General features: G+C 37.2%; 1 protein-coding gene across 2 annotated transcripts; it reads left to right on the forward strand.

The window, feature by feature from the left end:
* Nucleotides 1-39,949: 39,949 nt before the first annotated feature.
* Nucleotides 39,950-96,800, forward strand: pcdh17 (protocadherin 17). 2 transcript variants are annotated; one of them, XM_055044848.1, is made up of 5 exons: nucleotides 39,950-40,595; nucleotides 41,387-44,179; nucleotides 64,176-64,234; nucleotides 64,377-64,549; nucleotides 94,043-96,800. In XM_055044848.1, the coding sequence occupies exons 2-5, from the start codon at nucleotides 41,684-41,686 to the stop codon at nucleotides 94,738-94,740; spliced, it is 3,426 nt and encodes a 1,141-aa protein (XP_054900823.1). In that variant the 5' UTR covers nucleotides 39,950-40,595; nucleotides 41,387-41,683; the 3' UTR covers nucleotides 94,741-96,800. The 2 variants fall into 2 exon arrangements, with proteins under 2 accessions (XP_054900823.1, XP_054900824.1); XM_055044849.1 differs by having other exon boundaries at nucleotides 64,380-64,549.
* Nucleotides 96,801-144,179: the final 47,379 nt, after the last annotated feature.

The raw sequence follows: 144,179 nt of genomic DNA on the forward strand, positions 1-144,179 counted from the left end.
AAATATTAAGAAATGAACTGTTGACGAAAAATTCCAAATTGTTGACTTTTTGTTCCCTTTCAGTATAATTAATTCATAAGTAATAACTTCACACTTATATAATTACAATAATAAAACCTTTTTGTGTAAAAGAAAACTGTTACAACACTTAGTTTATGGTATTGGAAACAAAAGTACATGATGAATAATTAAGTCAAATTGATAAATAGCAGATTGTTTAATCCTCCAAAATAGATTTTGGATTTAAAATTCAATTAAATTGCTTTATTTTGGGGTTTTTGTTAGGGTAGGTCATTTTTGACCCACAAGAAAAGGGGAGTGAACAGAATGTTAGGATCACAGAAGGGTTAAACTGTATGCGTATTACACATCTGTGTTGGTATGCCAAGTAGAATCACAATAAATTCTGCTCAAAATTTTGGTTTTAACTTCATATTATGAAAAACGACAAAGCATAGTCATATTTTCATAAGTCACTTAAAACATAATGTGGGAATTTTGGAACACAGCTATTATTGGAACTGCTACGGTTTACTTTCTGTTAAAAAAAATGCTCAGACAAGCAAATAAGACACAAAATTGAGCTAAAAAAAACTGAAAAACTAGATACTGACACTATCACAAGCCTGCCTATTTTTTCTACGAAAGTGACTCAACACATTGATTTCATCAAAACAAGATGGCAAGCAAGTACATCCTGAGCCTGAATTGGTTCACAGAGCGTCGCCAGACAAATTTGTCAGTGTGCAGGAATCTGTACATGCTCATGCAACCAAATCCAGCGGAAAGAGAAAGAGTAATGCGTGGCCTCGCTCAGTCTCTATTGATCTTCTCCCTAGATGAGGGCAAGGTGAAGGACACAGTCATCAAATGAATATGAGGAAGACGCCTGAAAGTGGTGGAGGATGATGACAGATAGGGGTAAAGTGTTGCAGGAGGTGAAGCAAGTGGTGATTGTGCAAAATAACAGAGAGAGATGTGAAACCGCATATCCAGAGGGAAAATAGTCATCTTAAAATAAACCATCACAATCCTAGATGAAATGTGACAGGGAAGTGTTTTGGTTAAATCCCCGTGTTCACCACTGATTTAAGTTATAAAGTTACCGAACTTCAAGTCCAAACAGGTATTATTAAATCCACTGCTCCAGCTGAACATCTGCACCAACAAAAGTGGACTTTATTGATGGTAAAGGCTCATCTCTATGCTCCAGAGTGTCGGGGCATCAATGAAAATACATCACGGAAAGGAAGCAGTCAACTTCAGCCTCCACATTGACAATAAATCTAAGGGCGAGGGGGCCTTGTAGGAAATGTGAAAAAACCTTGTTCTCGCTGATGAGAAAGGTATGTGACGCAAAAGGACACTCCATCTAAAATAGGCTTCTGTCAATACAGAATTGGAAGAGATGGAGCAGCAGGAGAAGGGAGAGAAGGAGAGGAGGAGTGGATATGAGAAGAACAGATGAGCTGTTGTCTTGACAGCAGAATTATTTTCTGTAAGCTGTCGACAAGACTTGGAGAACACAGTTGGGCTAAAGAAAGGATTTAAAAAGGTATGGGGAGCTGTACAATTGAGAAAGAGGCCGAGGTGTAGAAAAATAAAATTTTAAGAATTGAGTAACTGCAGGAGAAATCACTCCTTCTATTCCTGATATAAAAAGGTACAAAGGATGCTGGGAATAACCTTCGCGATGAATTTCTTTTGGTTTGAGCTCTGCAGGCAATCTAAGACTTTCCTGACTCCCTCATGTCTTACCTGACTATTGTATTTGTTATAGTCTTTAAAGTCATTTCTACTAGCTGTTTCTCTTTGCCAAAGCCTATCAAACATATCTTAAAAGTAAATTGATAATAAATTCTGTAATATTTACACTTTGCTCAGTAATTTGATAATTAAACAGCCACAGATGAAGTTACAGAAAGATAAATCTAGAAGCAAAGTAAATGTTACAATAAACATTCAGCAAGGCAACATTGTCAGGTGTTCTATTTTGAGAAAAAATTAAAATTTTATGTTTTACATGCAGTCAAGCAATAGAAATTTGGCACAGATGAACAGGTTGATGGAAATAAATCTTCTGCACAGTACATTGCAGACAATCAGAATATCCAATTAAACATTTGATTTTCAGCTTATGTCAGAATTCAATTTCTGATTGATCAAAGACTAGTTACACACAGTTTTTACCTTTTTTGGCTCCATATAATGGTGGATTTTATCTAAATAATTTCATAACCTCATAAAAACCTCATTATGTGCTAAAATCCTTGAACTAACACATGGTGTACCTCTTTTTAGAGTTTTTTTATATATAATGTCTGATGACTTTTCTTAATGCTGTTTCTGGCAACAGAAATAAAGGAACTACAACATATAGTACACTAAACATCAGGATTCTTATCTAAATTAAATAGTTAAAATAAATACCTCAAAGGACATGGGAAGTTGTTTATAAATTAAACTTCATTCAAAAACTCTCCAAAGTGCTCCTGTTTGTGAACCTTTCCAGGAGAAAGATGGTGAGAAGCAGATTCTCCACCTGCGAGCCATTTTCCTGCAGTCATGTCACAAAGCTCCCTGGGCATCCAGTGATTTGTAATTTGTAATTACAAGGATTGATTAAAATGACCCTAGTGGGTAACCATTTATAGAAAAAACCTGAAATCCAATTACTAAACCATTGATGCCTTTTCTGTCACTTTGAGAATCTGCAATATATATCTGGGAGAAGAACATTTTATTCCAGAGGTGAGAGGTGAACAAAACATGGTTAATTTCTATGCATCTCCAAGATCATCATGTATGCAGTCAAAATACATACTAATAGTGCCTGGATCTTGGGTTGTTAGTTTGTTTTGGGTTTTGCTATTTGCGTTCCTTAGTTTCTTACATCAATTAATAAAGCCTTGCTTCTATTTTCACTTCAGCTCCTTTTTAGAAATTCTATGTATGTTTATTTCTTGTCTCTAGTCTGTTCTTTCTGTGTCTAGGTATCTTGTTAAATTTATTTTCCAGGTCCCATTGAACTCTCACATGCCCCCTGTGCCACCTTTCTCTCACTTTCTTCAGATTGCCTCCACTCTGTCCCAACTCCTGCCATCAGTTAGCCCATCAGCTCAGGCCCAGGTATGAGCATTGAGCCACGCAGTTCTTAAGCACTGCTTTCTCAATCACTCCTTGCTGGTTCCTTCCAATATGTTCCAGTTTTACCCTGTCTTCTCCTCGTGTCTCTTTTGGGGTTTTCTTTTTAGATTTATGGTTTGTGTTCTGCCCTGGCTCCCCGTGTTTTTTGTAAGTTTTGTTCTTTCTTTTTATTAAATATCTTCACCTATTCCACCCCTCTGCAATTCTGCATTTGGGTCCACCACAAGGGATGCAAATAGGGTGATAAAAGCAGGATTTTGTCATTTTTTGCCATGGTTAAACCTCTGCATTAATCTTTTTAAGCAAGAAGACACAGAATAAAGCTATTTTCTTCACAAAACAATAGGAAATGGCACTCAACACATCAGCTTCTCAATAAATTTCAAAATGTTGATCCTTTAGCTTTTTATCACATCCTGCCCTACATGCAGTTCTAACAGTCTCTCATTTTGGTGTCAGGCTGACTTGCCCCTAATTTATATAATGAACGCTTTTCCTCTGTTAGTATACCTAATACATCCACATTAAAATTTACATATCACCATTAAGGACAAGATTAATTGTGGAGCTTTTACACCGCAGAGTTAATTTTGAAAAAATGTGTGTTTTGTCAGTTGATGCTATCTTTCTTAGTCTTAAGGAGTAATTAGATTATCACTTAACTGATGGGGTTCCATCACATTACTTCACATTTACTGAACCACAGCAAACACACAACCACACACGCATAGGGTATGTTTTTCTATACTTACTGGGACTTTGCACTGACTTCAATTCATGTTTTTATTCATTTCTGTAGCCTAACCCGGAATCTTTACTCTGAGACTTGGGCTGAATAAGGAGCAGTCAGTCCCCAAAATGTAATATGTAATAGGAAAATGGACTTCACAAAGTAATAAATGCAATCCACCCCATATCCCAACCTATGTCACCATGTACACACACGCACACACACACACCCCTACACACACACACACCCTCTACATTTTTCTTAAGCAGAAGTTGCATTCAGAAGCAGCAGGACAGAATGTCCAACACCCAAAACAAGTCACATAAATCTTAGTTATTTATCTGTAAAAAAAACAAACAAACAAATCTTCACATGAAGACATGTTTCAAACGTTGTTCAATTTATTTGATAATTATTTAAAAACTTTCAAAGAAGCCCTTAGTTGTGCTCAGTTTGATGCTTTGAGCAAGCAGGAACAGAAGGAGGCCAGAAACAGAAAAAGAACATTCAAAACAGAGCAACATATTCTGTTTCTTTAAGACGCTAAGACCATATGTTGATGAGTCACTCTAACCTTCAGGTTTATATGATGTAAACTTTAGCAACCAGGTGAAACCATTAAATAAGGAATAATTGTAACTTTTGTTTATTTATATTTTAATCAGAATCAGAGAGATAAAGATTCCTTTTGTTTCCACGAATGCAACAAAGATCTTGAACGCACTGAATGTACAGTTCTGTGCAAAGATATTTCTAACCTTTGCATTTTTCATGTTACAATCTAGAGATCAGTGCTTTTCATCAGGTCTTCATGTGAGATCCTTCAGTTAGTTTAGGTTATATTGGCAAAGTTTGCACTACTTTGTGCTGGTCTGTGAAAAAATCCTGTTAAAATATCATCATCAACATCATCATTGTCGTTATCATTATCATAATCCCTTTATTCCAGACACATAAGAAAGTTCATGTGCTTTATGGAAAATATATTTCAGTTTGTCTAATAATTTGATAAGATGTGAAAAAGGATTGAGGGAGCTGAGAACTTTTGCATGGCACTTACTAAATCTTTCTGTATTCAAAATTCTGCTTAAGAGAGAAACCATGTTGAAAATGTCAATCTCCCTTTTACATGATTGTATCAAAAGATTATCTAAAGCTCTCTACGGAATATTCAGTAAAGATTTTACATTTACGCCAGGAAATGGGGGCTAGCTCACTAGCCCCATTTCTAGGGGCCATAATGCAAGAAGAAAAATCTTTGACTAAAAGGTCGTTGCTTGGAGATAAAACTTGAAAGCAAGATTGTATTTGAAGCAAAGAAAAGAAAGAACACTCGTGATCAAGAAACTATAATCTGATCTCTTTAGAAGCAGAGAAGAATCAGGGATTGAACTGCATTTTTCTTTGCCAAGCTTTAAGGTCTGATCCGAGTATGTAACTTATTCAGGACATCATCCCCGCTTCACAGCTGGCTTCCAAAACAATCTATCTTCAAACATCCGTCATTCTCTCACGCCTTTTCATGCTATTCTGCACAAACAAGTGAAAGGAAAAGCTGGGCAGAGGGGAGTAACACATTAGAAAGAGAGATTAGGAAGATGTTATCTACATCTGTGCATACCCCTATCCAAACTATTAATCAAAGTTTCATTTTCTCCTTCATCATGAGGACTGCTAAGTCCTTTAGGAGATGAGAGAATTACTACGTCCTTACCTCTGTAAGCTCTTCATTTCTGCAGATTTAAAACGGCATTGTGTCAAAGCTCACAACGGGCCGGCAGCCTCACTTTGTTCTAAAAGCATTAGTCTCCTAATCTCTTCGTTTTTGTGTGTGGTAGAAGGAACGTTGAAACGAAGCCACAGCTGCTCAAAGTTGAAATGGTGAATAAATCAAATCTGCTCAAGCAGATTATATGTGTGGCAAGATTAGGGCAAAGGACATATCAGTAAGGGTTCACTTTTGCTTGTTTCTCAAAGCGTGAGAGAGTTGTTTTATTGTAATTTTGTTTGAACTTCCCAAACAACTCTCAGTATTTAATGATTCCTGGGCAGTGGGTGCTGTTGGTGCAATGATAAACAGGTGCTCTTCCCACTTTTTAAACAGAACAAATCCAGAGCGGCTGTTTTCAGTTTAATTATTAAACCCATCTTTGCTGGAGTAAATCTATAAACCTGCTGTGTTATTTCTACAATGCAGCGCATTTGTTAACAACGTTTGAATCATTCTGTGTGCTGAGCTAATAATTGCCAATAGCAATAGTGCTGGTTGGGAGCACCTTGAAAGTGATTGTTTTAGTTACAAAGTGTGATATGACTCTGTTTACATGTCAGTTCCACAGACAAGGACAATTACTTGTATTGTCCGGGTCCATATGGGGCAGTTAGTCGACCAATTACAAATGAGCGCCTCTGTCCTAGATCTTGAAGGATAATAGAGACAGTAATTATGATGTGTTCATTTTAATGTGCTTTTATTGACAAGCAGAGTAGCAGTCCAGCCTTTGCCCCCCGCCCTCCCCACTCCCAATTGTAACTGCTTGTGAAAGCAGCTTTGCAACTCAATTAGCTTTGACATTGTATTTGACTCTAATAGATCCAGGTAAAAGTCAAATGATACTACGCGGTGTAGCAGTTTTAAATAGACCACACTAGATAAAAGAATAGCATTTCTATTTTTGTGTTATTGATTGATACTTCATATTTTTTTACATTTGTGTGACTTTCATCAGCATCCCTCAATGAAGAATTATAATATTAATCCAAGATATGGAGCCGAGTCTTTTCATTTACCTTTTCCCCTCCTTGCTTATGCTTCTTATTAACCTCTTTATTGAGACTATTATTGATCTGGAACTCTCTTTATCACTGCACTTCACTCTGGACAGTTAGTCTTTAACAATCCTTTTATAATGCATTTTTCTTCTCTGTCCTTTTCTTGTCCTTTAGATCTTTTTAGTTTTATTACTCAGTCTTTATTCTAGGAATGTCTTTCTCCCCTCACTTGCATCCTTTTTCTTTCCTCTCTCTTCCTCTGACACTTTAGGTCATAGTCGGCCTTTATAACCATGTGCCTTAAATGCTGTTTAACCTTATCTCTGCCCATTTTATGGGTTCCTTATGAATGATGACATAAAACCCTCAGCACTCTCCTGCAGCTCCTACAACAAAGCAGCTCAGTTTTTCTTTCTGCTTCTGCTTCTGCTTCCTCTTCTAAAAGGTGCACTAGCCACGCAGTACATCAAGTAGCAATCCCACTTCTCAACATACAGGTACATTACAGCTGAGTTGCTGACAAATAGAGACAAGGATGCCCAGTCACATGACTAAGTCAGCCCACGTCCCGTGTGCTCTGTCTCAAAGGACACTGACGTCATGTGCAGAACCAGAGCTGGTGCAATGACTGTGTCAATGTCACCTTATGTTCTGCTTAGCTGTTAGCATCGTGTGATACTGCTCTCACCATCACTAGCCCCACCGCCCAGAGTGTGGCAAGGTGGAGGCAGCAGAGTGGGTGACAACTCATCCTAAACCACCACTGCTGGAGCTAACGATGTGTATCTTAAAGTGGCATGAGTGTTAGTCTATTTGTGTGGGTCTGTTCAGATGTTGAGTGCTTGAGCGCCGTTGCCTCTGTGGGTGTCATTTTTAATGTGTTTTCATTTAGTCTGGCAGTAAAGACATTGTCCATTAACCTCTTAATATGATTCTAATCTATTTTAACCCTTTGGTAAAGGTGAGATCACAAGAATAACCTAAGCAATGAACAAACAATGTTTAGCATGCTCTTTGTACGCCGTTGTATGAATGCCATCTATTTGGTACTGTGTGTCATATTAGAGAGGCTGTTCAAAATTATTTAGCTGAAAGGAGAAGGATCTGTGTATGTTCAGGGACAGTTATGACTTCATGGATATTATCAGTGTGTCTTAAATCAGAAGATTTACATATTTCCAGTTCATTATAGGGAAAGATGCAAATAAAGACTCCTTGCTCTCTGAGCTGCATATATTTTAGTAAGCATAAAGTCTTTTGAACCTTATGTTTATAAGTCAAGAATATTATAAACATAAGTTCATTATGTATCAAAATACTATTGGGCTAAAGCATATGAAAATTCCTCTTTAATTTAGAAAAGACAGGCCAAAGATCTTCCACCAACAATTAAGTTTCTTATATTTTATTTTCATGAGTGTAAGTCTAAACTTTACATTGACAACACACATTTTTTTGTTCTATAACTGCCAGGTGTGTAGAATCAGTTTGAAAAAAAATAAAATAAAATAAAAAATGATCAGCCCGTACCTTAATGCTCACTTTGGGTTTTGTATATATTTGGACAGTTTTTTTATTATTTATTTTGTTTTTTGTTTTATTAAAAATGACCAAAGCTGTTTAATGAAAATAAGGAAATAATAATAATCATGTGTTTACATATGATTATTTAAATTTATTCAATGTAATTGTTTTCTCCTTTTTTTTACTTCTAACAGCAATAGCCAAGTGCTTTTGAAAATAAAGTGTGATATACACTTTATTGGCAAGAGCACTCATTCATCACAAATGAACCAATTTCCTTGCCAATGTCACACTGTTGCATAACAATGCTTTTAGGAATGTTTTTTAGTGATCATAGGTTTGCTCAACTCCATGAGCACAGGCGAGAGAGGAAGAAATAAGTAGTGCCTGAACTAACACTTTACCGTTGTGGAAATACCAAATAGCATCAGCGGAAAACCTTCGAGCCATTGTCAAAATTATCTTTTGCAGTGAGTCCCCATAGCCTTGTAGGGAGGTATGAACAGCCTGTGGGCTGGACTGTCAGTGGTAGCTCTGCTTGGAACTTCGACAAATCGTCTCATCACAAAGTTGCAAAACTGCTACGGTGCAGATGCTGAATAAATAAGTACATCAACAGCATCAAAGTAAAAAAAATAAATAAATACTTCTGGCACAGTGCCTAAGCTTCTTTTTCCTTGTGTCTTTTTATTTATGGATTGTCATATGCAGTTGCCAGGATACGACTCCTGTAGTACACGATCCTAATTGTTTTGACTGAGTAACAAGCTGTTTATAATAGGCACCTTGTTCAGTGTTGTTATTCGAGTCATGCAAAAGCCCGGTGGATTAATTTGTGTGTGTATGTGTGTGTTTTTGCTTGGGCTTTTTTTGTGGGTGGGGGCATAAGGGAGGCCAAAGGGGTTTGTGATGTCGAGATGAATGCCAAACTATGGTGACAGTGACAGAGCATTTATTCTAATTTATTCCAGTTTATGCCTCTTAACTTCTATCAGCTATTGTTGAATTTACAAAAGAATGTAGGATTTATGTGTCTAAGCAGAATATTTTTTGATATGACACAAGTACAGAACTTGTGTCATACCAAGTTCTGTATGATTAAATCAGATTAATCAGATTATAATTTTAACATTTAAATAATGTAGTTGAAGATACGGCAAGTATGTTATATCAGCAGCGTTAGTCCTGGTAATTTGATATACTACAATTGAAAGTGCTCGTCAATAACAAGTGAACCTTTAACCATCATTATAATTAACAGTGGAGTGTAAAGTTTAAGTACAGTATTACTGCCAGAGATGAAACATGACAACCAAGCTACTCAAAAGGTTACTGCCCAGGGGAAAGTCTTTCTTGTGAACTTTAAAGGAACCTTATAGGAGAGATACGCTTTTATATGAAGTCTAAATGCAAAAGGACTAGTGCCTTTCTCTAACATTCGTTGGAGGTGAAATGATAAGTGATCTGTACTTGTGTAATGCTTTATCAAGTGTACCCATTCACACACACGTACACACCGATGACGGTAAGCTGAGGCAATATAGTATGAGCCTGTAGCTTTGTTTTTCAGTTGCCTCAGCCTGGGGTGTCCAAAGTCAGGCCTCAAAGGTCAGTATCCTGCATGTTTTAGTTCTTCTCTCCATGGCTCAAACGATGGCACGATAGAAGTCCTCTGCAGAACATTGACATATCGAGGAGGTAGTAACTATTACTAGGAGGAGAACCGAAACCTGCAGGATATGCTAGTGTCTCAGTGTTGCATGATCTCCCAACAGATAGAAAATATTTGGCATCCTTCACTCACAGCTTTTTAAATTGTTCCCATTTTTAGATTTTACTCTTTGTGGAGTCATGGCCTTTAAACTGTACATGTTTTTAAGGTCGCCTTAGTCAAGCTTCGTGTCAACAACAGCAACTGGATGTTTCTTAGCTTTTCAGTGTAACCAATTTTTTTTATTTTTAACTAAATACAGGTGGAGGCTAAAACATCAAGCATTCCTGTAAAGTCTAATGAAAATCAAGTGTATTCATCAAGGTCTTAACTCAAGGCATGTAAAAGGATAAAGCTCAAACAGAATTTACTTATTGTCATATTGAAATTATTTCTTTGAATAATTTATTAGCAGATTCATTTGTTAAAATTATAATCTTTTGACAGCCTTTATTTATAGTCTTTTTAATTAACCTACAGGCTACCAGTAATTATAGCAATATTAACATCATTAAATTGCCATTATATTAATTTGCTTCTATTAAGCTCAGTTCAGATAATCGCTAAAGGAAAAAAAAAAGAGTGACTTTTTTATGGCTCTGCAACACTTGTAATAATGATCATGGTGTTTCTCAAACCCTGGAAATAACACAAGAGGCTTGCTTACAGAGGCAGATTGTTGTCTGGTCGCAATTCAGAATTAATGACTGTGGGAGTGTCCGGTTCTGCATCCAAGATTTCCAAACTGCACTGATATTCATCCACAGGCACAACCAGATCATTTTAATAATGACCAAATCAGTCTGCCCGGAGAAGCACAGATTAGCAAAGAGTCACAAACAAATGGACATGTTCATAATCAGGAGTCTGTAATACAAACAAGAAACAGCTGTTACTCATTGCAATAACAATAACAAGGGTCGCAAAAGTACGAACCCGATTCACCCTGCGCCATTGGGTCCATTTTGCAAAATAACTTCTGATTTCGGCAATTCTTTTTTCAAAGGTTTTAATGTTCTAAGATCTAATTTTAAATACAACTCCCTCCATACTTTTTAGTTTTTTGCAAAGAATGTATTAAAAGTCCTAACATTTCACAAATAAATTTGAAACATCAGTAAAATGCAGAATCAAAGAGTTAGATAATTCCACACAAACCAAGGGAGAAGTCTAAAAATAAAAGGGTTCATATTTTATATGATTCAAGAATTGGTAATGAGAGTTTTTTTTTTCTTTTCATAATGTTGATGTTGTTATTGCTGGCATGTGATGTGACAAGTGCAGTTGCATCAACTCATTATTGTGTTTTACCATTGTTTAATCATGACAGCAAGTGCAGTGTAAAAGGGTTGCAAAAAAAGAAGAGCAGCCTCTGTGGAAAAAATATATATTTCATCAAAACCAAAAGAATTGAAAAACACAAAGTTCAAATTGATGGTGTCATTGTAACAAATCTCCAAGCATACTGTAATACAGTTTTGACTTTGTAGAAAAAGTAAAACAGAATTAGCTTGGAAGCAACCCAGCTAAGAATGGAAAGGATTAGATAAAGAATGAGTGAAAAACTTGATTTTATGTACAACAAAGAACACAGAAGACAAAGACAAAATCTAAGTAAATTAAATCTACCATGCATCAGATTTTGTGCTAAGTAACTCAGTGCTGAAGCTTGTGAAAACATAATTAGTTATACAGGATAAAAAAACAGCCACCAACTGTTAGAGCTTACCAGAACTGAGAGAGAATTATAATGTTCTCTCTTCGACACTGAATGATGAAAAATGAACCAGAACCCATGGATAAAATGAAAGACATGAACTGACAGGAGCTACATATTTCTTAATGTTTGCCACACACAGTAAGAATTTTATTTTTTACAACTGTAATGTGCCAAATGTCTATTGTAGTTATATTTTGAATTTAGAAATCATTCTGCATCCACTTTATGATTTTTTTTTCTACATACAGCATTCAAGAACCATCTGCTTTAAATTGCTGCTGCCGTGCTAAAGCTCTGGTCAAAATATTTGGAAAAAGCTGATATGTAGTCTTCATTTCTCATTTTGTTGCTGTTTTGTCTGTACTTTGCTGTTTCCCACCAAATGCACAAATCACAGAGGTAAAAAATTTGCTTTGCAGTGATAATTTAGAATGAATTGTTTAAATTAGCCTCTAAATAAAACATCTTAACTTGAGAAATGTTGATTTTTTTCCTCTACTGAAGAAAATTATGTTTCTACCTTTAAATTTAGCCCCTAAGATTGGAAAATTAACAAAGTTGATTATTTTAATTTAATAAAAGTATTTCCAATGACTACGTAACTTATTACTTTAAACTAAAAAAAATCTAAGGGTCACCACAAATACCACAAGGTACACGGTAGATACTTGGTAGATGTATTTACATGGTTTTCAATATTTCTATAGCTGTTTCTTTTACTTTAGGTTCGCTAAAAAACTATGGAGGAACTTCACAAGTCTCCAAATTGGAGTCAACCTGTGTGAATGTTTTTTTTTTTTATTTTTATTATTTCAGAATTCATGATGTTATAATTAATTCCCCAAAACTTATTCTGAGGTAATCAAACATTAGATCATAAAATTGTTTTTACTGGCCAGTGATCCTGAATTTCTAAAGCCCTTCAGACTGGATGAAGGAGCAACAAAGACACTTCAGTCAGCATGCATGCATTTCAGGATTCCTCTCTCATCTCTCTCTCAAAATTAAAACTAAGTAATGACATTCATTGCCGTGGGCTACTTAAAGACATTGAAGTCACAGAGGAGATTGAAACAACTTTACATACACTGTTCTTTCAATAGAAAATTACTTCCTGTTTATACTTGTCAGTCAATTTGAGCATGAGGGAGGCAAGTATGAGTTTTGCATGCAAATACCTCTTCCTGGGGCCCAGGAAAGCATCCAGTTTATTTAGAATGCAACTCAGACTCAGTGGAATGTACACAAACATGAAGTTATTGTTGATGAGCTGAGCACTGTCCTTCAATTGAATCCGAGCCAGCCGGCGTGTGACAGGATTACCAACTTTGCCCTTTCCAAGTCAGACCCTTTGTTCTTTTATGTAACTTTGCGAAGCTGATCCCTTTTTATGTCTTTCTAAACTATTTTTTGTGACGGCATGAAGAGCAAATACATAAAGAAAAAACACACCTGTTAAAAAGACAGTGATGAATGATTTTAAATATTTTTTCCAGATTTAAAGAGACAAATTAAATCCATCCATCCATTTTCTATTCACTCTTATCTCTAGTTGAGTCAGGAGGTACTGGTGCCTATCTCCAGCTACGTTCCGGGCGAGAGGCGGGGTACACCTCTTTGAATTTAGAAAGAGGTGACCTGCGACAGTCTGGACAGGTCGCCAGCCTGTCGCAGAGAAATTAAATCAACTGTACAATTTAAATGAAGAAATAAACATGTCTGTTGAAAATACAGAAGTATTTAAAACTGTCTCAATGTGCACACTCCTAAACTATTCCTTTGTTGAAGAAGTAGTTCAGTATCCCACATCTTGACTTGGCAACATTTCTCCATTCTACCCTGTAAAAGTTCTCTTGTTATCAACTTTTCTCTGGTAAATTTTCCCTTTTTTCAGATAGGGAAAATTTTGTTTCCTATCAGAATCAACTTTTGAAGTTAAATATAATCTGCCATGTGAATGAATAATTTTCAGCTCATTTGGATATATAAGCTAAGGAAATGTGGAACTGGTTACTTATTTGTCATCATTTGCCTGGAATCATTTGCCGGCCACCAGCTTGGTCAAACATGTTAGTATCATGTATCTCATGTTTCGACAAGTTTTGTCTCACGTCAGCCAGTAAGGTTGTGTATATGACACTCCGTCCAACCTAATCCCACAACTATTGAGAAGTAAAGGTCCTGGAGTCAGGAATTTGTTCTGGGTTGAGTGTTGTGATCTTGATGGATAGAGATTTGCCAATAAGGGTTGAGAGATGTCATTTCAAATGGTGGCAGAATCTCCAAACCTACTACAGCTTTATTATTGTTCACATTTGTCTGTCTCACTTTCTCTTTCAGTTGACATATACAGGATGTGTTATGGTATAAAAGGTTGAGAAATTATTTTCAAATTTTTTTTATAACACACACCCCTGGGAATCTATAAAGGGCAAATAAACTTTTAATATCCACAACAGTTTTCTTTCACTGATGCTTGAAATATTAAGAATCCAGTTACACAGACATTAATCCGTTTTTAAGGAATAAGTCTGAAGTTTTTTATTAAAAAGACTAAAATTTTGATCAAATGGATCTTTGTTAAAGAGTTATATCATTTAAGTTATTATTAAAGATAAAAATGCAATTCATTTGCCAGCTGAATTGTCCATTTAGCTGGATAATTTTTAACATATCCAGCTAAATGATTTTAGTATTGTTTATGAATAGAATTTATGCTTTGCAGCAATGAGTAAAAAATATCTTTTTTTTCTTTCCAAGGTCCATAGACCTTCTGTTCATGACACACAGTTTCAGAGCCTTTGTTAAATTCAGCCTTGAGCCACAGGTAACATCATTTTCAGCAAGATAGTTTTCAATGTATGTTTTCACTGACTAGATTTCTCTTTGAACCTGTGATTCGTGATCATTTTATGATTGAAAAGAAATTACCTTGCTTTTATTTATTTTGAAATGAGTTAAATACTGTCCATTGCTGGTGTTAATTTTCCACAAGAAGACTGCAGATTTCTTGTTTATATTTTTCAAAGGCTTGCTGTAATGTTTTCCTAATGCCACTTCTGAGTTTTCGTTATGGTAAGGTTTGACCTCTCTGGTGTAAAAAATGTAAACATATTTCATAGCAAGCGATGAGCACGCTGGAAAAACTAATTTCTTCTAAAATTGCTCTGCATATTTCTCTTCTGTCTTGGCCATTATATTAGCTCCACTTCCTGCTCTGATTGCTGAAACACATGCCCAACCAATAATGCTGCCATTTTCAAATTTGACTGTAGGGAGCCTATTAATGAGCTGGTCCCCAATGTCTGGTTTCTTGCACACATTCTGTTGGGAACTTTGGCTAAGTAGCTCAGTGACTGTTTCACCAGATCAGGGGACATTACTTCTCAAACTCAATGAGTCATTAGTAATCCTGGCAAGTTGTCAGCACTTGTTACTGTGAAAACCTAATTTGATAGGATTTTGAAAAGTTCAAGCATGGTCTACATAACTATTGTTATTGGAAGAGGTAGTTGACAAGTCGTGATTTTTGGTGCTTGAGTTTGGATTGAAATCAAAAAGAGCCCAACAGATGTGTACAGATGCTTGACTAAAACTGAATTTTCACACAGTTGTTGAAATTTGGTACAAGAGCTGGAGAAAGGGAAAAGATTGATCAGTTTTTTTTAATTTTCTACATTAAAAGTGCAGTTCTAACATATAATTTGGATTTCTTTAAACTCACTCAGATTTGTAGTATTAGTGACAACTGTATTGAAAACTAGTAAAGATTTGCACTCCATATTGTGTACTGCACTTATACACAATGTTATGCATCAACATATTGATTACTGCAGGAATATCTTATTTACTTAACAAACATTGTTTACTGTATCGCTGTTGCACCAGCTCCTTGGAATCACGAACATTCTTCTGCGTTTGATCATATTTTGCTTCAAGAAAGCTTGTACCAAATAATGAATTTTAAAATTAATCACAGCCATCCAAATCCATGATAGAAATCCACCCATCAGTGGCATTGGCAATACTTTAGAACTCATTCTGAGATTCCAGGATGTTTCCAGGCCAGAAGGGTTATATAGTCCCTCCAACGTGTCTGCTATGGGGCTTCCTCCTCACAGACCTGAAAAACCTACAAAGAGAGGTGCTCATGCTGATCAGACGCCCTTTTGATGTGGATATATGGGGACTTTACTCCAAGCCTCCCCCGGATGAAGGAACCGCTTCACTATATTCCCAAGGCTAAGTTCGCAGGACATTCATTTCTCCTGCAAGTATCCAGGATCTCATATCAGTCGTAATTCATATCTCATCACAGTGGGTGAGGCTTGGAACTTAGACAGGCAGTAAATTGAGAACTTTGTCTATTTTTTCTAAGATTTTTTTTTTTATCATCACAACAGGCTGGAGAAGCACCTGCATTAAAGCTGATGAAGCCTTGTCAGTCTGTCTCCTGTTCCATCCTACCATCGCTCATAAAAGTCAGGATACTTGAAGTGCTTTATGTCACTCCAATATTTTTTAGCTGAGAACAATGGCCCTGCTACAAACCGAGCCAGGCCTGTGGAAACGCGTTCACTCCAAATTAGAGCGGAGCTGAGCTAGGCTGCTGAAGTAGAGACAGAGGAAAAGGGATAATAGTAATACCTACTTGCCACTCATTTGCTTCAGTGCCAACTGGAGGTCATGAGCAGAAGATTCAACCACATCATCTGCAAAATGGAAATATACGACCATGAGGTTCGCAAACCAGACAAATTCATCTGCATGACTTTGAATACACAGCACCTGCTGGGAATATATTGTAATATTTAAATTTTTGTTATCGCCTCTATTGATTTTATTCTGTTCTCTACACCTAAAGTATGTGAAAACATAGAACTTTACAAGGCAAAGCAATATTTATTTTAAGTTTACTATATGACAAAGAATAAAAACAACACCAAACAAAACTCTGCATAATACCAAACTTTTTCTCAGCAAAGGGTAATCCAGTGAGAGCCTAGATGAGCTAAAGAACATCCTTGCAGCAGGCCACTTCTGCCTTTGAAAGCGACATGGAGATTACAGCAATCCAAACACCTGCCTTCTCAATGTGGGGAGGGACAAATATAAATCAGCAGAGGTCTTTTTTAAAGATGCTTTTTTTCCAGTTCTACCATAAACAACCATTTTTAATGGCGTGAAACCAGAGAATGTGTATTTATGCTTTCCGGTTTCTTTTGTTGTAAACCCTCTAAACCTTCAGAAAATGTGGCGGTTGGTGAAGAGTTTTACAGTGTAAACAAAAAAGGAAGGAGCAATGAATGACAGCTGGTGGGGGTCTGTCACAACAGACTGAAGCTTGACCACTTGTGCGCTCAAGGTTTATGTGGGTTCTTCCGGGATTCAAACCCCTCACTGAGCAGCTTCAGATAATCACATCAGGATGAGAAATTTCTAAAATGGGTGATGTTGATGTGTATGCAGTATTACATCACTGGCCAAGTTTATAAATGCAACATGGCAATGGTTCAATACTTTAATTTTAAGTGGTTAGTAAATCATTTTTGAAACAAATGATAGAATTTAGTAGGCTTAAGGTTGGTTTTTGAAAGACCAATGTGTTGTACTGAATCAACTTTCTGCCAGTTTCACAAAGAGAAACCAAAGTTGATTTTTTCAAACCTAAGCATTTTCAAACCTAAGCAAATTAATACAAGTTTCATAAATAAAACCTACTTTTTTCAATGGCTTTATGACCTAATCTAACTTTTCCTAAATGTATTGTAGGCCAGCAAATCTATTTAGTCATGAATATTAAACGGTCCAGAAGCAAGCTGTGAGAAGGCTTAATGAATAAAGTGTTGGATTAAAAATGTCCTCAGCTTTAGCCAGACCCTGAGTTGCAGACTGATACTAATTGGAGCTGGCCTTTAATGAGAAGTTCTAGTGTTTGTAAGTGGCTGTGTCAAGAAAGGAAAAAGCAGATTGGAAAGTCAATGGTTATGGCTGCTCACCTCTCTGGGCTTTGTTCTTCATCACCATTGTCTTATACAGTGTTAATGGTCCAGTCCGCATTATTCTCAGACATCAAAGATGAGACTCATTTTCTGACTCTCTTGCTGAAGACCTGATGAAACAGAAGCTGAAGAGGAGCATGTGCCTTTTTTGAGTGAGAGAGGGAATGATGTGGTAGAGGGATAATGTGTTTTTTGTTGCTAAGGAACTGTCTGCAAACCAGAAGGAGAGAAAATGATCAACATTATAACACTTTATAGGATCTTGTACAATTGGAAAGGATTCTTAGAGAAATCTGCAGAACTAAGTTGTGCATGATTGAATGAAATAAAAGTGTACTCTGTTGAAGGTTGTGATCACTTTGAAACACAATAAATTGTTAAAACGGAAAGGAGATTGCTGTTGGGTTCAGCTGGAAAAGCAAAACAAAACCAAAAAAACAACACTTTTGTTATGGTTATCATTTTGTCTTATATACATAGAAAGTTATAAAAGTATTAGCATTGCCTTTAATCAATAACAACTGGAAAATCTTTAGTTTTAGTCTGGATTTCTTATTTATTATGTTTTTTTTTTTATCATCTGAAATTGTTTGAATTTCCTTGTTCCTGGATTGCTACACAAATAAACTTGACGATGACAATGATTTATGTAGATGAAGATGAAGATGTCACTGATTGACTTTTAACAACAAATGAGATCAGTCTGATTTAGTGCCATGTATATAAGGATGGCACAATCAGGTGACATCCTAGAACTGAACACAGTTCTAAACCAATATATGTCTAGAGATTCGGTGAAGACACACAAACTGTTCTGCAAGCGAGTGCGAGCAACTGAAGTTACGTTTGGGCAGCCATGTGAAGTTCAGTGAATAACGAAGTGACTTGTGCCCTTTTTGATCAATCAAACATCAAATACTCTTTCTCAGTTTTTGATCTTTTAGAGAACTCATAGCAAATAGTGACAGACCCGAGGTACTAATTGAGGATCCAAAATATCAATAAATTTGCAAAAATGAAAATATGTTACAAAATTTGTTGTAATGTATTGTGTGAAGACAGGTATAATAGTATGGTTATGACTGCAATTCATTATCATAGTAAAATTGAATACAAAGTTTAGCATAGTGTGAAGTCTGTACACTAATGCCATATTGAATGTTCATGCTACCAAATTTATGTGCTAGAAGATGTAGCAGTTAGCTGTAGTATTAGTGCACATAATTTTTTGGATTATTAATTTGAGATGAAAGTATGGTGTTACCAGATGATTCTGGAACAAAGCCCCGCCCCCAAGACATGTTTAGAAAGTAAAACATTTCAATGGATTTTGGACTGTTTTTGTGGAGAAACATTTGTATAATGTGCCACCAAAGACCTTCAGAGAGATTCGTCCAAACACTCTTTTGTGGGAGTTTTGCTTAGTTTTACTTCCACATATGTCAGCAACTTCCTAACTTAAAATAGCCCTGAGCTATTCGGGTGATAACATGACCCTTGTTACTCATGATGAACTGATGTTTAAGCTTTTGCTGTCTTGCATGTTTCCAAAGTAATCACTCCCATTATGAACAGTGCATTCATAGCCTGTTTTAAAAGTCAGTTTGTTTATTATGTTGATTATAAACTTGGAACTTCCTAAAAATCTGTTCCTTTTTAACTTGCCCGGGGCATATTCATTTTGTTCTGATGGGGGGAAACAGACTCGGACAGAATTTCAGTGGCTAATCTTGGCACAAGCTCATTACGTTATATATTATGGCAGTTCATAAAATCATTCGATTTTTGTTTTTTTTGAAACGGGAGAAAAGGGGTGTCTGTTTCAGTGACATCAAAGACAAAGCAAACAAATATTCTTTCATTCTGGTCACCAGAGGGCCATCTTCTATAATTAAGAAATTAAAATGGATGGTTAACTCTGATTATATTAATTACTGTTAACAATATCATTGTCTTTCTCTATTAATCTTTAAGGCAGTTCTATAGATAAAGTCTGCTACAATTCAGTAACTCCAAAAACATCAATAAAACATATCCGGCATATAAGGAACTGTTATGTGCAGGAACATTAATGAGGATACTTGAGAAACCAAATATTTACATACACCCTCAATCAGAAATATAAAACACACAGAACCTTTTTTTCTCATCATTTGTAATTAAATCAGACAAAATGTTTAATTTCTTAGGTCAGCCAGGCTTACCTAAATCATCTTTATTGATAGAATAATAGGGGACATATTTTCATGGGCTACTTTGTAACTATATTCCAACTCAAAAGATTAGCTTATCCATTATTCGCACACAAAACTCTCCCAAATATTTGTGGATCTTTTGACTAGTTACCTGGAAACAAATCATGCAACTGAATGAGGAGGCTTGTAACTCTTTTGCTCAAACATTTCTTTAATGTTCTGTCCACAAATTTATGTGGAGCTGAGACAATGGACCTATGATGGAAATCCCAAAATACTGATTTTGCTCACATTTTAGACTGTCTATTGCCTTCCTACACTATTCTATTCGATTCAAATCTTTAGACAGACTGTTAAAGAGAGTAAGCACTACTCTCTGGTAGTGCTTTAAGCACAGTCTGTTTGATCAACGAACAGAAGGAGAAGTTGTGAATAATATTGATTTTCTTTGCTTTTTTACAATTGTAGTTTCATCAATGGCAGCATAGGAAAAGCGCAATGCTGTTCAGTCCGTGTTGGTCACCCTTCTTGGCACTTCCCTTTTTGAATTGACAGATAGTTGTTTACAGTGCAGGCAGTTTCTGGTAAACTTCATGGCGTCAGTCTGGCACATTGGATACATCATAGGCAAACATTAGCGATTGGCTATAATTTCAACCTCAACAGAGTTCACGGTTCAAGGAAGCAATTATTTCTTGATAGCCGAGAACCCAGACTCTTTGTACTACACAAAGTGTAGAGCAAGGGGCTGGTACTGACGAGGCACCTCACTCCAATTTGTAACTAGTGACAGCATGGCTACCTTTGAAAAGTAACTTGATTACTGATTGCTGGTTATTCCTTGAAAATGTAATCTACTTATTTAACTGACTACTAGATCTAAAAAGCAATCAAGTTACATTACAAGTTTCTTCATTAGTACTTACACAGCCCATAACATAAAATTGACAATCAGGGTAAGACAACTGGATTCCAGGGCAGCACTTCTTCTATTTCTTTCTGTCTGACTAACTTCAGTTCCTACTGGTTGTGTACTGAAAATCAGGTTTTGCTGTTTGGGTGGATGAATTCCTCTTGCATTTTAGTTCCAGCTTTCTGCTTCAGTGCGACTTGCTCTGTGCCATGCTGAGACTCCAGGTGCTTCTTCAAATTTGATGAAATATTTTTGAAGCCAGATAGTTTGATAGGTTAGAAGGCTATTATTGCAGGACAAAAAGATTATGTTCAGGTTTTATAAATTGAGTTCAAACAGTAATCTCCCTCCTCCCCAAGAAAAAAAAAAAAAAAAAACAGCAAAAACATTCATTGTAAAAAAAGAAAGAATTTTTTTTTACAATAAATATCAATCATTTGCTGACAAACCATAAAATATAGCAAAATACAATTTGTTGAAAAGTTATTTTTTCATGTAATAATGTAAATTGGCATTTTATTAAATCACTCCTCTTTCTGTTTTCTGTATTGTCAAGAGTGTAACAATTGCACTTTACCAGCAAAGAGGGAACCTTAAGCAAACATTAATATTATCATTAGCTGATACAAACTAAAAAAGATGCTTGAATTTCCAGCTAAAAATGTGTATGTCTCTCGTCCCTCCATTGTTTGAATTCATGGCCAAAAAACAACAACATCAAAACAATATGATGCTGCCACTGATACTTAGAAGTTCTGATAATGTTCTCAGATTTACAAGCTTCTCCGCTCCAAATGTAATCAATCAATCAATCAATCAATCAATCAATCAATCAATCAATCAATCAATCAATCAATCAATCAATCAATCAATCAATCAATCAATCAATCAATCAATCAATCAATCAAATTTTATTTGTATAGCACATTTCAGCAAGGCATTTCAAAGTGCTTTACATCATAAACACAAGAACACAAAGTCATGCAACATATAATAGACAATACATTGTTACATATTACATTTCAAAAACAATTCTAAACAGGTGTGTTTTTAATTGCGATTTAAAAGAAGTCAGGGTTTCCGCTGTTTTACAGTTGTCTGGAAGTTTGTTCCAAAGTTTTGGTGCATAGATGCTGAAAGCTGCTTCTTCTCTCTTGGTTCTGGTTCTGGGGTTGCAGAGCAGACCAGAACCAGAAGACCTGAGAGGTCGGGAAGGTTGATACAACAACAGCAGATCTTTGATGTATTGTGGCGCTAAACCGTTCAGTGATTTGTAAACTAACAACAGTATTTTAAAATCTATTCTTTGAGCTGCAGGGAGCCAGTGGAGGGACTTTAAAACTGGTGCTATGTCTCTATCTTCCTGGTTTTAGTGAGAACGCGAGCAGCAGCGTTCTGGATCAACTGCAGCTGTTTGATTGATTTATTGGACAGACCTGTGAAGACACTGGTCGCATTGATTGACACAATAATCAATGCGACTAAAGATAAACGCAAGATAAAGATAAAGTCAAGTCTAAGTCTAAGTCTATGAAAGAGTTTCTCTAGATCTGGCTGAGACATTAGTCCTCTAATCCCGGAGATGTTCTTCAGGTGACAGAAGGCTGACTTTGTAACTGTCTTTATGTGGCTCTGAAGGTTCAAGTCTGAGTCCATCACTACTCCCAGGTTTCGGGCTGATCGCTAGTTTTTAGTTGTAATAACTGAAGCTGTGCATTGACTTTAGATCGTTCCTCTTTAGGTCCAAAAATAATGACTTCAGTTTTGTTTTTGTTCAGCTGGAGAAAGTTTTGGCACATCCACACATTTATCTGTTCTAAACATTTATTCAGTGATTGGATGGGTTCAGAGTCACCTGGTGACATTGTAATGTAGAGCTGAGTATCATCTGCATAGTTATGGTAGCTAATATTATTTCCTGTTATAACCTGAGCTAGCAGGAGAATATAAATATTAAATAAGAGGGGTCCTAATGGTGATCACTCTATCAAACACTTCAGTTTTAGATTCAGCAGCTCACAGGAGACCCCTCTAAAAATGAAGGTCTATCTCTCTGAGAGCCCTTGTAAGCTGGACATGTTTCACTGGGCATAATAACGCTCTCCTACTTATTTGAGCCAGCATCTTTTCTCAAGATTTTTTTTTTTTTTTTTTAAGGTTGACACATTTCACATCAAAACATTTCTTCTGTATCTCAGATACTGTTCATCTGGGTTAGAGAACCCATCCATTCATCCATCCATCCATCCATCCATCCATCCATCCATCCATCCATCCATCCATCCATCCATCCATCCATCCATCCATCCATCCATCCATCCATCCATCCATCCATCCATCCATCCATCCATTCATCCATCCATCCATCCATCCATCCATCCATCCATCCATCCATCCATCCATCCATCCATCCATCCATCCATCCATCCATCCATCCATCCATCTTCTGCACACCCTTGTCCTTAGTGGGGTCAGAAGGGATGCAGGTGCCAGCGAACGTTTCGGGCGAGAGCCATAGTACACCCTGGACAGGTCGCCAGTCCAACGCAAAGGTTCCAGAACCCTTTCTTCCAAAATACTGTGATGACATATTTTGTATATTCTTGCATACAATTATTTGTATGCAAATAATTCTTTCCTCTTTCCTTCAACATCATAAGCATAACATGCTTATGGTGTTACCTGAAAACACACCCGCAGTTGTGTGTCCATTTAACTCAAATGCCATGCATGAATCAACACCTTACAAACGCTATTGTTGCCAGAGCTTTCCTAAATAGGCTAAAGGCATAATAATTTTAATGTATGTAAAACTCTAACTTTGAAGAAAGTGAAACAATATTCTCTGAAAAGATATTTATATGATTATACTGGCATTTAGCAGAAACCTTATGAAAATTCTAAGCCTGAAAGTGAATCCATGGCAATAGCAGAGGTCATTGAGTCAGCTACAAAGGTCAAAGGTGGCAGAGCAGCAGGCGTGGATAAGATTCACATCAGATGCTGAAGGCTCTGGACAAGGTTGGCTCTTGGCATGGAGCACATAGGGGGTTGGTTACACCAAAGGGCAACCTTGGTTACAGCAACTCTAACACTAACACACACAAAATGCCATATTTTTAAAGGAAAAGTTGCTGATATGTGTTCCAGTTGATGTTTTCTTCTAGTTGTAATGTCAACTTTGCAGTAAATAGTTTCATAGCTGCAAATTATTTAGAAAAATATCATCCATTTCGATATGTATTTATCTATTTATCTATTATCTAAAATGATGACTGTCTCTTGATTATATGATGTAGTTTTCATGTCCCAGAATGTGGATTTCCCGCTGTGAAAAAGAGGGGGAAAAGAGCTATTAATGTTCAATTAAAGACAAATCTGTGCTGTATTATTGAAAACCGCAAAATATTCAGTGTAAAATCATTATGGGTCTTTCCAAAAACCAATTAAAAATGCAATGACTACGTAATTTCTAAGTGGTAGTTTAACTTGTGTTAAAAAAGGCTTGCATGTGGATGTTCAGTGTTTGGTGTGGCAGTCTGACTAAAAATTGCTTTTCTTAGTATTCTCAAACTAACAAATCTGAATACACACAGTTAGAACTACACCAGGACCCATAATACTTAGGTTTCCTCTCTCTTTCCTTCAACCATTTTATTAAATTTGGTTACAATGACAAGCTGGGGAAAAGAATGATTGGGGTCGGCACTGTCGCAAACAGATTTGGCAATTATAATGCTGAAATTCTGTCCGCTTGTAGCTTTAACAGACACAAATCAAATTTTAACACAGGCCTTGCAAATGGAATTACCCTCCCATTTAAGAAAACATCTATGTTGTCATGACAAACACAAATTAGATTTTTTTTTTACAAACCACAGGTAAAGAATCTCTAGCATGCATGGACGCTATTTAGAGATTGGTTCATAACTTTCATGAGCAAAACTTATTAACAGTCTTCACATGCTTGGCTAAATGTTAGATCTTTTTCATGAATATCATGAGCTGGCACTTTCACAAAGGTAAAAGGATGTTTTCTGAGAGGACACATTTGAAGATGATTTCAGGAACACTGTAGAAGTGCATATATAATTTAGTTGACATTCAGATTTTTTTTATTATTATTATACTGGCTAATTAGCTGGAGTATGAGTTTTTCCCTAATTAAGATACTTGATCTGTAGGGCATAATAACACTATGTCTGAAAAAAAAATTCCAGTTATTATCTGAAAAGTAAATGGTGATAGACAGACAGACAGACAGACAGACAGACAGACAGACAGACAGACAGACAGACAGACAGACAGATAGATAGATAGATAGATAGATAGATAGATAGATAGATAGATAGATAGATAGATAGATAGATAGATAGATAGATAGATAGATAGATAGATAGATAGATTTTACAATAAAACCTCTGAGGTGCAGAAAATCTCTTTTAAACTCGCCACTAGATGGTGCTAATGTGTTTGTCACCCCATTCGTCTTAACACACAGGTGCCTCTTGTGACACTGACACAAACTCATAAAATAGGGTTAATAGTTTTAGAAATCAAGCTTAAACAAAAGCGGATTCCAGTAAACAAATAAAATTAGGACAGTCTGGAACTGTGAATCTGTGTATGCCACCAAGATGCAGTAAGGGAGAAACAGTGCCTGTGGTTGCGATAGATAGCACACTGTTTAAATAAAGGTGCAAACGGAAAAGTCTTATTTCCTACTCTGATTTAGTTTTTTATTTGTGTGGATTTACACACTGCTAGAAATAATTAGTTGGAGAAATAGGAATGGGCAAAGCAAACAACTCAAATTGAGAACACCTTATCACAACAAACTTTTTTTAGTTTATAAATAATAAGAAAACCAAAAACGACATTTCAAAAACATTAAAAAAATAATACAATGGATGGTGCCTATGGAAAATGCATACAGAGTGTAAAATCTGCAGTTCATGTTATGTTGTGTGTGTGCAACAAGACTCAATTGTTCTCCGCAGGGTTTCTATATAGAGTCAGAACGTTGTTTCTGTGTGTTGTGTATATCTAATCATGATGAGCACAACCCTTATGCATACTTCAAGGCCCTGGGAGTGTACAGAGTCTTGCTTCAGTTCTGAGGGAATCAGGTGCTGCACTTTTGTAGTGATACACATTTGAGCATCAGCACCACACTGCTCTACAGGGATGGCTTGAAGTCTTTGTTTTGCTCTCAATTCCTTTGATATGTCTTTGTGGGAAGACAAAGGGGGGTCAGATGTTTGCAAATAGGTTAAGCCGAAAAACACAAAAATGAGGAAAAGGAAAGAAAGGCAGACAAGGCAGGAGGTTGGGTCAATCATGGTTAATGAGAACTAAAATAATAATGAAAAAATCTTCCTTGTTTTGCCCCTGCTGTCCCAGGGCCACAAAGGATTGTACAGTACATGTGTTAGCCTGCTATTATTTATACTCTGCAGGAAACAATAGAAGGTGACATCATGAATGAAAAGAAGATACAGTCTCCCTGTTACTGTAAAAATAGAACATTGAACTCCACTAGCGAGACCACATTATAAACCTCAAGAGCTTGTAATTGCATCTAGTGACATTTAATCCTAATTCCTGCGCCAGAGATGTGTTCTCTGCTACACCGTTTCAGTTTCAGTGTACAGTGGATATTTTTCAAAGCACTTAAAATCAATATATATATCTTACATTAAAAATGCTTCAAATATTTGGATAAATTGAAATTGGTTTCTTGGGTTAGTGTGGCACCAAAAATACAATTACAGCTCTGTGATCCAATCATACACTATTTCAATTTTTTTTTCAGCAACTTTTGTTTCAATACCACTGCAAATTCTATGTTTTTAATTTCACCAAAATTTGATTTTAATGACTGTACACACAAGGCTCTAAATTAATAAATAGCTTGTTAAAACAAACAAACCTAGGAGCTACTTTTTGTAAATCCTAAGGATTTACAAATCCTCAGGATTTGTCTGAGAGTCAATATATATATATTTTTTTCAAAAGTAGATTATACTTATCTTTATCATTATTAAATTTTAAATAATTTGGAAAAAAATGTGGGCTCCATATGTATTCATCCACCCCAACCTCCTCTTTAATATTTTGAAGAACTACCTTTTACAGTATTTGAAGGTGAAAGTAATTGGATTTAGATTAGAGCCATGACTGGGCCACCAACGTGTCAATATGCTTTGTTCTAAACATTCTTACTGCAGCTCTGACTGAAAGTCTAGAGTCGCTGTCCTGTTGGAAAGTGAACATTCACATTTGTCTCAAGTCAGAATCCTCTGACAGATTTTCTTCGTGGATTGGTAGGTTACAGTAGGTTTATGTTCTTTAACAAGACTGTCACAGAAGAAGTTTGCTAATAATAACTAGGGTAACATACAGACAGACTCCATTTTACAATCTGAAATATAGCTACACTGGATGTTATTTAGGGGTATCAGATTAAAGAGGGGTACAATTCTCAAATTTTCATTTATGAAAGCATTTGAAAACCATGTACATTTTTGCCTCCAGTTCACAATTATGTTCTCCTTTGCTATTTTTTGTAAAATAAAAAAATAGCTTAGTGAGGCTCAAAATTTACTAGATATATTAACGTTGTTGGGGAAATTTTTACAAAATTGATTAAACACAACAAAACCTTTATTGCTGTCCTTCCAGATAGTAGTAACAGGAAATGCATTTGCAATATTTATTCAATACAGAGAATACAAAACTTTAAAATTTAGTTCATATGTTCAGGTTCTGCTTAATCTTATATAGGGTTGTGTGTGTGCGTGGTAGGGGGAGGTCTGTATTTTTTCAACGGTCAGAAGTTAAAAGGTGGTACATGCTGAACAGGTCTTTATGTAAATGCAAGGAATAGTAGAGGACATTATTTTGATGATGTTGTGAAGTAATGTGGGATCACGATGGATGCTATCTCCCAATCACATAGTATTTACCCACAAAGAGCTGAATATTATGCTCAGTCATTTCCCATTAATCTCCACATGACTTAATTAGAAATATAAAGCCATTCTGAACTCAGTGTAACCTCCCTAACTTTTATAGAAAATAGGGAAGGTTAAACTCTATTTAGACGTTTGTCTGCAGTTTTACTCCCTGACATGCGAGAGGACCGGAGTGACCGTGGACCAGATGGACCCTGATGGGGATGGCTTGATCAAGTGGAGCGTTATCAGACCACCCACTCCAGCTGACATAAGCTGTGAGAGCTAAGCGTATTAGGAGGCAGGGGGTCCATGGGGACCATGAAGCCACTTCAGAGTAATATACTCATCAGGAGAGAGACAGATACACCTGTTCACTACAGGGTGACTGAAGCAGAGGTCACAGAGAGGGAAAAAGAGAAGGAGTGGCTGGTGGAGGGAATGAAGAAAATAGCTATTGGGGAGGTGGAGTGAAGTGGGAAGTGTAAAGAGAAAAAGACAGGCATGTTAAGCAACAGAGACCATCTCCTGAGTCAAAATTGCTATTGACAACTAAGCTGCTCCAGTTGAGGCCAAGTAAAGCAAAACAGGTGTTTACTGCTGCATTCTTCAAATCCAATGAATGCAGCAGTTTGTTTCCAAACTTTACATAGAGATGTTTTCAAGAATATCGGTTTTAAAGCATCTGCTGAGAGGTTTCTACAACTTCATCAGACCTTATAAATAACTACACTCAAAGTGTAATTCAACATTGACAGACATGTGTTGCCAGTCCAGTCTAGAGTGAACTGCTGCAGAGAACAGAGGTGATAAAGGCCAGTTAAACCGAGATTGGATTGGAAATAGTAGGAAGGACAAATCTACTCCTTCCACATACAATAAACCCAGTGCAAGACAAATATAGACACTCTGCTGGGTCAACTATATAAAATTGGTTGGTAATTTTCTACAGTCCTACAACACTCATTCTTACTGAATTGCCAGAAATAATGCAGTGACCCATGTGATTCTACCTCCTCTGTAGAAAATCACTTTGACCTACTTTGATGTAAAGTAGTCCATGTTCTTATTTTTGTCCTTTATCATACAAAAAGGAAGGAGCAGACAAGGTACTGAACTAGGTCTGGACAAAGCCTTGCATGGGATTGGATGATTTTGTCATGCAATAAAGTGGGAAATTGACCACAAATAAAAAAACAATTATGCTTAGACTGTCCTGAATTGTGTTATAGGTGAACAAAATTTTAGGGTTCTTTTGTGACTTTTAACAAAGGCTTACTTTTTGAATTTTGTGAGAAAAAAAAAACGTTTTTCAGCCTCTGTACTTGTTCATAGCTTACAAGTTAATTTATTTTTATTAATGCCAGAGTTATGATTTTTGTTTGGTTTTATTTACCCCCCAAAAATAAAGAAAAGCTGATTTGTGGTGTTTGTGGTGCAGGCGAAGAGGAACATATTGGAATGTATAAAGTTGTTGTATTATTTTAACATGTTTTCCTCCAGCAAAATCTTCTAGGTGTTAGATTTTTGAGCAATTATCAATTATTTTGAAAACATCAGATTTTGTTTTGTGTAAATTTTTTTATGAATTTTTAAAATATACATGCATTAGCCGTCCTTGGTTTATTAAACTTTTGTAAAAGTAAATTCAAATCAATCATTTTGGTTTTCCTGAATGAGACAAATCCATTACTCAAATCAATAATTGTGATAAAAAACCTGAATGAGACATTTTCTTTAGTAATTTTCTCGCACTGATTTCATGAGACTGAGAATAGTTATTTTGTTCTCCACTATTTATTCATATATAACTATATAGACATTTTCATTGGCTTCCCAATCATAATTACACCTGGGTAGATCTGAGAACTTAAAAGTTGTCAATTCAGTCTTTTTCATTCTCAGTCAATAATTATAAACACACAATTTTTCTTTTAGATTTTGTCCATCTTAGGCTCTTTTGTATTTTTTAACCATCCGCAATTATAAATAATACAGAAATAAATTAGACTGTAAAAAATGTGTTTCAATTGTGTGTATCAATATCAGGTCTATTGCTAATTGCATTGTTGTGAGATGATATCTTTCAGTGAAAACAAGCAACATAGACATAAATCTGCAGTGGGAGTAGTAAAACAAAATGTACAATCTCATTTATAGTTCTAAGAAGACAATTTTTCTGTCAAGACTACCCATCTCTAAACTCCACTTGATGGGCAAATTTTAATGGGTAACTGTTGGTGTGTCATTTGATGTTGGGCTAGCATTTAAAAGCAGGCCCATACCAAAGAACTCAGTTGGTCTCATCTCCTTGTCTCAGCATGGTTCCTGGCTCTGCAAGGAGAAGTAATTATTTGCACCTCAGGGTGAATAAAAATCATTCCATCGGGCGAGCCTCACATTGCTCCACCAATATTCTGTGTCCAGCCTCAGCTGACCGAATGTGATTAAAATCTTTGTGGGCAATACTTGATGCTTAGAAACTGTGGGGGATAACTACAATTAATGTGCCTTGCATGTTCTGTTAGAAGACAGGAAAATTATTCTTCTCAAAGCAATCCAGAGGCTTTATTATATGCATCAAATAGGGCTTTTATTTAAAAGATTTAGAGAAGCAGTTTTCTGTGTTCATGTCTACCCATGAAAAAATATGAGACCAATTAATCAAATTTTTGCTACCACAAACAACAGTCCATAAACATCTAAACATCTCTCACAGCTGATAAAAGGGCTCTTTGATGAGAGGCAGAACTTGCTAAAACACAATCACTGACTGACATCTTGGAATGTGCAAAGCATTAACATGTGGTTAAAAAAAATATTCACAGGAAAACAGGTTCAAAGAAATTCAAATGGAGCTTGACCATTAAGCTTGTCCTTTTCCTAAACTCTCTGATAGAAGCGTACATTAGCCTTTGTGAAGACAAATTAGAAATCAACATATTGACATTACACACTGTCCTGATACATACATCAGACAAAAACTGACACAGAGTGACACATTCACAATGCACAGTACATTTGGGCAAGCATCTTGTCTGTCAAGCTATTTTAAAAAATTGTTTGCCTTGAGACTTCCTTTTGGCATATGCAAACCCAGGACTGGATCAGTTTCTGTTGCAAACAGATACTGCACAGAGAGCATATACAGAAGTATACATTGACAGATTCCCATGGTGAAAACTGTTGTTAAATGGGTTAAAGCAGCACTGGGAGTATTTCTGAATCGATCAGTGCATTGACATCTGGCCTGCCATCAAAACTCTCCTTCTCACCTGACTGTGAAAGAGGATAGGGCACAACTCTTCTTTGTCGTCAGAGATGAAAAAGAAATGTAAGAAGTGTAAACTTTCACATGTAGCTTTTGTTTTTTTTCACTCTCTCAGTGGCTTTCTATGAGGACAGGCTTTCTGAATGTCCGCGCTGTTTAGCCATTTGCATATAGTATAAATATTAAATATTTGATTGTTTTCTCGGCAGTGACTTCTACCTTAAACTACAATTAAATACCAATGAAATTAGCAGGCAACACATCTCCTTTTACTGAAATCAGATCATCTGAAAGTTAGCTGCAGCAAACACCATCTCAGAGCAGGGAGACTGTTGCTACTCACATATAGTAAGAGCATCTGTTACCATCTCTGGGAACATAGAAGTTTGACATTACACAATTTTAATTCAGGAACTTCAGGAACACTGTGACATGGTTTTGTACAGGCCGAGTTCTTGTCCATTCACCAGTGGAACTAAAAACTGAACAACACTGAGTGGAAGTGCCAACGAATTGTGGAAAACATTGTGTGTGACTCATCTTAAACTAGCAATCCTTTATGTGAGAGTCTGCAGACTCCTGCTTTCCTCCTAACAAGCAATTTGCTGGAGTGAAGAGTGTCAGTCTTCACTTCATCAAGTAGCAGCACGTACCAAAAAGTTTAACTGTGCAGCATCACATAGTGAAAAGTATGCTGCGGCTCATAGGGAAAGTGAATGAAGACAACTCACACAGTGTATGCTCTAGTATTTATTTCGGGGGTACCAGCTTTAGTGGGGAGCTTGGAGTGAGACTAATATTCGAGCAGCATCAATATAAAAAAAGTTGGGTCAAATGAAAGTCAGTTTTGTATTAGGTGTCACACAAAAGAAAATAAAGTGAGTGGTTAAAAGTCAAAAGACTTTTGGTATGACCCATGCTCTAAGAAAAGGGAACAAAACTATTAGTTATACTTAAATTTCACTCAAAAAGACAAAGAAAACACAACAAGCAACTATTTAGATTTTGTGATTACCATGGAATTATTACACTTAAATTCACATCTGATTAAACATTGGTACATTATTTCAAGTTTGATATTCTTGATGAATTGTGCTGATACTTTGATGAAAAAATATCAAAAACTTATAAGAACTTCTAAACAGATTAAAACAAATGTAGTCACCAAGTTGTGGTGATATATTCTTTGATTGTTGCAATGACGTATCATGCTAATTTTACACTTTTATGTATTAAAAGTTGTATAATATGAATATTCAAATATGTAAGTTGTAGTTCCCCCTTTTTTAGTACAATAAATCACAAATAGCAACATGGGAAATAATAGTTTCAATACATGGACTTTCCTTGGAGCGATACTTTTTCATGGCAGAACAATTCAGAACAATATAGAAAACAGATTATGACAGAGTAAGAGTTAGGAACTCTGCTCTACTTTGACATTACATATTGTTGAAATTGGGATTATTGTAAGGTGCTTTTGCACCAAGACAGTTTGATCTGCTTTCACACCTACCCAAAAAGGCCAACTGGTTCACTTGAATTTCAAGTGAGTCTGTTTTCTGCACCACTTAGTTATCCTACTTGTGAGAGGCATTATAACGGTTCACTTTGTTAGAATGCAAGCAGACTACACAGTAGACCAAATATAGAAAGGAAAATAAAGATATGAGATTGATGCATGGCTTCCAGACATATCGCAACGTATACCCCCTTTATAGATTTATTAGATTCCCTAATATGTTTCTTATTTAATAAAAGTGATATTACTGTTTTACACAGAGCCAGAGTCTCAAAATGAATCTGCTAAAAAATTTGTGGAGGATGCTAAAGATTAGAGCGTTGTGATGGAGGCCTTCCAACCTCGAAGGAACTCATTGCCAAAAAATAAATCCTGAAAATAGCAGTGAAAATATGGAAAAAGCTGGATAGCAATTTTAAGAAGGGTGTGTTTGCTGTAATGCAAATAAATGCTTTTTTACTGAATATGGAGAAGATTATTCAAGTTTTTTGATTAGTTGATTTATTGTTAAGGTGTCCATGGAGTCTGATTGATTACTTTTTTCAAAACTGACGTCATGGCTTATTTACATTACTTTACATTTTTTTTCTGTACTGCTGAATCTCAGGTTCACAGTTGGGTAGCTTACTTTGCCACGAATGCTTCTGTTAGTGGGCAGTGTTGAATGAAAGTGAACTAAACTGAATGAAAATTGCACATAGTTGTGCATTCTCTGTCCATTCAATTTTTGTCCTTCTGACCTTTTTGGTGTGGAACAGCCTTAAACTTTAAAAGTGAAATGCAGCATTTTGGTAATTCACTCCAACAATATTCTATCTTAAGAAATGTTCTCAGCACAGCCTTCTAATATGCTGATTCATCTAATACCAGAAGAAGAACTGTTAGGTACACAATGTGCCAAATATTCTCTCCATAAAACAGCAAAGAATTGAACACTAAGAAGAAAACACAGAGGACAGATTCTGATGGGAACATGACAAAAAAATGAATGTGTGAAGCCAACCACTGTCAAGAAAAAAGTTACTATGAAAGAGGCAAAAGTGTGTTGCAGGAAAATTTCTCCATGTGTAAAAGTCTGCTCTCATTTCAATTTTCTTTCCTTTGGAGAAGTAGTAAAGGGGGGGGGGGGGGGGAATCACAGCTAGTCTTCATTCTGTTGGTTCAAATTTCTATCTAGTGGAAGAGTTGGATATTTTTAAGCTGTGTGAAAAAAAGAAATCTGGATGCCAGAAAATGGGGAAGAGAAATCTAGAAATAGGTTAAATAGTGCAGGCAGGAATAGGCCTCCTCTCTCTTATTACCACCTGAAGAAAGGCCATTGCCATTAGATTGAAATTTAATTTACGAAATAGGGTTTTAATGCAGCTGTTCACCAGCAGCCCATTCCAAATACACTTTCTGTCAGTGCATTTCCTGAGGGCCATTTAATTGGGCTAATGAAGAAAGCTGCTAATGGCTGGCTTTATCTCTGGAAGCACTGGTGACATTTCATCAAAGCAGGTGATTTTCCAGGCATTGTTTTGGCTCAGTGCATTTCATAGTGAAGAAGAAAAAGAAAAACAGATGCAAGTGTGTTACTTGGGCAAATTATGGAAAATCGTGCTGGTAACAATGTGGTCCAGAGGACAATGGCTAATTCAACGTTATTTAAAAGGAGATTTTTTTTTTTTTAATTATCCACACATTTTGTAATGTTTTACTTGTTCATCTCGAACTCCTTAACTTTGGAACCGAGGGCAAAGACATTATGAATAAGCAAAATGTGCAGCACGTAGACACACGCTCGTAGTACAGATAGAGACAGTGATGTGACATTTACCTTCATCAGTTATCAACATCTTGACATTAGTACATCAAACCTGCTGTTTGATAATGAGCTTTGGTCGCCATCTGACTGAACAAATCTGACACTGTTGTCATTCGCTGCTGTCAGAGGGAAAGGTCAACACGAAAGTCAAAGAGGTTGAGACCCATGTTTATAGATGATTGTACTGAGCAATGCTGACATGCCAAAACAGAAAGCCTGAATAACAGGCTTTGTTAAATCTTGCAACAAAAAAGAGCCACAGCTCGAAAAGGAAAAGCTATAAAATTTATCTGCAAATGATCAGTTTTAAATAACTACTGTGCAAGCAATGATTAGGATTATTTTTGATTAGGGATACATCCTTCTTCATACCTGACAATGTATTATAACTAAAAACATTTATATATCCTGACAGAATTAACTTTGAATGTTTCTATGTCCTTTAGAAGCTTTGTCAAACAATTTTAAAGTAATAAATTAAGCATTAAGTAGGGCTGAAACGATTTCTCAAATTATTGGAATACCTCGATTATTAAAATTCCTCCGAGAAAATGTATCTGACTCAAAGTTTCATTGAATTATGTTTAATTATATAGTGCACCCGGTTCCGCTCGGATCATTATTTGTGGTGGACAACACTCTTACTTCTGCTTCTGAGTTGTTGTGAAAAGCTAGCAGCATGGTATTGAATTGTGTGGCGATTTGTGAGAGTTTGGGGAGAAATAAGGATTGTTTAATTTTGCGGCGCGATGGTTGAAGTACGACGGCATTTCTGCTGTCGGAACCACGTCATCATGGCTTTGGAGCGAACGGTAGGAATGGCGCTGAGAGAGAGTGAGATTCTTTAATTAATCATAAAAATATTCGATACAGTATTCAATTATTAAAATATTCTTTTACAACAACCCCAGCAATAATCATCATTTGATTGATAACTGAATTAATGAATAGATATGTTGGGACTTAAGTAGTCCTAACATATCTATTGGGAATGAGAATGAAATGTAGACAGACTTTTGACTCTGCATACTGTAGTATTCAAAGAACCATCATAGCCAATGTTAGCTCTGACTTTCACACTTATATCAAAGCGGGTTGCATGTAGGTATGTACAAGTGAAATATTGCAGAGATGAAATGTCATTTACACAAAACTATGTTTTTAAGTTATTGAAAAGTACGGTCAAAATGTCCGTCACAGTTCGTCAAATTATTCCTACATTCAATGCATTAATGAAGTTCCTGACACAATTAAAAATAACACAAAGTAAAGCTTGTCTGAAAGGGTTAAAAGGAGAAAATCAAAATAATAAGGCTTCACAAACCAGGTTGGTAAGAAACACAAGTCCTTCAGCAATGTATATTGAACCGGCGGGATCAAAGAAGAGATGACCTCAATGTAAGGCATGCTTGCTGAAAACAAATCATCCAAACTCCTAATGCTGACTATCATACATGTCCTGTTACTTTTGTATGTCTCATGCAAAGGCAAGCTAACACTTTTCTCTTATTAAAACTCTGAAGACCAAAGACCGTTGTCAGCAGTTTATTAACAATCAAAAGGGTGAAAAACACAATAAACATATAAATATGTACAGAATATATTGCACTTTTATACTGAGCTTCTGCCAAACATCTATGTGTATAGATCTAGGTTACTGATGCCATATTAAGTAATTCCTCAACTTACGGTTAAATTACACAACAAAGAAAACTTATTTTGCAGTCAAATAGCACATTAGGAAGCTACATCTAGGACAGAAACAATCTCACATAATTACTTGTGCAGTACATACCAGCAATGTAACCATAAACGAAATATGTCAGCAGAATTTCACTCGAATCGGACATCACAAAGTGGATGTGAAAGTCATATCATCTACTTGACTGCAACGTTTGATGTTTCAAAACAACTTAAGATCGCTAAGTTGCAGTAGCTAAAAAGAACACATGAGGCAGGCTTTCCCCCGTTTTGACCTACACAAATGAACTTAATTACTGAAAACATATACAACTTCCTACCAGAACAAAAGGTCATTATTTGAGCTTGTATTGCAGTCAAGACCAAATCCTCAGACCTAGCAAAAACCCAGATCTCAATACATGTAAATTCTTGTAGATGAGTCTTACATTGTTGTGGGGATACATTTATGCTAACCCTAATTAGTCAGATTAGTAGTGTGGGCAGGTGGACTAAAATTTGTCAGAACAGTGTATCAACTTAGTAAACATAGAAAATGATTACTTTAAATTATTGCAGCTAAAAATTGTCCAACAAGCTATTGAACAATGATGTTTGTTGGGTTTTCTTGTGCTTTCTATTTAAATACATTATGACAGTGTCGACCGCATTGTATTTTTTTGTCACTTGAAGTATGATTTCAGTAATTTCAGAGTCTGATAGGGATAGATATTGTGTTATATGTAAAACAGTGGAAACTGGAAGGAGAATGGACTTTCTTTTTTTTTAACCATTATTACATGCTGAAAATTCATGTGGGGATGATATCAGTACTCATCACAACAGCGACATGGGGAGCTGCATCTGTCATCACCAACATGCTGCAAATATACAACTGCAAATTTTTTTTTTTCTGCTGCACAGGTTTCTCCATCATGTTGTGCTCTCTGTGTGCTACCCCACAGCACCAGCCTGCAGAGTATTCTGCTGTGAGAACGCCTCCCCAGTGGAGAATATCCCGCTGTGAAGTGAATGTGTGAACAACACCTTTGGTAAAACTCTACCTAATTCCATGCATACATTCTCCAGGCATTCTTGAGTTCACGTAGGAAAATGCCTTATATATGAGCACACTGCCAATATACCCTCCATGCAATATACCAAACACTTTTTTTTCAAACTGTTTTTTTTTTTACTTTCTTTCTCACACCCTAAACACTTCTTTTTGCAGCAGTTTCAGGAAATGTCTAAAGACTACGATGTTATCATGTGTTCTTGTGTTTTATGCAGAAAAAAAAAGTGTGTAATGCTGGTCATTAGTTTCAGTGCCTTGCAAAAGTGTTGATATCCTTTGAACCTTCCCAGATGTCATTGAAATAAACTTCTATGTATTTTTAGCATGATTTCATGAAAAGAAAGACTTATGGAAAGAAAAATACCCATGGCTTTCTGTTTTTTCTTTTTAAATGAAAATCTGAAAAGTTTGACACACATATGTATTCAGTCTCTGCCACTGGGAAACCCTTAAGTTATATCCACCACAAACAGCTGCGTTTAGAATTGAGTTGATTAGTAAATAGAGTATAAATATGAAGCAATAAAGGTGTTCTGTGAAGGACTTAGAGTTTTGGCTTCATGATGACAAAGAAGGGCACCAATAACGTCACAAATAAATGAAAAAAAAAAAAAAAAACTGCAGATAAAAAGAAAAAAAATCTTTCAACAGGGCAAATAATGCATGCATTCCATAAACCTGGAACAGTGGCAAGAAGAAAGCCATTATTTAAAAAAGTGATAAGATATTTACATTGTGCCACAAGCCATTCAGGGGGCACAACAAGCACGATCGGATGACATCATGACTTAACTTTTTGTCCTATGGCAGAAAAGTAAATTGGCACATCACCCTGAACTAGAGATGGAAAGTCTGACTCTTTTCAGAGATCCGGTTCTTGTGACTCGACTTCCAAAGTAGAGCTGGTTCTTTCAGCTCCCAAACAGCCCTGATCATTTATTATCATCTGCCCCATGTTTTAGCAAGAATTGGAATTTATGAATTTTTTACATGATAAATCATTTTGCTTTCAATGTTCCCTATAGATACTTGATTAATTTTTTAGTAGTCATTCCTACTTTTGTACAATATTTAATCTGCATTTTAATTTTTAACAAAAACAAATCTACCGAACAGACCGATAATGACAATTTATTATTATGTAGGATAATTCTAATCAAAGCAAAGTTTGGCCTTGAGCAGAGCGCTTGCAGTGAGAGTGAGAACTGAGCAGCGAAAGGGAGAAGAAAAAAAAAAAAGTTATTTTGCGCTGAAGATCCAGCCCCATTTTACTCCAGCTCTGGTCATTTTGCATTGAGCAGAGTAAGTCTTCGAAAGTGGGCGGACCGTCGTGTCAATCAAATTCCTGCTAAAGCTGCTGAGGCTGTCTCTCAAGAGACAGCTGAATAGTTATCCCGTTTAGCGCCTTCTGTATGTACTTGTCAGCAAAGAAGTTGAGGAAACTAATTATTTCAGCGTTACCTTGATCTAAAAAAAATCTCACCTATGTGTTCTCTCAGAACTGAACTCACATATGGTACTGCTGAACTACCACTAAGGCTTGTGGGATTTCCCAGCCACATGTGGAAAATCCCCTCATTCACAGTCTTGGTGACTTCTGATCAGTTCAGTTGGAGACTGAACTGATTAAAATCTAGCACAGAGCGCAGATTCATCCCTCAGTATTTTCGGCACTCAGAAAACGCAAAACAAACATAGGTGCTTCTGCATTTGTCTTTATGCTCTGTGCAGACATGCTTCTTTATTGAATAAATCCTGGTAAATATAAACACATCAAGATCAACTTAAATGAAATTGTGCTCACATAAATGATACATTTGCATTATTTAACCCAAATACATTCAATCTGATTAATGCATTTTGTGCACTAAAGTATCACTATTGTGAAATATGGTAGTGACAACATCATGGTGAAATTATGTTTTTTTCCGGACCAGAGAGAGGGAAACTGATCAGAATTGATTGGAAGATGGAGGGACCTAAACACAAGGCAATTCTGAAGGACAACCTGTTTGAGGCTGCAAAACACTCGAAGATGTTAACCATTCAGGAGAAAGTTACCTAAAATAAATAGCCAGAAAAAATGCTTAATGGCTTAGAAATCAAAGCAGACCCACATGTTGCAAAGGAAGTGAAAGTTCAAACCAAAATCAAATTGAAAATATTTCAAGATTTACAAATAAATAAATAAAAAATCTGCTGTTCACAAATGGAACCCTTTCAGCCTGTTCCACAGTTGCTTTGCTAATACCAAGGGGTAAAACATTCTGCTGTATTTTGAGAAGGGGAATCCAAATGCACACCACACTTTTCAGATTTCGTAAAAAAAGTAAGAACTTGCATTTCACTTTACAACTATGCTCTAGTCTACGTCTTTATGCTCTATTACATAAAAATCCATTCATATTAAACTTTCTGATTGTACAAAATAGGATAACGTCAAATGCAATAAATACTTTTGCAAGTCGTTGCATAAAAATAACCCAACACTATCTGTTTGTTTGTACAAAGTGTTTTTTGTTTTTCTTTTTTAACTGTGCCACTAATTTTTAAAAGGAGACGTGGATATTATTTATTCAGTTAGAGGGAAAGTGAATTAACTGGTCTGTTTCTCTTCCTCCCAGTCTAACTGAAATTTCAAACCACTTGGACTTGGTCTCAGCACATCCGTTGGTGACCGTGGTCAAAGCACCGTTTCCTTTATTGTAGCCCCGCACAACAATGAAGTGTGATATTTGAAAAAAGACAGATCCGCCACCGGTGAACTGAGATCCACCAATCATTTGTAGTCTATACCCACGGGGGCTTTTGAATCCCTCCTTCTCTTCCCACCTCTTCAAATTCATTGGCTGCCACAGGAGCAGCGACAATGTTTAATGCACCATGCGGTGTCCGGAGTCCAGTCAGTGAGAGGAAGCGCTTGCTGTGCTTAGGGCTGTGTTACGTGCTGAAAATAGTAAGTGATGACTTGGCTTGAGTAGTTTGAAATTTTTTATTTTATTTTCTCTGACAGCAGCATGGAGGCTTGTCCTAAAATGCGGCATTGTTGCTGACCACTTCCACAGCAGCTGTCCGTCTGTCTTTGCGCACTTTGACGGGGGGGACGACGCACAAGGACAAAATGCCACGGCCGGAATCAGTGACTCTGAGCTGTCTCGGACGTGGGGAGAGAACACCGATCGCCCTTTGAATGTCCACAGTGGATATCGGCTACCTTTCCACACATCTGGATTTCTTTCACAGTAATTTTGACAACAGTTTTCCATCCTGAAGAACAGTGACTCACTGCAGACAGAAGGCGAGCCGCTGCATCCTAATCAGACAGGAGAGAGGACTTCAGCTCATTGACATTACAGTCATACTTTGGAGCACTTTTTTTTTTCTACTGCGCTGTACTGTAGAGTGCGTGTGCATCGGAGGCTTGTGGCTTTCCTACTTCACGGAGGAGAAGGATACGGGTGGTACCTTTAGTGAAGTGGAAATTAAACAATCTCTTCATCGCACTGGAATTGACTGTTTTGATGTTTTTTACGTTTACCCTTTTGAACTAGCGGAACAGTTTCTCCCGTGGTAAGATTGTGTTTTTTTATTGTTTTTTTTTAATTTAATATATATTCTTTGTGTCTTATCGCCTTTTGTGATTTTCCACCTGAAGCTCTTACTGTTGCTCATTTTCAGACCGGTGTTATTCCATAACCTTTTCCCGTACATGCGGACGCAACAGCTTCTCTCAAGGACTGTTGAGCTTTAGAGAGAAGCAGAGTTGAGGAAATGGAGAGCAGCAGTGGACAGAATTAAACGGCTGTGCTGAGATGTTGGCAGCTCATTTCTGACTTTTTATAAGGCTCATTTTAAATATCCGGATTATGCGGATTTGTTAATGCGCGTAAGAAGATCATTTTATATTCACTCCTTCAAATAGCCCTTACAATAGGCCATCCTCAGTTTCACGCCTGCGGCGTTACCGCATTATTAAAGTTGCCCTGTTACACTTCAGTCAGCACCTTCAACAAATGTATGGGTCATTATCTCTCTGGGGTCAGATGATGCATGCACACCACATATAGATTTAAAACTGCCTGCAGAATCTTGGGTTTTGTTATTATAGGCTGCAGGAGAATACTTGCTGCCTGTGTATTTATGGGGCTGAGCGCCTTCCAAGGTTAACCAATTAACAATCTTCTCTCATAATTGTGTAGATGAATTACACATGAGCTGTGTCTCACTTTTGGCTTGGCAGTGAATCTGATTTCATTTGATTTCTCTCTGGCAAGGTGGCTTGCAGCTCATTTAGTTTTTTTCCCGATTTACTAATTGATTTTCACATAACGTGTTTTTTTTTTCTCCTTTTCCTTTCTTAGGTGATATGAGTGAACACTTGCAATGACTATTCAGGAGGCTGGATCTTGATTATTGTTAAGATGAGTCTGGGTGCTCAGCTGAATATAAATTAGGTGTTCGGTACCACAGATTGCTTGCTGAGGAGAGAAAGCAACAAAGCAAAGACAATCTACAGCGACAAATGTCAAGACATCGCATGATGAACTGGACTCTTTTCTTTATCCGTTGTGATAGAAGTATCAAATCTGAACAGAATATCAACAGGTCACAGATAGAATAATCACTGCACGGATTTTAGCAGCTTTTATTGAGTGGAGATGCATCTTTCTATTTTCTTTTTCCTCCTGTTGTGGGCTCAAGCCTTGACATTGAAAAACTTGAATTACTCTGTCCCAGAGGAACAGGGACCAGGAACAGTGATTGGGAACATTGCCAAAGATGCCAGGCTTGGACTCGAACAGATTGGGCAGGGAGGACAGGGTAAGAAAGCCAACTTTAGGGTGTTGGAGAACTCAGCCCCACATCTTATCGACGTGGACCCCCAAAGCGGACTGCTGTACACAAAGCAGCGCATCGACAGGGAAACATTGTGTAAGAGAAACCCCAAGTGCCAGCTCTCCATGGAGGTGTTTGCCAATGACAAGGAGATATGCATGATAAAAATAGATATTCAGGACATCAACGACAACTCACCCGCTTTTCCTTCTGATCAAATTGACATCGACATTTCTGAAAATGCAGTGCCAGGGACACGCTTTCCTCTAACCAGCGCACATGACCCTGATGCAGGGGAAAATGGCCTAAAAACGTATCAAATAACTCGCGATGACTACAATCTCTTTTCATTGGAGGTAAAATCCCGAGGGGATGGGACCAAATTCCCAGAATTAGTCATTCAGCGTCCACTGGACAGAGAAGAACGAAGCCATCACACTCTAATTTTGTCAGCCACTGATGGTGGAGAATATCCTAGATCTGGTACAATGCAGATAAATGTTAAAGTTATAGATTCCAATGATAACAGTCCAGTATTTGATCAGTCTTCATATGTTGTAGAAATTCCTGAAAATTCACCTCCTGGAAAAGTTTTAATTGATTTAAATGCTACAGACCCTGATGAGGGAAACAATGGTCAAGTCGTCTATTCATTTAGTGGCTATGCTCCTGAGAGAATCCGTGAGCTATTCTCAATAGACTCTAGAACAGGGGTCATAAAGATTCAGGGGGAAATTGACTATGAAGAGAGCTCAGTTATCGAGATTGACGTCCAGGCAAAAGATCTAGGTCCCAATCCAATCCCGGGCCACTGTAAAGTCACCGTTAAAGTGCTTGACAGGAATGATAACTGGCCATCTATAGGCTTTGTGTCTGTGAGACAGGGAGCCATCAGTGAAGCAGCACCCCCAGGCACTGTCATTGCTCTGGTCCGTGTCACAGACAAGGACTCTGGAAGAAATGGGCAGCTCCAGTGCAGGGTGTTGGGTAATGTTCCTTTTAAACTTGAGGAGAACTATGATAACTTCTACACAGTGGTTACAGACAGGCCCCTGGACAGAGAGGTCCAAGATGAATACAACGTTACTATTGTAGCCAAAGACAATGGCATTCCTCCTTTAAACTCCACAAAATCTTTTACGGTGAAGATTCTGGATGAGAACGATAATGTTCCTCGCTTCACCAAGTCAGTCTACCTACTTCAAATTCCTGAGAATAACATCCCTGGGGAGTACCTAGGTTCAGTTCTGGCACATGACCCAGATCTAGGCCAGAATGGCACTGTGTACTACAGTATTATCAACTCCAACGTGAGTGGGGGTGATGTCAACACCTATGTTAATGTAAATGCCGCTAATGGAGCCATCTATGCTGTAAGATCTTTTAACTATGAACAAATAAAGTATTTTGACTTCAAAGTTCTTGCTAAAGATGCAGGATCTCCACACTTAGAGAGCAATGCAACTGTGCGCATTAGTGTCTTGGACGTCAACGACAACATCCCTGTCATAGTTTTGCCGCTTCTCCAGAATGACACAGCTGAAATCCATGTTCCACGTAATGTTGGAGTTGGCTACATTGTTACCACAGTGAGAGCAGTAGATAACGACTATGGTGAGAGTGGAAGACTCACCTATGAAATTTCTGATGGCAACGAAGAACACCTCTTTGAGATTGATCCTATAACTGGGGAAGTGCGAACGGCTCACCCTTTCTGGGATGATGTAAATACCATTGTTGAGTTGATCATTCGTGTATCAGACCATGGCAAGCCAACTCTAACTGCTGCTGCTAGACTCATCGTCAAGGCCTCCAACGGGCGTCCTCCAGATGGACTTCCACACATGAAAGACAATCAAAACTGGGACATGTCACTGCCTCTTATTGTGACTTTGAGCATCATATCTATCATGCTTCTAGCTGCCATGGTGACCATAGCAATCAAGTGCAAGCGGGAGAACAAGGAAATTCGTACTTATAATTGTCGCATTGCAGAGTACTCGCACCCACAGCTGGGTAAAGGCAAGAAGAAGAAGATCAACAAGAACGACATCATGCTGGTGCAAAGCGAAGTGGAGGAGCGGGATGCCATGAATGTGATGAATGTGGTAAGCAGCCCTTCCCTGGCCACCTCTCCCATGTACTTTGACTATCAGACACGCCTGCCACTCAGCTCACCAAGGTCAGAGGTCATGTACCTCAAACCCACTGCCAATAACCTCAGCGTGCCCCAAAGCCACGTGGGATGCCACACCAGCTTCACAAGCCCAGTCACCAGCACTACAGACACACCTACTAACCGCATGTCCATCATACAGGTAAGAGAAATTGCATTCTTCTCCTTCACTGTGGTACCATCGTTTTTACATCACAAGCTGCACAAAGCTCCCATTTCCAACATCAGCACTTACTTTTGTTTCTTTAAATGAAAAAAAAAAGAGACAAGGACAGATAGTGGCAGAGCGACCCAGGAGCAGTGATAAAAAAAAAGATGCAAGGGAGGGGTGAGCATTAGAAGGATTAAACTGCCATTCTGGTGCTCACATAGAACAGAGCAGATGACATCAACACAAATCTGTTTTGTGTGCCGGAAATATGTGAGAACAACTTTTATTTATTTTTTTAGATCAGCCTCTGGAGTTGTTTTTATTTCACTTTAAAGTTTTCTGTTCTTGTCGGAGACAGCAATTTACCCCAGAAACTAAAATAAGTACATTGTTCTATAATTGTTATCTGGCTATTAAACAGGGATTAGCCCTATTTCTTTCTTAATGCCAATTTAGACCTAAGCGTGCCCCAAAGAATTTTCTACAAAAAAAACACAACTATGTATTTAGTATGTAATGCATTTAGTTGGTCAAAACAACAGCTTATATGAAGAGGAAACTATTTCTAACCAACAACTATTTAGTATGTCATTATATTCTAGTTTCTTTCATACTTATAGTGGTTTTAATTCCTGGTGATAAGGAGATTGTACTTATTTTCTTGACTACTTTGTACGTCTTTGTGCCAAGTAGTAGGGTACATAAGCTTCCAACGTGATAAGTTCTCAAAGTCTTTGTCCTTAAACCCATTAAAGGTCTGTCCTGGTCGACAAGGATTAAACCCAGCTTAAGCCAGTGGCGTATTCCACAACATCTAATGGGCAGTGACAGTGAAGTGAGCCAGTGTCTTGTTTTCTTGCTGTTGTTCCAGTTTTGATTGATATCTGTCCCTTCTAAATGTAGTTTCATCTGGGTTAATTATTTTGCTATTATTTTGTTAATTTATATTCCCCAAATATAGCACAAATTTATTCTCCATATTTATTATGTTTATCTACTTCTTCTTCAAAACAGATGTAATTTTAGAGAGCTGTCTATAGAAAAAAAATAGGTGCATTTTAAAACCAGTTATCTTTATTATCTCCATTTATCCTCTGGGACTTCAACTATCATAGTCTAGGTTAAGCTGTTTGCTTGTTCCCTGATGGAGTCTGGGATGATGAAGTGGCATATTTCTATCAGGAAAGAAGGCAAATGTCTGCTGTTCTGTGTCACATTCTTTTATGAACTGGCTATGAAGGCCAGAGGTCAGCACAAAGACTTAATACTTCCTATTATGAGGGACAAAATAATTGCTGGTCCATTCCACAGACAGTTTTTCTGCTAATCTACTCATGATGAATTGGACTGAATTAGGCTGTCTTACTCTTCTTTGTGAGTGTTTTTCTCCTTAACTGTTAAAGGCAGAAATTAAACAACAAAAAAAAAAACAAGAGGGATCAACACATTCTATAGTGGCTTGTTTACGGAAGGTCTCTTCAACGTATGGGTGCTTTATTGTATTATTCAATAGAAACCTGTGTTGAGGGAGATGGCCTGAGGCATTAAGTTTCCTCAGAAGCTGTTCAGAAACATATCAATTTCTTCCCTTCTTCCTCCTACCCTCACTCCATTCGCACGGACAGTAAGTAACCTGAGTCAGGAAAGTGTCTATGGTAAAAATGTCAGGAAACAAAGACAGAATTCCCCTTCTATCGATCCAAGGCCTCTCGGCCCATCTGTCACTATGGTTGCCACAGTGGTGTGGCTGAGTAGGAAAAACAAATGAATAGATGAATAAACTGGATGAACATATCACCTCTTCACAAGGGCACCTTTGTGGTGCTGGCTTCATCTGTGCATTGTGGAGCAACATTAACTGCCTGCAATGTGTGGTCTTCATCTGTAGAGCTGGTTTACACAAATAATATTTTATAGTGTTTGCACTAGGAGAGGGGCTGACATGGTGTTTAGCTTGAATACAGGAATGATATAAAGAATTCAACAAAGCTCCACTTTCCTTATTATCCTCATCACTATGCAAGGACATTACATAGTGGAGAATATTGTCATTAGTAAACAGAATTCCAGAGAAGGATGGATGATATACAGCAAAGCCTAATTCCGCTTAAGGCGTAAAAGGAAATTACTCTGTAAGGAATCAATAATAAAAGCAGTCTGTGGCAAAATTCCTCGGGGTTCAGGATGAATAGACTGTAATATTTTTGCTTAACAGAGCCTGCGCTAAAAGTGACTGGAAATGGATTCAGATTCACCAAACTGGAAGTCACTTACTGACTTGTTTAGAGGCTTTCCTCTTTAACTCTTCATTGTGATCACATTTTAAAACTCTACTTTGTCAATGTTACGACCCGTCAAACAGAAGATGCTGCACTGATGTAAGCTTGTGTATTAATTCTTGCTTAAAAAAAAAAGTAATGTTATGTCTGATATAACTCTTGTTAAGATGAGTGCCTCTGTAAAAAAGGCTGTAAAAGCTGCCTGAAGGTGGCGATATTCTGCCTTTTGTGGGGTAGCAATGACATGAGAGTGGCAAGAAAAACAGGGCTCCAGTATCTACTGACTTGTCACTCGTCAGTTTATTAAAAGAGTTCTGCTTTATCAAGAAAGGATATATGTGGAATCATCAGCTATAGGAGGTTTTTGAAAAGCAGCCCCTCTTACAGCATTCCTCTGTTGCAGGTCTGATTGACATTCACTGAACTTGTTACAGTGAATCCATGATATCGATGGTTCATTTAGGAATACATGTTGCGAAAAGAAAAAAAAATCACCATCAGCTCTCTCTTTCTCTCTCGCTCTCTCTCTCCCTGTACATATATATAACTTCAACTTTTTTTTTATTTTTAAGGCATTAAAGGAATTTACTCTGAATGGAATCAGAGTAATAAAGCCAGTATGTAGCAAAATTGCAAAATCCCTCAGGGTTCAGGAAGCATGGACTGCAATACTTTCCACACATACACAAACATTTGTATGTGTGGAAAAGGAAAAATAACTTTTCAGTGATGTGATTGTGACCATTAAAGTTGCGTATTTACTCTGCTTGGGATTTTTCACTCTTTTGATCTGTTTAGGTTGAGAATATGCATGCCAACATTTTAACTGGAGCAGATGTTGAGAATGGATGCTTCGAGGGATGGTCTTACTCTGCATAATTTAGGGAGATTGTGTGTGTTCGTGTGTGGGTGTAGTGTCATTGTGTATTCCAGGCATGTGATTTAAGCCTTTAGCTGGCAGGCTCCGTGACAGAGTCCCTCTCTTTTATGAGCGTGACAATGTTGCGTTTGTCCGAACCTTGAAACACCCTTCCTCCAAGAGACACACGCATACAGACGCACGCATACATATAGGTCTGTTTTTAAGGATTCAACCAAAAAGTCTTATCCAAGCCTCAGTGGTATATTGTATTGAAATTGCTCCCACACTTCAATAGCCACTGAGCCAATGAATAGAAAAGCACTCTTTATTTCATTTTTTTTTTCTCCTTTCATCTTTTGATAACTCCTTTGGTCTGGAGCTTCCTACAGAGTAAGTTTAGTAGACATGTATATATTGAAACCTGCTGTCATGTGTAGGCAGTTATGGCAATGAGAAGCACTTTGAGAAACCTTTTGCAATTTGTGTTTATTTGTCCCCTTGTGGGTCTACTAAGTCTCTAAGACAGATCTGTTTTATTTGAGCTCGCCTGTACATAAAGAAATATTATCTTGCCTTGGGGTTTATTTTTGTATTTCTTCAAATAAACCTGCCCCTACTGTACATAGCACACCACGATGAAATATTAAATTATTAATAAACACTTTTATGTCTCTTCACTGAGCTGATATGATAGATACAACTGGGAGGACGTGCAGTCAAACCAAAGAGTGTTGCTCTGGGGAATAACTCAAAGTTATTTTATCTCTTTTCCCAGAACACACAAGTTTGGATAATGTGTATATTTTTATTTTATTTGCAACCATCGCTAGTGTTTAATAGTCATCGTTGAAAAAGGGCTTGTTTCCATATAGATGCCTTCACAGTGGTTAGGAGCGGCAGCGGCTGTGCAAAGCAGAGCATAAAGCTATATTTGCATCCTCCTTCATTAATTAATCATGATGTTTAACAAATCAGAGCTAAAGCAGAAGATGTCATGATAAACATCAGAGGTCTCGGACTACTTGTTTATGAAGCAAATGAGGATAGCTGAACTCAGAAAAAGAGGGGAACCAGAAGATGCTCACTGGCTGATATGGGCAGAATTTGAGGGCTTATTGGAGACATTATGAGACAGTAAGAGGAGGAGAGAGACAGAGGAGGAGAGAGAGAGACAGAGGGCAGTGAAGTAGCCTCTCAAATAGCCAATCAGTTTCCACTCTGCCATGTGGGAATTGTATTTAAGTTTTATGAAAGATGGAGAGCAGAAAATTAGGTTTGATTGCAATGTGCATCACCCGTGTCTTTTATCTTCCTACATTCATTACATAAACAGATATTATAAGCACACTGAAAGTTTGTTTGAAATTTAACACAGCTTTAGAAAGGAATGTTTTATTTATTTCCCGTTTTCAAAAATCCCAGTAACCATGCTAAATAATTTATCTGTTGGGTCCATACTTCGCTTACCACTACTTACAATTTCTCGTTGTAACTAAAAACAAACTTCACATGCTGTAGATAGATACGGACTGGTTTGTTGGTGACCCACTGGATGCAGAGGAAGCGCTCTCCATATGGACTCCACACTTAGCTGTGCTGCATAATTTCATTAGTTTAACAGACCTCCCAACCTGGCAATCCAGGCCAACAAAGGAATTTTTTAATTTTTTTATTTTTTGGAAGCGTAATGAAAGACACAGGAAATGAGCACACAAGTCACCCTTCATGATAGCCAGATTGACCGGACACATTAACCAATTTTCTTTGCTCAGTAGGAAACAGCCAATTGGAGATGACATGAGCTTGATAATAAAACTGCAGCTTGTCAGTGAATGCCTACTCTCTTATTGTGTGGTGGTGTATTGCTAGCTGTGTTAGAGAGAGATGAAGATTTTTATGCCTAATTCAGCACCGCTTTGCATGACATACATTTAACTGCGAGACTGGGAAAGTTTTATGCTACTATTTACTATTCCGTGATGCCTAGCACACTTCTTTCTTTATTTCTGGATGCTGTCTTGTCCAGAACTCTCTTGTTTGCCAGACCTTGTTGATACCATATTTCTGTTATGCTGCAGGTGCACTCCTACACAGGATACATCTCAGCATTTTGTACCTGGGAATACATCTACTGTAATGTTTTTATTTATTTATTTGCATAATTTAAGATGTTTCCTGTGAGAAAAAAAATAAGATTCTGTCAAAAACTGAAAAAAAAAAATCCACATGCTACCACTCAGCTTGGTGCTGCTGGCACTGTGCTGAGATGGTGTAGAGATGAAAGAACAAAACATAACCTTCACAGCAAAGGAATCTGTGACTCAACTGCCACGCGTCTACCTGTATGTGTGTGCGGAACATATGTGTGTGCGCGCACAACCTCGCACCTGTGCTACCACCAGCAGAGCTCTGAAGCACAGGTCTTGCTGGTTTGCCCAGAACGAAATGGTCTTCTCTGTTGGGGCCACCTGTACCCCGTAGGCTCTGGATCCCTGCCGGCGTCCTTACACTTGGCTTTTTAAGTCACAGGTGGGCCTTAGATGGAACTGAAGACAGGCTTAAATAGGAGTGACCACACATTAATGTGCAACAAAATGCATGACACACAAGGGGTCGCCTAGGTGTACAGAGCATGGTGATGTATTCTTTGAACCACCAGCAACTGGGTCTCCTTGCTGTAAATCAAACGCTCTCAAAGTCAAACAAAGTAGAGCCCGCTCTGCTGTGCCTTGGCTCCGGTCCAGCCTGAGAGAGCTTTTATTTCTGCCACATCTTCTTTCACTGTGCCCCCCAGGCATGTGCTGTAGAAACAACACGTAGCTCAAAGAATGAGTTATGTGAAACTGTTCTCACCTTCTATCTCATTAGTATAAGAGAAATGATTTATCCCCCTCCGCCTGAATCTCTCACTCTCTCTCATTGTCCTTGCCTTTTACAGTTCAGCTCTTCTTCAGCTTCATCAGTTATGTGATTAATTGTTTGGAGGCATATATCATGCATACCATCTCATTTGCTATAATTTAACCTAACTGCATGTCAAAACAAGCTGTTATAAAATGACTCCCTCTCCCTCATACAATCACAGGAGTACATTACTGGCCAGTTACAAATAGGAAATTACGATTTCCCTCGCAATTCGTGTGCAATCCTATCTGAGTTTGTGTGAGAGATTGTGAAATTGAAATGAGAGAGATCCTCTCGTTCTCTTCTGTTGCTGCCTATATCTATCGCGCAGCTTGAAATCTGACCCCTGTGTCTTTAGCCCTGAGTGTGCATGAGAGAAATCGAGAAGCGGCTGTGTATTGGAGTGTTGATGGAAATAGAGGCGAATGGTCCCACACTCTTAGATGCTATTGCCTAAACAAAGAGCCACTAAGTGGTGGGAGCACAAGATTTGTTGTCAAACCTTGATGGTCTCTGTTCTTAGTGGTAGCAGTGGCGACGCTAAGTGCTGATGGCATATTGAAAATTTTTATTTTGCCAGTCTTATCTTTGTTGTACCACACAGATGGACTGAATTGGCCCCTCACTGGGTTTATGTCTTAGCTAGAAATCTTTTTGGGTCCTTTAGCATTCAGATCAATAGCCGGTTTGCTCCGTTTCTTATTGATTTTTGCTCTGTTTGGTACTGACTTACTGTTTTTCATTATCTAGCACTCTTAGCATTGTTAAGTAAAAAAAAAAAAAGACCTCGAGCTCTTGGTTTTTGCCTTCCGTTTTAGGATTTCTTTTCTTTCTCTCAGCCCTTGTCATCTCAGATAAGCATAGCGATTGCTCATGTTACAGACAACCCAAGCCAAATTTATAATGATGAGATTATGTTGTCAACAGTACAGGGTGTATATGTCTGCTGTATTGATCTGTGCAAAGTCCTAATAAATGAAGTACCACAATGGAAGCGTTGGCTCAGTAATAACTCTGAACAGATCTTGCTATTTATATACTCTCAACACTGCTTAGATGATGGATGGATCTTTTTCCGTTTTCCTCTTGTCTTTTTTTTATGCCCTGTCTCAATTAATCCCTCCTCTCCCTTTTTTCTCCTCTCCTGTTTGAGGTCATAGCAACATGCTTGACCGAAATGCTTGCAGGTGGAGAGACATGGATGCTGCCAATCAGACAGAATCCAAGGGCGGTAGAGCAGAGCAAAAACAAGTTGGCAACACTTTTGTGCGCGCGTGCGTGTGTGACTTAAAAAGGCTGAGGTTTGAAGCAGGGTCTATCTATGTATTTGAAGAGAAGGTCAGCAGGATTCAGAGGCTCTGATTATGTGTGATTGTTTCTTCAGTGGGCTAGCTGATTAACGCCAAAGCTGCTCTGCCAGATCCTTGATGCTCCATAGAGACACTTAAAAGAGACAGAGAGAAACTTGCATCCAACACTATGACAATAGAGCATTATCCTAAAGCTTGTTTTTCTGCTTTTCCCCAGGAGCAAAAACAGCTTCCACCCTGTCTTCCATTGTCTCTTATTCAGGCTCAACCTTTTGCTAAAATATTACACCCACTATTGACCCTATAAGTCACCTTGTTGTAAAAGTACCTCAGTGTATTTTGTGTCTGTTTGCGTATTCATTGAGAGGGAGTGAGGACGAGAGAGCCTTTATGTGTGTCCATGTGCATTGGTGTATGTATTAATGTGAGACCCATGCGTTCAGTCTGTGTCAATATTTGTGTGTTTCTTTGTGTCTGGCCTTGGTATTGGGCTTTTGGGAAGCCTCTAAAAAGCCCTTTCATCCACAGAATGGCACCCCCCTCCTCCTCCATTCAATTGGAATAATTGTATTCTTTATTGTTTTGCTCACAAGCTCTCAGCTTCTGTCTTGTTTATCAGCAGAGAAGCAAATAATTTTTGGATTATTTCTTTGCAGGAGAAAAACTAAATGAATCTGCAAAATAAGAGGACTTAATGAAATCAGTTTACAAGTGTAATTATTGTATGCTGAAGTTAAACACTGGGTCACAATATGTTTATTTAACAATTATTCCCAACACAGAATCACGCAGCTGTTTATTGACTTCCTCCTAAATATGCTTCTTTCTGCTCTGGTTTCTTTGTAGTGAAAATATATAATAATTTCTGATTACTGACACAAGCTGCCCCTTTTCTGAGAAGGGAAATAATTCAGATGATGCCAAAGAATTAGACACATTTAATTTTTACTTAGCTTTAAGTAATAATTGCTGCTTTTACTGGAATAAAATTACTTCAGTTCTTACTATTGTTTCGCACAAAACACGTGTTCGATCACTGAGGACAATTCTCCATCACATGAATTCTCTTCAATGAAATTATGTCTTTTTATAAGGCCTTTTGAAAAAAAAAAATCACTGCCTCTTTTCTTTAGACTGGAATTAACAACTTTTGGGAGAAATTAAGGACCATGGCATCAGTTAAATAAATATAAGGGCATCGTGGAGATATGAACCCATGCTCCTCCTTTCTGAAGCTTCATAAGGCTGTTGCAAACATTCCAGAAAAAATAAAATAAAGATTATAGTTCATGTTCAAAGGTTCAAATTTAATTCCCAGATAGATTAGTAAATCAATTTAGTAAATTTGTGTACATCTTGAAAAGAAATGAAACTTTATGCCTACGGTTGGTTGTTTGTGAGCCTAAGCCGCTTAATTTTGGACATTAACGAGCTGCCAAATTTTAGTAGAAAATATAAATTAAACTTAATTATTTCTACTACTTTCCGTGCCTCGAAGAAAAAAAATTGTTTTGGATTTTGGCCTTGTTCTTGTGGATCCTTTGTTTTGAATGGGCTATTTTTACACATGGTGTTATGTCAGCATACTATGGTGGGTTTAAGTCTTCTGTTGAGCAAGAGGAACATGCCAAGCAGTAAGGCGTGCACTCTGTCCAGATTGGCTTGCTATTTGATTGGAACTCTGATCAGTTTTGTTTTGAGAATAGCTGATTTTAGCCTGTCATTTTTTCTTACTGAGAAATGTACATATTTTCACCCAGTGGTATGAATTATATTAAAACATTTTATCAGTGAGAAGTATATTTAGTGTTTCTGTATCCCTTATTCATAACTTCATTGAAAAACAACAACAAAAACATAATCACAGTAGGTAAATAATGGGGAGAAACACTTATCTATGCCCATCAACTGTATAAAGTTAAATTCCAAGTCTGAATCTTAAAGCAGAAATTGTAAAACTTAGTGTCATGTTAGTAAGAAAAATCCAAAAGTATCATACTGCACACGAGCACATCCTAACCTGAAAATTAATGATTTTATTAATTTACATTTAAAATATAAAATGGAAACTGTAAATAGCATTTTAAAGCAAAGCAAAATATATCCTGACTGAAATAAATAAACAGATGGTGTAGCTGATTTCTTTTTTTCTACAGGTTTCATTTTCTTTATGTAGATACCAAACTGGTTTCAGCATTTTGAAAAGTTTCAGAAACAAAGTGAATACGCCCGTATTTACCTTGAAGAGAATTGTATGAAGGCGTAACTCCTTGTTTACTTATTGCAGTAAATATACATTATCCATGTCTCTCTTTATGACAAAGTACAATGCCTTTTTGTATGAGGACAATATATTACCTCAAACTGGACCTTCTCAGCTGAGTTTGCTTTGGAATGATGAGGGTTTAGCAGGATCAGTGTGGATTCTAGGCTTTAGATAACTTCAGTTCAAACAGTTGTCACTATTAATGAGCAAGTAATAGAGGATTAATAGCCCTGGCTCTAAAATTTCAAACTGTCCGCTCACATTTCTTTGTTCTCTAGATAATTTTAAATGTAACTGATGAATGTGGCATCAAGGAAAATCCTCTGTCTCTCCTTTCTGTCACGTTTTTGTCGATGTTTCATATATTTCTTCATTAATAATCAAAAGACTGGTTCTAAGCAACTCAGACAAGCTGGTGAAATCTATCTCATGTAGTTGAGGAGAACAGCAGTACTATTTTAGAGCACAATAGTCATTTCATTTCATTTACATTTCTTGTGCAGTAATGAAGAATTACCTATTTGAAAAGTCATATTTATCATTTACTCCTGGGGCCAAACAGCAAGTTATGTCTATTGTGCAGATAGAAGTGTATGTATGAATTGTGTTATTCTTTTTTCCTCTCGGCAGAATATAATTTTGTGTAAAATAGTTCAGTATATGGTTTACAGGTTCAGTCTTAACCAAAAGTTACCTCACATTTTAGGCGAGAGCTATTACCATGAAATATAATCATTTAATAATTTTTGTTTACTTGCTTTTTTTCCCCTAAGGACTGGCAGGTCCACACAATAGGATTGTGTAAACAGCTTTTTGTCCCAACATTATGACTAATAGAAGTGCACACACATAACCATGCAGTCACACAAATAGACTAATGCAGAATCATGCACAGATTCGCTCACACATGTAGACACCAACTCCCTGGTCTGGTAGAAGAGGATTATGACTTCTCACTCAGCCCCAAAAACCCTAGGGTCAGTCATATGAATTCACTCAATTTGAATTTAGTTTGCAGCTTGTTAGGCTATGAATTGTGCCAGTGCCACCCAGATGAAATTGGAATTAATTTTTCTACTTGAATATCCCACTCACATGGCATTTTGGTGATCCCACAGTCTGCTTGCCCGAAGACAAATGTACAGCAGCTTGTGAGGCAGTGGATTTTTGCAATTTTCTACAGTTATGACTTGTTTGTCATGCAAACCACAAACTAACAGAATTAAATTGATGTTGATTTTTGGTTTACTAAACAAGAATCATTTGCTTAAATTAAATCTAAAATTAGCGGAAACATTTGGGTTTCATTTGATGCACACAGAAGAAACTATTTGCTCCTGTGAGCTGTAACACACTGTTATGTTCTGATGGAGAATAAACAGCAAAATTGGATTTGGGATTTTTAAAAGCACTTATTTATACTGAAGGCAAAAATGCAAAAGGCTTAACACATGTCTATGCCTAGCAGGATGCATGGGATACATTGCACAGTAGTCTCAATAGCACTAGCTATTATGATTCTTGAATAGTAAAATAGTCTTTATTTGCTGTTTTGTTCAAATGTTAATTGAGACATATCATGTCACTGACTTAAAATGTGCCAATTACTGATAATTTACCATGCCATCTCCTCCAAAACTTGCCACCCTGGGTGCTTGCTTATATCACCCATCACAGAAACTACCACTGCTAGTGACAATAAAAATGATCCTGGACAGAGATCCAGGATCATTAGAGCATAAACAAAGCTCTGTTTCTGACAGACATAGATATCTAAACATTTCGGTAATGTGAACAAATATATTGTAATTTTTTTTTTTTATATGCCAAGTTTTCCTCTGTGGTGCATAATCCTTAAAGGAGTTTTAAGGATTATGGAAATTCTGCTAGTGCTAAATGTCCACTAGCAGCAGACATTCAGATGTTTTTCATGTACAGTTCAACATGTGTCTATGTGATTTGTGATTGGTAGAAATTATATGCAAGTCTTACGAAGTCAGGTAAGTTACTGAGGTGATAATTCAAACATAGAACTAAGAATCTAAGGTTTCTCAGCTTTGTGTGGAAAGGACTGTGTTCTTAAAAGGCCTTGAGATTTTTAATAGCGTAAGACTTTCTTCTAGTCTGAAGAAAGATTAGAAGAATTTGGTAAGCCTTGGGCAAATATTTTTTATCATTTCTTCCCCCTATTCTTGAATGTATTCATTCAATGATCATAAACAATTTAATCAGATTAGCTTCACAGTAGTGTTCGGGTAAACATCACCCCCTCAAAGCTAGAAGACCACCTGTTCAATTTCTGTTATCTGAAGTCAACCTCAGGTTTGAGTGCAGGGTTAGTTGTGTCATAATATGATGTACCGATGACCTCCATGGCATGAATCCAAGTTTGATGATTTCAAGAATAGATTAGGAGTTTTGCATAAAATAGGGACCAGACAAACAATCTTGCTTCGATTTTAGAAAAACAGCAACATTGTGTGTTTGTGATTCATGGTGTTTTTCCAATTTTGCAGCTTATTGTAATCTTTACCCAAGGGAATGCTGGTCCACATCATGATTTATGTTCTTTATAGTTATATAGGGAGAATCCTTGAAGTACCTGCTTAATAATCCTATTAAAGAATCAATTACATGCAAAGGAGTTAAACGAAAAACATTTAAATATATTTTTGTTACCCAAAGTGTATTTTTTTTATTATAAAGAGAACACAATGTCTTGAGGCTAGAAGATTCTTCATTAATTAATTCTTCATTGTAATATGAAGTGTATTGTCATGATGATGATAAGATCAAGTTAAAGTTCAACAGTTTATCCACCAGTGTCCTTTCCTTGCTCTTGAAAACTTTAGTTTTCAAGATTAAATGACAAACTTCATTACAAATGGATGAAGTGCTTTACAGAGAAAAGCTCTCAAAACTGATGAACCCTCATAAGCTGTTACTGTCAAAGGCAAATGCAGCTATTCGGATCATGCCTAAAACTACCTCAAATGAGACTAAAGCAGCTATTTGGAGACAGAAGTGAAAAGTATATGTGCATGTTTGCTCGGGCTCCACTTCAAATGGAATAACAGATTATCAGTAACTGCACTGACTGTACTGTTTGTTTTTCACTTCTCAGTTTAGATAGGCTTGAAAAGAAAAACAAAAAAACATAAGCCAACTTTCCTCCACTGCATCTTCCACTCTATACTTGTATATATTTCAAATGGAGTTCTTTCTTAATTACAGCAGCTGTGCCACTAAGCACGCACAATGAATTCTACTTGTTTGTTGTTTACCAGGATGTCAAAAGCGAGGCCTAATTATACTTTGTGGTCATTGAAAGTGGCTCCATATTAACCATGAATACTGAATCAAGGAATTAATCAGCAAGCAGGAAGTCATATCTTTTATATAGATTAATAAAAAAGTCACCTGAGTGCTTCCCAGCCCATTTTAATAAAGGAAAAGGTACCATTCCCAACACATGAAGAAAAAAAAGGGATACAAATCTCTTCAAATGATGAGACAATGATTTACAAGGTATGAGTGCCGAGTAAGATTGAATTTGCCAGCTTTATAATAAAGGAGCTTCTTACAAATAGCCTCGAGGTAGTTCTATAATAAACACAGACGATACTTTAGCACCGCAGCAGCTCTAACAGATGATTATTTGTTTGTCTTTATTTACTATGTCTTGTGTTAGATTTGTTGCGATGTCAGATTCACTGCAGCTAGTGATGAGTAGCAGATAAGAAATTGTAAGAAGGATTTGTTTTAATGACTCATTTCTTTGGGTGGAACGAATAATCAATATTTTTTGTTACGGTCTCAAGAGATGTTTTATCATTACATCGGTGATAGTTTCACATCATTTTTCTCTTGCTATACTGAGGAGTTATTTTCATAATTTGCTGGTATTGCAGAGAGAAATCTGGGAAACATGAATGTACCTGTCAAATGCCAATGGGAAAAATAAAAATTTCTATAATAGATACATACAAAGGATTCATTAATGTACATATACCAAGTCTGCTAGAATGGAGTTTACATCAAATATTGGCTCATTTGTTTTCATTAGCGTAATAGTAACTTGCCACATATCACAAACGTTGTGATAGAAAGTAAGGCTCATTAACTATTTTAAGTACTGCACTACAGCATATCATTCTGCAGCTGCACGTATCTGTACATATACTTCCCTGGTATCAATAATGCCAAATCATATTATTGTTATTTTCCAAACCTTCCAGAAACATGCTAGATTGCTTTAAAGAACACATTTTAAGATTTTCCAGGTTTTCTGAAGGCCCCATGTGATTTAGAGGACTAAACCTACAAACTAACTGTTTTATTATAGCTGTACTCAAAAGCTTGCTGAGCATGCACACTCGATTTTAGCTCTGCCTCATGTCATTTATGTAGCCGCACTTGTTCACACTTGGGAATTACCAGTTGAAGTGCTATTTTGGACCTTTGTCAACAGCACAGCTCTCCCAGGCATCTTAGAATTATGCTTGAGGTTGTGTTTGAGGTTTGCTGACATGTAATAGAATTGAAACGAGGAGAGAATATTGGAGCACATTCAGTTTTTTTCTTCATAGTAACACTTGTTACTTATTTTGCAATTGTTAAAAATAGGACTTTTAAAAATGTGGGAGAGCTAGGCCCCTCTACATTATTGCTAGAATGTCTTCAAACTTTTGGCTGTTGCTATACTTGATGTTCTATTAATACATGTTTCACTGATGTTGTGGGGTTTATTTGCTTTATTTATGTGTAACACCACATGATATGAGGCTTTTGTTGTTTTGTCATTTACAGTGGTACAAGTATGAACTACTTTCTGCTGTAGTGGAAGTTTGTTTAGCCTCCTGTAACAAAAACCCCCAAGGCAACACATTGGCAGTGGAACATCTTCATATGCAGCCCATAAAAATTCCCCCTTTCATCATCATCACACTGTTTTGCTTAGCCCAAAGACTCTCTCTCCTTAGTCAACATAGCTTTAGGTTGTAGCTACTCATCAATTTTATCTATGGTATAGGCTTGGTGAAGTTGACTAAATGTTTGCTGTTACTTTTTCTGGGTAATTTGCTTTTAAAACGCACTCTGACATCGTAGGGCTAAACAGCATGTGAAAGACTTGTAATGATCTCCTCAGAGCTGTATCAGTGTAATAAATTTAAAGCCACTTTCAGACATTCCCTGCTTTCCATCAAATGTGACAACAAGCAAATGTGTTGGTTTTATGTCTGAGTGAGCACTCAAGTGCTTTTCCACATCAGTGTACAATGGCAACTGTATCAGTTTAAATTAAATGCAATTTATTGTGTTTAATGTTTTGTAAATGTGATCTACATGCATGGACATTTACTGAGAGGCATGCATAATAGTTGATATGCTTTTTTTTTTTTACAAAAAAATATATATATATTCACTACTGTTCTTTATTTGAGAGTGGTCAGACAGGACAGTGGGAAATGAAATATTGTATAATTCAGTCTATCAGAAGTTCTCCTATATGTTCTTCTCTATCTGCTTCTTGTTTGTCCAATACTATCGACTTTTAAGGATATTTCCCATCATTGCTTTGTGGATGACATCCAGTTCCAAATTAAGTTTTGAAACTACACATTTTACAAATATGTTAGGATTCTCTTAAAAGCTGGATGAGTGAAAGATTTTATTTTTCAGTTGAATGAATTAAAAACTGTCGTATGTTTGAAACACTGTATATTTTTCACTATGGTTTCTAAAGCACTTTGTATTTTTTTATCTTGAAAGGTTCTTTATAAATAAGATTTTACTTACTGAATTAGTTACTCCTGTCCATCAGAACTACTTAGACCTCTTGTGTTTACTGGCATCATTAGGACACCTTTACTTGTCAAAAATTCAACTGGATCACTTCTGTTCTGAGTTATTTAGAAGATAAAACAAGATGTTTATCAGGCCTTAAGTTCACTTACGACCATCGATTTGATGGTCTCTTATCTCAAGGAAGATGTTTAAATGCTAATTAGATTTGATCACTTAAAGTTGCTCCTCAACCACTAGATACTCTATGTGGTCCGATGGATTGTTTCTCCACCCCTCTGTTCTGAATTATTTTAGCATCCACCTTTTACTGTTTCACCTCAATTTATTTCTTATTGTTTTATCTTAGTCTCAGTATGTTTTTCATTTTGTCCTTTATTTCTGTCTGACTGGTGATGATATACTCTACAACCTTTTTTTTGCAGAGCTGAAATATACTTTTTCCCCAATGTGCAAAAAATGATAATAATTATATATATATTAACACGATTTCTGGAGCATGTTCAACAGTTATTGATGGTTATTAAAAATGAACTAAAATTCTCAGAATTAATAGAAAAACCCTATTTTTATTTGAACACATTTATGAAAAAAAGTCCTCCTCATGGAAAAAAAATTAGAAACAGTTGTTTTTAATTATATCACTGTTGCCAAACTTTGCCTAACGATTCCTAAAATATAAATGTAACTGAACTTTCTTTGTGTTGTGTTTAAGTTCGGTCACTTTGTGGAGGAACTTTTTATCAGCATCCGTGACATCTTGTTTGTCATTATTTAAATAGGAAAGACTCAATAACATGCAATGCAGGTAAGAGACTTTGTTTTGAGTTTCAAGTCACAAAATGACTGCAAGAAAATACCAAACCATATTAATTCGAGAATGAAGTCAACAAAGAACAAGTATTGAAGGTCTCTCTCTGTGTGCTCTGACCTTGTGTATTGTTACAGGAGAAAACTATTTTTTTACCTCTGTATTTTACCCTCTGCTGGATCTATGTCTTCATACTAAACACTAGATGTTTTAATATTTTTATGCATGATTACTTTGTGCAATGAAAAATAATAATTCCTTCCTTACGGTCTTTACTTGTTTCCATAAGGAAGGAATTGGCACCCACTTGTTTTTACAAGTGAGTGTCAATACATGTAGAGGTCACTGTATGCTTTCCAGAAAGACAGCAAAGGAGAAACGCATGAATCATACCTCTCAGAATAGGTGAAGGGGTGTTCTCTTGTTCGTTTGAATAAAAGTGAGCGGTCCAATGATGTGTGAAAAAGAAGCTGCAATTTGTCCTCGCTCACCATCCCTGTGTAGGATATCAAATGCACACTGAAAAGGTAGCAATACACAAATGTAACCACACAGAAGCAAACAGTAGCCGAGAATTCACCACTATGCCCCGAGAGGAGAACAGCACTCCAATATTCTCGTCCCATTTGTCTCAATCGGCCTGCTGTCTGGGCGGTCAGTCTTAGGGGCCTCAATGGGAATACAGAATAGAGTGCAGCTTTTTACACTTACTCAGCCTGGTTGTGTTCAGTATCCCTGTGACCTTTGTGACCTTGCTCCCTGAACTAGATACAACACATCATTTACTGGACTTCAGCATCACTTTCGGAAAATTCATACACACCACAAAACGAGAACAGCCTTTGCCGTTACACGAACAATGTGAGTAGAGGTGGATTTGCTGGATTCATCTTTCATTGAACAGGTTCTTCACTTCTTTAGCTCTTTACTGTAATGACTCAGATGTTCAGTTAGTAAGCAAGGGAAATCTTAAAACGAGTTTTGGCAATTCAGGTTTAGGTACATGTAGCATTGAAAGTAATAATACCTATAATGCAAAGGGAATTTATGCAGTGTCCAGTTTATCAGGCTGCCTCAAATTATCCTGTATTTATTGTAGGCTCTGACTTTCTCAGCGGAAAGCAGTTCATGCTGCCTGTTATCGACCCATTAATTGGAAAGTGGCCCATTGTAGTGAAAGGGCTGGGTGGTATGGTCAGACAGGAAGAGATGGAGGCTTAAGATCACCCAGAACTCTTAATTGGCAGGAAAGAGGTTTCCATGAAGTGGTGTAATGTGTTTTTTATTGGCTTGTGTGCAGTGAACGGCATGGTACTTTAAGTAGAGGCATGTTTTTTTGTCTGTTAAGAGAAACTACAGGTGTGAATAGCATTCATTGAGACTACATGTTTGGATTCAAATCAACTGTAACTGTGGACTATTTTATTCAGTTCTCAAAAATGTTTATTTTTTCCTGTTGTGATGAAGAAATCACAGCATAGCAATAGCAAAAATCATTTTTGAGTAATGCTCTTTTTACGTAGCAGAATTGTTTGAAACATATGTCCAAGGTTAGTTGTACAGTCAAAATAAGTACAGATGGGACACATCAGTGGAAAAAGATTTTAATCTTCCCTTTTCTTTCTTTCCAATTTTATTTCAATTTATTTCATTAAATTTTTTTTTTAAACTCTTTTCAGCCGCTCTTATCACTTCATTGCAAAACGATTTCAAACATTCCTTCTTCTCTTGCTTTATGGTCAGATTCCAGTCTTTGATATATTCCGTGGGTGTTTTCTTTTAACATTGGCAAAGGCTGAAGTGGAATAAAATGTTGAGGAGATAAAGGTGTTTGCAAAAGCATGGAAGGTCAGAGTACTGAGGTGGCCTGTCTGACCTTCACACACCCTTTTTTCATACTGAGCCACTGCAGCGCACCGATGACATTGAAATACTCTATCGACCGTGAGTCAAGCTGTGCATGTGAAAAAGCCTGGCACAACGACGCATTACTCACCAAACATGACATTTCGCCGCTATGAATTCTAGACAGAGAGTTGTGCACAACATAGTGTAATTATTTGTGTTGCTGTGATGAATGCAGCTACAAGAGCATGAAAGCATTTTCTCTTTAAGACATTTTCTTCAATCATTCCTACCTCTACACAAGAGGAAATTGATTATTCCCTTGCAATAATCAGAGCTAAAATATGCTGGTTAAAAAAAATGTTTTCATAAAAAAAGATCCTACATCTTTTGATAATGGGCCTATATTTTTGGCAAATGCCAGTAAGCACACTGCAGTGTTTTTAACCTTTTAACTCCTTAACATGATTAAAAACTCCAATACATTGTGGCTTGGTATAATTACTAAGCCAGTGAGACACACTGGGGGTAAGATAGAGTGCTTCGTTGCCGATGTGATTGATCCACTCCGTAAGGCGGTGCTCGTACTGTTCCAAAGATTAGGCATTTGTGCCATTTATGCAGAGTGCCTTGTACCAGAATTACATTACAGTTCTGCACTTTGTCACATATCAAAATGTTTCCTAATGTGACTGTACAGAACATGTAAAGTCTTTTCCTCATTATCTGACATCAAAATCAGACTGAAGTTTTATTATTGTGTTAATCATTTCCCTTGGCTATATACTATTGATAACAATGATAATCTACTGTAATATTTAAAGCTCTTACCACATTTGTTAGTTCAAACAATTATGTCCAAATATAATCAGATATTCTGCTATCATATTGCTCAAGAAGGAGATACTTTCTTTGTGTAGTAAAATGTACATATCAACTAAAGAAATAAGCCTGGATAAAAAAATAAGCCATGACCAAGTTGGGGACAAAAACCTTAATGTTTAGAGACAATGAAATCTAGAGTAAAGTGTTTGGCCAATTTTGGAAACAATAGCTTTATATGTTAACATATCTTTTAAGACGTTAAAGCAAAAGTGGATTTTCAAAACGAAGAATTACCCTAAACATACCACCAGCTTATTTAGAAAGTGGCTTAACAGAATGACCATCACAAATTGCTGGTCTGAGTTACAGATAGTGTGTTTCCATTGAAAGAACTTTAATTCGTTTGATTTGTTTTGAACACAACTTGAATATTTCTAGGTATTCTCTGTGTTCTTATAACAGCGTAAAGCTCTATCTGACATTCCCACCCGATTCCTCATCATCCATCTTCTCGTGATCACAACTAGTCGACATGAAACGTAAGAAAGTCATTGCAGATCTAAGAATGGACTGTGTAATAGTCAAATATTTGTCCCTACTATACAAAGTCTTTTTATTTTCTAATATACTCGTGAGTGAAGAATGAGAAAGAATATGTTGCATTTAAGAGAGTTAGTTGTTCTCTAACAGAAACAAGGCTGAAATTACATTCTTATTCCTGTACAATTTGTACTGTAATTTAGCTAAAAGATGTCTAGCCAACGGCTCGACACCACAATTACAAAGATTTCTATTTTCATCAAGACAATTGTCCTTGGAGTCATTGATTATCTGATGTCTGCCAGACCTGATGTTTAACTGTGTGGTTTACTCTCGAATGGCTAATTATGCCGTTTCATACGGTTAGTGAAATGTTTAAACCTTGGCAAAGCAAAGTGCACGCTTTCATTTCCTTTCAACTAATCTGTCCTGCACCTCACAGTTCTGCATAATTAATTGTATGTCTTTGGAATTCTTGTTTTTACAACAGAAAATGTTTCTCATTCTAACACTGCATACTTTATTCTCACTTTTCCACAGACAGACAATTTCCCCACTGAACCTAATTATATGGGTAGCAGACAACAGTTTGTTCAAAGGTAAGAACTGGAATCTATAATGTAACTCTTTTCAAGTCATTACTGGTTACCAAAAAGTTTTATCTAAAAGTGGTCATACTGATGTATCCAGATCTACTGTTTTTCTTTTTTTTGTTGTTGTTGTTGTTGTTGTTTTGTTTAGTAGTTCAACATTCAAAGACCCAGAGCGAGCCAGCCTCAGAGACAGCGGCCATGGTGACAGCGACCAGGCTGACAGCGACCAGGACACCAACAAAGGCTCCTGCTGTGATATGTCTGCAAAAGAAGCTCTCAAACTGAAGGCTGCAGGTGTGAAACCACCACCTTTGGAACAAGGTGAGCCGTCCCTGGCAAATCTAAGCAGACAGGAGAAGAAACTGCCAAAATAATACAATTAAACACATATTTCTTTTGTTCTTGCCTAAACACTCCTTGTATGAAATCGCATTGGTCTCCTTTATCCACTCCCCTCTTTTTTCACTGCACTCTGCATACAGTATGGACTGGAGGGTGTGACTATGTGTGCATGCTACACACGTCCTCAGTTTATCAAAGCAGACAAGCCCATTATGTTTTTATAAGCTCAACTACTTCTGCTTCTGCATTTAGTCCTCTTTCTCTGAGCTCCCATCTCTGAAACTTTGATAATGGAACATGGAAAATGACTTAGCGAGCGGCAGGCGATGTAGCCTTGTAGTTTGGTGATTAAATATGAATAATTATTCTAAGCACTGTGGGTCGGGCAGATTACATATGACATGTGTAGAACAATAACTCCCCAGATATGAGTTGTTGCAGTCACCCCCCGCAACCTCGCATGATTAGTGCATGGTCACAGAGAGGCAAGAAATTTAAGATTATGCATAGAGTAGAAAGAGAGAGGAAATGGGAAAGGAGATACAGTGAATTTCTCTCAGCAGCTTTAACCGGAGATTTGCTTTGGTGCGCACAATTACCCGCTTAACATAATGGAAATACTCCGGGAAACACAAATTTGCTAAAACATCTACACTAAAAAAGTTTTTATCTTGCTGACAGGATCCTGAAGAATGGTCTTGTGTACTGAACATGGATTCTCTGTAATGGTGCTATTAATCCTGGGAACAGAAGGGCTGCTTTACTCCGTACGGAAGGACAATGAAAATTTGAGCAACACTCTGTGCTGCAATATGCGAGTCTGACAAGATAGCATTTTTTTCCTTTTCATTGATTTTAGAATTAAAAAAAGCCACACATGTTGGCAAGAGAAATTGGCCAATTAAAAAGCTCCATATGTTTCTCATTTTGAAAATGTTCTCATTTAATTGTCCATGAGGGACCAAAGGATCACATTCATAAACACGAAAGCACGTGACTAAAGACTAAGTATGCAATTTTAGGTATTTGGTAGCTGTTTGATCTCTGGTAGATGCAGCATGTTTATACACTTCTCTGTGTGAGGTCTTAGAGCAGTACAATTTAGTTCTTGAACAAAACAAAATGTGCTCACACGCCTACATGTGCACGCACTCACACACATGCACTCACAGACCACAAGTCCGGAGGTGACGGTAACTTATTGAGGGTGTAATCTGTGTTTACGGTTTTTTTCCCCCTCCTCCATGAGTCTCGTTCCACTTCTCCCCCTCTCCTTGTTTGGGGTAATCGACTGATGTGAGATTAGACAGTTAACCGACAGCAGCCGGCTGTGTTTTGCCAATAACATAGGGGTTTAGCTAAGCTGTGGGGGAGAGAAGAGGCTGTGGGCCAATGCTGAAGTTACTCTGGTACTACACTAGCATATCTTTATCAACTTTCAAAACCACTCGTTGAATGCTCAATGATGTTATCTTAAAGAAAAATAAATATCATCATATGTTCTGTAATCAAGCTACATCTTGTAGAGAAAGAAAATTAGACTTTTCCATGTAGTAATTTGTAGTATGATCACTTAAAAAAAGTTTAATGCACTGGGATTTGTTTAACCCACATGAGATAAACCCACACAAGTGTGGATACAGCATATTGTTCATGAAACAATGGTCCAGTTTGTTTCCTCAGATGAAAACAGGTTAAAAAAAAGCTTGACACTGGTCAGTGTCCCTGAGGTTCCTGAGGTTGTTTTCTTACAGGGTTTTTCTATACATCTAATCACTTAGTGTATAGTCCATGGGTCTTTCTTTACAGCTGCCTCCCCCCACTTTTCCCACTCCCAACTTTCATCCTTTATCCCATCTTAAGACTAGTTTCCCTCTAAGCGTAGTCCTCTCAATTACTCTGTAGCTCTCTTTGCTTTTCCGTCAGAACACTGTGGCCTCTTTCACTGGTTCAGAATAAACAGGACTCGCAGTGCACAGAGCATGTAGTTCAAGTCCCAATTAATCTCCACCTCAGTCTCAGTTTTTATCCTTAAAGAAACCAAGTTTTTCTTTATTTTCACCTTAATTTTACCATCCTGGTTAGGTTTTTCTTTTAATATCTGGATTTGTGCTGCCCTCCAGTAAAAGTAGGTTGAGTTCAACAATCTCCCTCCCTTATAGAATAGGTTTCTTCTAGACAACATAATCTAGATATCTTAGCACTGCAGCACAGTCTCAAATTGATTAATTAGTCTCGCAAAATTGGTTGCAATGTATTAATTAAGCTTAAGTATATCAAATGCATTTTTGCCAGTTTTAAACAGCGATTAATTGATGCTCCAGCGCGCCTGCAGCAGACATTAATACGGTCTTGTCTGGCTCGCCGGAGAGGTTGGCAGCACATCGCTCGCCTCTGTGGAGATGACTGCCACAGTCGCTATCATGAACAGACAGTCGGCACTGGTGTTGGGAGATGTTACCCACTGATAGGGCTGTCCGAGCAAATGGAGAGGGAGCAAGAAGAACAGCGGGCGATGAGGGCGGGGGGTTGGAGCACAGAGAGGAACGGACAGTGTTTGAGTGCACCACCTGACCTTTCCTAATTATCTGCAACTGGATTATGATAATCAAACAGCCTCCTGCTTTGTTTCAGAAAAGGGAGGGATGAGTGGGACAGGGAGGGCATGGGGGTGTGGGAGGATAATGTGATACTACAAGGACAGTGTGGATACTGTGAGGAGACAGCATGAGATGTGTTCCTATGACAGCACTGTGGAAGGTGATGAAATTGAGTTTCTCAGTTATTTGTGGCTTGGTAATAGAAATATCCACCTGCACATTTTCCACCAGCTTTTGAATTGATTAAGTAGGGGAAATGCCATGATTGGTCAGTTGTTCTCACACACACAAATGCTCCCTTACAGTGATGTCTATGAACACACACACAGACACACATGCACATATAATGTAATTCATAAAAAAGATAATGGTGATGGCATTATATTCAGCTCTTACTTGCAGAATGAACCTCTAAATTGAAGTTATATAAAAATGTACAGTTCTATTTATTTCTGTGTTAAAAGATTAAACACACATTTTTGCAATGTGTTTTTAATGTTTTATAGAATACTTCATTGCTTTATGCGCAAACTTAAAGCTATACAAAAATAAAATCAGACATTTTATCTCTGATGGATCCTATAGGCAGTGTCTTGTGCTTTCTTTTGAATCTGAGCTGTAATTGCAAAAGATGGATTTTAAGAAAACAACATAATACTGAGCTGGCAATATTTCATATCAATGTACTTCTGCGGGTGATGTGTGAATTTCCATTTATCCCTTTACACATCAGTGTTTCTAATTTTATCAGTAGCATTTTCAGCTGAATGTAGTAGCCCAAAGCAACAAGCGCAGCAGAAAAGTTAGCAGCCTATCAAAGAGGATTTCACACAGTGGATTTTCCAGACCTTATTGTGGTATTAGGATGTTTTCAAGCTAAAGAAGGGCTCAACTCTGTGTTCTTCTGAAAAACTATGAATAAAATTGAGTCCACATAATTGACTGTGCTTAATTAAACATTTTCTCTTTTAGTCATTGCAAAGACAAAGTAAAAGAAATATTCTGACTTAAATTCATCTAAAATATTAATCCCATCTTCCCTTGAGGCAACTTAATCTTAAGACATTAGCACTACAGTACCTTTCCTGAATCCTCACCATCTCAGTCTTCCTTTTTTTTTATGTTCAAAGCAATTAATTTTGAATTATAGGTGAACCTTTGATTAAAAAAAATGTGGTTGCAAGATTAATTGACTGGTCAGAAGTCAAATCTGATGCCCTTTTCAACCATGTAGCCATGACAACTCCTTTCCTACTCACCATGGCCTTTAATAAACCTTTATCTGACTGTTGGAAAAGTGGATTCCATTGAATATCATTCATATTTCATGGTCAGATAGAGCATTTGTTGTACGAATGCTTTTGGATCTGTATTAAAATTATTGCCATGTGCCATTTTGACACGTAAAGCCTTCAGGACAGTACACATTACAGTAGTGGGTGAAATCAATAATGCATACTATTTTGATGTGTTTATGTTGAGAACTGCTCTTAATGGGCTCATAGAAAATGCTTTCGTTTGGGCTCACCAGTCATACCAACTCAAAGAAAATTGAGTGCAAATTTTACACGGCTATTTTCAGCTCTTTCTTGCAGAATTAACCTCTAAATTGCAGTTATATAAAAATGTACAGTTCTGTTTATTTATGTGTTAACAGATTAAACACATTTTATGTGCAGGTGGATATTTCTATTACCACGCCTTCATTAGAGAAGTATCTGTGTTTTTGTATTTACATAAACATTGTCAGCTGCTCCATTTGAGATTTGTCAATAATGGTTTGATTTTATCAAACAAGTTCTTATCGTTCCAATTTACTTAATCTGGATTCCCTTTTAGGGAAAAAGTGTGGTTCATAGTGAATGTTTTGTCGAGAGAGTGGAAGAGAGAGGCAAGCTGAAAAGGAACAGGGGAAAAAACAGTTCAGACGCTGCACAAGTGAATTCTGAAGACAACAAATGAACAAAGCAACACGCAATCTGGCTGCTGAATGACAGGCTGCTTGAAGACGCACATCTTCTGAAACACTTCCAGTAAGCTTTGAATCCAAAGTGGCGTGATCGAACCATGGCGGCACCAGGATGTGACTCAGTCATATCATCCGGACAGGGAGGCTGACTTTTTGACATTTACTCATCTGATGAAAACTTGAAAGCAACAGTTGCCTCTCTTGTGAGGGTCCCTAAAGTGACGGCTCACTGACACATAATAATTCCTTTCTTATTGCAGTTATTACATCCATCATATATTTCATGATTTTATTCAATATATGTGACACTGTGATCCATCACATTCAAGTTTTTTTCTTTTTTTTTTTTTTGCATTTTGTTAAAGAAAACCCATTGATAGATAGAAACTTCAGGGGAAAGATTCATGATTCACTTCTGCAGCTGTCTTGCACCCAGTGTCTACTTTTATTTCCTTACTGGATTTATGAAGCAGGTTGCACTAAATACCTGAAGATGGGAGCTGGTAATGGAAGAAATCTGCAAATATCATCAGGTCACTGTAATACTTTTTCCAGGCACAAACACAGTTGAAGCTGGAGTGATCAAAGAGAATTTCAAAAGATAGTTTCTCGTTTTTGTTATTCAAATTTCAGCTAATAAGGAAATGATAATTGACCTGAGAAAGCAAGACTAAAATTTTAAAGACAAATTGTGATTGAAATATTAGGGAAGAATGGCCTACATCAACAATTGATGCTGCAGATTGTAAAAAAAAAAAAAAGTGGGATGACGCATTAATTTACCCAACTCAGTTGGAGATAGATAGAGAGGGAGAGGCTGTTTGCTCTGTTTGGTTATTTTAGATACAGATCTGCCTTTGTGTCCAAGTTTATAATCAGTCACCCAGTTTAAGGTTTGATCATGTTTAGTACTTAATTTAACCTTCTTGAATTTGCTCCTGAGTTGTTTGTCACTTAAAAATCGATAGCAGCATCAGCAATAATTTCTCAAAGAATGGAGTTAGAAAAGGCAACTGTCAACAAAATTAACCTTCATGTTCAATGAACAGTCAGCTTTTCAATGCCGAAAGCAAAAACATTGTGTTTATTTTCTCTTTTGCAATTAGAGCAGTGTTGCTGTGTGCTGGTTCCCATGCTAAAATAACTGTTCCACAGGTTAATGGACAAACAGCTGCTAAGAGATAGGCTTCATCTGAGAGCACTGTAATTAGTCAGCTTACAAATATTGCTCCAAACAGGTAGCATATGGAGGAGTCATGGTTTCATGTGATGCCATCGCATCCGTCTGTTTAAACATGATTAATTTAGGCCATCAGGGTGTGTTTACACCCGTAGTTCCAACCAGATATGAAGGTGCGTCATTCCAGTGATCCTCCTCATACCAGCACTAGCACAATTCGGAGCGCTTCTGAGCTCCCGTTTTCCTGTTTGAACTTTTCTTCAGAAATCATTAATGTAAAAATTGGAATTGTTTATAGCATCATCTAATGAAGTCTCCATTGTGATTTACCCACCAAAGCCACCAAAGAATGGTTGTAAAAGTCTGCAGCGTGGCCTTGGGGAGTAGATTAAGAAAAACAAGCATCATCCAAAAACAGCAGCCAGCAGCTTGTGCTTCTTCTGTTTGTGCGAGCCATTGGGCAAGGAGGATTTGTCTCTTAGACTTTCATCTCTTCCTGTCCCTCATCTCCTCAGCTTTCTGCGGTCTGTCCCTGGCCGGGCCGATAGCTTGATTCATTGCGCCCTCACCAACTTACTTTTCCTGGTGGGGAATATAAAAGCCATCAACAGTCTGGAGTTCTCCAGGATGCATCACTCAAAGTCAAATAAGATTTGTGAGTGTTTTTGTGCCATACACATGTGCCAGATCACCCCTATTCTTAGAGGATGCGGTGGTATCGCACAGCAGTGAGACGATTTGCGGCTAAGCTATTGGAATCCTGCGGAAAGCCTAAAATCTTATGGGGTGAAGGGAGGGGAACTATCACAGTCTGAGGATTTCTTCCCTCTCATTACGGAAGATTTAAAGGGATTAGTCTATTTTCTTTACCACACAAAGTTTTATTAAATCCTATTGTTATGATTGTGGTTTATAAAGAGTAATGTCCATTCTTGCGTCCTTCCTCTTGTGCTTTGTGGGAAGCTATTTCAGGCCAGACCGGCTGTTGGGTGTGATATCCACCTCTAAATCTCAGCCCGGCTGCATGGCGGATCACCCGCAATCCTCATTCAGCCAGTGTAGCCTATCTCAACTCTAGTGCTGGAGAGGATTGATGAATATCTCTGACTCTTACCACTTAGGCTGTAAATCTGTGACATTATCCCTTTATTCTGGTAGCAGTAGCAAATAATTACACAATGTTTATGGGAGCAATGAGCGAGAACACCTCTTATTTCTTCCTAAGTGCCCTCATAACCTCTCTACACAGCATGGTTGAACTTTTCACCTTTAAAAGTCTGCCTTATATCCCTCTGAGAAAGGTGTTCACCTGCATCTGAAGCTACAACTGCTTACCAACATCAGACCGTCTTCAAAAATGGCAAAGTATTATTCCAAGAGTCTCATATTACATGGAAAAAAGAAAGCGCAAATCCAGTTGAACGCAATGAAAATGTTATTAGAAGCTTACTGAAAAATTTATGTCTGCTAAGGATGAGGATTAGTCCAGAGTCCTAGAGATTTGAGGGTAATCACTCTTCACCCATCTTGTAAAAGCCTTTATCCAGCATCAGGACCAGTAAAGTTCCAGTGATATTGTGTAATCATTTATTTACTTGCTTTTTTTGTCAGTCATATCTCTTACAACTTGCAGGACCATAAATATGGATCCCGGAGCTTTTCTCGAGCTACAGATTCGTCATCATTGTTCTTATCTCAGGTCCTGCCCCGTGCACAAATTTGCATGTGTTTGTTTTAATGCCTTGTCTGTGCGCAGTAGAGCTCGGAAAGTGAGGCATGGTGGTTTGATTAGTTTGCATATTTTATGTTTACAGTTTATACATGCTGGCTGACTTGTTTGCTGTAAACACGCTAGTAACCCACATTATCATGCAGAGAATATGATTCAACTCCGCTGAGTTGACTGGAAAAGAAAACAACTCCACCAAACTTGTTTCTACGCAGATATAAAATCTCCCTAAAGAGTTGTAAGAGAGAAAATCCAGTGTTTATCAGCTCCATCATCATGATAGGCATGTTTCTGTTCCCAGTTGTTCCGTTTGTAATCACATGATCAACACCCCTAGATGTATAAATGAAATTAATTAATACTATGTAGCCGAGCCCCATGCCAATGCAGCCTCCTTTTCTTTCCCTCCAGGAATTAATTTCTGGATGCAAGGTTTTTTTTAATTTTGTGAATTCAACTCAGACAATTAAAGTGTTATCATAGCTTTTAAATAGAAGTGCTTAAAAGACAGCAACTATCGCAACTCAGAATGTGTTTTATAAACAGCGAAGAAGCCCATTGAACAGGCAAAAACGGTGCTTTGCAAGGTTGAACTTTCTTTTATGTGTGTAACTGAATCAAAGCAATAGCTACTGCAAGCAAGCTGGATTTGAGAAAGCCTGAGGGTTAGAGCACACATTGTTTTATATTTTAAGAAATGCTACATGATATCAGGAAAAGTGTGATTGCAATACTTTTATTGAATATTGTAATGGCTTGTTTTTAGATACACTTTACACTGGGCTGCGGTTGCCACTAAATACATCTTATATTGCCTCGATCTGTGTACTTGTCATTAATGCCTCCAGTATTCCTCTAACCTTCTTTCCCACCTTTCTGCCTTTCTTTGCTCCTTTTTTCTTTCTGCATCCATTAAATTTCAAGTAAACCCAAAGCAAGTTTTATATAGATTGACAGACGGATATAATTAAGTGAATCAATCTACATTGGAGCATCACAGCAAAAGTTGTAATGCTGCACTTGTGAAAAGTAAGTCTGTTTTGCCTCACTTTGGTACTCAGACAAACCTCTGAGAGCCACACTGGAAACAAAAAAAAAAAAGAAAAGGAAGAATCTTGTTATAGCTACATTGACTATACCTATATTTAACTCTATTTTTTCTTTTTCTTCGTTGTAATGTCTCCACTACTATTTGTGAGCTAACATCTAGCACACCACCCTTCATTGGTACAAATAGTACGGGGGGACAAATACATGTAAAAATTATGTAAGGCAATATTTTGAGACAAAATGTTGCCTTGCATATATTTAATTTATTTTTTATATGTATGTAGATTTAAGCATTTTTCGGCAAGTATTTAACTCTATAATTGATCAAAAATACAACTAACAAGATAAATGAAATTATATGCAATTCTTTTAAGTTCATGGGTATTAATTGGAAGTAGTAAACGAGCGATGGATAGGTATAGAATGTTGGAAATGCCAAATGTAAGTTTGTTTTTCCAAGCGTCTGAGTGTACGTGTTGGAGAACAGCAGTAGAATTGTTCCAGTGTCTGCTCTCAGTGGGTGAAACATGTTGCCCTGCACAGCAGTAGGGAGGATACTACGGAGCAGATTATAATGATACAGAACATCGTCACTCCCTGGATCAGAGCCACTCCGTAGCCATCTGTCCTCTGTCCACGGACAGCCGGGCATTTCTGTATTTGTATTTGTGTGTATGGCTGTGTGTGCATATGTGCATGTGTGCGAGAAGTAATTCTAGACATTACACGTGCTGTTTTACATATGCTTTGAAAGCCTCTTTTACTTGCTCCCTATCGTTGTCCAGCCATGTGCATGATCATTACCATTTCTTCTAGTACCCAGTTTTTCAGCCAAGTTAAAATTATATAGTTTTTTTAATTATTTTTTTTAAACTGACTCTCTCTTATGACCAGAGAAACTCTTCTTTTCATTTTCTCCACATTGCCTTACATTATACAAAAATCCTAGACATTAATTAGGGAATTAGGACATGACAACTCTCTAGCACTTCATTAAAGAGCTCTAACTATATTTAGAGTACAACCTTGCACTGGTGCTACAGCTGCTCGGTGACCTGTTAGATTCTTTGACCTATAGCAGTGCCTTCAGGTAATGTTAAGTGCTTTAAGCATATATTGAATATTAAAGTGGAATTATTATGTTTTTCTGCTGTTTTACACAACCTATGAAATATTAGAGGCTAAAGTCAAACTAAAAGCTCTGCCCCACAGAGAGGAACAAGCTATTGTCCTATGCAAAAAAAAAGCAAATGCATAATAAGGACCGAGTCAAAGATACAGTCATAGAACAGTGATAAATTAGGTAATGAAGCCAAACTCACAATGGAGTCTTTAAAACAGATAATAAAATATGAGAGAAAAGAGTTATGTTTATACTTTAATCTCAGAGTCATAAAACTACATGAGGGATTTAGATTTCACAGTATCTCTCTCGGTCCAAATTATTTTAATTAAATTTTTTTATGTTATGGGATTGAAATGAACATTTTGCCATTTCTACAATCTCTAGGTACTGTGTTATAACATTTTCTTGTACGCAGTAAAATTGAGAGAACTTGGACTCATACTTTGGGTTTAGAGTTTCAGAGAGGTTTAGAGAACCAGACTAATTATAGCAGTATCACAGTAGTGTGTGCTATCTTACTCCGAGTAGAACAACTTCAGAGTCTGGTTGCTAATAATAAGGTTATGGGCAGGTTGAAGAACTTTCTGTGTTCTCTAGATTCACGTTTGAAGCAGAACTCAGCCGCCAAGATCTGAAAGCTTGTTAGTAGGGAAAGAAATAAGTGACAAAAATTCGGGTTAGTCAGATATTCTGATGATTGCAATGCTAGGAAGGAAAAAATATATTGGACTCTCAAGAACAAAACACGAAATTTAATAACACATGGAGACATCTTGAAAAGAGGGGATTTTCATTAATTGTGTAATTATGTAAAATCAACTTCTTTCCAGCTTTATATCATTTTATAATGTCATTCTCTCATCAAAGACATGCTCAGAGTGTTCCTTTGATTCTTTCATGCGTGTTTGAGAAATCCTTGAGTCTCTCCTGGCAACCATTCATGGTGCCTAAGCTTTGCTCAGACAAAGTGGCATCTATTCACCAAAAGCTCCGCCTTGGATCATCTGAACGTGACAAAGGCCAATTTCAAAAAGTGAGATATGGTAAAATTTCTTTGAAGTCAATTTTGGTATTTTGATATAATTTTCACAACTGTAAGTTCCATATTTTATTGTGGTATAAAATGGAAATTAAAATACATAACAACCCCTTTTAAATACTCAGTTTTAAAGACTTTTCAAATAGTGCAAAATATATGAGCTAATCCACCAATGACTAGTTCATATATTGTTCCCTAATGATGGTTGAAATCTCATCCTTGCTTTAACACAGATATCTTTTTGGTACTCTGCACCAACAAAGATAATTTTCAAAGACTAAACCCACAAAGTACATGGCAATAACACTCCTCTCTGTAATGACACCATTATGTTAAAAATTAAACAATTTTGAAATGATGAAAAATATAGTCAGGCCTTTCAGGTTGTAGTGAAAAGGAAACATGATCTACAAAAAACCCATCTCATATCTTCAGTAGTACAAATATCTTTTGCTTATGGCCAAACAGCTGAGGAGGCTTTTAGTTACTCTGTGTGCAAGACTTGCAGGAGTTTTTTTTTTTCTTGAAAAGGTGACTCAGATTATGTGTGTGTTTATTTACTTATGCTGATCTGTGAAACTTTACCTCTAAAAGTTTCACAGATCAGTTGAAGCACCGACAGAATTACATTGAACAAAATTACACTTGCTCTGAAATCAACTTGAAGAATAGATTATTTATTGTATTCACAAGGTCATTTTAGTTTGCAAATTGCCACACATAAATGTTTTTGCTTCAAAATGCATATCTAGACCCAGTTTAGAGGTCCCATCTGTTAAAATCCTGCTATAATTAGACAGTTTTGTATGGATTTGCTGGAGCAGCCACATGCTGATTGCTGTAGTTCTGCTCACGATATTATGTGCTGAGTTCCCCCTATATTGAATTCCTCAACGTTATTAATTACAATAGTAAAAATGACAGATTGCTTGATCAATTCTGTGCAGTCAGCTACAAAGTGGAGAAATTGTTCAGCTTTGATTATGTGAAAATGAACTGCCGTATGAAAATTTCCCGAGACAATGAATTCAGCACAACTTCAATCACTAAGATGCAATTGGAAGGCCCCTCTGTCTGCACTGTTTCCACGCCTGATGCGAGTGAATATTTGTGATGCCCTGGGGCATTGTTTCCCCGTGTTACACTGCATCAGGAACCAGAGAGACAAATGGCCCAGGCCTGTCCAAGACATCAGGACTTCTTCTCAGTTCAACCATAACTAGTAATGTCCTTTCATCCACTGCCTGCAGTGCAGTAGATAATGGAGTTTTTGAAAAAGAAGAGATGCTAAAACAAAGGGGGGTAGAGTGGACTTCATGACATGACAGTGGATGGGATGATCGCAGATGAAACTATTTAGGTATTTCATCAATCTGAATGACTTATATACATCAAAAGCACCCAACTCCTAATTAGGTTTTAAAATATGATATCTGAATAAGAGGGTCAGTATGGATGAGCATGACACCAGGCCAGCTTCATTGCACATAGACTTAACTAGGATGGCATCTGGCACCCAACGGTTATGAAGACACCAGTTCCAATCCAGATAAAAAAAAGTCAACACATACAATGATATGACCTGCTTCAGTCTTGTCCCAATCAAGAATATACCTCTATGGATTGTTAAAAAACCTGCCTTGATGTCAAAATTACACAACAGAATAAACTTGTGCTAATGCATGGTAACTTAACATAAAGCAGACAGTGGCAACATAATAAATTTCATTAAATATATCTATTTCACTGAAGCTTTGCCACATTGATAAAGACTGAGAGCATGTACATGTGAGTATACGAGTATGGCGACAAGGAGTGTTTTTCCCCGATAACCTCAGTTTGTTACTTTTTGATCCTGCTAAATTAAGATAACGGGCTTGGTTAATTAAACTGTCACATGGCAATACCTTGAGGAATTGCAAGGCCAACACAGCGTTAATTGGGTGGCTGCTATTGTCCCTGTATTGCCTCCCTTATGCGGGAATCAACCCCACACAGGGGAAAAAAACACTTTCATTGCCTCCGGTGAAGGACAGAAGAACTTAGGAATGATTCATATGATGTAGAAACATTTTGAGACAAGTTCGGAGTAATTGCTGACTGAAGTTTGTTAAAAAAGAGCTTTGCGATTCAATCTAAATACTTAAAAATCCCTTAACACATTTTAACGTCAAAATGTAATTTCTGCAGTTTCCCTGTGAAGCCGTGAACACCAGATTAGGCCCACCACGACTTTCTATCACTTCTGAAGTTCACGTTAATGAGAGTAAGTGTAATTTTCTGTACATTGTAGTTGTTTCTGCATTGAATTAGTTGATAGTGCCTGCAAAGCCCCATGGACGATGTCAGCAAGCTTAGGATGCATCTGTAATTACTAGCAGCCAATAAACAGCTGACCTCACCAACTCACCTCAAAACACTACAAAGATCTATTACGGAAATTTAGAGGGTTTATAGTGTTGGAGTGATGGGTATTTCCACCCCTTACGCAAACAACATTAAAGTAAATTCATAGATTTTTAACACTACCGATTTCATCAACTTACTCCTAATGACTTGCTCAAGATGTACTGATATTTTATTGCTTCTTAATTAGAATGTGAATTTTTAATCAGACCTAATTCATTAAACATTTTTATAGTATATTCTTGGAGCATTTCAGTCGAACACAAACATCATTTATGCATTTCAGGGAATAAGTACCTCTGAGACTGTCAGGATTTTTGCCATATTTTTACAAGATGGCTTGACCACTTAATGTCTGTTCTGCTGTGATGTTTATGAATCTATTGTCCATCTGTCCCTGAAGGTGATCAAAATCTGCCGTGATTAGCAAGTGCGAAGTCTGGGTAATGGTCCCCCTGCCGTGCTGCCTCTTATCCCCTCCCAAGTGCGGATCAAAGAGGATGAAGTTTTGAGCCTGGGGATAATCTAGTCCCTTAGATTGTGATAATGCTTCTCAGGGTGATCATGTGGATGAGAGCGGGTCTCGGCGTGCTCACAGTAGTGTTTTTTTCTTTTTTTTTTTTTTCATCCTCTTGAGGTACTTGTCAGCGTGTTGGTGCTCAAAAGACAAATGGCAGACAATAGCAGAGTGAGGCAGTGAATTAGTACATGTAGGGAGATGGAAAACACACTTTTGCTGTAGGTGTATCCAGGCAACCACATCAGAATTGATAACGTTTTGCATTCATGACAGATGATTGCTGCTATCTTCCTTTTCCAGCTTTACAGTGATGAAATATAACATATTCTAGCTTAGTGTGAATTCAAAAATGTTGTGAGACTATAATTTGAATAAGTACTGTTATAACTGGAAATGTTTTTACTATATTTTGCTGACTATGATTCTTTAGGTGAATTACTGAAAAATTATGGGGTACATGGAAAATCTTACACAACCATGTATTTGTAAAGAAAAAAAAAACATCATATGTCAATGTGTAAAATATCAAAAAAGTAACAAAAATGAATTTTGCTTGCTTGTTCTCTAGTTTGGAACAAAATAAATAACCTCTCCCTTACCCCCTTCATGTAAAATTATTTTAGTTACATGATTTATAAAGGTTTGCTTTGCTTTCACTACTGCAAGATTTCAATATGACTCAAGTCTGGCCTGTAGCTTGACTTTCCATAGCTCTCCCCATAGCGTTTGGTCTTTTTTTCAGTCATTCCTTGGTGAATTTGCTAGTGTATTATTATCCTGTTGAAAGGTCCACTTCCAGTTCCAATTTTGACTTTTGGTGAGATTGACTCACATCTTCCACAAACTCTTTGATATGATGCAGAATTCATAGTTGGATCAGTGGCTTCAAGCTGCCCTGTCCCGGGGGCATTGAAACAACCTCAAACCAGAACTCTTCTTCCTCGCTCTACGCTTGGTGTGAGGTTCCACTCCTGAAAAGCCATCTGTGACCTCTGCCGTGTGTCTGTCGCTGTGACCACACAGCCTTTCTCTTTGCTTTTCTTCTTGGCAGGTTATTTCAAGAGGGCATTCATTCATTTAAATATTCATTTATGTATTTCAAGGATAAATGTCCACCACTTTGTTTTAAAATTCCTTTTCAAACCGTCTATGCATTCGCTTTAATACCATTAGCTACAGAATCTGCGAGGAGACTTCCAGACTCCTTTTTTGCATTAAATAGTCTCTTCTCTTTATCCATTTTTGCTGAGGCCACCATTCCATAAATTGGCAACCATTTCAAATGTGTGCCATTTGCAGATAATCTCCTTTACTTGAGGATGATCTTTTTGTATATAATTTGAAGGACTTTTTAAATCGCTTCATAGAATACAGACATCGGGAACTTTTTTTGAAGGCCTTAGATAACTCTTTACGTCTTGACATGATGAGATGACACACTGGAGCACCAAAGAGAGCAGCAGGTCATACACGTCAGGGGTTTATGGATTTGAGAGTATGGTAAATATTAGAGAGCAGTTATGTTTGAGTGTTTGCTTGGGAAAATATAAGAAGAATCCCTTCTAGAAATATACAGGAGTTTCTGTGTAGACACTGATTTACAATTTCATTTGATATCAGACCTGCTAATTCCAGTTGTGACAGAGTTTTTATTCTTTTTATTTAAGGGCTTAACAAAAAACTAGTAACAGAAAATGATGGAATAACAGGATCACTGAAATTAATGCATCATTGTTTTTTAACAATTGACTGAAAGTGGTGGAAGTTCTTTGTTGTGATTAATTTAATGAATTAGAGAAATATATCAGATTTTTTAGCATTTGACTAATCAATCACCAACAGGAGACAATAAATGATCAAAGATTCATTCCTATCTTTGGTAGGTTGATCGGTCCATCTCTCCTCATTTCAGTATGTACAGCTTGCACACCTTGTTTACTTCAAACTATTTGTTTGAGAAATATTAAAAACAAACAGTTTAGTTGTGTTTGTGTTCTTTTGTTTTTCTTTCGCCCTGTTGACAGTCTGTGAAATGACAGTGAGCTTAAGCTTTGCTCAATCTCATTTTGGTCTTAAGTTCCCTGTTGTTCCGCATGATCTCTTCCCACCCTGATCTGTGTCTGGTGTTGGTGTCCAGCTGTTCTGTCAGCACGACAAGTGGTTCAGGGAACTCCCTCATTGCTCACTGACCAATCGCAAGCACACCAGAATGCTGTCAACGAGAATTTTCCACCCAGTGGTTTGCATTTGTGTGCACCTGTGGTTTCAGCCCGGAGGACAGGGGAGGGAAGAAGGCAGCGGGAGAATGGTGGCGAAGCAGGGCACTGGGGTGGAAAGGCAGTCGGAGTTGGGATTAGGCTATCCCTCTGTCTGTAAAGATTAAAGGAAATAGATTCACAGTGTGCCTCCTCCCTCCCCCGTTTTGTTGTGTTTTCTTCAAAATGCATCACGGGACAGCTGAGGCTTTGCATATTTATAATTTGCATGAAGTCATTGGAGCTTGGAGGCAACTTACGGTCATATGTGCACGTTTGCATGCAGGCATGATTGCGTGTGGCCATGTGCTTTGCAATTCAACAAGAGAAATCAAAACCTTGACCAAGCAATCAAATAAACACGCCTGGAAAAGCCTGCACCAAATCCATGGAAATCTTAAATTACCTGCACATTTAAAATCCTTGTTACCCAAAATTTAATGGAATGCTAAAAACAAAACAAAAAAATACCCTGAAAGCCTTTACTAAGGTGCAAGTACAATGTATACTGCAGTACAGAGCCTACTGTGGAGAGTTACTAGAAGATACTCATTCTCCACTGCAGTGCTTTGCTAGCCGAGTTGTGAATCTTATCAGGCAGAGTTGTGGGGGATTTTGTTTGCGTGTGCGCGCGTGTGTGCATATGTGTGTGTGTGTGTGTGTGTCCAGGCCCCTCTGGAGTCCATTAATCCCAAATCTAACAGACATACTGCAGAAGCAGCCTTTGATGTGTACTGAATCCCTTGCTGGAATATTGGATGCAACTTCTCTTCTCTGTTTTTTTTTTTTTTTTTTGCTCTCTCATCGGCAGTGCATTGTTTTGCTCTCCCCCCATGATGCTGGTGCTGTCCAGCAGGACAGGTGGCAGCCGTGTTAGGAGTTTGTTTACGATTCAGGTGTGTTCTCGCCAGTTCTCTGATCTGTAATTTTACATCTCTGAGCTCTTTTAATCCCATTCTTATCTTGTGTAAGCCTTCTAATCTTTGACCCTAATCTTAAACCGCTGAATAGAATGGGGCAGTGTGGATTGAGGGGAGTTGTTTCTCTCACCTTCAAATTCAATGCATACATTTGTCACAGGGAACCTAGGCGCTCCAGTCTTTTGGGTTTTTGCCTCTCAAGCTGAGTTTGAAATGTGCCTATAGCTCTATATTTATATTTATTTAGGTTTTATTGCAAGAGCCTGGACTTGAACCCTGTGAGTTTTAAAGCTTTGTTCACAACTAACCAGTCTCAAGCGTAAAGCAAATGGAGAGGCAAAGAAAGTATAAATGAGATAGTGAGATGGAAAATGCATTTCTATGTGAAATGATTAACCACCACCCCTCCCCCCAACGGGTGCACTAATAAACTGTTATTGCATTTCCGTCAGTTTCTTTTAATCTAATCATGCACATAAACAGATGAGTGATAGCATTACTGTTTGCGTATGTTTACCCATAACAGAGACATAGGCGGCCATTGTCTAGACGGCAAACACTAATTTGGCTGGGACACAGAGGAACATCAATGCTAAAGCAATGGTGCTGAAACACTAGGCATGTGCTTTGGCTTTGCACTGAAGGGGAGATTGCAGTGGCAGACAGACGGCGATAGGAGGAAAAGACGGTGCAGCAGAAGTAGTGGAAAGGTTGGCAGAGCTCACCGTGGCTAATACATCCAAAGTGTGTCAGTTAGCTCTTTAAATGTGTTAGGCCCCGGGGCTGAGAAAGCCAACACCATCGACTCAGCCCACCTCACTCCACCTTTCCACTTAGCCTCTGTTCAACACCCGCCAATATCCTTAGGGGAGTTACACTGCTGTTCATTGGCAAAATTGATCAAATGCCTTCATGCTTAAGTGTACATTTTTCTCATTGCACTTATTAGTCTCACAAGTCCATGTTGTGGAGGATGAATTTAGAGAATTGCATGCCATGTATTGTTGTGATGCATGGCATGCAAGTATAGAGATGTTTTGACTTCACACTGAGCTCCATGCTTTGACTTCTCCATTACCCTATTTAACAACCAGTAAGCAAAGGTGATGAAACTATGTATGCATTCATATGCACCTACATCAGTCTTTTTAGGTATCTGTTAAGGTATCAAACTCTAGTCATTGAGCAGTGTTTAGATATCTCAGTTGAACAACACATATGAATCAAATTTCTCAACTATTTCCTCAGTCAGCTTTTTCCTTTTCTTCTTCTTGTGTTTTATGGTGGTTAGCAGACCAAACACGATGGTCCATTATCACCACATAAAGTAATGTTCTTCAGAGTCCTACTTATGATGTAATTTTTTGATTCAGGCGGCTCTTTAGGACTGGAGTTTGGTATCTTCTAAGTACTTTTTTTAAACCTCATTATGTAATGCACTAATGCCAATAATGAAGAGGAGCACAGCCACTGTGTACAAATTATTTGCCAAATAGTTGGATTTTATGAAAAGTGTAGAATCCGTAAGAAAAAAGACATAAAGTAACTTTCAAAATGTTTTATGCATGCTTTCTCTTTCATATCAGACACTTTCAGAATGTCTGATTTGAATCATTTCTTAAAACTATGCTTTTTCTGTGGCTGTATTATTGACCAAAATTATCCGTACTATTACATTATGAGTAAGACTGTGAAGAAGATTACTTTATGTGGTGACTTTCCTACTTTAAGTCTTGAACTCACTCTCTCTCTTTTACATATTTCTTCAGAGTAAAAGTAAAATTAAGGCTTTGGGGTGGTCAAACTGTCCTGACTTGACTGATAGAAAATCTTTGAAGGGAAATAAAAAATAGTAAGATGGTGAGGACAGACCACCAAAGATAAAATGTCAAACTACAGGTGGAAATCTGAAAAGCAGTTCAGCTATTATGATAATTTGACAGCTGTGATGCCTATAAAGTTGTTTTTTTCCCCTGATTATTTAAATGGGTTTTACATTTAACATTAAAAAGTATATATATATATATATATATATATATATATATATATATATATATATATATCTATGAATTTTTTTTTCAAAAATTTTGTCATATAGCAATCAAGAAAGCTGTGTATTGCTGATGCAAAACGGAAACTAATGTGTTTTCTAGTCTGTAAAAGAGCACCATCAATGACTAATTTCTACTTATGCTGTTTTTTCCACCTTTCGGATTACATTAGGCTTGATTGGCAAGCTTACCAACATGCATCATCAGCTACCTTATTTTTATTTTAGTTTGAGATGTTTTAGTCACTAAGCCGAAGGTACAGGTTGTGGCTGTAAGCTGTCAAATATTCATATATTCACTTTATTATCATTTCCAATGCAGATTGTTCTACCAGAGTTGGTTTGTTTAGTGTAAAACCCCCTATGCTAAAATATTTAAGATCATTTGAAAGAAACTATGCAATGCAGTGGCAATTTGGCACGAGGAGTCATCATGCAGTCAAAAGGTCAGTAGCTCAATCCTTTTGTGGAAGATACATCGGCCTAAAATTAAATCCCACAATTACCCTGGATCTTCTGATCTGTGGTCAGACATAGAATGACTGAATTGTGTGTGTGTGTGTGTGTGTGTGTGTGTGTGTGTGTGTGTGTGTGTGTGTGTGTGTGTGTGTGTGTGGGTGTGTGTGTGTGTGTGTGTGTGTGTGTGTATGGGTGAAGCATAAGTAAAAACGAAAACCATCGGTGCAAACCGTTCAATCTTCGTTTGCTATATGCAAAGGGTTGTGTTGAGATTGAGAATCAGAAGCACTTTCCCTAATCCTGCTAAAGCGGCACACGTGGGAACGGTTCGTGCACAAAGCCGCAACACCCTGAGTCGCTCAAATCCATTTGTTCAAAACTGAGCAACAAGCAGAGAGAGGGAGACAATAAAGAAGTAATCTAATTCAGTAAACGTGACAGTTTTAAATTTATGGTGGATTATATTATTGTATGGATTGTATCTATGCAGCGCCCGTGCTTCATCTCGCACACCAGTCTCCATGTTGCTTCGGGCCAGTTATCGCGACAGGGCTCTAAATTCAGTCCAAGATATGCTCCCTCAGCTCTGGAAATGGCAGAGAGGGACCAATGGCATCATTAAAGCACCATAGTTAAAATATACAAATTTGGTGGAGTGAACCGCTTCTTAAGACGTCCCTCTCTGAATTAGCAACAATAGGTTCCCCCTCATTCTTTCTTTAATAAGCTCTTTAAACCTGTTTTCTCCTTGGATAAAAACAGGATTTCTGTAATGAGCTGGTGACTCATAGATTCGCTTGCTTTAATTTTTTTAAATTCCTCTCCTCCTTCCATTTTCTCTTCTGTCTCTCTTTCTCACTTCAAGTCTTGTGCTCACTATCTCTCTAAATGGGCCAAGGCAACTTTCTTTGCCATCTACAGGGGCGAGGAAGTAGATAAAGGCTATTAACTGGCAGACGGCTGCTGATCAGCCTCCCTGGTCTCTGATCTAATGTCTCAAACATATTGTGAACCTCTTTTCTGCTGAGGCTCTTCTGCAGCCTTCAAATACAATTCTGTTGTCTGCTTGGTGAACATTTGTGGCTCACCAAACAGTTGATAGAAACAAGCACGCAAATATGACCAGGCATAATCTTAATGCTGCCGTGGAGCAAAGAAAGCAGCGCAAAAAAATCAAGTGAGGAGTGAGCAGAAGTAAAACATGGTGCGAGCCTGCTGTGTCTGTTTGTGTTGCTCATAAGCGAAGAAGCTGAGATACACACACAGGAAAGACAGGGAGCACACAAGCATACTATATTTAGATGACAAAGTGCCACAAACCCAGACTAAAGGGGGAAAAGTAAACAAAGGAGAAAGCGGAGAGGAAAAAAAAACAAGGCGGTCCAGAAGCATCCCCTGTTATGGTGCAATCCCCCATGTCCTAATTACACAGGCTTAGAGGAAACGGAGGATTAGCCACCAATTCACCACGCTTCTCGCCTCATCTTCTAATAAGTCCTCTTCTTGTTTCCTTGCCACCCTTTGTGCAACCCCACGTCTCTCTTCAGTTACAGGTAGAAGAATACTGTTGTTCCGAATCTTTCTTTGCCCATTCTTGCCAACATTTACACTCCAGACAACAAAAACTAAATCCTTTGTAAAATTTAATTGCGTGGCAGATCTGTTTGTGGTCCTCGACATCATGGGTTCGGTATTTCTGTGCAGTTGAGGACCCTGGTCTCATCTGTATTTCTCCTGTTTCCCTTTGTGAATGAACTTCTCAAGTTTGTTTATATATTTTTATTTTTTTTATTAAACTGAAGCACTTTGTTTGCAGCAAAACAATTTTACTCTCAGTGCTGCTTCATTGTAGTCACTTTAAATGCTGAGACTCATATCCACTCTGCAGCCCCATCAGGCATTCATCTAATTGGTCCCAAATTCAATCTGCACCATACAATGACCCCAATCACACAGCGAGAGTTGCAGAGATTCATCTTCAGCAGTGAGAAGAACAAGGAAGCCTGCACCAGATGCCGTGGACCCACACAGCTTAGATCTCAGTGTCACTGCATCAACCAGGGAATACATGAAACGATGGAAACAAGTTCAACATGAGACTTGGGACAAATTCATTATATCTAACCCTGTTTTTCAAAAACATCCTTAAAGTTTTATTACACAGAGACCTACTTGCTTTTATGGGTTAAATTCTGGTTATAGCTTGATGAATATTAAATGCTTTAAAATGTGAAGTCGTCCTGAAGTGCTCTGAAAAAATTATTGATAGTCCTAAAACGTTTTAACACTTTATCACATTACAACCGTTAAATGCAGCTTATTTTATTCAGTTTATTTTGTGGATATACATATTCTGTGTATAAATAATTATAGTGTATATATACAGGATCTGAGCCTCCACATAATATAAAAAGCTTGGCATTTTTATTCATCTGAATTCAATTCTTGTACAACAATTTTTTTTAGCCCGTCTCTGCCAGCTCTAAACTTTTAATGATTTACATTTTGGTCCTTTAGCCTTTGGAAAATACATCAAGATCAGTCCGCCTGGGCGATGAGCATATGTGAACACCGAGTTTCATGTCTGGCCACAGTTGATCGATTAATTTAAGTCTGAGCATTGTGACCCTCTACCTATGATTATGATTTGACCAAAGTCTTTGCATTTTAGCTCAGAGTGTCTTTGTTTTGTCGACTGGATCTAAATCATCACCCCGGTTTCAAGTCGATTTCAATCTCTTGACATGTTGTCTTTTTGAATATATTATCCTATTTAGCTCTACCGTCTTTTTTTTTTTTTTTTGCTTTTTATGTTGCTGTTTGTTCACTGATGTTCTCCGACAAACTGCTAAGATTTTACCAGAAGCACACTCCTTAATAAGTAGATAACTCCTGAAAGGTACAAGTTGTACTGAATTTTACTTTGGGGGATCAGAGGAAAGAGGGCTCAAAATAATAGTATGTTACACATTCCTGATTTGTATTTCTAAAAATGTTTAAATTGTTTTTTCTTATTCACAATTATATACTATTTCACAAATACTATACTTCTATTTGGGTTTGTTTATATCTTAAAGTCCATGTAATTACATTCAAGAAGTATGTATACAAGGTATCTGTCTGTCTGTGTGCTTATGTATAAACTGTTTATCGTTCAATATATTCATGTGTTGTTAAACTATGTTATTTACATTTTTCAGAGTTTTTTTAGTTAGTATAAACAGCTTGATCACTTCAGGAATGATGTAAGGCTCGCTCTTCTCTGTTGTCTACATCTAATAACTTGCCTGTGGCTTCTCTCTTTCAAAAGCTGTAACATTAAAAGACTGAAGCAAAACCAGGAGCAATCTATGCCTTGAGGAAATGTGAATTATAGAAGGTCTAAAGTCACAGCGTTGGAGAAGAGGCTCAGGTATTTTGATAGGCTAAGGGAAGGATCTTCCATAACTGACCTTGCAGTATTTATTGAGTTCCTCTGACTGCTGTCAGAAGTGAAGGCTCAAAACTGCTCTATTCACAACAACAAAAAGTGTGGTTTTCTTCTTCTTTCTTTATTCTGTAGGTGATGGAAGATGGAAATATGTCAAAGAAGAACAAGACTAAGAAGTTCACTAAAGTTGTTGTTCCAAACAGCAGTTTGAATATGTAACACAAAACATTGTGACTGTTAAACACTGGTTTGCCTTTACTCAGCATGTTTGGCCTTGGATAGGCTTTCATGGCTGTTCATTACGATTGAGCTTGTTTGTGAGGATTGCCAGCAGATAAAGAAAAGAAAAAGCAAAGCAAAAACAAAAAAACCTTAAGATCCCTTTTTCCCACAGATATCTCCAGGTTGACCTTTACTAACAGTTAAAGCTGGCAGACATCTTTCATTAATAATATAACACTAGGCAGCTCTCGGCGCAGCTGGGGAAATCTAAAGCATGTGGGAAAACATGCCAGGAAAAGCAGATCCTATTTGATTAGATTCACTAAAAATAAAACTGATAGGCGCTCACATTGCAGATAAACTGACACTGGGGGGTTGGAGGGTGTGAGTGCACAGTTCATTCAGACACAAACAGACTAACTGGTACACGCATTCACACGCACAAGCTCTTATGTAGCCATGCAACATTTTTTTAAGGATGACCTCAAGTATTTCATGGCACTTTATTGCTGCCTGGTGCCAGTAGGAGAGTGCTGTTTGAGAACACAATTCTGGCAGCCCAGATGCCCCTTATTTCCACAGCCCTGCAGACCCCCTTTTTTTACACCCACACCCCCTGGCTCTGCTTGCTCATCACTGATTAAGCTTTGCGTGTTTGTTTTTGTTTGAATATGAGCTTATGCTGCTCCTAGGTTTTTGTTTTTTTTTTATCCCCCTTTCCGCTGTGCATAAACACTTTCTCCTCAGTGTGTTCTTTGAGCAACTTAGCCAAGCATTAGCCAACTGAGAGGCCTGCAGTTTTGCGGCAGAATGCCTAAAGAGAGGACGTGTTTGATCCTTAGATAGGTGTTCTTGATTTAGTCTGTGCATTGCCAGCCAACGGTTTTTCCCCCCGGCTGCTGCCGAGTACTTCCTGCGATGCATCAGTATTCTCCTGCCTCGAGCTGTGATGAGATCTATTACACCAAAGATAATTATTTTTTTCATACAGTTAAGCCGTTCACTCCACAAAACAATCTAGACACACTATATTATATCACATCTGTACAACCAAAGTTTGAATTTCCCAACCAATAATTAATGTTTTTGAAAAAAGCTAAAAATGTCAGATAAACATGAATATACAATAGCTCTCAAAAATACACACACACTTATAATAATACAATGTTTGGTTTTTGTGATTTAAAAGACTTTTTTCATTCTCATTTCAAACTATTTTACTCTTTAATGTCATAGGTATTTTCTATCAAGTTTAAGAGAAAAACTGCAGGGAAAAAAATATTTAAAAAGAAAATATTCTGTAACTTGGATGGCACAATTTGCACAAGCTTTTAACTAAACCTTTTTCAGCATTCAGTCTTCTTGAGTTTACACCTGTCCCAGGTTATAGAGAATCTAATTATAAAGATGTTGTAATAGGAATGTCTTGACAATGGTGTTGCATATGTTAGCTAAAGTCATAGGTTGGAAACAGATTACAAAGGTTCAGAATAATGTCTGTAAAATGTTATCATCTAGGAGAAAATGAAGGCAGTTCCCCCCCAAAAAAAATTTATAAAATAAAATTTTTGAAAAACAAGAACATTGCAAAAACATTTCAGTCACGCTCACAAATATACTAAAGAACCTCCTCAGTAGGATTTCATGTATTCTTCATACATATAGACTACAGAGATGAGAAAAAAAATGTTTTTGTTTGTTTGCTTAAAAGGTTTGGGTAATACATAAAATCCTCTTGAAAATGTGTTTTTATTCAAAGAAAGCAAACATACAATTTTGGACCTTTTGAAGCATGTTTACAGAACTAGAGTATGCAGGTACAATTTGTCCCAAAGTATCATAAAATGGCATTATGACCTACTTTTTATGCTTTTCGGGTTTAAAGTAGATGCGTAGGTCATCACAAATGCTGGTCCCACAGCAAGATGTGATGAAGTTTCATGGGCTTTGATATAATGCTGGCATAATAAACCAGCCAACTGTAGAGGGCAAGTGACATTCCCAGCACAGCTCTGTGAGAGTGGAAAACAACAATCATCCAACTCGATTCAATTTGCTGTTTGTAAACAAATCTGCGTAGACTAGGCTTTATTCAGTTTAATCTCAGGGAAAATTTAAGAAAGTTTGTAAAATAGTTCAAAATAATAATAAAAAAAATAGAGCTTTTTGCATGATCACAATATTGTGTGTTTAGTGGGATTCTAAATTATGTCACCGATACCCAAAGCTTGAGATGTTGTCTCTTCATAAAAAGTCTCCAGATGTTTGCTAAACATTAGACCCCATCAGATTGGAGACTCTTTCATCAGCTCTGTTTAGATATTTAGTTAACCTGATTGGCTGAAAGAGGCATAGGTGGTGGGAAAAAGGAGGCGCAAGGTTCAGCTGGGCTGGATAGCAGTTGGTGAGGAGATTAAAAACACAATAATGCACACGTACACATTCATGCACACGCAAACACACACTGTGAGCTCCCTCAGGTGAACAGGTGCAGTCATGGTTTGTCACAGATGCCCCGCTCAATTCGTCAGCTGCCACTCCTCCTGTCCACCTCGGGTGGGTTAACACAACACAACCTCTACACAAAGACACACACACTCATTACCTCGGTTCATTCTCTAGTCCTGTAGTCCACTTTAGCAGATCATTTTGCTCTGTGTAGTGGCTCCAATGCATGCACGACAGTGGAATGATTCACTGCCACTGTTATCGGTTTGCCGTCTTTTACCTCATTTTTAAACTTAAGGAATACATTACCTCTCCATTGTTTTACCCAGTGTTCAGCTTAATGCTGATGGTTTGCTAGCATTAGCCTGTGAGTACAGCTCTCATCCTTTCCTCTTTGGGAACCACAGCATGTGACAGAGGGACATTAATCACCGGCCTGGGTAATAAAGCGAGAAGGGACGGGCTTGTAGGGCCAGAGGGCAGGTGTCTCAGGGAAGAAAAGAGTGTTTAGGGAAATCACACCGTGTTTTATGATACACACTGATACACAAGAGAACTTTTACATTCACAAGTTTCAGTCTGCACAATTGCACATCACATCAAACCTCAGTCATTTGCAGCAAGATATTAATGTCTAATTGTTGGTAGGAATGTCTCCACAAGCACACAAAAGTGTGTAGAGTTTAATTAAACCTTTTTTTTTGACACCAGAGATGTAATATTTAATTCCAATCAGGAATTGAGGTCAAGTGTCTTCAGTAGAGTTGCCATGATAGAATAGTCGATAGTTCTTGACTCCTGATCAGGGGATTCAATCAGAGTGACACTTGCCTTAAAGCAAAGCACTTTTGTGGTTTCTGATTACATTATGGAAAAGAGTTTTGTGCTTTCTGAGGAACTTTAAACCAAATTGTAGCCAGCTAAAGTCAGTACCTGTCATTTCAGTTTGAATAAAGAATAAACACTGGAAAACCCATATATCAGGCAGTTATATACAGGTTACAAATAAACCCCAATAAACCTTTGGAATATTTCCATTATTATTTTTTTACTGCTTGTCATTCCTTTCTCAGCAGTTACCTTTGTGCTTAAGTTCTCCTGGTTGTTACCAGCTTAGTGGGTTTTTTTTTTCTTTACAGCCTCCTTTAAAAGAACAGGGGGTGGGGGAAATGCTGTGACAAATGTAGTGAAGCATCTTCCTGCTGTTACTCTGTTATAGTCAGAGGCAGACAGCAAAGGAGGCCATTATCAAGCTCTTTGCACATGCACCTTGTTGTTTTTATGTTTTGTTACCGAGACAGCAACTGTGCTCTCGATGAGAAAAAGTGAATGAGAAATGACCATAACACTTATTCGTTTGACATGTTAATGAAGAGTTCTTTTCAATAGTAAGTCCACAGCATGGAAGGTAATGGAGCTCTTGTAATATTACTGCTTTTATTAATCATCATCTGCAGGAAATTAAAATTAAAGAACGAGCCAAATAATTTGTCTCAGTAACCAGTGCCCTAAACCAGATTATTGGCAGGGAGCTGTATTAAGTTTGGACAAATGATGGCATGTTTTAGGGTATCTGTCTGAGTAATTTATCTTGCACCACTGAAGTGCATTTGAAGTGCATGTAAGAGCAGAGGAACTAAGGAGGAAAAAACAGCACATGCCCCCACCACCCAAATCATCATAAGCAAATGTGTCCTTGGTGGAGGCCTTCGCTGCCCATTCTAGAGAGCTGGTTGAGCCAGAGTGAAAATAAAGGAGAGAGGGAAGAAGAAAGAGAGAGAGAGGGAGATGAATGTCACCCCTGTTCTCATATGTCATATTGTTAGCCATAGATATGAGGAGAGTGCCTCAAGGTTGTACGTGCAGGAGAGACATGAATAATCTATCAGAGGTTTTCTCCGACTAAATAGAGAGAAATATGTCTGCATGGATTATTTATGCTTTAATATGCTGAATGGACAATCACCTCGGAGAGCATGAAGACATCGTCGGGGCAAAGTTAATTGTTAGTGTGTTTGTGAGTGGGTAGGTGAAAGGCAGCAGTTGTCAACAGATATGCATTGTTAGATGCCAGCTCTGTTTTTGTTTTTTTGTTTTTTTTTAACCCTGCTGATGGATTACAGTCATTGTGTGCTCTGGTTGAAAATATTATTCAAGTTTGTATTTTTCTGTGCAGTCTTTTGACTAAATCAGCAATGTCTGCGTTTTGATATCTCACTTATATTATTTACTCCAATCTTAAATCACTTTCTTAAAACCTCAGACAGGCATCACTCTGTCGGTGTGTGTAAATCCATTCATCCATCATCAACACCATTTAAATGTAGTCCATTTTGTATTGGTCTAGTCTCGCTTTTCCTGCTCACCTTATTTCCTCTGCAGATGACTGCCTTGACACGGGAAATGTCAGGCTCTCCCTGGCAGCGCTTTTTGGCTTCTTCAAACATTTGTGAAGTGTTAAGCTCATCTCCACAGCTTAGGAAGGGCAGTCTCTCGGGAATCTGTGCTGCTGACCTGCAACATGGCAAAGACGGCCAAGCCAAGTGCACTCAAGCACATCCACTCTGCTTGCTCATTCGCATCAACGAAAGATTGTATTAGTCCCAGGTTTGTGGTCTTTAAAGCAGCACTTTCACCGTGCTGTAGACCGTTGTGCATTGCATAATGGAGCTGATGGGGTAGCTTTCCAGTTCCTAACAGCAATTCTGTCCTTCAGGAGTCAGTTGAGAATAGTTGCTCAAATGCTGCACGGTTCTAAGTAGCCTTGTTGTTAGTCCAGTAATAGCTTATCTTTGTTTTTACATTTGCAAGAGCAATTTGTAGCTTTGTGTTGATAAATTCTTCAGAATTTAAAACCTCTGATTTTACTATAAAACATCAAAATGATGGAGTGCATTTGTCAAATTCAAGTGTACAAGAATAAAAATTTATTCTCAGTCTTATTTAAGAAGAGCAAAGTAGGTGGAAATTAACTGGTAGGGTAGAGTTACCTCATATCTACTAATGTAACACATCCGTAGATATTCTTAAATTCTTGTTTGAAAAAGCTAAAATCAACTAGCACTGACTGTTAGCTGTTTTGCCACTATGAAGATATTTTTCTAACATGTTTACAGTGACATCACATCTGTCTACTAGATTGATTGATAACATTGCAGAAACATACTATGATATCCATTAAGACCTGTCTTAATATCTTTCTAATTTGTCACTTTATAGTGGCTTTAGGATTTCTAATTTTTGTTAGAAATAAGGCATAAGCTTCAGTAATTTCATTTCACATTGTTTGTCAGAATTGTGTCTCTGTATCCAACATACAAAAAACCTTTTGTGCCACACAATGTTTCCTTCTTTCTTCCATCAGGAGCAAAAAAAAGAAAAATCTACTTTATTTTATTTTATTTTTTTAACCAAGTTTTGGATCCACTTTACACAGGCACAAACACTCCCATAATCAGCCAAAGTGTGCTTTCTTCTGAATAGAGATGAAAGAGAGAAACACACACTTTTATGCACACATATGCACGCGAGAGGCAACAACAAGGCACGCACAAATAAACAGGCAGAAACACACAGGGAAGAAGCACAAGCCATTTGGCACAGGCTCACTATCTAGGGAGGGCTTCAAAGCCCACTGACATGAATTTATGATAACGCCACTGTGCCTTTGCCAAACCTGAACTGTTGTTGTTTTTCCCCTCACTCCCTTCCCATCTTTTCTGTATGCTCTGCCATCCCCTTGATCAGAGCTTTGGAAAATGCAAGCAGGTGTCCCCCAGTTCCCTTGGAAAGCTGTGTGCCTTTATGTGTGCTTTAGTGCACATGTGACTGTGTTTATATGTGTGCTAAGAATGGGACATCCTTTGCTGGCTTTCTTCTTTTTGGGGGGGTTTCTTTGGGCTTTTGTTCTATTTCTCTACCTTTCACTCCTTCTCAAGTTTACTTTGGTTTTTAATGCCAGCAGGATTTAAGCACCGTCTCATTGTGCGTTTTAATTATTTTATATAATTTTTTGACATTAATGTTGCTTTCTTCTCCATCCATCCCCTCCCTTTGTTTTTGTCTGCAGATGAGGATTGTTTAAATTGCACAGAGGAGTGCAGAGTACTGGGTCATTCTGACCGCTGCTGGATGCCTCAGTTCCCTGCAGGCGGAAACCAGGCGGAAGGTGTCGACTACCGCAACAATATGTTTGTGCCGGCCGGGATGGAAGCAGTTGCCGAGACAGAAACTTATGAGACTGTCAACCCCAACGGCAAGAAAACATTCTGTACTTTTGGCAAGGAGAGACGTGACCACACCATCCTTGTTGCCAATGTCAAGCCCTACCTAAAAGCAAAACGTGCCCTCAGCCCCCTGCTGCAAGAGGTACCCTCAGCCTCCAGCAGTCCAACCAAGGGATGCTCCACGATGCCTCCCTGCTCTGCAGTAAAAGGCCCAGCAGATGGGGCTGAGGGCAAACCTCCCCCAGCCAGCTGCTCTGTCCACTACGGGCCACCTGATGGTCAATACCTGTCACCTACTAAACAAACAAGAGACCAAGGGGTGTACCCATCGTTGCCTCCTTCAGACCCAGTGGCCAAGGTGCTCGCAGAGGCCCGCTCCAGGATCAGTCAGGAGGCAGCAGGTGAAATGGAGTGTGTCCTGGAGCAGGCGGAACCAGATTCAAGCCGCGATGGAATGGACGCTGACCAGGTGGTGAGAGACATCGACAAACTGTTGCAGGACTGCAGAGAAAGTGAGGCCACTGGCACATTGAGAAAGTGACTCAAGCGACTGCAACATAGGAATTGTGAAGATAAAACTTGGGGTTTGTTGCTCTTCTAACAACTTTCATGCCAAAACTGTCACCAAAACAAATTGAAAAGGTTGAACCTCTCTGGTCCCCAGAGCGCTTTTCACTGTATTTGTTGTAGAAAAAGTACAGACACTGGACTTTTATTACGTCAGTCATATGGCAACCAACAAAATAAGGAACTGACATCTGACTTTTTCTGAATTTCTAAACTTTTTTTGGATTCTTAAGAAAATTTCAGGGGGTTAAGCCTCTGGCACCTCGTAAGCTCCTATCTAAGTGCCCACCAGCTCATTCGTGTGTTGTTCATGGTCTATCGTGAAATCTTACATATCTTTTTAAGTGTGCGTAGGTGGATTTCTGTTTTGCGTGTTGGACATTGAAACTGAATGGCAAAGGACTACTTATGGTCAGACCAGACAATCGATGTGGAAAAAGAGAAACAAAAGCTGATCTAATCGGACAGTGAAAGACAGGAACACAACTTTACCTGTTTATTTTGTTTGTTAGTTTTTTATTAAGTGATAAACAAAAAGTGTAGCGTGTGATGGACCAGATCTGTACCTGAAGAGATTTCCTTTTAGGGGGGTTGCTATGGACCAGTCGGATCTGTTTCTGTCGGATTTATTAACAGTGTAACCATGTCTCACCCGTCATTTTGTAACTACATGTGTAAGCTGTGTCTGTCTCACACCTCTATTTAAATGTTCATGTTGCTCAGCAATGTAGTCGCACGCACCGACGTCATCACATGTCCACTACCACTCTGCATACACACACGGCAGGACATTGACACGCGCTGACGCTGCACCACACGCAGAAACACGCAAACAAATGAATGCTCACACACAACTGCCCATCTGTGGATTTGTCTTATACATGTACACCATCAGCTTTTAGTCCCTTGTGTACAGTGAATTATCATGTGTGTGACTATGCCTTAAGGCAATCACGTTGTATAAAAAGGGACATTTCTTTCCTCAGCTGTGAAAAGATAATATCTATATGTTTATATAGATGACTGTATGTATGAATCCATGTATAGTGTCCAAATATCAGCAAAATATTTATACATTTTATAAGGAGAAAAAAAGGAATTTGAAGTGAATAGTGTCCTGGAGTTGAGGTCAGGTGTGAAGCATTTCAGGAAAGAACTGCAAAGGACACTGCCATTGTTTCCAAGACAAATATCCAAAAATATAACAAAACAAGAAAATGTCCCTTCACATTATCACTATACATAATATCATTGTATGTGTATATGTATCCAATTTAGATGTGTTTACATCAGAAAAACTGACATATTTTTTATTGATTTTACTGCAATTTCTGTGCATTTGAGCCAAATTGTTATGTGTACAAAAGCTATATTGTGTATTTTATTAAATTAATATATTGTTGTGTTGCAATATACATGGGCTTATATTGTATTTGGCAAAAGTTGCCTTAGTAGCTGTCGAACTCTGTGAGTTTGCTTTAGTTTGGGTTTCTGTTGGTGTTTTCTTTTTTTCCATCTCTATTCTGCATCTTTGCAGGCAGATTGGCCTCAGTGCTTTTGAGATGTCGCCTCTTTTTACCCTGAGATCCAGCTGGATCAAATACATTAACTGCTAGACGCTTAATGAGCCAGCTGATCTGGAAGACGATTCAAACCAACAACGAAAAAAAAAAGCAACAACAAAGGAGACAGTTTGACTATTTTTACTGAGCAAATTTTTATAAGGCAGCTATTTTCTTTAACAATAACAAGTCTGCATATTTCTGTTCATTCTGTTTCTACTTTCTTTCCCAAAAAAAAAAGAGAGAAAAGAAACCCGCCATATGGAAAGTGGAGTGGTTTCCTTGGTGATCATGAAACTGCCTTACTGTCTCTGCAGAGAGCTTGTTGTATCTGTGGAGCTTTGTGACTGCTTCTTAAGCCCTGGTCCACCAAAATGTGCATTTCCTACGAAGGACCAAAACAGGTTCTTTTTCAACAGTCTGCATTGTTTATGTATGTACTTCTTCTTCAATACATGTTGGAAATCTCATACTTTGCAGAGAGACTTATCTTAAATTCTATCCGAAGTTACTTTGGAACATCTTCGCTGTTTGGGTACATGGTTTGTATGACCAGGTGTCTTTGCATTCAGGATTTCTTAAAATAAAAAAAGAAGAAAAAAAAATATTTTTGAGAACTTTGGCAAGTTTCGGCCAGTCTGAAATACTGATGCAGGGTGCTTTTAAAAAAAAAAAAATCCCTTACAGTAAGGTAAACAGAACAATAGGCTACTTGTGTTCTGGAAAATGTGACCACAATCATAAAATGTATATAACCTGCAGCCATGACAGGAAACAGTGACTTATTGTGGCACCTAAATATGTTGGAAGTAGATTTGCCTGTTGTCATACAGGTAAATCACACCCATGTTTTTTGGATTTCCTTTGTTTGGGCATTCTATCATTCTTCTGTTCTGCATCATTTTGACTTCTTTGCATTTTGCTATTCATTCACTGACATCTCTCCCTTTTTGACTGTTTTCTCTCCTCAGAGGGACAAAGCAACTGTTACCTTTTCTCCTCTCTTTCATCTGAAAAGTATTTGGTTTAGATTTACCCTTGCTCTTTTTTGCAGGAGAAAAGCAGAATGGTGATTTTTAGACAGAGCTTAGAGGCTTTGACAGAGGAGCACAAATATTTATGCTTCTCTTCCTTTTTCAGAGGAAACTTTTTCTTCTATTTTCATTTAAATATCTGGATAAATCAAGCAAGCCTCAGATTTACATGACACAGGCAGCACAGATTTACATGACACAGGCAGCACAAACAGTTCACATTTGCAGCTTGCACTGAAACTTTGATCCAGCCAGGAATGCATCATACACACTCAATAACACCAGTGCATTTAAGTAACATAATGCTTAAATGCACTGGTGCATTTATTCATTTCATTTTCATAACCACTTAAAATGAAATAATTACTTAAAGGGAGGAAAAAAATACTACAAACGTTGATTTTGAGCCTTCTTTATTTACCCTAGTAATTTCTTTGTGTTGAACGACTTTGCCTCTTAGCTAGAGCCAGCAATCTTTCTTTGTGTTGCGTTCTTATTTGCTTGATTTCTGTACATATTGCCCATTTCCCTTCTTTCTCCACTTCAAACTCCATTTTGATGTCCTTCCTTTCTTTTCCTTATTCAAAACAGGTATGTAGAGGACATCCCAGGTTTCATTGTTTTCACTGTCGCTGTCACAATTCAAGATACTGTCCCCTCTGATGGTGTTCCCTTGCCCTGGCCTTTGTCTGCACATATAAAAACTGAAGGTGAAGAAATGTGCAGGGTCCAGTTGTGGAAAGGAATTCTCTAAAGCCATGGCCCCCTTTTCTCAGGCTATTTGCTGTTTAATAGAGCAGAGGCTGCTGTTCAGGGCCAACGCATAGTTTGGCCTCAGAAGTTGAGAGATTGAGCGTTATGTGAGGTCTCTCATTATTGTCTAATTATACACTGGCATCTTGCACTATTGGCAGTGCATTACTCAAGCCTAGAGTGTGATATTTTTTGCCCACTTGAGACTTGTTGGCTTTACCAAGCGATTAGGGAAGGGCCTTGTTGAATGTGGCTAACCACCTCTGGTCTATTACTCACACTGATGCAAGTGCACACAGACTCAGTCACTGCTTCACAAACAGAGACATATATGAGACAATATGCCTTTTTGTTTTGTTAAATTAAGCACCTGATGATGTCGGTGTTGTTCCCTCACCCACAGGGCCCCACACTGATAGCATAGGGCTCCACTTTACCATGAGCAGCTGGTGAAAAGACCAGAGACATTTTTATTTGTATGGATTATTTCTGCTATTGTCTAAAAGCTGTGTTCATTGTGATCTATCTGAAGTTAAAAAAGAAAAACAGTTAAAAGCGCAAATAAAAAGGAAATAACCAAAATGTTTTTTCTCTTGTCCTTGTTTGACTTGGTGGAGGAATGATTAGTCATGGCTCTGATTTAATTTCTCTTTTCCCAGGAGAAGGCCTCGCACACCCGATACTTCTTTGCTCTCAATAATCTTTACATTGCCAGTATTTTAATGTCAACTTGAATTGCATTGTTTTGTTAGTAAGTGCCGGCTCACTTTAAAAAGGATTTGCATTTTTTATTTAAAGTGCTTGTTTTATAACACATGGCAGTTCACAGTTGTATGTTTGCAAAATAAGAAAACGTAAAAATACAACAAAGCAGTGATACTTTGTGTTGCATTCAAATATGAAAGGTTTAATGCTTAATTGGCTTTACACAAATACACGGAATTGAATGCAATTAAACATATGCCAGGGCCACAAACACATACATGCTTTTCTCTTCAAATCTTTTAGTGATAGCCAAGAGTTGCAAGAAAAACATAATTTATGCCTGTTAAAGGCAATGGATGCTGAACAAAGGAGCATATTCAAAGTGTGACCTTCTTTAATATGTTTAGCTTCCCAAGAGGAAAAGTTTATTTTTGTTGCTTTTGAATGGGTTTTTAATCACCTGTGCTCCCCAAGACAAAATGAAAAAGAGAAGATGACAATACACTAAGGTTCTGCATTTGAAATCGGGACCCATCATCCATCAACTTGGTTTGATTATGATTACACAAAAATATGGCTGTTTTCCTGTTATTCTGCTGTTAAAAGAGTAAAGTTTGTAACTTTTTAGCATGTAGTCTTGTAAACATTTACTATACTCATATCCTGACATTTCCAGGAACCTGGTGGTTCTATAAAGCCATAGACATTGATTTTTAAAAATTACATTCTATTAAAGGGATCTGAACTGTAATAGCTTACCTCTTGGCATCTTACTTTAGCAAAAATGCACTCTAACTTGTTCAGAAGACGGAAGCAAATGGCTAGTAGACTAGAGCTAAGACTGAAATGGAGGTCTGCTTTCTTAGGCCTTCTCTACACATAAACCTGATAAACTGACAAGATTTCTATGCTAATTGATCTTTCATCCATATGTAACCGCTGTTTAATAGCACTAAAAAACAACCAAAATGAAGCTTTTCAAATTATTCTTTTTGGCATGTGGACAATGGAAACTGGAGGTTTAGAAGTAAATGCATGACAGGCAACAACTAATGCAGCGCCGACATCTCATATGTGACTTTTTTTATTGTTTGACCTTGCAGTGATAGAAAGGTGACGTCTTTCACAGAGGTGCACTTGCACCAATATGTTGAGTTGCAAAGGAGAAAGTTCACTGGGAGGTCAACTCGATCTAGACATAATCTTACAACACATGATCTAGACACAATCTGGAAATGTTAGAAGTAGTTTAACATTTCTGTCCGTCCACACAGATGTTTAATTCCTAAAAGGAAGTCGTAGTTATTTTGAAGGATTGAGATTGATCGATATAGCTCTTAGCTTTGCCCCATACTGCCCCCTATGGGTTTGGCATGTTTAAAGCAATGCTCTGCAGTGTAATTTAGCGGGTTTTTGCGTAGGAACACTTTTTTTTATACAATTGTTAGAGTGGTCTTAACTAATTAAATGGACCAAAGTGGCGACATTAGGCAGAACAGATAAAGTGCTACTAATCAGAACAACTACAAAACATAAAAATGGAGCAGTATAAAACCAATAAAAATGCTTAAAGAAACAAAACTTTGCTCACATAAAGCTCTGTGACAAGCTGAATTTAGAAGTTTATTGGAAGGTGGCTAAATCCCTCTTTGATTGTACTCCCTCTCAACCTGGCCATAAGCTTTGAGCTGGAATGTTCAATTACTAATATTTATTAAAAAACGCTCTTAAAACACTGAAATTAGCTGCAGCAGCTAAGTCAATTGTTCATGCTTATAAAATTCAATGCCAAAATAATTCATTCAGCGACATCAAGGCAAATTATTCATGGAATAATTTATTATTTGAAGAAGACTCAATCAAATTAATTTTTATTTTGACCAGAGAGGGAATGTTTTACCCCTTGCTCGATTAACAATCCATTTGTATGTGTCAAGGGTTTCTTTTCCCTCTTTTTTTTTCTGTTTGTATCTAACTAGTCGCCTCAAGGCAGATATTAATTAAAAAGATAGCTGAGGCACTCCTACATAAAAACACCACTTCTAAGACTGCAGCAGATTCATGCTTGACTGGCTCGTTCTGGCCGGTAGTCAGAGTTTTCAAAAACCCACAGCATACCTTCGAGCAAATAACAGGCTGTCTTCTTGTACGTGTTCCTCACCTTCAACCAAAAACTTTACAGATCACACCACTCATTAAGAAAACCGCATGAAGGTGTGAAATATTAATGGCTTGGTTTGTAGCAGCTAGGAATGCATAGTGAGATAAATGCAACCCAAAGATGAGAAGATATGTATTTCAGCCCCACATGTCCGCAGCACACTCCATTCTAGAGTGACTCAGAGTTATGAAACTGAAACTGTAACCACAATGACAACGTTGCATACAGTGGTCATGTTTATTCATAAAACACTAAACTCTGCATGCAGTTTTAGGGTATGACATACTAAATGAATCTACTGCCTTGTTTAATTGTTTAGTGTCAGGTGAGCTCAGGTTGAGATTTCAGCTTAACAGTAGATGGGAAAACATATTTCTGCATTTTAATCAAGGTCCTTGATCCAAATAGCAGTGCTGATGGGATTTAATCAAGCACTGTTCTGTATTGAGCTGACTAAAAGGGCAGCTGGAGAGAAGATCATTTCAACACTAAGAGGAGAAGGTATTCATCATACTTTATTGTAAAAGGACATGAATTGTCCTTTCATTTGTGACAGTGTTCAGGAAGGTATAAAAAATGAGAATGTGTGATGCATCTCTATGAGAGGAAAACTATGTCTGTGTGAGATGAAGCTCAACAGAAAATTTGAATGCAAGCCTTTCATATAATTAAATAGCTAGTAAATAAATTGGACGACATTCAAAGGAAAGACTGGAGTTAAGTCTAGACAAGAACACTTTGGGCCAGGTAAAAAAAGCTCTTAGCTTTGATTACAATTAAACTGCATCTGGACAGGTCATTAGACCTTATGCAATATGGAGAGACTCATCACAAACAGCCATACATGTACACAATCAAACTTAATGATAGTAATTTTTTTTGGGACTGGGGAAGGAAGCCAGGATACTTGAAAGAACTTACTCATTCACAGAGACAACATACAAACTTTATGCAGTAAGACACCTGGCCAAAAACCAAACGTAGGTGCCTCCTGCTGCAAGATAGTAAAGCCACTGTGCATCCTTGAAATCAGGCAAAGCTTACAATATTGATTACTAAGAAATGCTACTTTCTGAAAGCAATTTTTGCGACTGAAATGTCAATGAAATGAAAATGAAGTATTGAAAACAAAAAAGAGAAAACAAATATTGAACCTCTAAAATTTTTTCACGACAAATACCCTTCTAATGAGGCTGCTGACAAAGTTGTTCGACTTTGTAGGACAACCTTTGTTGGTAATGACAATAACGGAAATCTTCTGTCTATTGTTCAACAGTGACATGCAGAAAGGACAGACAAAGGCCAAAATGACTGTATTTATGTATTGCCAGTTTAAATATATGGGAGAAGTGCAGGATGAGGCAGTGATGAGCTCTGCTTAACCTCTGGTGGTGGAGTGTCACACAATGAATGGAGCAGGCAGTTGGCACATGCCCGTTGCTGTCTTTCTGTCTCAATAGACATGTTTGATAACACGTGCTACACATGTTGACTTTCCGCAGCTTGCATAGCAAATTTAATAAATGCGACATAAATGTGCAGTGAAAATGTGTCCGGCCTCCACAAGTGTTTTGAGTTATTTACAGCTTGTGAACGTGTGATTTCTAAGCTTTCTGATGATTTCAAACACAGAAAGAAAATGAAGAAGATATGACCATTTGAATGCTGGAAAACCTCAAAGATTATTGAGAAAACAGGCCTCAAAGTTAAAGAATTGTCCCCATACTGACGAGCTACCTGCGAGTGTTTGTTCATTGACATCACTTTGCAATAATCTAACCCACCTTTTTCCAATGAGGATGTGAGCTTCTGCCATGAGCCTTTATCATGTTGTTATCTGAGAACCTCAATCAGTAGGAAAATGAAGCCACGCCTAATTACAACATGTTCGACAATGTTTTGTTATACTGAAGAAAGCCCAGCATAGATAATTTTATTGTAGGTGTTACCGCTACTCTATGCAGTGCACACCACTGCTGATGCAAGAGGTCACTATCATAGTACACTGAGCACCACCGCAGTACCTCAGCACAGGACTGAGGAGGGATGGACTTGCAATAAGTGTGAGATAGAAATCAAGACCTCTCAAATCCATCATATTACACTGCAAATATTGAATGCATTTTCTAAAAAATGTTTTAGTGCTATATCATTGTTTTCAAAAAACTTCTGAAACTCACCCATAAACTGAAGGTATGCTTGATCATATAAGTGGTCCTGGGGTGTTTTCTACTCACTAGTATCTTAATGATGGATGTTGTCATCTGCAAAATAAGGACTGTAAATGTGTTACCTACTAGATGTCTAATTATTCTCATGTCCTTCCACTCTCTTTCTGCTGCTGAAGAAACCATTCTTAAGTTTACATGTTCACAGGATGAAGTTTGCAGCAGCACGACAATGTCCCAAGTGGAGAACTACAAATTTTGCTATAGGAGCGATAAGTAGCCATGTGTTCCTTTTAGATGTGCAGTTTATTAGCCAAAAACAATAACCAAAGCGTGTGAAGAGCAAAACAAAACCAGGATGTTAATCAGCTATGGATTTCTCCAACCCCCAAAAATGAAATGCCTGCCATACAGATTTACTCTATTAACTCTATTACTCTATTAACACATTTGAAACTGATATTGGGTGGTTTCATTACTGGACCTAGTATTATTAAAAAAGGGTTAACAAAATTTGACCTTACATTAAATATTATTTTATTTTTCTTTGTATTGCGCTGTTAAATAGTATGGCAATTATAAAAAAATACACCTTGAAAACAAGAAAGCATATTTTTTTCTCTGAAACCAATTGAGATTTGTCTTTGCTCTGTGTTTGGAACTTTTGTTTTGCATAAAAATCCAACCATATCTCCTTTTTTGATTTTTACCAGGAATGTCATGGTATGTTTATCCAGGTGTCCTTCTTTCACCTTTATTATGGTGCAGCTGAATCCTTCCCCCAACAAGGTGCAGGCAGTGACACTCAAGATATTCCATTTTGATGACATCTGACAAAACCATCACCTCCAAGCACTGCATTTGCTTGGTAAAATGTTCTGCAGGAAGCAAACAAGATTCAGTGTTCCTATTTTTTTCTGTGAAATCAATTACTACACATTTTCATAGAAAATCTGAACCTACAAATTCCACATCGTTTTAAACCTCTCTCCAAGTGGATCCAGTTTTTTCATATGGCATGCAAATCAAGTTCTTTCCACGTGCTCATAATGTCCCTGTCAGTACTTTCTAGAACATTCAGCTTACAAATGAATCTGTAACCAATATCAATAGTATATTTTGCAACAAGAATGTTTAAAAGGTATTAATTAGTTTTTTTTTTTTTTTTTTGCTTTTACCTGTCATGAATTCCATCTTTTGCTACTTTTTGGTAAGGAGACAGCCTTTTACAGGTCATCTGTTAGGACTTATCTAGCTGATATTACTTGTACTGCTACAAGTAAGGATTGTTTTTTAACACAAATTCCAGTTTTTCATTGGATTCTGTTGGGTTTTGCAGCATCTTTTGTTTAGGTGCTTGAAACGTGTTTCCTCTGTCAAGTTAACTTATAGTCTAACTTGTTTTTGATTTATATGTGTCTGTGACTTACTGAGGTTGTAAATGGGTATTGTTTGAAATTCATAACGATACCCCCGTTGGAATTATACTATAATAAATTGTGATGTGTTCAATGCATATTTTCCTTGCTATATCTATTCTGCAAAATTACTAAAACCTGGTATGAAGTAATGTTTACCTCCAAAGCTCCAAGCCACCATCTAGCCCAAGATAAAAGTAATCAGCAAACATTCAAACTTTTCACATCTCACTCTCTGAAAAGAAAGAAAGGGGGCGGTGGCTCCAATAGGTTGAGTGCTCACTTTAAGATCAGAGTTCAGACAACTTCCTTAAAGTTTTCTCTTTGTCCCCTGTTATAACTGGTCCCTCTGCTTGTCCATATCCTCAGCTCCTCTCATGTTGTTGACTTTGAATTTGCTCTGATTGCTGTAGGAAGGAGGAGGTTCAACTCTGCTACCCCTAACGACCAGTTTCCCCACCCACTCCTTCAGAGTGGGAAAGAGTGTGTCCCCATTTCCTCTTCTTCCTGGTGCAGGATTTTTAAAAATGTGTTTACAGTTGCCACAACCACCCACCTCCATTCAACTAGTTTTATTTAGCAGAAATAATAACGATAAAATATGTTTGAAATGTATTAAAGTTTAGTCTTAGAATAAATATAGTTTTAAAAAATACTTTATTGATGGAATTGTCAAAATTTCAATGCTGGAACAATTCAATTCTGCTTTAATGAAGTATGCAGATATTTTCATGCAACTGGTGACTTTCAAACCCATACATTATGAATAGTTGGATTGTTCAGTCTGTTTCATAAAATTTGAAATATGTTTTAATTGTTTTTAATGTGAAAATCTTAATTTAAAATATGTTTGTTACAAGAACCAAAAATGTTTCTCTCATAACTGCATATTTTGACTTTTAAAAAATCCACTCGTAGTTTTTGGAGTTGCATCTCATTTCTTCCCTCCAAGGCGTTCAGATTGTTTAATATGAACCTAAAAGAAAAACAAAACAGGAGTGCAGTAGGTAACTATGGCAACCATAACCCTTATCAAACAAGAGACTAAATTGCTTTTCTTTGTTCTTTTTAAAAAATAAAAAAATAAAAGTATGTTTTCAGCTATTTGGAGCAAACATCAATTAATATAGAATACATGTCAAATCAAATATTGAGTATATTTGCTTCTCTAGTATTTTCACCTGAGGTATTGCTCAACTAAAAATTAACACTGGCAGAGAAACTTGCAAAAAGTTATGAATGTTTCATAATATATACAATCTAAGCAGAAATGGACAGAATATTGTTTATGTTCCCCGAACTGCGTACTGCAAGTCCTAATTCACTTTTTAAGCCCTTTTCACTGTTGCATTAAGTGTTTGAGTGTTTTTCACCTGAAGCAAAATTCAAAGCAACCAAATAATGGCTCCAGACAGCTTCTGTGAAGGGACCAGTTCACATCAGTGGAGGGAAATGCTAGATGAAAAGGTCAATAAGCAGCAAGGGAAACTTAATATGAAGTAGACATATGAATTCTATCACATGGATTAGTGCCGCTGGCAAAGTGCAGGACTGACTGACACTGCTGAATCAATTCATAAATATCCAATGTCTTCTGAGTGAGATACTTGAGTACTAAGGGGACCTTCCACTAAATGCCACCAGGACTTTTAGAACTGTTCCATTCAACAATTTTATCCCTTGTATTTGGACATTTTTTTTTGCTTGTGATAATTTTCAGTATTCTTATATTTCACTAAGATGTATTTCTTTGTTGGTTATGTTTCTCAAAATTTTTTGGCCATTAAAAAGCTGCTTTCAAATGTTCTTGTCTTTCTTCACATGAAACAAAAAATTATCAAGGAATATTGATGAGGATGTTTTTGTTGCTTGCAAACTGAATCTGACTCTGTAAGAATGTTTTTTTTTTTTTTTGTGGAAATAAAAACCAATCAATACAAGTGATTTTGAAGTTAGCTTTTGTGGATATATCATTAGAGACCAATGGGGAACAGATGTATTGGATGAAAGAAAAGACAGATACCTAACTGACTGGACTATAACAACAGGATGTGCTTTGAACCAAATGGGACGAGGTGACAGCTAGGTCAATATCACAGTAACAGAATATGACTTTGGGGACAAAGTTCTCATGACCAAACCTATTGTGCTTTGGTAGCACCCCACCTTTGAGCCATTGCTCCAATATCAATTAGCCATACAATTGTTAAATGAGCTTTTAGTCACAATGTAATTTTGAGAGCGTTCTTTGGGAAATCTCTTGTGCTATACATACACACTGAAGTGAAAGAGGAGCACATACAGACGGGTACCCCCCACGCTCACCAATTACTTTTGCTGCATGATAAATCACAGTGATAGAAAAAATAAATTAGTGGAACAAATTATTACGTTTATCGTAATAGCTTTTGCTCTTTATCTACCATATTTGCTTACTTGTTATAATAAGAACACAAATGACATTTCCAAGCAATTATGTGATTTAGTGCTGCCGCCCTGGCCATCTGTCTGGTTCATCAAGCAGTGCTGCCACCTTCAACAAGCTCACTATTCACTGTGGTAAAGTCAGACATGTCACACTGTCCACACAAACCCATAATTTTCAACAAGTGTGGATTTATAGATTTTGTTTGTTTGATATTAATTTAAAATTACAAAAGGTGTAGCTATAACAAATATAATTGTCTGACTTGTAATGACAACAAAACCATAAAGTTTATATCCTTTTTGACTTAGACAAAAAATTATTCTTGCAGCTTTATTCTGATCAAAGATTTTTATCAGTTTTTTTTATTTCATCAATATGTGACTTCTGACTGAAAGATGTTTTAATTGATTATTTTGAAGAATATAAATAATATTGCAAGTTTTTATAACACTGTACTTTTTCCTCCCAAAATTGATACTCCCATTGTTTAACTTCTTGAGTGGCAGCTACCTCATTCCCTGTCAGAAACACTTCTTGGTTGAATAAAAAAATAATTTCAAATTCTAGTCTGCCAAGGGTATGAATAATTTTTGACCTACTTGTAAACCTTTACATGTTCTCTTTTCATTCATAGTAGACATGGTTTGGCAGAATGACAAATTCTTCTACCCTTCTTCTTTTGCACTGATCTGACCAGTAACAACCTAGGAAACATTTATCTTCTGCTACTGCATCCATTTGTCCATTCTGGAAATATTTTTTTTGACTTTAGCATGATATAGCATGTGTAATGAGGGAAATCTATAGTGAGTTGAAAGCTCCAACCCCCTACCTGCCTCCCTTTGATTTTAAAGTTCATGAATCTCTCGTATGAACACAGCAATAGATATCATGCAGGGACATCGGCCTCACTTTGAACTCAAAACCATGGTTCACAAAGGCGATTAAAGCCTGTGACAGCTTGCCTGCATATGATTAGAAAATCCTTCTGGGCTTTAAACCTCCACAGCCACCCCCATGAATCCCCCAAACTTATCAAATGAAACATGAGAGTTAAAATGAACTCCATATCAATGACAAGTGAGAAACGGAACGATCAAATATGAATTGGCAAGAGAAAAGCAAACAGTGAGTTGCTAAACAGACAGAGTAACAGACAGGGGTCTTCTCTCAGCTAATGGCTACTGCAAATAAAATGGGCCTTGAGGGATTGAAAGAGCTTCAGCTGACAGTTAAAGCAGTCTCAGGCAGATCTACAACAAAGTGAGAATGCAATGCCTCCACATGGCAACAACTCAGGACGGATAAAAGGGTGTAAATAACAGACGGTCCCTGGAGATGGGGGCCACATACCATCAAGATTCACTCGGTTGAGAGTTTGATTTGTCTAAATGTTATCTGACATTTGTATAACCACTTACCAAGAAAATTACCTTCAAGACTTTAACACTTTAGCCACACAATGTTAGCAGTATCCATTTTCCTTTTTTTTATTTGCAATGCCACAGCACCAACACTTCATTGTATTATCCAAAATCAAGATATGGGGCACACTACATATTATTCACTGCAAGCATTTTGTCTATATTTGTGCTGTAACATATCTTTTTATGGTAAGCAGACCACACTCTGAAGTACTGCCTCAAGATAAGCATTTGAAGTCACAGTTAAATCATAGCAGCCTTTCTATTTAGAAAATAGAAAAAAAAAGTCACACATTTCCATTTAAGTCACTTTCTGCTCTTATCTGGTCAAACATCTCTACCATCATATCTCCTTTACCTTAATGGAAAACATTAGAAATGCCCTTTTACTGTTTCACCCTTGAGATATACTGCCGTTTTTCTCCCTCCCTTTGTCTTCCACCAGACCGCCCGGGTATTGGCGTGTGACGTGAGTGAGTAACTGTGCATGTGTCGCACATCTGAGCTCGTATTACAGCTTAGATCACAGCCCAGTGAACATCCGAACACCCTGCTTTCAAGTATCCGTTGAGTGGCAGAAGGACGATGACTTGCTGTCTCACATCCGCTGTGTTGCACAATGTACCTGTCACTGGCTTACAATGACGTGTCACATTGTACAAAGAAGGGTGTGTTCTCGGGCAAATTATTCCATTTAAATAATCTATTTTGTCCTAAAATTTATGTTGTGACAGGGAAATGCATCAATTATCGGACCAATCAACTGCTTAACAGATTATGCTATTGATATGACTATTGATTTCATTGTACACAAGCTTTCTACGACCAGGTTTCAATCTCGCTTTAGCCAGTGAGAAACATCAATATTTTATTGACAAAGGATAGGCCTTTGGATTCATTAAAAATGAGAGACCAAAACAATGGGAGCATAGGAAATGAGCAGAGTGACATTGTTATTCTGTGCCTGTGTGTCTGATACACCCAGTATCCAATGAACTCTACCAAAGTGAGATATTCCATAAACTCTCAACTACCAGAAGTATGAGGGTTTGTAGCACTGAAGAGGCATCAAACAATAGACGTTTTCTGCTCTCAGTGCCTCCAAATCTGAAATTAGAAACACATTTAATCTCTTACAGCTATAGCACCTCTCTCACAGGTTTCTCATAACACAGAGAAGATGGAGCACTGACAGAATATCTCTCAGACAGATGAGGAAGGGATTTTTTTCCCCATTAGGATAAAGACTGCAGTTAGCATAAAGTTAGCATCTCACCAGATGCACTTGTTTAGTAATAAACATCTCCTGAGTTTGGGATTAGCTCAGTCTTATCAAAGTCAGCTAATATCACACTAAACTTGTCAAGTTAGACTTTTAATATAGATGCAAGATGTGTATAAAACACTTTTATTCCAAATATACAAATCAGCATTATTTTCAGCAGAAGATACAACTAAAGTATTTTTTCAAGATAACAGCAGCCTCCATATATGTTGTCATCACAATAATGAATGTTAAACTGTAGCTTTGTGAAAAGGTAAGCAAACCGCAAAGCTTTATCCAGCATGCATTTTCAGTTTTAAAACATGTAATTGTAATGCCCGTTGTTAACTAACTTGTCAAAAACTGCTGTGTGCAACATTGGTGTGAGTTTAGAATGTTTAATGTGAAATTAACATGGATAAACTTTGATATATTACATTGGTTTAATGTTCTTTTATTGGAGATGCCAAAGATACTAAAATGACCAAAAACATTAAATAAAAATGGTAATAGATACAATTCATTATTACTGCTTTGGTCACATCAGATGTAATACGCTGCATTTGGTGAAAACATTTTCTTCTTTTCATCGCTTTACATTTTGAATCATAGTATAGAACAGTGTTGTTTTAACTCAAGGTTATCCTACTATTAGAACCCTATTATCATACCCCTGATGTATAATATAACACTGATAAAAACAGGAATGATGTACGCTGCAACCATATCATCTACCAAAATGTCATAAAATATAAATGGAAAACAGTGCATGTTTTTGCAGTCATCAGATTGCCCATGTATTATCTCCCGAGTCATTTTGACATGCAAAACTGCTTTAAAGGGCCAGATGGTTCAGCCCTGACGTACATGAACCGTTAAATTTCAAAGGTTGAGATGGTGCCACGGGTGGCAAAGCTGCATCTGGCATGGTATTGAGGCGCCTGTGTGGTATGTAGACCACATCCATTCCTGATGGCATCATTCAGCACCAGAGGGGCACTGATGCCCAATGACAACTGAAAGGCTAAGCTGCAAAAACTATCTGATACCCTCAAAACACCAGAAGACGAAAGGATTATCCTTTTAAATAAGCAAAACACAGCAAGATATTTTTTGAAAGTGCTTTTGCTTCCTTTTATGGAAATATTATTGTGACATTGTGCATACAAATCTATCAGAATGAGACACATGGTGCCTGAAATTATTTACTCTGTCTGCAAAGTCATGGTGCTCTTAAATTTTTTAGAAGTAAACGTTCACTGCTTTCGGCAGAACTGAATTTTACAGACCTCTACTGTAATGGGTTGGCAGCATAATTTTCACTGGCAGAGACCTCCAAGCTTGGCACATACAACCCAAACTATTTGCATGGCCAGATCTAAAAGGGGAGGAATTATGTTTATTTTTGATGCAGGTGAACGGATGTTGGTGTACCCGTTATTGTGCACCTGCATGCCAACGAATCGTTTGCTCTGCACATTAAACAGACTACAAGAACTCTCCCTTGGGGAGCAGACTGCTCAGCAGACAATTGCTTGTTGTCACACGGAGGTTATGTAGGCCAGGATATGTAGGATGGTGAGTACAAAGGAGAGCACTCAGCACCACCCTCTAAAAACTGTTCATAAATACTGCAGAGTGACGCTTTGTCTTTCTGCAGCACTGAACCTAACCTCACTTACAAGACAGCTGTGCTTTGGCGATGTGCTTTCCAGCCAAACACAAAGGATACAGGCTGACAGCACCCGTACGTTCTGATGTATTGTTGTTAATGTTTAAATGCTTTTACCGCTGTGCCGATACAAAGCTCAGTAATGTACTTCTTCACTAGGGTGAGAGGTAGAAATGGAAAAATAAGGTGCGTGGAACTTTTGGAGTTAGAAAGTGTCTCATCAGACTTCACAGCTCAACAAATCTGACATTTTCATGTGTGGAGCTTTCAGACTTTTTACAGCCTTTATTTATCTAGTTTGCACAGCTGACAGCATAAAGCTGTGGGTATACATTAAGACCGTTAGGAGAAAGTTGTGATGTTGCACTAAGCTGTTTAAGGTCACGGCAGATTTAAATACAGAAGGTGAATTGCACACCAGACACACCTGAATAAAAAAGGTAAACCTCTCAGAAGTGGATGTTTTTTTTTTTAGTTTTTCTTTTAGTCAGAAGAGTTATAATTTGATATTAAAAAATTCTGATCTTGACAACCAAACATTGGGGAGGTTTCAAAATGAAGCCTGACACTTGTTTACTTCATAAATTCAAACCTGCCTGGCTTACAACCCGATGTACCTACTTACTTGGATGAAAAGTACCTCATAAAAATGCGCATTTGCATAAAACCTTTGATTTAGCACAGATGAATGCACGGGAGAAAGCAACAGCCGCTTTGTTGAGATTAGAAGAGTTTATTTGTCACATTAGTCAGAATTACGTATGTTTGTGTCAGCTGTGTGCAATTGGAGCAGTGCAGGAGACATTAAGAGAGAAAAGGTGGAAAGAGAAGCACAGTAAGGAAGGAAGTGTTGGGTAGATACAAAGAAGCATAAAGAAAGAAAAGGAAGAATGAGATGCATTCATTCGACACCTCATTGACTCATAAGGTGCTCTCTCACCTCCCTCTGCTGATAATAACTATCTTTGCACACTGTGAACCACGGGAGAGAGGGAAAGCTCCCTTTGCTCCTGCTTCCTACCTCCCAGGAGGGCTTGATGTTGCAGATGTACCCAAGCAGCTCAGTTGGACAGAACTCTTCTCCTCTCAGTGTGGTGGCTGAAAGGATGTCTGCTGTGACAGCTGGTGGTCTGTTGTGATGAAGGAGGATATAGAGTTAGATAAACTACCTGCTGATGTTGGCTTTAGAAGGCGCTGTTGATGCAGGCACCCATTCAAAAGGCCTGAACTTGACTGAGAGAGGCGAGGAGATTAAAGAGGATGAGATGTGTGACAGGATCATGTCGACCATATGTCGTCTTGCTTTCTGGTGTAACCTCTGAGTCTCCCTTTGGATTAAACTTCTGACCATTTACTGTGCCACAATTATAGAGGTCATTTCAAACCCGCCATGAAAACAAATTGGAGAGGTAGGACACATAATCAACAAGTCTGCTTCACAAATCCTAATTCTTGTTTTTGCTCTGCTGTTTTGTCCAAGAACAGATGCAGGAACAGATGAAAAACATGACATTGAAAAGGGTAAAGCCACTTTGGCCCTTCAGAAAAATTGAAAATAACTTTTTTAACTAGCACGGCTAGCAACCAATGTGGTGGTTACTGAAAATTATTTGTACATTTGGTGTGTCCTTTCTTTTGTGTAAGAAGAATAAAAAAATCTCTTGATGTTAACCTAGACTAAACCAGCCTTTTGTGCCGAAGAACTTCAATTTTCCCTACCTGGCACTCTCTTCTGTGTCAGTCATTATTTTTCATTTCCTGCAGACAGACATTTTTCCAGGAACCTTGTTATGTTCACCTGCTCTTTTCATCAATGTCAACTGGTTATCCAAGCTCTGTCTAAATAATGATAGAAGTTTCAAGAACATTTTCCATGTCCACTTGTTCTGGCCATGGTATTGTTTGTGTTTGGGTGGACATTTCCCTGTTAAATCTGAAGTCCAGCCACACATTGTTTATATTTCTCTTCACAGCAAGACTCTTCAATTCATCCAGGGGCATTCTAGGATCTTCAAGTAGTCTTTCCTGGGTCTCCTCTTTGAGCAGTGGTGTCTATTGTCAGTCCTCCAGGACCAGTAGCCTGCATGTTTTAAGTGTTGTCCTGTTCAACAGAGCTGAGCCTAAGCAGTGCTTAATTAAAAGGCCTTTACAGAAATTGATCAGATGCAGAGAAGGTAAATAAATTGAATCAAATGTGTTGCAGCAAGGACAAATCTCAGACATGCAGGAGACTTGAGGACTAGAGTTTAACATACCTCTCCTATGTGGGCATGTCCAGAAAGGAGAGTCACACTGAAGAGATCCTAATCATACGGCCAGCTTCTTTTGCATTGTTTCTCAGGGTAATCACAGCCACTAAACTTCTTAGTGATTAATGTCTAATGACCTTAGGTGAGAGTCAGAACGGAAGAACTCAAGACCATTTTTCTTGCTCAGCTCATTCTTTACCTTAAGAGAGAGAACCAACTCCTTCATTACCACAAACATGGCAGAAATCCATTTGTCTGTCTCACACCCCATACTGCCATCACTTGACCTTACCCCTTCAGTGCACCCTAAAGGTAAAGACACCAACTGAACAAGTTTATTTGCTAAATGCAAAGACCATGCCCAAAGCTTTAAAAATAATCACCCTCCTTTATATGACAACACCTTGAGATTAGGCTGATGAAGACCAGAAATAGGATTGTTGACATTGGATAGTCCCTCATTGACTGCTTGGACTGCACTAGGAACAAACCCAACTTTGTCCCAATAATGCAAACCCAGCTCTTATTACGAGTACTGTTGAGAATAAATCATTCAGTGATTTCCTTCTATCTCTTTTAGTTAGCTGCTAAGCTAAAGCTAAAGGAAATTACATGTTAGAAAATGCAAATGAGAGCTAGGGTTGAAAAAATGACACACAAGGGAACACCCTCTTTAGGGCGTAGCTTAGATAGAGGCTAAGAGGCTAACAAAGGAAATCACAAACTGTTCTTGGGTGCCATTTTGTCTTGCTAGCTCCTAAACGTAGCATATGAAATGGACCAGTTATATGTTCGTATTAATAAATGGAATTTATGAATTCAACTCACTGGCTCTTCTTCAGCCTCATATATCAAGAACTTACCATGGAGAATGGTACACTACACAAGAACTGGATAGCCAGATAACCAACCCAAGTGCCTTACACTCTGCTGCCCACCCGAGGCACCTACAAACTACCTCAAGAGGTAAAATGCTTCTGCTATTCCACATGTACAGTGCAGAAAAGCAAACAAGAGTACGCTGACAAGGTGATTAATTACGTTATTGATAAGTCAACCTCTTCCTAGTTTGATGCATTTTTATTATTTTCTGTTAGTTTTTCTCTCGATCTGAAACACTTTTGCTAACCTTCCTCCTGCCTCTCAACCTTACCTGTTCTTTTCTGTCTCCTCCTCAAACAATTTCCAAACTGTAAGTTCCAATGCTTCATGAATTGCAATGGTTTTCTGAAATTAGAATCACATACTGTCTCTTATCCAAATATAGGTATCTGGCAGGCCTCATATTTAGTTGTCAGTCAAAACTGCAAGCCGCCAGTCATTCCCATATCATAGGTGTTGATGAGAAAAAGACTGCAACCTCTATTCTTGTTCGCGTACGCCGCAGAATCTCAGGAGCACCATCAATCCCGCCTCCATCAGCCTGACAGAGCTGTAATAACACAAATCGCTGGGACTTTCCAAATGCAAAAGGAAGGGAAATCAGGAGTCAGATCACATCCCCTTCCATTCATACTATAATAGAAAACAAGAATGAAGAGAGGTGATGTGAATAACAAAATCTGCTTTTATGGTCAGTGTTCACTTTAAATAACAGGCCAGGATTTATTTGATTGTTGTTGTTGTTGTTTTTAAAGATTTTTTAAAAAGATTTTCTAATACTGACCCAGCAGAGTGAGCTAACCAAACCCCCCCAACTTGTTTGAAAATGCCTGAGGATTTGTCATTCTTACTTAAATTCTGTCGTTATGGTTTTCAGTATCTGCCTAGCTCTTCTCAACTGAATTTCTGAAGAGTAGATTAGTACACTACAAATCTACTCTCAGACATTAGCGATATCTGACAATATTCAATCAGCATACTGATGCACTAACTCTTAATAGGGGAAGTGTAAATTAATATCTAAAAACTTCAAAGGTCTTCCATAAAAGGTTTCATTTTGTTCAGTGGCTGCTTTCTGGATATTAGATTTGGTTGTCTGTTGTCAAGTCGTCTAAAATACAAATTTTCACAAGGATCATTGTTTTGAATTTGATTAATTCAAGTTTTTTTCTGTCTACCTTATTTTTATTGCAACATTCTGTCAAGCATTTTTTATTTGTTTTTGTTTTTTTGCTTTAACTTAGCAATATTTTCATTTGTACCTTCCAGCAACAGTTTGCATTGGCTTCCTCATCACTCTGGAATGTGTTTAAGCATCTGCTTGACGAATCCACCCCCAGCGCTGTCTTTCGGTTAGTTTATTATTAGTGATTATCAGAAACAGCATGTCAGTTCAAAGGAAGCAAAAAAGAAACTTGAAGAAGCTGACGATGTTCTGGAAAAACTGAACACAGATACCTCTTTTAATATTAACTGTGCATGTGTGAAGTACTGGGTATTACAAAAGAAAATTCCCAACCTCATTGCAAATAAAATCACAGTTCTCCAGATGGCTCCTTTTTATTTTTTCTCCCTCAACTTTACGATATAAGGCATTTCTTTAAGTAACTGGAGCCCTGTTACAAGAATTATTTAAAAGTCAAGAAGACTCTATCCATTAGAATATCATTAAGAGATCAACCTCTTCAGACCTAAATTTTTTCTAGTGGACTAAAATAAATATTATTCAGCTGATATTTACTTTGCGTAAGCTTAGAAATAAAGGGAAAAATTAAATTTTTCCTATCTCATGTTTTAATATGTTTTTTAAATGTCCATTTTAATGGACATCTCGACTAAAGATTGTAAAATGTCTTGAAAACTTTTAAACTTTTCCGATAGTTTTATGCAATATCTAATTAGGCATGATCTCAACATTTTAAACTGGATTTCTTCTTTTCTGTTTATCGCTGTGCATGTCTGAGTAGAGAATATATAATACAAAATATAGTTTTGACTTCACTAATGTGTCAAATGTGTTGGCATATTATTTGTAGTAATGGACACGGATTACACAGTCACCAAACCATTGATGCCTCAGCTTGCTGGGTATTTTCATGTAGTCTTTCATTTTTGATGAACACCCTTGAAGCAGTTTCAGTGTGGGACAAAGCACAGCTGAGTTTGACATATGTTACAGTAGAAGTGTGTCTTTCCTGAGTATTATGGCTTCTTGCATCTGCTGGGCACTGGCTTTTTTCCCAGATTTTTGTGTGGTACAGACTGATAATTTCATGTAGTCAGATAACACCACCCATTGATTCACTATATAGCTTGAACACCTCTGGAGGAGACACTTTGAAAAACTAGGACTGCTTTACTTCTCAATTTACCATCTAATTCCTATTTGCAGATGGCTCATTTCCTATATCCCAGCAGTCAAGATCAGATATCTCTCGATGTAGAGTCAGTTCAAGAAAGTCTGTGAGTTTTTACTCCATCACTGAAAAAAATAAAATAACACAAAATAATTAACAAATCACAAAATGCTCATCTGTGCTTCTTTCTTTGCACAATAGCACTGAATATTTAGGTGTTGTACAAAATACACAAACTCCTGATGTCCACTGGGATGGACACTCAAATGAAAAAAAAAAATCCTACAATTTCACGACAGAAAAAGAAATCAAAATACCTCCAAATACAATGACTGGAAATACTTAAAATTATACTGAGTATTTTTTTAAGCTGTTATGAACATAAATTAATATTTTTGATGGAAATTTGTCTGTGCAAGAGCACAGACAAATTGGATACTTGTAAGACTCAGTCACCAATTAATTTCTTTCTCATGTTTTAGATAGTATAATGTAAAATATTCTAAAGTAGTGAACTTAAACAAAACAAATAAACATGTTTTAAAAACTCAAAAGACTATAAAAAGTTGTATATGAATGTATTCAACCACTTTGCTGTGATGCCCTGAGTTATGATCCTATGGAGAGACATTTACGTCCACAAATGCAGTTGTTTGTTCCAGTAATTCCAATTGTGTGTTGTGTTGGTCACATAATGCTAGCTTCTTGTGAAAGATTATAGTGTGCACTGTTGAAAAAAAAAAATCTGCCCAGTTTGAATCTTAGATGTGACCTTCATGTGTGGGCTTTGATTGCTGCTCCCCATGATTTTAACAATGTATATGGGAAATAAAAGGGAATCTGTCTGTGAATCATCTCCAAAAAGCCACACAATCAGAACCAAGAAACTCTAATTAATGTTCTGTAAACAGATAAAATATATATGTACAATGTTAAGATACAAACGTTTTTTCTTTGTTGGAACTACTTTGCCTTCATAATTATTATCATTAAAGTATTTTGACACATGTGAGCCATATTGTCTCCGTATAGTGGAAAGTACTTTGCATCTACAGTAGGTTGTCTTACTTTTTCTTGCATTCATTTATTAAAAGATAGCCAATTTGTGTTACAATATTTGACAGCTGTTTACCGCATAAGAAACGTATGATGAATGTTGGTGTTGTAAAGAAAATGTCACAATTTCTTTTTTATTTATTTAATAGAAAGATGCAATAAATTATGCTTCAAACAAAACACAAAGTGAAACAATACTTTAATAATTTTTAGAATGAAATTTAGTGGCTGGATTTTAACTTGAGGAAGAGATAAGATTCAGATCAACCAGTATACCGGTTCTCTGACACTGAACAGATGTACCAACAGGCCAAAAAAGCCTTACTGATTAGGTTACATGTGGTCTCAGTAGCAACTTGCAATTACCTTAACAGGTAGGCTTGTGTGACCTACCACAACCTCAAATTAACTGACATACAATGAAACAGGGTTAACAATAACATGCAGCGAAAACATCAACAATGCACAAAACCCAAATTCTTCATTTAGAAATTATTTAACACTGGGAAATGTCTAAAAACAATTTTTGGTTTCTGAATTAAGGTATACAATGTTAAATTCTAGTGAGAAAAGTCACTATTTCTTCTAAGTTGTGCTACTTATGGGCCAACAACAAGGAAGTGAATAACGCTGTTGCATGCAGATAATGTTAGGTATGGACATGCAGAGTTTAGGGGTCATACTCAGAAGCATTTTATTTGGATGTAAAGGAACTCAAAATAGTCAGAACTGAGCAGGTGAGCTCATTATCATCATTAGTTTATGAAAGAGTATGCATCATAGTGAGCCACGAATACATGAAAGGAGCAATTACCAGACATCTCTTTTGGAGCAGACATCTATATGTGCAAATGGATTTCTTTTTTCTTTTTTTTTTTTTTACCCAATTTAAATTTAACAGACTGACTGCTTTTTAAAGCAGCACTTAAGAGACTAACTGCTTGAGTTAGTTCCTGCCAAATAACCACATCCAGTGTTGTTTCACTTTAGTTATAGATGTTATTTAAAATTGTTTCAGAAACATATTATTTTTTAAAATGCCACCGTCCAATCAGATTTGCAAAAGCTATTTTATTCTGTTGGCTAAGCAGGTAGGAATCCAGGCCAATTTTATGAAGTCACATTTTGGAAACACTATTTCCCCCTGGCTTTAGATGGGCTGTTGTTGTTGACGTGGTGCTTTTGCCAAACTCTTGAGAAAGAACAGCTGTAAGCAGTTTCCAACCAATAGGTTTTTGGCTATGGATGTGTAAAGCAGCATATGGTGCAGGTACATTTTCAAATGAATTTCTTTCATATCTACATATGAAAAGTACTGCAAGACAAAGCCAAATTGCTATGAACTGTCAAAATGTAAAATCTCACATAAAATGGACTGTACAGTATACTTTATTTGTACTCTACTGACTCACTCTTTTTTATTTATCAACAGTATGCCTTCACTAAACCAACAAATTAATAAAATAAAAAATAGATATTTTTGCTTCTGAAAGTAATTGAAGATGAAATAAAAATACATTTTCCACCTTGATTTTACTTTGAAACTAAAGAGGATCATGTTGTAACAAGTTTTCTAACTACTAAGGTACTATAAATTTTTAACCATATAATGATGACTAAACTGCATATTTATGTTTAGGTGAAGTATAATATTTGCATGCCATTCATCCGTTGACTCATAGCATACATGTACTTAAGGTGCTGATTGTCTGGTGTCTGGAGATTAAATTGTTCAATCTATCACTTGACTGTGCATTGATTAAAGCTTAGAAATATCTCATTATAAAATATAAAATAATACAGGAGGAATATAGAATAAAAGAATGTACTCAAGAAAAAGAACAGTCCACTCAACAATACATCCTTTATTTCATACTTATATACACTTATTTGAGTCATAGCAGGAACAGCTTTAGCAGTGATCCCCAGATCCCTGTTGCCAACTCCCTCCACTGTGTCATCAGCTGGAACTCAGACTCAGATTCATTCACAAGTAAGCTATAATGTGTGAAATTTCCTTCTTTACTGAGTCCAAAGTCTTTCCTGGGGCTCATTTTGCTTTCATGCCTGAAACTCCTTCTTTGGAAGGCTTTCCGAAGGTTTTCTCACCAACCCTCCTTTCCAAATGGCCAAACCACCTTCACTGTACTCCCCTATAATACGGAGAAACAATGGCTCTACTTTGAGCTCCTTTTAAATTTCTGGCCTGATCTCCCTGTCACTACTTTTGAGTCCAGCCATCCTGCAGTTTCAGCTACTTGTTTATATATCAAATTTGCAGTCTTATTCTTTCTATCATTACTTACTTATGACTATTGCTGAGGATTTGTACATAGATGATAGGTATATTGAAAAATTAAGAAGCTTGTCATTAACCTGGCACAATGTCTACATCACTACCAATGCTGTCTCAAAATGTGTATTGATTTCTTGCTCTTGTGGGAATGTAGCCAAGAAACCTGACCTAAACAGACAACAGTTAGAGTCATTGAAGTCATTCATTTTTATTACAGGAAAATGCATTTCTTGTTCTCAGCATGGTTTATGTTTTGAGATGAATAAGTTGAAAGGACAGCTTTATCAAAGTTTAAAACCTGCTAACAGTGAAAAACAGCTTGAAGTTACACACCCACAGTTGTGTTTAAAATTAAAGTAGCATGATTGTGAAGGGAAGTACACTGGGAACACTCAATGTGTAAATATAACATCAAATTCATTACTGCTTTACAGAACTGATTATGCAAAAAAATGGAGTTTCCCTTAGTGCACTGTCATGATTAGTTACCAAGCAGAGATCTGTGATTTTCACTTGAAATACATTTTATAACTTCAGTGAAGTTATAAAATGCTCAACTGCTTTCAAGTTATAAAGTTTTCCGGTGACTGTTCAGTCTGATCTGTTTTAACTTCTCTAACTTCTGATACTTAGGTTATCACAAATTGTCCCACTGGGAAAAGGGTAATCAACATTTCTAGCCCAGCAATGCGATGCTAACAAAGATCTTCAAAACCTTGGAGGAGCGCTCCATTCTTATCCAAACTCAATACAGGCCTCTGTGAAATAAAGGCTCGTTCAGTCACTTTGTCATTTATGGGTTCTTTGATATAATGGTTAGCATTCTGGATTTTAAACCCAACTATCTGAGTTCAATTCGCTATAAGATCTTCTGGCACTGCACCAAAAATGTTGCACAAAGAAACATTTTCAATACACCGTTATTTTATAGACTTTTACTTTGAAATCAGGAAGAAATAGAGGTTTGACAGTTTGTTTGCCAAGTTAATATGCCTCATGAAAGAATCTGTGGTATTAATATTTTTCCATTTTCTACAGCCAGTCATTAAAATCAGCCTTTGGCTAATTTTGGACACTTCTACCAGGAAAAATCTCAATATGGTTATAGTTGTACTAGTTTATACTATTGGTGAAAATAGAACTTTCACAAAACACGGTGAGTCAGTAAAATAATAATAAAAATACTTTCAAGTTAATAGAAAATAAATTATGCCATTTTTGTAGCAATTTAAAGACATTTTTCGAGGAACCCTTTTCAAAGTCAATGTAAACTTAGCAATTTGTGTTTTTTATTTGCTTTAAAATGAAACAACAGACTTAAAATTCTCCAAGTGAAGCGACCTTATATATTTTTATTATTGTTGTGGTACCTAAAATTTATGGTTCACATTATTGTTTTGCTCTGTTTTGAAATATCTTACATAATTAGAAAATAGACAATAGTTTCCACGCCCTCCATTAACAGTCTGTGAAGGGTTCCACTGAGACTGATCAGTTGATTTTTTTGGCACACTAATGCTCAGATTTTTCAGAACATGTTTTTATTGAATGTTTTTAAAGTTGTAATATAAATAATACATGAGATATTCACTGCATAGGTACATAGGTAGAAGTACAGATTTTTAAAACAAATTCATTAAAAATTACTAATAATTCTTTCAAACTGCGGTATTGAGAGAAAAAGTCAAGTTCACTGTCAAAAAAAATTATTAAAATGCTGATCTAAAATTATTCTGGTTGGCAAGAGCTAGTGTGCGCTGCTCGTACAATAAAATACAACAGTCTTTAATCAGAGGCTCAGAAATCAAATAGTACTTGCAGAGTCATATGACGTTCACCAAACTTTAAACTTTTTTATTAATCAAAGACCACTCTGCAGCAAACACCAACACCATCTGAAAATATCAAACCACTATTCAAAGATTTATGTGTGTATGAATTAATTGCATGGAGAATATGAGCCGAGAGAATTTTAATAATCTTAACAGTGCTTGTAAAACAAGATATTCCTAAAGCCCTGCAGAATTTTTTCTTTTAACATTCCCCCATCTCCGTTCACTTCAGAGATTATCTGAGCATTGTATATGTGCAGGTATTCAATTGTACCTTTTGTGTCTTTTTACTTTCTACAATCAATACAAAGAGCAGAGCAATATACAAGGCATTGATCAGTGTGAAGCAAAAAACATACTTGGTTGTTTTTTACACACACGCAAAACAAACAAACAAAAAAAGCATTTAATTTAAAAATAGCTGCTTCAGAGCAGCACAGTGGGAAAATATAATCTTTTCCATACCCATTTGAGAAAACGGAGCAGTAAATCCTTACTTGAAAATTGGAACAGAAGAAACCGAGGAAGGTTTTAACGCTATTCTTCACCAGCCTATTGGGTCGTCAGCCCAGATCACCTTAGCGAGAGCTTTCCCAGTTATCTAACAACAGTGTACTTGTCTTGCCAAGCAATGGCCAATTTCCATGGACACAAGTCATATCATTAGTTTGGTTTAAATTATAGTAAGTGTGAAATATTTAATAATCCTTCCATCTGTTGTTTGAAAAACAGTTTAAGTGTTTCAGCCCTTAATGGGCTTCCCCCTACATTAACCATCCTCCCTCTGCCAACAGACTGCATCCAGCATACAGTAGAGAACTTTCAAATCAACAAGCCATCTGCAAATAGACAGAAGGGAGGGATGGGGTGGAACAGCAGTAATTCTTCATTCCAGATGTGACCCTGCGCCAGGCCTGGCAGGATGGAGGCACTGATTCGGAGTAGGGAAGGGGGGAAAAGGTTATAGAGATAGTAGGGTAGCTGGCCTTGCACTGAATGGAGAAGAGCAGGCTTATTATGTGCGCATGACTGTCAAAAAGAGGGCATGGAAGCAAACAACGTCTGGCTGTGGGAGTGATGTGGCAACACAATGAGGGCTCAGAGGCAGCCAGTCGCTAGCTGGAAAAACAAACTCCGAAAGCTGAGGTGGGAAGGCAGATGGGGCAGGAACCAGGACCAGGCGAGGACAGCCATATGTGAGAGCCAGCTGATGTGTGAAGTATTATGCCCAGCAGTCGTCTTCTCTACGCACTGCTGTGTGTGAGGGCACCTTGGCCCCCTCAGAGCTTCCTAGATAAACATCGTCCAAACCTCCTCTTTTACGGCTTCTCATTAGTTAGAGTGGGGAGGAGGAGGAGGTAAACCAATCCTGCTCGTAACCCCGGTACTCCCACACGATTGAAATGGTGTTTTATATTCTGTCGTCTTTTGAAGCAATATTTCTTTCTTTTCTTTGTAGACAAATTCAAAGGTTTTTTTAGACAGACTTTTGTACACCATTTGGCCTTGTTATCATTCATCCTGAAAACTTCATTCATGAACATTTCACTGTTTGTCCTTTAGAAAAGTTAAGTTTTTATTATCAAAGTTTCTTGGAGACCATTTAGGAAAGCTTATTCTTTAAGTGTCAATTTTTGTTACAAATTGAGTTGCTCTTAAAGAGCACTTTAGAAGATTGTTTACGTCTACTTTGCGTGACCATAAGCTTGAAATATTCTCATTGTTCTAAGAAACTAACTCAAATATCTAGTCAGAAACCACATATAGGGCTAATACTACTATTGTTATATTTTTCTGGTTTTCTGGACAATGTGTATGAGCAATATGTTGGTTGACATACAGTATGCAATTACTCTTCTCCTGATCAAAACTGTAAGACCAGTTGAGAAATGGCAAAATTTACATTTTGCACTGCATAATCTTATAAAGATCCTAAGTGGAGCTTCAAAATGCCAAGAGAAGAAATGGGGGTGAGATAGAAAAAAATCGGAGTAAGCATTTTATTGCAAACAACCATTAAACTGAAACAGGCTTTCCATCTACTGATCAAGACTTTCAGACCATCTCTAAAAAAAATTCCCAAACCACTTAACATAGAAAAAGAAAAAAAAACTGAGTAATGGATAATTGTGCCATTCTTGTTAATCACCTCAAATATTTATTTTGGAATGGTTGATGCATGTGATATATCTTAGGAAAAATAACATTTCTATGCCACTTTCATCTATTGAACCTATTATCAGTATAAACACTATGGAAATGTCTAGCTTTCAGAGTTAATATACTTTGTATGAGCAAAAGACAGTGCAAATATGATTTTCTAATCCACGTTGAAACAAGTCCTGTACCTAACATATCCTCAATTGTCATTTAGACAAGAAGACATCTGTCCAAAAGCAACATAAAAAACCCTGAACAGGTGGAAAACGCAATCATATGCAAAAATCTTTATTTTTGGAAACATGTTCTGTTGTCCAATTAAGTTAAAATTGAAGTCATTAGCCATATTGACCATCAGTGGATTTGAATGAAAAAGAGAAAAGCTTGCAAACTTCAGAATATAATTTCAACTGTGAATTGCAGGGGGAACAGCGCGAAGTTGTGTTGGTGTTGTTTTTTCACTGCACTTGGGACTTTTTTACCACTCAACAAACTTGATAGCATCACAGGAGAGGAACATTCCTTTTAAAAAAATTAAACAAATCTCAAGGCAACCCCGAAGCAATCAAAGACTTGTGCGCAAATAGGCCAAACAGACAGTGACTATAAGCATGCTGCCAATTAGCCACACAGTGGCCCAAGGAGAACAGAGTCAATGTTCTGAAGTGTCTGTCACAATACCTTGAGCTCAGTCGAAAAGCAAATTTTAGAGCTTAAATTGGTGTGTGTGACCAAAGTCATCGTCTCTGATTGAGTTACGCTGTTCTGAGGAATGGGCTAAGATTCCAACAAACTATCGTGCAAATCTTGGGAAGGATGTTCATACAGAACCAAAATAAATGCATATAAATTCAGAATTCAAATGATGAAAAATAATCTCTAAAAACTGTTCTTGATTTGGTCTTCTTTTTAAATCTGAGCTAAAGTTTGATTTTATAGCCAAACCAGTACCAAGTTTAAAAACACAAAAATGATGTGGGTCATTTGATGTGTGAATGAAAATCTTCAACAAGCACTGCTAATCAACAGCAGATCCTCTAATTTCTAAATAATGTGCTTACTGCATATGTTTTGCCTCTTGTCAGTAAAATCATCTCTTAGAAATTGGAACAATTAAAATCACAAGCAGAGACAAATATATTTAGAGTATTATTAATTATGAGTAATATTTGAACACTGATGAAAGTTTCTCTAGAGAAGTTAATTTAATTGTTGATTTTTTTTTTCCAGAACTTAAAAACTTTGAGAAAAACCTAATGAGCTTTACCAGGCTGCTCGACTTCTTTCATTTCTATTTTGATCTTTAATACTTAATTAAATATTTTTAATTAATGAGGTAACTTTGCAATGATCTTAGTACTCTATATCTTACATGAATTTGAAAGACTTAGGTTTTTTGTCAGTCCAAAACTTTTTTTCCAGTCCTTTCTGTTATACATATCCACTAAAATATGACATATTTTATGGACTAAGTCCTTGCTGTATTTTTGTTTCCTGGTAAAAAGATTCTTATAAATTAGGAAAGGCTACACCTTGGTCTGTTTTTTTTTTTTTAAGAGATAACCAAACGTGTTATCCTGCAATGCTCATTAATCAGGTTGTGTGTTACCCCTTATGAAAGAGCCTCCTTCTACAAAGAATAATATTTGCATTAAACTGCTGTACTTTTATTAGGAATGAAAATGAAAAACCATAGGTCACATCTGATGTCATCTCTAACCACACCCACTGATTGTTGTGATCCTAATCTTATTTATTGTCCAACCCTCCCCAGAGCTCACAGAACAAGCCTAGGCACAATGTGTGTGGCTGCTTCTGCAAAATATTCAGAACAGCACAGCAATAGGATGAAAAATTCTCAGGATTGTTGCAACTTTCAAACAAGGAAATTCCTTTCTTACAAGGTGTGCTGTTTTTGCAGGGGTTTTTTTTTTGTCTCTTCCTTTTTTCTTTTTTTTTCACATTTTGACCTTGTCTGAGAAATAACTTGGGTTCTCTGAAGGATATGCAATTTCCAAGCACATGCAACCTGAATCTAAAATTAATGAGTATACTTGTTATCTCTGATTATTGTTCCAAGTGTAAGCTGCTGGTGTGTGGGTTTATGATTTCTATGTCTTTGGGAGTTCAGACTTTAGGAACTGGATCTATTTTAGAACTCAAGGGTGCAAATAAGTGCACGCATGTGCATGATGAAACATTTCTTGTAATTCTATAACTAGATCCATGAAGCGCGGGTATGGAGTTGTGTCTTCAAATCAACACAAAGAAAAACTTGTCATCCAGAAAGGCAAATATGGGAGCTCTGAACGTTTCTTGAGATGTCAATTGTTTTAGTGGAATGCAAAAGAAAAGAGCCATTGCTCTTAAAATTATACCCTTTTTTAAAAGGTTTTCACATTCTATAATTTACTTTATCACTTACCCCTTGTGCTGAAAAAGAGCATTATTTGTTCAAACATGAACATGCCTGAAGATTATTTGTATCTTGTGATTTATAGGGTGTGGTGTTCAAGGATGTGGCTTCCTTCTGACCTGTCCCTCCCACACTAAATCAGACTGAGATCTTGGTAATCTACAGGATGGGTAAAGGAAATGGAGGTACTTCATCTGTTTCAATGTTATTTCTAATGGAAAAAAAAAATCACAGAATCCACTTTTATCATCCCTGACACTTAAACATCCTCTTAACCTATACACCTATACACTGTGTGTTGCTGTCATGTTGTCTGATTGCTTTTTTCCAGTGCATTAGTATGCTGCTCAGTCACACGGCTCATGGACGAATCGACTGAATGGAACGTGATCGGTTCAACTTCATAATTCCACTTTTATCAATTGATTATATGTCAGATGCGTAAGACATAAACAGCTCTGTGGGAGGTCACTTTATTGATTTCCTCAGGGCTCATGCTGTGTGCTTCTGTGCCAATGACAGGCCAGAGGCAGAAAAATCATACCTTTTGTAGTAATGATTAACTATCCTTTTTATAAAAAGTATCCCTATCCTTTTCATTAAAATTACAATCAGTCACATGCTGTAGAATGCAGCACTAAACCGAAAAAAAGTATAATATTCACATAACTTTGGTCCTCTGTGTTACTCAGACAACCCTCTCTTCTTTTCTTTAGACGTATGCGGCACTAATCATGAATTCTGCTTTAGAGAAAAACCAAATGTGTTGCTTTATTACTATGTGATTCTCAAGGGTATGGTAAAAATTGTACATATTTCTATACAGTTTCACATTATTGCAGCATACTTTAAACTTTTGCTTCTATCGAGGAGCTGATCTGTATGCATACCTGTGTCCGTGCATATGAAGTCAGTCCCTGGACTGACTTTCTTTTGATATTCGAAATGCAGATTGAAGCATAATAAAACTGTTACCGGACATGTTTTTTTTTTTTTTTTTAATTCCTTTACGAAACCGGTCCTTGAGTATCTGCATGGATAAAAGTAATGCCTACAAAACTGTTAGTCTCAGCACAAGAGCTTCTCCTTTCCCAAAATGGGTTCTTACTCATAGTGTTTAAAACTAACCAAACTTGAGTCTCATCAAATCTAAAAATGCCAGACCACGCACTTGTACATACATTTTATAGATAAACACATATTCTACCACAGATTGCAATCTCAGAGTTTACCCTTCTGGAACTGTTCCCACTCTTTCTCCTTGTTACGATATTCCCAGTGCTAGGCTGCTGATTGCATCACACAGACATCTGGGTCTAGATGTGCGTGTAGATGCAATTTAAACCAAGCCAATAAATCTATATCAACTGCTTTCTGGGGCTCTCAGGTGTGCCTTAAAGACATATATGTATCTTCCCTTGTCACAGCCCTGGGTAATCTGCTTTCATACAGTAGGGCAACTGAGCACATGTGTAACATGTTAGGGAGAGCAGTAGAGCAATATAAATGTGTATTTGAGTCCATTCGTATATCGTCACTGTATTTGATGACGGATACCAATATATTTAATATTTAAAAATGACGGTCCTGCAAGGTGATCTAAATAACGTAACATAAAGATTTTATGTCAATCATAAAGCCTTTGTTATATGTACAAAAAAAGGTTGTATATTTTATAATAAAAGACAAGAGGACAGCTGCACTGTTTGCCCCAGCTTAATGTTGTTCTGCGTCAGCAACGGTTTGATGGAGCAAACATTCCCACTTCGATCACAGCCATTTCACCTCTTCTGTCATTTAAGCTCTGCTCAACAAATGATTAACCTCAAATCATTCCTACCCGAAAATAATCACTACCAATGTCATTAACCTGGTTGACCTACAGTTTCTCGTCCAGCTCATTTTTCTCTATGGTTAGGCCTGTTCTCCTGCCATTCATCACTCCATTTTGACATGATTTCCAAACTCCATGAAAGAAAAAAAGCATGTCTTAATGATTTCTTGGTAATGCCAGAGACTGACCAAAAAAATGAAAAAATGATATTATGTTCATACTTTTTGGTATTGAACAGAAGATGAAAGGAGAAAAAGAGAGTCTGTATCATTGAAAATATACATTTCTCTTTTCTCTATACATAATATAGACAAAGGCTTTTGTCTGTATTGGGAGCTATATCAACTCTTAATATAGACAGAAACAGTTTTAATGTTACATCTCAGAATGGTTCTAAAAAACTTTATTATTAAAATAAAATGAGTAAGGTAGCTAATGTATTGGACGACAGATTTTGCTTAAAAGGGAAACTAATTTGTCTCTGGCAACACTTTAGGGATATATGTCATTGTATCTTGTTTGGCTTTAGTTTCTTCTCACAAGAAGCTGCCCTACATTTTATCTGCTGCCCATTAGAAGATTGTCTCTTGCTTTTAAGGGGAATAAAAGGAGCCCATTACTGAACTTATTCAACTCCATGTGCCGATAATGTAATAAATCCTCAAAGCCCCATTTCTTCTGATTCGGCCAGTGCTCGGGTAATACTTAAAAGTTGCAATTGGACCATATGACTGTATAATATATAGCAGTATTACATAATACAAAGGTTTTGAAATGACAAAATCAGATAAATAATGTTTACTTTAAAGCTTAACAGTTTAACAGTTCTGGTAAAATTTCTGCTATGTTTTAACTTGGTTTTCAACAATGACATGCAATATGGAACCTTGCCAGGGAAAGCTGTGCAATAGTTGGCCACTGGTGAAATAAAAGGAAACTATTACTCTCCACAGATGAACAATTGAAAGAATGGACTCTTAGAAATAAATAAATAAACAATGAGCCCGAGAGTGCTTTGTTTCATTTCCTTTTTCAGCTGGAAGCATAGGAAGTGGTGCTTCTGACATTTTGTTCACTTTATGTTGTACATAGTTTATGATGATGTTATTGTCTTGGCTATGTCACATATGGCAAACCTATCATTGTGTCCTTTCTGTAGCAAAACTAAAAGGAGAGATTTTGTATTAAAAACATGAGTATGGACTCCAAATGTATCACTGTCTAAATAATAATTCAGTGTATTGTATAAGACACAAATGCTCTCCTTTTTGAAAAAAGAAACTTCAAACAGATCTTCCTACTCATCCCAGTGCTCTAAGGCAATGTTTTAATTTCCTATGACAGCACCAGAACACTGGTACACAAAATGTTGCTTGCTGCCGTTTGTTGCAGAGGAACACAGGGAGTGAAATATCCTTGCAGGGTTTTTATCTCTGACATGTCTCAGTTGAAATTAAAATTTTAACTGTAGTCATAAAGCGATGAGAAAGGACGGCTCTCTGTGGAGCAGCGCTTTAAGAAATACAACTCGTCCTTCATGACTTCACAAACAAAAGGAACCACCTGTCAAAAAATACTTTTCTGAATTGCTATGCCTTTGGTGAACAGAAAAACACTGTGTAAATCCATGTTTTAGCCATGACTCAGACAAAAATAATTTTGCCTCAGCCTCTTGACAATAGCCAAGAAATAAATAACAAAAACTAAGTTTCAGTTTCAATGTTGCACTACACATCCCTTCTTTAATTTTACATTAGAAGATTTTATGCAAAACTTGTAGATTAGTGATTGTTGTACACCAATGGTTTAAGACCCTGGACCTCAACTGAAATAGGCTTGAGTTACATTGTGAAGTCACTTAGAACTCATTATTTTCATCCAGCTGGTGAAGTTGAAGACACCATAATTCTGTATGTCAGCATGGTGTGCCATACCAAAGTGGTTTTTTTCCAACATTTTCAGGCAAACATAATTCAGTATGAAATATTTCTTTGGATTTTGGCCTCTTTCATCATGCAAGTGCAGTCAGTCAAGGACAAAAGTCAAGCTTTTGTTTCCTGTCCACACTGGCATAAGCATAAGCAGAGTGTGTGGTTTGTTATATCAAATGCATTCTCAAAGACACAAGCCTTTTCTGTGATGGTGCCAGACTACTCATTTGTTGAGAAATGCATTAAATTGTTTTTTTTATAAAATACAAACGTACTTGTGAACTTGGCCATAGAGTATAAAGATGTACAAATGTTTGGTTCTCTCTTGGACAAGCTATACTGTATGTAGAAAAAGACTTCCTCAGGCTACCTGTGCTTTATCAACCTTTGCACTTTAGTTTTGTTCATAATCTTTCATCAGAAAGTCGATGTGCACGTTACTTTTCTGACATGGAGACATTTACAAGGCAGGAAGAAGGAATTCATTCTTGAATTTTTGATACATATGAAGTAAAAAAAATACATATATATATTAAATACTAAATTGTACACTCATTGGGCACCTGATCATATGTCTCTTCAAATCATAAGATAAAATGAAATCATTAAATGTCATTGCAGAATTTTAATACCATAATACGTACTGTGAAGACAGCCGGCTGAAGTTAAAACCATTCAAATCAAAAACACTAGAGAGGGAAATAAATTAGTTCTAGGGACTTTTAAAGATGTGACAAATCATCTTGATTGTCACAGAGACTGACCAAAAAGAAAGTGATATATTGAATAGAAGATGAAAAGAGAAAAAGAGATTCTGTATTACTGAGAATATACATTTGTCTTTGCCAAAGGTATTTGGCTCTCATGACCATATCGGCTCCTAATATAGACAGTAACAGTCTTGATGTTACATCTTAGAATGGTTCTAAAATAAAATAAATTATTAAAATAAAGTTAGTAAGGTAGTTAAAGTATTGGATGACAGATTTTATTTAAAATGTGAAACTACCAGCTGCTAAGTCACACTGAGTAATCAGTTTTCAATAAGGCACACACAATGACCCCAGAACAGGTATCAGGCAGGATTGTGGCCTCACTACTACCTAACAAAGGCGTCATGGCAAATAAGGAAATCTCAAACAAGGTGCAAGTCCGACTCAAAGCAGTAATTAGGCTAGTGTTGGACACACAATGGGAAGTAGGGAGGTGAAAAATCAGGTAAATAAACCAGGTGATTTGAAACATTTAAGAGCATCTGGTAGACAAGTAAAAATTGCACGATGGAAAGGATGAATATTCCTGAATGGGGAAAATTCTGAACGGCACCACTCAAGAAAACTAATTATACCTCTGCCATTAGACAAAGATGTTAAAGCCCCCTTGTAATTAACAATTCAGTATGCAAATCAGGTCGCCTGTAAAAATCTGATGCCTCAACTATGTTTTATTTTAGTAAAAATGGAGACATCTCAGGTTAAACAAGCCTAGTTTTTTTAAATAAATAACTGCTTTATGAAGAGGCAAGCACTTTCTAAACTCTAGTTGTTAATTATCTCCTACAAACTGTTGAAGTCTCTGTCAGATTTTGGAAAAATAGACTTTTCTAGATTTTGACTGAACATATTTTTTTAAGTTATCTAGGATCTGCCATACATCTGTCCATCGATCTTTGTCATCCATCAACAAGCTATAAGTCACCTAAAGTTTGCAAAGGTCATTAGTTTATCAACTTGCACTCAAACCTACAACCTATTTAGACATCGCCAGTTTACCCAGCAAGGCACTGAAAAATCTACAAACTGCAAACACCTGAGATATACGCCATAGACCTTCTTGCTTTGAGGTAACAGTCCTGACCACTACATCACTGTACGGACATTGCACAATCCAATCTCTTAAAATTACTTTTAGGAAGAGGTAGCAAAATAAAAGTTAAGTCATCAATTTTAGTTCAATCCCTTTTTTTCCTGGATTCATTTATCCAGCCTCATGTGACACTGTTGCCCTTAAGGTCAGAAGCTTTAATCTCTGCTAGGTTCCCATATGGATTACTATCAGTCTCTCTGGAAGCTGCTACAATTACTTTTATTACTAACCTCAGCGACATCATGTCGCCCTGCTTCTGTGCACCGTTTTTCCACCATCACACTTAAGAGGATTACATCAATTTTAGTTGCAGAAAATGCCAACACGTAACCCAACAAATGAAATCTAACCTACACCATTACAACAAAGAAAGCGTTTTTGGGTCCCATTTACTCAAGGGTCTATACAGCATAATCTGTTTCAATAGACTGATAAATAAATGTTATTCTAAAATAAATCCTTCAGGTGTGGAAAATTTCTTTCCATTCAAGAAATTGTTAACTATAATTAAGGTTCCAAGTCCACAGAAGCAGGCAAACGCACCATGCTAATCTTGGCCGTTTCTTGCTCCCAGCATAGCAGGGGACTCTATTGTAGTTGTAGGGATTTTTTATTCCTCACTAATTATTATTAATCTAAAACGTGTGGGCCAGAAGAACCAGAAAATGCTGGCACAAGCTGAATAGGCAATTTGGCAGAAAAATTCAACTACTACTCAGACTAAAAATTTTACATTGAGGTAGACTATGCGTTTTCACAAATTACTCCTTAATTGAGGGCCTTTCCTTAAAGAACCTTATGTCAGCTCAATCCTTGAATGACTCTACCTTACTTTTACATTGGCCATGCCCACTTCTACCAAACTAGATTATTTTTCCATAACGAGACAAATGCAAAGCTTGGATTTCTTCTCCTATATCATAAGATGGATCGGCGTAACACGTGGTGCATGATGTTTTAAGAACCGAGCCAGTAAAACTACATGAAAATATTTTTACAATTTTTTTAAAATTGTTCAAGCTATGGAGCAACAAGACTTTTATTGCCCACAAGCACAGCATTTAGTTCTATATCTCCATCATATCTTATGATTACAAAGTAAGCATTGTGATACTGAGAGGGGATTAGAGGTTGCCACTTCACATTGAGGTTTATGCAGCTTTAGTAAAAGAGGTTGCAATGGGATCATATACCAAAACATAAATATTGATTGGGATAACATTGTGCATAAACTAATTGTTCAAAATACAATCATATCATTATTTAGATGTAATTTGATGATGCACTAATTGAAATCTTCTTCGCGCAACTATGACACTTCTCAGCTTATACAGACAAAACTTTTTTTGAGATTTTGATTCATTTTCTGACAATCGTACACAAATATTTATTCCTACTGTGTACTGTGAGAACAAAGCTGAAGAAAGTAAAGCTCCTAAATCAAATCAGTTCTTTCATAAATCCATACAAAAACAACTTTGATCTTGCTGGGCTTCAGAATCAAATAGCATTTTGTATTCTTACACATTAAGCTATAAATGAAAAAAAGAAAGTAGAAGCACAGAATGAGAGGTTGGTCTACATACATTCATTTTTTCTTTAAATTTTCTTGTAATCATTAGTGCGACTGCATTGAACATATTTGCTTTAAAATTCTGTAAAGTTTAAAAGAAACAGGTCACTTAATAAATTGAAAAGTATAATAATTTAAAAATACATGTATTTTCTTTTGTCTTAGTTGAATTTTAAATAGTGTTTTATCCAGAGACCTGCCTGGAGGTTCTTCTATTCACAAAGCTCTTTGCTTGACTCGTTCATTATTTGAGACGAGAGCAGGTCAGGTCTGAGGCATGCTGGCAGAGGTCACTGTTGGCTGTCACTGTACAGACGAGGAGAGACAAAGGCAAAGTCAGGATACATAAACAAGGCAACATGACTCACAAGTGCTGCTGGTGGGTAAAAGGTCGCTTACTCCTGCTAATCCACAAATATGCCTGATGTCTGCACTTTGTGCAACACGATAGCAAGATCTCGTTACAGAAATTTGGTATCAGCATGCTCTTTTTGTAACTGATTGTTGTGTCCATTGGTGTCACAGCAAGCCAGTAACATACAATAGCATCTCTGATGATCTGATGTTATTCTGTATATTTCCTGTCTTCAAATATTTTAATAAAATACATTGTTTTCTTAAAAAAATTACTAGACAGATCTTGTAGTAAGAGCTTATCCGTACCATTTTGAAGCATTTTTCTGTTGATTTTTCAGTTTAATCTAACATGAAGCTGTTAGCTACCATTAGTTTTATCTCTTAATCACAAATATTATATGCATTTATTTCCTATATCCACAAATTCTGGGCTGACTGTTTTACTGATTTTATATATTTGAAATTTCAACTGTCTTTAAAAGTTGTAACTGTGACCTAATGATAACGGTAGTTGCTAAAAAAGCTTGGTTGCAGCCAAACCTGCGTACTTACAGTAGCATCCCAACATTAATGCTGAAAATGTAACATTTTACTTTACATGCACATCTGGACCAGCCAACTACATACAGATGTGTTTTGAACCTTGCAGGAATGCCTTACCTGTTTCAGCACATGCTCACTCCATTCAAGTTTACTGAGAGTATAATGAATGCTACTCGAAGTTTTCATCTGAATTAAAAAGATGGGAATGGAAAGTTATTGAACCAGGCAACACTTTTTACATTTAGTAAAAAAAATATATTTTTACAGATTTTTCAGAAAGCTAGAGTGAACTGTAATCTCAGATTTTCCTAGATGGCAATAGTAGCACCCAGGATGTCTTCCTGCTGCCGTAACCCATCTGCTTCAAGGTTTGACATGTGTATTCAGAAATGACATTCAACATACTGTAGTGTTAACAATTGGCACACTGAGTTGTTGTTGCCTTCTACTCAGACAACCTTCCCTACCCTACAATCACAGTCAAAGTACATACGCCCAGTCAAGAGCAAACTAGGACAATGTGCATGTGTATAGACACTTTAACTCATCGAAGACCTGGTACTCAAATAGTCCAGTTTGCCTCCACATTGTCACAGGCTCATTATTTAATTATTTTTATTTAGCCTTCAAAGATATGGGTATGCTTTCACATAACTATTCATACATATTAGCCAAATTGATGCATGTCCACCTGTAGGTTTATGTGCCCATTCTAATTAGGATGTAGAGAAAGCGCTTTCAAATCTATTAGTGTAAGAAGTGATATTGAGTGCACAGAGGTCAGGCCAAAATGATAATTAGATGATAAAATTGATTCCAGCTACTTGTTCCATTTGCTTCAGGCCTTTCTTGTCCTAATTCCATTCTTTTGTCTCTCCGTGTATTTTTCCCTCCATCTGTGGTGGAAGCTGGCCACCATCAGAGTATGGAGGACGTCGCTGAGCAGCGGTGCACCCGCACAGACTTGAGGGAATAAACGGGTGGAACATGGAGCTATTTTGGTTGCGCTTCTCTGTATCTAGGTCTACGTGATTAAAAGAGTGGCGCCTATATGCCTAACACCTATTAAATTTCAAACGGGAAGGTGTTTCATGTTTTATAATAGTAATTAACACCAAACTGAAATTATTTTATCACAAATCTTTTTTTCTCATTATGTCTCAAATTGAAATACATTCCTGTTTATTTATATTCTGGACTTCTTTTCTTTTTTTTCAACTGGTTCTGAACATGTAGTGAAAATGCCACATTGACTCTCATGGGCTTCCATATCTAACCCAAATCCTTCTTTTTAACTTGAAAAATTGCTCACTGTGCTAACCACAAGGGACTTGGAAGAGAAATGCCTATTCTTTCTTACACTGCTGCTTTAGGTTACTTACTGTAAGATCTCTCCGTTGTGTCTTACTTTATTTTCTGTCTCCCATTGCTTAAGTTCTTCCTCTTCCACTCACACCATACCAACAACCCCTCAACTCCTGAGATCTGACCATCATGCAGCCTGACCGGCTTCAGTGTCACGGCTTTTTATTCTCCACAGTCAACATGGCAAAGAGGTTTGTTGCGGAGGCCCAGTTAAAACAGTAAGCACTGGGGCAAAGCCTAGTGGGGCCTTGCTGAATGGATGATCTGTCAGGCAGCCAGTTCTGTGATGAGAAACCCAGACTTCCTGCAGGCTCAGAGGGAGAGGATATTGGTTCTTGTCGACTCCCCAGTAAAAGAGTGTCCCATGCCAGAACTACCCTGAAGATGGCTTTGAAAGTAGGAGGGATATTTGTCTGAAGGAATAGTGTGAAGCTGTCTGAGGATTATAGACTTCACTTTTACTTTCAAGCCTGGCACCTATTTTACATGCACACACACACACACACGCCTACATGCCTATACATATGCACACACACACAAATAGCATGCATGTCTCAAATTTTCTTTAAATTTTTTGATTTTATGAAAAAAGAGCAATGGAGACATTTCTTTGCGCTTACTACTGATTGGATTGCTACTACATTGCATATTCTCTACAATATCTTTGATCCTCTCAATTCTATATTTCTGTTTAAATCTTTTTACAATTACGTCTCAAGAATGTTTGCTGTGAGATGTGCCGCAGGGAGTCCAAAAACTGACAACAGACTCTGGGGGAAGATAGAGAAAGTAGGAGGGCAGGATAGGAAAGAGGATATAGAGGGAATAAGGAGACAACCAGAGTTCCCATGAGAAATAAGATGACAATGGTGTCTGATAACACGACATGGAGTGACAACATAGAGAAGCATTAGTTGGAAGAGAGAAATGAGGATGAGGACAGAAGTTAAAAATAAGGAGACAAACTGACAGGAGGGACCAAAGGGATGCCAATTTCAGTCTCTCTATTCTCCGTTGCGAAAGTAAACTTCCCAGTTTTTGTTATTGCATTTGAGGCACACATCACATATGCATTTCATTCTGCTTCTTTAAGCTCCATAATGAAAGTAAGCTGGCTTCTGGTTTTCTGACAATTTGAGCCAATCTTTCTAAAGTGTCCTTTCTTCCAAAACAGTCTTTCTTTTTCTGCAGTAATATAGTTTGAAGTCTAGTGAAACTTTGGTTTTGCTTAACATGCATTTGACAGCTTAATAATAATAATAATAATAATTATAAAAAAATCGATCAAACAAATAATTGGCCAAGAAATAATTTCACCAATTCTCTAATCAATCACTCAATCAATTGGTTAAACCTCTAACAGGTTTATATACAATTATAACATTTGTGTAGCTTTCCTTATATTTTTCTTACATATTTCCATTAAAACATGACACATGCAATCTTTTATTTATTTATCACAATCATCCAATATTGCCACATGTGCAGATGAATCTATCAAATAATGCCTCTCTGCATTGGAACAATTAAAAAAGTTATGGATCACAGGAGTCAAATCTTGCATGACAACAGCAATTGTTGGAAAAAAGACAGGCAGTCTGCTTTTCATATATTCAATTTATTTGTAGAAGCAGGTGTTGTACGTAATTGCCCATAGCTTGCAAAAAGCTAATAAATGTCAGGCAAGCTAAAAGTTTGACTGTTCTATGTTTTCAAACTTGTAAAAGTTTACTACATGATTTTCCAGTTTTTATTTTTTGTACCTGCTTTCTGATACAGGGTTGCAACTTATCTGAAGCCTATACCAGCTGACAAGCTGCAAGAGGAGAAGTAAACATTAAACATATCGCCAATCTATCACACTGCCAGGCTACACAGGCACAGTAAAACATCAGTCTAGACCGTGAATCATCACAGATTTCTGTCCCCATAAAGAAATAAAATTTTTAAAAAAGCTATTTGCATGTCAAGTTGTGTTTGCAGGCCAAATAATGACTGGTGAACTCAATGAAACCTAGAGGTGTTTTAAAAAGAAAATACAAGGAAAGAATAATCCACAGACTTGTTTGAATCAGCCATAATGCAATTTTCTTCAACTTCAGTTAGAGAGTGAGTTTCAAAACGTGAAGGAAAAATATGCAGTGTGAAAAGTACACACCGGTGAAGCAACAGGACAGAATTATTTCAAAAGGCCAGACATACTAAAAAAAAAGCTGCTCTATGGTTAAAGAGAGGAGGCAAGCAAAGTAAAACTGTTGAGATGAGTTGAAAGAAGCAAGAGCAGGAAAACATCAGTGGATAGCTCATCGCAATGCAGTGCTGCAGAGCCGCTCCCAGCCTTCTCAACAGGAATCCCATCTTCAGAGCTCAGAGCAGGTAATAGGAATTCTCTTACCATTATTGTGGTGAGAAGAACAGGAAAAACTCTGTGTTCTCTCTGGAAGCCATAGCTAAACTCTGATTCAGCAGCAATTCGACCATGAAAATCAAGCAAGAAAAGGTAGTTTAAAAGCTGCCCATATATATTTACTTTGACTTAAAACTCAGTTGTAAAAATGTACACATCTTTGCTTAAGCTCTTTGTTAAATTATATATATTTGGAGCCTATTTCATTGCATTTTTGCAGTCCATATGCTTTAAAATGTAATTAATTCTGACAAGCAAATTAGCCAAAACTCTTATCTGAAATGATGACTATTCAAGGCACCATTGCTGTCACTTAAAGGGGAATATAATCTCATTTTAATGCATTTTTTTATCATTACCTACAAATAATTGCATCTATGTTTTCAATTAAAAGAAAAATCTTTCAGAAGTGACGAGTGAACACAATAAGTGCACTAACAAGTTTAATCATGAAATAGATAAAAATTTGTTCTTGACTGGTGCCAGCTGAGTTTTGATATCGCTCATTTGCAGTTGATATCCTCATATGTCATAAGGGCAGTAAGGCAATCCAGAATTTAAAGTTTGAGAAGGAGGAGATAACCAAAGTAAAGTAACACAGTAAAAAATCCTGTGTCCCTTATCCCACCCAGTGCTTTAAGCAGGCTGGTTTGTATTCAGTTCCACCACTTCTACATTTTACTCTTCAATATACTGGGACAATATTTCACTGCTGACTTTTTCCTGGTGTTGAAACAGGTGTTAAAGGAATATATTGATGTTTCCCCATCAATATATTCCCAATACATTTCTGGACCATGCAGGCAATAAAAAATGTGTCTGCTTGCTCCTAATCTGCCACCGGCGTACTCTGCTGGCCCACAGATGACTATCGGAACCTGTGAAACTTCATGTTCAATAGACATCGCCAATGTGCAGACAACCACTAATGACAGGCATTACTGATAAATTTAACAACAAAACCTTTAAAACTCAAGAACTGGAAGACCAGAGTAATTAATTAGCTATGAATCAGGGAAAGAAACATAGACAAAAATGTGTTTGTTATGACAACTTGACATTAACCAAGAAATAATGATCTGACATAAATCTGTTATAAAAGTATTACAGATTAAACTTTTGCTTTAATAACATAATAATAACCGTTAATAATTTTTCAAGTTTAATGATTTCTTGGTTAATGTCAAGTTGTCATAATGGAGACATTTTGAATATGTATTAAAAGGGTCAGAATTTACCAAATGACACTTTCTGACAACAGTCATAAATATTCATGAAGACTCTCTCATGTTCATGTTGGAATGAATTGTTTGTGTCATAAACTTCTTCGAGATTATATTTGTCGTAATTTGATTCTATGAAATTAAAACATGCAATAGAAACAGAGAATAGGACAAAATATTAGACTTTGTGAAAATGATTTGAACGGGGGTCACTTTGTGTACTTATGTCATTTCTTTATTAATTTTTTGTGTCAATTTTATCATGCTTACGGTGTTGCACATAGCTCTGTATATATCTGAACTTTATGAAAGCAAAGCTTAATTCTTGATAAGTCAGCTGTTAGGGAGGAATCATGTCTTTCTCTGTTGCTATCATTGCTTCTTGTCTCTCATCCTGCTAACATAATCAGCATCATAATCAGCTCAATCTGTTTGTCCTGTGCCACTGGTGGAATTGAAGCTGTGCTTGCCAGCTTTCCTGGATGGCACTCACCAGCACATTGAATTCAGATCAATTGGTATTCACTAGGCATCTCTTATTGCCTTTTTGCATTTGTCAAATCCTGGCATGAAAACAAGTTCTCCCATGCCCCTGGTTGATTGGTCATCTGGTTATAATCTGATCCATTACAGCAATTCTATGTGCTGCTTTGGTAAACTTTCACTAAATGCGTGCAATCCTGTCCTCACATTTGTCCCGTCTCTCCACTTTGTTTCTTCCACTCAGAGAGACCAATATGCAACAATCACATCCCTGCCAATACGAAGAAATTACACCATGACTAAACACAATTTCACAGTGAAAATAGAGATTTGGCCACAACAGAAGCTAAACATTTATTGTTTGTTTTGTTGTTGTTGTTGTTGTTTTTCCTTTTTCGCACAGTGCTGAAAATTTTGAGTCATGGAAAGATAATTATCCACAGCTTCCAAAGATTAGGAAGCCAACCACTATTCCATGTATTATGGTAATGAAGGGTTGTTTTTTAATAAGACACTTCTATCACAGAACTGTTCTCCTAATATCTCAGCCTAAGTGGTGATGGGGAAGGTGGGTCATTAAGTTCAAATCCAGATTAAATTGCTACTTACTTTTTAATCCTGAACTTTTAACTGTCGATGGAAACACAAAGTTTTCACAGATGATTATCATAAAATAGCCTTTTTGTTGAAATTAAACTTGTGCCAAGTTTAAATATTTGCTTTTAACTCTATGCAAGTGTTTCTGTTATTAAAAAAACTTGACAAAAGACCATCTAAATCTGAAAGTCTCAGAGGTACAATGATCAAAGGTTGTAGGTTAAATATTCTCTGTGAAGTAGCTTTATCAGACCAGATCTCCTGCACCTGAGGTCTCCTCAAATACTACTTTAATTAACAGATGTGACTTATCAAATATGTCTTAGAGACTATTAAAATGTTATTTGCATGTTTAATGAGCCATGTGCAGAAGTCTTACTTCATGGTATTATCATATTTTAATGAGCACTTCTGTTACATTGAAGAACAGAGGCTCAAAAGTGAGGTTGTTCCAAACTTTAAGGGCTACTCTAACACTCTTATATCACTCATGTTTGGAGTGTTATTCTCAGCATTAACAAGAAAAGTCACATCTGCTTAATACTTTCCATTCTCACCCTTCAGAGGTCCATCCCTTCAATTTCCAAAATTAAGCAAGAGCACAAAAGGGACCACGGATCGATGAGCACTCATCAGCTTTGCCATCTGGCCTCGGTTTGTTTTCTTAGCAAATGAAGATGATCATTGAGCAGAGTTGGTAATGAAACTGAAATCTACCAGGTTGCTCCTGTTTTATTCAGACCCTCTGCATTCTGCATCAAACTTTATACAAGAACAAATACTGCAACCCATTAAGCAAGCAAGAACAATAACATGAGGGCTGGTAATATTTACATGGGTTTTCTATTCTTCAGATTTTCTTAGATAGGGGATCATTTATTTTGCTATTTTTATTGAATAAATTTGTTTCAAATAAAAAAAAAATCCACAATGCTAAACTCAAAATTCTTCAGATACCTGGATTTTATGTTCAAAAACTGCATAAAGAGGTAACACTTCATTTGACGGGGTGTGAATAAAACTGACATGACACTTTTATAAATATGACATAATACCTGTCATGAACACAAGTAAGTCTTCATGACTACTTATGAGTGTTGTATAAGGTGTCATTCGGTAAATAAGGACATTTTTAAAACAAAGTTGACATTATTGAAAATGTCTTTTTCATGACAACTTGACATCAACCTAGAAATCCTGATTTGTCATAAATTTATTATAAAAGTATTAATAGTCATGTTACTTGTATTAAGAAATAATTGTATTGGACTTTATAACAACCAGTCAAGTTAACAAGAAATTTGTACGCCAGTCTACCATTCTGACAGTGTGCAGCAAGGGACATTTTTGGAATGGTATTTAAATAAATGCTGAATTAAGAACACATTACGTTTTTTGTTTATTTGGTTTTGATTCTTTTTTGAAGTGTCCACAGTGGATTGAGTCATCATCTACTATGAGAATGTCCAGAAGATATTCAACAAGTTTGAACTCCTGAAAAGGTTTTCAAAAATGATTAACATTGACCACAACCATTGCAAAAACATCTATAATTTCTGTGCATTTCTGGACACCTTTAAAGAGTTGCTTACAGGAAATGAAGACAAGAAGAAGATCTCCCTGTTTTCAGAGCGTTACAGGAAGACTATAACGAAGGAGATGGCTGAAACAATCAAAACAAAAAATTTACGGTTGAAAGACCCTATTTTCTGAAATTAAAGAATAAGTAAATCTATTTTAGTTTTTCAATCAATCAGTTTTCAGAAAAACTGACCAGAATTTAAACCCTCTGTTTGAGGAACAAGTTATTCTCTGTTTTATTCCAATGTAGAAAGGGTTTGTTCTACACCTATGATGGTCGTTATAAGTAGTCCAGTGTTTTACACTTCACTTGAGGTAAAGACTTAACATTAATGACTATATTAATATACCACTTGACACTGTAATGACAATTAATGCCATCTTTATAATTGTTGCTACTTGTTTAATTTCACTTGAGGTACGAATTAATATTAATGACTGTTATAGCATTTGACACTGCAATGACACTTATGACATCTTCATAACTGTTGATACTTGCTCCACTTGATGTAAGAGGAATTTTAATGACTCGGTTATTAAATCATTTGACAGTGTAATAAAGCGTAATAAAATCTTTATTGTTGGTCCTACTTGCTCTGCTTTATTTCAGGAAGGGGGGAGTATTAGTCACTGTTTTGTTAAAGTTTCTGACAGTGTAATAACACTTAATGACATTATTATGACTGCTATTATGACATATTTATGACATTATGATGATTTTTCATTAATGCCAAGTTGTTATAGCAAAAACATTTTTGTCTAGGCTAATGTCACTGATGGCTTGGTCAGGATGCCTCTTGGATGCCTCCCTGGTGAGGTGTTCCGGGCACGTCCCACTGGGAGGAGGCCCCGGGGAAGACCCAGGACACGCTGGAGGGAACTATGTCTCTCGGCTGGGCTGGGAACGCCTTGGGATTCCCCCAGCGTAGCTGGAAGAAGTAGTTGAGGAAAGGGAAGTCTGGGCCTCCCTTCTGAAGCTGCTACCCCCACGACCCGACCCCAGATAAAGCGGAAGATAATGGATGGATGGATAATGTCAAATTGTCATAATGAAGACATTTTGAATAATGTCAACTTTGTATTAAAAGCGTCATGATTTACAGAATGACAAGTTATTACAACAGTCATAAATATTCATGAAAACGTACTTATGTTAATGACAGGTGTTATGTCATATTTATGACAGTCTCATGTCAGTCTTTTTCACACCCCTTCAAATCGTGTTACCCATAAAGAAAATAAATTGCATATTTTGTAGTTTTAGTCTCATATTTCATTGGGGGTTTTTTCCCATTGGATAATACAAACTGACACATTTCAGTTGAATATTGTTAAAGATGTTTCAGTCTGTTTACCCCAGTTCGTGTTTGCATTGCTGCAGCAGGAGTAAACAAGATGTGGTTTCTCTGATATGCACTGTGCTGCCAACTGCTTTATTTTTCCTGCAGCGAGACCCTTTACTTGGATGGCATAACACACCCAGATGGTAATCCCATTACCCACACCAATCCATCCAACCAAAACAACCGGCAGAAGTCAGACAGAGACTAAAGTACAGACCTAGACATTTTTTTACCAAGAGTAACCAGTCACACAAATTCATGGTCACCTTTCTACATTCAAGGCATGAAGTCTGCAAAATAAAAAGCCTAATAAAAAATCTGAAAACATAAAGAACTGGATAAAATTATGATGCCCAACGAAAACTTACAAGCGCGAGAATATATATCTGCATGAGCTCAAGCACTGCAGAATATTAATGTCGCAACAGTACATTTTAGAATAATATTCCACTTCCCTCTGTTAATGCTGAACA

This window comes from Poeciliopsis prolifica, unplaced genomic scaffold (assembly GCF_027474105.1).
Source record: "Poeciliopsis prolifica strain line A6 unplaced genomic scaffold, Auburn_PproV2 SCAFFOLD021, whole genome shotgun sequence".
NCBI classification, from domain to species: Eukaryota; Metazoa; Chordata; class Actinopteri; order Cyprinodontiformes; family Poeciliidae; genus Poeciliopsis; species Poeciliopsis prolifica.

Coding starts and splice junctions, on each gene's coding strand:
- pcdh17 (XM_055044848.1), top strand. CDS start 41,684: ATGCATCTTTCTATTTTCTTTTTCCTCCTGTTGTGGGCTCAAGCCTTG. Junction 44,180..64,175: donor ACCGCATGTCCATCATACAG/GTAAGAGAAATT, acceptor ACTTTTCCACAG/ACAGACAATTTCCCCACTGA. Junction 64,550..94,042: donor ACCACCACCTTTGGAACAAG/GTGAGCCGTCCC, acceptor TTTTGTCTGCAG/ATGAGGATTGTTTAAATTGC.